Source organism: Tachyglossus aculeatus, chromosome 2, assembly GCF_015852505.1.
Source record: "Tachyglossus aculeatus isolate mTacAcu1 chromosome 2, mTacAcu1.pri, whole genome shotgun sequence".
NCBI classification, from domain to species: Eukaryota; Metazoa; Chordata; class Mammalia; order Monotremata; family Tachyglossidae; genus Tachyglossus; species Tachyglossus aculeatus.
Window position 1 is genome coordinate 102,687,111 of NC_052067.1, and position 144,179 is coordinate 102,831,289.

A 144,179-nucleotide genomic window follows, 5' to 3' on the forward strand; every position below is an offset into this window, starting at 1 on the left:
GCCCCCTCCCTCCTCATATCTGACAGACAATGACTCTCCCCCGCTTCAAAGCTTTATTGAAGGCTCATTTCCTCCAAGAGGCCTTCCCTGACTAAGCCTTTTTTTCCTTTTCTTCAGCTCCCTTCTGCTTCACCCTGACTTGCTCCCTTTATTCATCTCCCCCTCCCAGTCCCACGGCACTTAAGTCCATATCCGTTACTTATTTTAGAGAAGCAAAGTGGCTTAATGGATAGAGCTTGGGTCTGTGAGTCAGAAGGTCATAGATTCTAATCCTAGCTCCGCCACTTGTCTGTCTCCCTCTCTACACTGTGAGCTCGTTGTGGGCAGGGACGATGTCTGTTTATCCTTCTATTTTTATTATCCCAAGCGCTCAGTATAATGGTTTTCACCCAGCAAGTGCTCAGCAGCATAGTCTAGTGGATAGAGCATGGGCCTGGGGATCGGAAGATCATGGCCCTACTTCAAGGGCCCTACTGAGAGCTCACCTCCTCCAGGAGGCCTTCCCAGACTGAGCGCCTTCCTTCCTCTCCCCCTCGTCCCCCTCTCCATCCCCCGCATCTTACCTCCTTCCCTTCCCCACAGCACCTGTATATATGTATATATGTTTGTACATATTTATTACTCTATTTATTTATTTATTTATTTTACCTGTACATATCTATTCTATTTATTTTATTTTGTTAGTATGTTTGGTTTTGTCTCCCCCTTTTAGATTGTGAGCCCACTGTTGGGTAGGAACTGTCTCTATATGTTGCCAATTTGTACATCCCAAGCACTTAGTACAGTGCTCTGCACACAGTAAGCGCTCAATAAATACGATTGATGATGATGATGACCATGGGTTCTAATCTTGGCTCTGCCACTTGTCTGCTGTGTAACCTTGGACCAGTCACTTCACTTCTCTGTGCTTCGGTTCCCTCATGTAATAATGGGGATTAAGATCCAATGTAGGACAGGGACTGTGTCCAACTGTATCCACCCCCATGCTTAGAACAGTGCCTGGCATATAATAAGCCCTTAGCAAATATCATAATTACTATTATTCCTTTTATTATCTAAGGGATGAATGAATTCATTCATTCTATCGTATTTATTGAGCACTAACTGTGTGCAGAGCGCCGTACTAAGTGCTTGGAAAGTGCAATTCGGCGCAAAGGATAAGAAGCAGCATGGCTTAGTGGAAAGAGCACGGGCTCGGGAGTCAGAGGACGTGGGTTCTAATCCCGTCTCCGCCACCTGTCTGCTGTGTGACCTTGGGCAAGTCACTCACTTCTCTGTGCCTCAGTTACCTCATCTGTCAAATGGGGGTTAAAAGTGTGAGCCCCACGTGGGACAATCTGACTATCCTGTATCTACCTCAGCACTTAGAACAGTGCTTGGCACACAGTAAGTGCTTAACAAATACTATCATTATTATTATGTATTATATATAATATAATAATAGTAATAGTAATACTATTACTAAGTACTACCACAACTACAAGCATTATTATTACTCTTCCCCTCTTGAAAGCCTTACTGAGAGCTCACTTCCTCCAGGAGGCCTTTCCAGACTTAGCCCCCCTTTTCCTTTCCTCCTCCTCCCCTCCCCATCGTCCCTACTCCCTCCCTCTGCTCTACCCCCTGCCCGCCCCACAGCACTTGTGTATATTTGTATATATTTATTATTCTATTCATTTTATTAACGATGTACATATATAGATATATATATATAATTCTATTTATCTATTCTGATGGTATTAACACCTGTCTACTTATTTTGTTTTGTTGTCTGTCTCCCCCTTCTAGACTGTGAGCCCGTTGTTGGGTAGGGATTGTCTCTATATGCTGCCGAATTGTACTTCCCAAGTGCTTAATAATAATAATGATGGTATTTGTTATGTGCCAAGCGTTGTTCTAAGCGCTGGGGTGGATACAAGGTAATCAGGTTGCCCCTCGTGGGGCTCGCAGTCATAATCCCCATTTTACAGATTAGGTAATTGAGGCAAAGAGAAGTCAAGTGACTTGCCTAAAGTCACACAGCTAGTTAGTGGCAGAGGCGGGATTAGAACCCGTGACCTTTGACTTCCAAACCCGGGCTCTTTCAACTAAGCCAAGCTGCTTCTCTAAGTGCTGCTTAGTCCAGTGCCCTGCACACAGTAAGCGGTCAATAAATACGATTGAATGAATGAATGAATGGATTTATAGTAGCAGCGTGGCTTAGTGGAAAGAGCCCGGACTTGGGAGTTAGAGGTCGTGGGTTCTAATCCCGACTCCGCCACTTGTCAGCTGTGTGACCTTGGGCCAGTCACTTAATTTCTCTGGGCCTCACTTACATCATCTGTAAAATGGGGATGAAGCCTGTGAGCCCCACGTTGGAACCTCATGATTACCTCGTAACTCCCCCAGTGCTTAGAACAGTGCTAGGTGCATAGTAAGGGTTTACCAAATACCGTAATAATACGGTATTATTACGAGAGGCAGCGTGGCTCATTGGAAAGAGTCTGGGCTTGGGAGTCAGAGGTCGTGGGTTCTAATCCCGCCTCTGCCACTAACCTTGTGACCTTGGGCAAGTCACTTCACTTCTCTGAGCCTCAGTGACCTCATCTGTAAAATGGGGATGAAGACTGTGAAACCCACATGGGACAACCTGATCACCTTGCAACCTCCCCAGCGCTTAGAACAGTGCTCCACACCTAATAAGCGCTTACCAAATGCCATCATCATTATTATTATTATTAGGGCCCGCTGTTGGGTAGGGACCGTCTCTACATGTTGCCAACTTGTACTTCCCAAGCGCCTAGTACAGTGCGCTGCACACAGTAAGCACTCAATAAATACATGAAGTGACTTGCCCAAAGTTCTAGGCGCTGGGGGGGAATACAAGGTGATAAAGTTGTCCCATGGAGGGCTCACAGTCTTAATCCCCCATTTTACAGATGAGGTAACTGAGGCCCAGAGAAGTGAAGTGACTTGCCCAGGGTCACACAGCTGACAATTGGCGGAGCCGGGATTTGAACCCGTGACCTCTGACTCCAAAGCCTGTGCTGTTTTATATAGAGAGACTCTATATATACCTGTATATATGTATATATGTTCATACATATTTATTACTCTATTTATTTTACTTGTACATATTTAGCACAGTGCTCTGCACACAGTAAGAGCTCAATAAATACGATTGAATGAATGAATATTTATTCTATTTATTTTATTCTGTTAATATGTTTTGTTTTGTTGTCTGTCTCCCCCTTCTAGCCTGTGAGCCCGTTGTTGGGTAGGAAACCTCTCTATATGTTGCCAACTTGTACTTCCCAAGCACTTAGTACAGTGCTCTGCACACAGTAAGCGCTCAATAAATACGATTGAATGAATGAATGAATGAATGAACGATTGAATGGATGAATCCCCTCCCCATCCCCCCCGCCTTACCTCCTTCCCCTCCCCACAGCACCTGTATATATGTATATATGTGTGTACGTATTTATTACCCCATTTATTTATTTATTTTATTTGTAAATATTTATTCTATTTATTTTACTTTGTTAATATGCTTTGTTTTGTTTTCTGTCTCCCCCTTCTAGACCGTGAGCCCACTGTTGGGTAGGGACCATCTCTATATGTTGCCAACTTGTACTTCCCAAGTGCTTAGTACAGTGTTCTGCACACAGTAAGCGCTCAATAAATATGATTGAATGAATGAATGAATGAACGATTGAATGAATGAATCCCCTCCCCATCCCCACCGCCTTACCTCCTTCCCCTCCCCACAGCACCTGCATATATGTATATCTGTTTGTTCGTATTTATTACACCATTTATTTATTTTATTTGTATATATTTATTCTATTCATTTTATTCTGCTAATTCTGCTCACAGTATTCATTCATTTCGTTCATCCAATCGTATTTATTGAGCACTTATAAACAGTACGCACTCAATATTTATTTATTTTATTTGTACATATTTATTCTATTTATTTTATTCTGTTAATACGTTTTGTTTTGTTGTCTGCCTCCCCCTTCTAGACTGTGAGCCCGCTGTTGGGTAGGGACTGTCTCTATATGTTGCCAACTTGTACATCCCAAGCGCTTAGTACAGTGCTCTGCACACAGTAAGTGCTCAATAAATACGATTGAATGAATGAAATACTGAATGAATGAATGAAATACGATTGAATGAATGAAATAAATACGATTGAATGAATAAATGAATGAAATACGATCAATCAATCAATCGTATTTATTGAGCGCTTACTGTGTGCAGAGCACTGTACTAAGCGCTTGGGAAGTACAAGTTGGCAACATATAGAGACGGTCCCTACCCAACAGTGGGCTCACAGTCTAGAAGGGGGAGAGACAGATTGAATGAATGAATGAAATAAATACGATTGAATGACTGAATGAAATATGAATGAATGAATGAAACATGAATGAAATAAATACGATTGAATGAGTGAATGAATGAATGAATGAAAGAAATATGAATGAATGAAATACGATGGAATGAATGAATGAATGAAATATGAATGAATGACTGAAATACGATTGAATGAATGAATGAATGAAATACGATTGAATGACTGAATGAAATATGAATGAATGAATGAAACATGAATTAATGAAATAAATACGATTGAGTGAGTGAATGAATGAATGAAATATGAATGAATGAAATACGATTGAATGAATGAATGAATGAAGTATGAATGAATGAATGAAATACGCTTGATTGAATGAATGAATGAAATACGACTGAATGAATGAATGAATGAAATACGATTGAATGAATGAATGAATGGAATACGATTGAATGAATGAATGAAATATGTATGAATGAATGAAATACGATTGAATGACTGAATGAAATATGAATGAATGAATGGAATACGATAGAATGAATGAATGAAATATGAATGAATGAATGAAATACGATTGCATGAATGAATGAAATATGAATGAATGAATGAAATACGATTGAATGTATGAATGAATGAATGAAATACGATTGAATGAATGAATGAAATATGAATGAATGAATGAAATACGATTGCATGAATGAATGAAATATGAATGAATGAATGAATGAAATACGATTGATTGAATGAATGAATGAATGAATGAATGAATGGAATACGATTGAATGAATGAATGAAATATGTATGAATGAATGAAATACGCTTGAATGACTGAAGGGGGGGGGGTTATGAGTCCCGCGCATGCGCCTGCGCCACGGGTGGCGGGCGGGCTCGGCTCCTCCCCCCTCCCCCTCCCTTCCCCGCCTTCTCCGGCGCTCAGGCGCCTGCGCGCCGCGGCCGCCGGTGCGCCTGCGCAGGCCGGGCGGGAGGGGGGGCGGTGTCTCCTCCAGCGCGCGCCCGCCGCCGCCGCCGCGCGCCTCCCTCCTCCGCGGCGCGCCTGGTGCGGCGGGCGGGGCCGGGCGCGGGAGCGCGCGCTTAGAGAGGCTCGTTCCCCGCGGTCGGGGATGGTGATCCGGGCCCCGCTGCCGCGCCTGCTCACCGCCCTCAGCCGCCGGAGGATGAAGCTGCTGCTCGCCATCGCCCTGCTCGCCTACGTGGCTTGTGAGTCCGGGCGCCGGGCGCGCGCGCGCGGGGAGGGGGGGGCGCGCGTGCGCGCGCGCGCGCGGCCGCCGGGAGGGGGCGCCGTCCGCGCGTGTCGCCCCCTCGTGGCGGGCACCGGGCGGCCCTCGGCGCGCTTCCCCTCTACCCGCCCCCCCCCCCCCCCCCCCCCGGCGCTCAGTACAGCGCCCCGCACCCGGGAAGCGCTCAGTACGTTCGGTCGTATCGATTGGATAGCAATCAACCTCTAGATAGGTTTCTACATAGCATCATCATCATCGATCGTATTGATTGAGCGCTCGCTGGGGGCGGAGCGCTGTACTAAGCGCTTGGGAAGTACAAATTGGCAGCGTATAGAGACAGTCCCTACCCAACAGTGGGCTCCCAGTCTAGAAGGCTCACAGTATTTACTACTCTACTTATTTATTTATTTTACTAGTACGTATCCATTGATTTTATTTTGTTAATAGCATCATCATCAATCGTATTTATTGAGCGCTTACTGGGTGCAGAGCCCTGTACTAAGCGCTTGGGAAGTCCAAGTTGGCAACACATAGAGACGGTCCCTACCCAACAGTGGGCTTCCAGTCTAGAAGGCTCACAGTATTTACTACTCTATTTATTCATTTATTTATTTTACTAGTACCTATCTATTGATTTTATTTTGTTAATAGCATCATCATCAATCGTATTTATTGAGCGCTTACTGGGTGCAGAGCACTGTACTGAGCGCTTGGGAAGTCCAAGTTGGCGACATAGAGAGACGGTCCCTACCCAACAGCGGGCTCACGGTCTAGAAGGCTCACAGTATTTACTACTCTACTTATTTATTTATTTTACTAGTGCATATCTATTGATTTTATTTTGTTAATAGCATCATCATCATCATTAATCGTACTTATTGAGCGCTTACTGTGTGCAGAGCACTGTACTGAGCGCTTGGGAAGTCCAAGTTGGCGACATAGAGAGACGGTCCCTACCCAACAGTGGGCTCCCAGTCTAGAAGGCTCACAGTATTTACTACTCTATTTATTTATTTATTTTACTAGTACGTATCTATTGATTTTATTTTGTTAATAGCATCATCATCAATCGTATTTATTGAGCGCTTACTGGGTGCAGAGCACTGTACTAAGCGCTTGGGAAGTACAAGTTGGCAGCATATAGAGACAGTCCCTACCCAGCAGTGGGCTCACAGTCTAGAAGGCTCACAGTATTTACTGCTCTATTTATTTATTTATTTATTTTACTAGTACAGATCTGTTGATTTTATTTTGTTAATATCATCATCATCAATCGCATTTATTGAGCGCTTACTGTGTGCAGAGCACTGTACTAAGCGCTTGGGAAGTCCAAGTTGGCAACCTAGAGAGACGGTCCCTACCCAACAGTGGGCTCCCAGTCTAGAAGGCTCACAGTATTTACTACTCTACTTATTTATTTATTTTACTAGTGCATATCTATTGATTTTATTTTGTTAATAGCATCATCATCATCATTAATCGTATTTATTGAGCGCTTACTGTGTGCAGAGCACTGTACTGAGCGCTTGGGAAGTCCAAGTTGGCAACATAGAGAGACGGTCCCTACCCAACAGTGGGCTCACAGTCTAGAAGGTTCACAGTATTTACTACTCTACTTATTTATTTATTTTACTAGTGCATATCTATTGATTTTATTTTGTTAATAGCATCATCATCATCATTAATCGTATTTATTGAGCGCTTACTGTGTGCAGAGCACTGTACTAAGCGCTTGGGAAGTCCAAGTTGGCAGCATATAGAGACAGTCCCTACCCAACAGCGGGCTCACGGTCTAGAAGGCTCACAGTATTTACTACTCTATTTATTTATTTATTTTACTAGTACATATCTGTTGATTTTATTTTGTTAATATCATCATCATCAATCGCATTTATTGAGCGCTTACTGTGTGCAGAGCACTGTACTAAGCGCTTGGGAAGTCCAAGTTGGCAACATAGAGAGACGGTCCCTACCCAACAGTGGGCTCCCAGTCTAGAAGGCTCACAGTATTTACTACTCTACTTATTTATTTATTTTACTAGTGCATATCTATTGATTTTATTTTGTTAATAGCATCATCATCATCATTAATCGTATTTATTGAGCGCTTACTGTGTGCAGAGCACTGTACTAAGCGCTTGGGAAGTCCAAGTTGGCAACCTAGAGAGACGGTCCCTACCCAACAGTGGGCTCCCAGTCTAGAAGGCTCACAGTATTTACTACTCTATTTATTTATTTATTTTACTAGTACATATCCATTGATTTTATTTTGTTAATAGCATCATCATCAATCGTATTTATTGAGCGCTTACTGTGTGCAGAGCACTGTACTGAGCGCTTGGGAAGTCCAAGTTGGCAGCGTATAGAGACGGTCCCTACCCAACAGTGGGCTCACAGTCTAGACGGCTCACAGTATTTACTACTCTATTTATTTATTTATTTATTTTACTAGTACATATCTATTGATTTTATTTTGTTAATATCATCATCACCATCATCAATCGTATTTATTGAGCGCTTACTGTGTGCAGAGCACTGTACTAAGCGCTTGGGAAGTACAAATTGGCAACGTATAGAGACAGTCCCTACCCAACATTGGGCTCACAGTCTAAAAGGGGGAGATGGAGAACAAAACCAAACATACTAACAGAATAAAATAAATAGAATAGATATGTACAAGTAAATTAAATAAATAGAGTAAAAAATATGTACAAACAAATATACATATGTACAGGTGCTGTGGGGAAGGGAAGGAGGTAAGATGGGGGGATGGAGAGGGGGACGAGGGGGAGAGGAAGGAGGGGGCTCAGTCTGGGAAGGCCTCCTGGAGGAGGTGAGCTCTCAGTAGGGCCTTGAAGGGAGGAAGAGAGCTTAATATGTTTGGTTTTGTTGTCTGTCTCCCCCTTTTAGACTGTGAGCCCACTGTTGGGTAGGGACTGTCTCTATGTGTTGCCAATTTGTACTTCCCAAGCGCTTAGTACAGTGCTCTGCACATAGTAAGCGCTCAATAAATACGATTGATGGTGATAATGATGACTGTATATGTTGCCAACTTGGACTTGGCAGTGCTCTGCACACAGTAAGCGCTCAATAAATACGATTGATTGTTGGGTAGGGGCTGTATCTATATGTTGCCAACTTGGACTTCCCAAGCGCTTAGTCCAGTGCTCTGCACACAGTAAGCGCTCAATAAATACGATTGATTGATTGTTGGGTAGGGACCGTCTCTATATGTTGCCAACTTGGACTTCCCAAGTGCTTAGTCCAGTGCTCTGCACACAGTAAGCGCTCAATAAATACGATTGATGATGATGATGATGACTGTCTCTATATGTTGCCAACTTGGACTTCCCAAGTGCTTAGTCCAGTGCTCTGCACACAGTAAGCGCTCAATAAATACGATTGATGATGATGATGATGACTGTCTCTATATGTTGCCAACTTGGACTTCCCAAGCGCTTAGTACAGTGCTCTGCACACAGTAAGCGCTCAATAAATACGATTGATTGATTGTTGGGTAGGGGCTGTCTCTATATGTTGCCAACTTGGACTTCCCAAGCGCTTAGTTTGGACTTCCCAAGCGCTTAGTACAGTGCTCTGCACACAATAAGCGCTCAGTAAATACGATTGATTGATTGATTGAGCGCTTCCTGGGTGCGGAGCAATGGACTAAGCGCTGTCATTCATTCATTCAGTCGTATTTATTGAGCGCTTACTGTGTGCGGAGCACTGTACTGAGCACTGGTAGAAACACATAGAGACCTTACCCAACAACGGGCTCTCCCCGGCGCTTAGTTCAGCGCCCCACACCTGGGAAATGCTCAGTAAATGCCACTGGAATTCATTCGTTCGGTCGTATTGATTGTATAGCAATCAACCTGTATATATGTATATATGTTTGTACATATTTATTACTCTATTTTATTTGTACATATCTATTCTATTTATTTTATTTTGTTAGTATGTTTGGTTTTGTTCTCTGTCTCCCCCTTTTAGACTGTGAGCCCACTGATGGGTAGGGACTGTCTCTATGTGTTGCCAATTTGTACTTCCCAACCGCTTAGTACAGTGCTCTGCACACAGTAAGCGCTCAATAAATACGATTGATGATGATGATGATGATGACTGTCTCTATATGTTGCCAACTTGGACTTCCCAAGCGCTTAGTACAGTGCTCTGCACACTGTAAGCGCTCAATAAATACGATTGATTGATTGTTGGGTAGGGACTGGCTCTATATGTTGCCAACTTGGACTTCCCAAGCGCTTAGTACAGTGCTCTGCACATAGCACTCAATAAATACGATTGATGATGATGATGATGATGACTGTCTCTATATGTTGCCAACTGAGCCCACTGTTGGGTAGGGACCGTCTCTATATGTTGCCAATTTGTACTTCCCAAGCGCTCAGTACAGTGCTCTGCACATAGTAAGCGCTCAATAAGTACGATTGATGATGATGATGATGACTGTCTCTATATGTTGCCAGCTGAGCCCACTGTTGGGTCTCTAGATGTTGCCAACTTGGACTTCCCAAGCGCTTAGTACAGTGCTCTGCACACGGTAAGCGCTCAATAAATACGATTGATGATGATGATGATGATGATGATGACTGTCTCTATATGTTGCCAACTTGGACTTCCCAAGCGCTTAGTCCACAGTAAGCGCTCAATAAATACGATTGAGTGATTGATTGAGCACTTCCTGGGTGCGGAGCACTGGACTAAGCGCTGTCATTCATTCATTCAGTCGTATTTATTGAGCGCTTACTGTGTGCGGAGCGCTGTACTGAGTGCTCATAGAAACACATAGAGACCTTACCCAACAACGGGCTCTCCCCGGCGCTTAGTACAGCGCCCCGCACCCGGGAGACGCTCAGTAAATGCCGTTGGAATTCCCAAGCGCCTAGTACAGCACTCCGCACACAGTAAGCATTCATTCATTCAGTCGTATTTATTGAGCGCTTACTGTGTGCTGAGCGCTGTATTAAGCTCTTGGGAAACACATAGAGACCCTACCCAACAATGGGCTCACGTTCCTTCATTCATTCATTCAGTCGTATTTATTGAGCGCTTACTGTGTGCAGAGCGCTGTACTAAGCGCTCCTAGAAACACACAGAGACCTTACCCAATACCGGGCACACATTTACCTTCTACTCTCCCCGGCGCTTAGGACAGGGCTCCGCACCCGGGAACCGCTCAGTAAATGCCGTTGGAATTCCCAAGCGCCTAGTACAGCGCTCCGCACACAGTAAGCGCTCATTCATTCATTCATTCTCGTATTTATTGAGCGCTTACTGTGTGCGGAGCACTGTATTAAGCTCTTGGGAAACACATAGAGACCTTACCCAGCAATGGGCTCACGTCCATTCATTCATTCATTCAATCGTATTTATTGAGCGCTTACTGTGTGCAGAGCACTGTACTGAGCGCTTGGGAAGTACAAGTTGGCAACATCTAGAGACGGTCCCGACCCAACAGCGGGCTCACAGTCTCACAGGGGATTCATTCAGTCGTATTTATTGAGCGCTTACTGTGTGCAGAGCACTGTACTGAGCGCTTGGGAAGTACAAGTCGGCAACATATAGAGACGGTCCCGACCCAACAGCAGGCTCACAGCCTCACAGGGGATTCATTCAATCGTATTTACTGAGCGCCTACAGTGTGCAGAGCACTGTACTAAACGCTTGAGAAGTACAAGTCGGCAACATAGAGAGACGGTCCCTACCCAACGGCGGGCTCACAGTCTAGAAGGGGGAGACGGACAACAAAAGATATTAACAAAATAAAATAGAATAAATACGTACAAACAAAATAAATGCCGTTGGAATTCATTCATTCAGCCGTATTGATTGAGCGCCTATCGGGTGCGGAGCGCTGTACTAGGCGCTTGGGAAGTACAAGTCGGCAACGTATAGGGACGGTCCCGACCCAACAACGGGCTCGCATTTGCATTCTGCTCTCCCCAGCGCTTAGGACAGGGCTCCGCACCCGGTGACCGCTCAATAAATGCCATTGGAATCCATTCAATCGTATTTATTGAGCGCTTACTGTGTGCGGAGCACTGTACTAAGCGCTGGGGAAGTACAAGTCGGCAACACATAGAGCCCAACAACGGGCTCGCCTTTGCATTCTGCTCTCCCCAGCGCTTAGGACAGGGCTCCGCACCCGGTGACCGCTCAATAAATCATCATCAATCGAATTTATTGAGCGCTTACTGTGTGCGGAGCACTGTACTGAGCGCTTGGGAAGTCCAAGTTGGCAACATATAGAGACGGTCCCTACCCAACGGTGGGCTCACAGTCTAAAATAAATGCCATTACAATTCATTCAGTTGTATTGATTGACTGCTTAGTGTGTGCGGAGCACTGTACTAAGCGCTGGGGAAGTACAAGTCGGCAACACATAGAGACATAGAGCCCAACAACTCTCCCCAGCGCCTAGGACAGTGCTCCGTACCTGGTAACTGCTCAGTACATGCCATTGTATTTATTTTATTTTGTTAGTACGTTTGGTTTTGTTCTCCGTCTCCCCCTTTTAGACTGTGAGCCCGCTGTTGGGTAGGGACCGTCTCTATATGTTGCCAAATTGGACTTCCCAAGCGCTTAGTACAGTGCTCTGCACCCAGTAAGCGCTCAATCAATACGACTGATTGATTGATTGTACTTCCCAAGCGCTTAGTACGGTGCTCTGCACCCAGTAAGCGCTCAATCAATACGACTGATTGATTGATTGTCCTTCCCAAGCGCTTAGTACGGTGCTCTGCACCCAGTAAGCGCTCAATCAATACGACTGATTGATTGATTGTACTTCCCAAGCGCTTAGTACGGTGCTCTGCACCCAGTAAGCGCCCAATAAATGCCACTGGAATTCATTCAATTAATCGTATTGATTGAGCGCTTACTGGGTATTCAGTTAATCGTACGGATTGAGCGCTTACTGGGTGCGGAGCGCTGGACTAAGCGCTGGGGAAGTATAATAAAAGCGCTTAGTACAGTGCTCTGCACATAGTAAGCGCTCAATAAATACGATTGATGAATAATAATAATAATAATAATAATAATGTTGGTATTTGTTAAGCACTTACTACGCCAAGCACTGTTCTAAGCACTGGGGGAGATACGGGGTGATCAGGTTGTCCCACGGGGGGCTCAGTCTTCATCCCCATTTTACAGAGGAGGGAATAATAATAATATTGGCATTTGTTAAGCGCTTACTATGTGCAAAGCACCGTTCTAAGCGCTGAACTGAGAGAAGCGAAGTGGCTTGCCCAAAGTCACCCAGCTGACAGTTGGCGGAGTTGAGATTTGAACCCGTGACCTCGGACTCGCGAGCCCTTGCCCTTTCCATTGAGCCACACTGCTTCTCTACAAGTGGGCAACACATAGAGACCTTAACCCAACAATGGGCTCACATTTGCATTCTGTTCATTCATTGTCGTATTTATTGAGCGCTTACTGTGTGCAGGGCACTGTACTAAGCACTTGGGAAGTACAATGATGATGATGATGATGATGATGGCATCTGTTAAGCGCTTACTATGTGCAAAGCGCTGTTCTAAGCGCCGGGAGGATGCAAGGTGATCGGGTTGTCCCACGCGGGGGGCTCACAGTCTTAATCCCCATTTTACAGATGAGTGAACTGAGGCTCAGAGAAGTGAAGTGACTTGCCCAAGGTCACACAGCAGACACGTGGCGGAGCCGGGATTCGAACTCCTGACCTCTGGCTCCAAAGCCCGGGCTACAAGTTGGCAACGTATAGAGACGGTCCCTACCCAACAGCGGGCTAACGCTCCCCATCATCATCATCAACCGTATTTATTGAGCGCTTACTGCGTGCAGAGCACTGTACTAAGTGCTTGGGAAGTCCAAGTTGGCAACATATAGAGACGGTCCCTACCCAACAACGGGCTAACGCTCCCCATCATCATCACCAACCGTATTTATTGAGCGCTTACTGCGTGCAGAGCACTGTACTAAGCACTTGGGAAGTCCAAGTTGGCAACGTATAGAGACGGTCCCTACCCAACAGTGCTTAGGACAGTGCTCCGCACCCAACAAGCGCTCAATAAGTGCCATTGGAATTCATTCATTCATTCAGTTGTATTTATTGAGCGCTTATTGGGCGCGGAGCACTGGACTAAGCGCTTGGAAAGTACAAATCGATGACAGAAAGAGACAGTCCCTGCCCAACAACGGATGCAACCAATGCTATCGAGTGGACGAATGAATCAACTCTGGTGGAGGGCGCTCGCCCAAGCGCTTAGTTCAGTCCCCTGCGCACAGTAAGCGCTCAATAAATTGATTGAATGCAGTCAGTATGATCGAGTGGATGAATGAATCGACTCTGGTGGAGGGCGTTCGCCCAAGCGTTTAGGACAGTGCCCTGCGCACAGTAAACGCTCAATAAATAGATTGAATGCCGTCAATATGATCGAGTGGATGAATGAATCGACTCTGGTGGAGGGTGCTCGCCCAAGCGCTTAGTTCAGTCCCCTGCACACAGTAAACGCTCAATAAATCGATTGAATGCAGTCAGTGTGATCGAGTGGATGAATGAATCGACTCGGGTGGAGGGCGCTCGCCCAAGCGCTTAGTTCAGTCCCCTGCGCACAGTAAACGCTCAATAAATCAACTGAATGCAGTCAATATGATCGAGTGGATGAATGAACCGACTCTGGTGGAGGGCGTTCGCCCAAGCGCTTAGTTCAATACCCTGCGCCCAGTAAGCTCTCAATAAATCGATTGAATGCAAATCAATACGATCGAGTGGATGAATGAATCGACTCTGGTGGAGGGCGCTCGCCCAAGCGTTTAGGACAGTGCCCTGCGCACAGTAAACGCTCAATAAATCGATTGAATGCAGTCAATGTGATCGAGTGGATGAATGAATCGACTCTGGTGGAGGGCGCTCGTCCAAGCGCTTAGGACAGCGCCTTGCACACAGTAAGCTCTCAATAAATCGATTGAATGCAAATCATTACGATTGAGTAGACGAATGAATCAACTCTGGTGGAGGGCGCTCGCCCAAGTGTTTAGGACAGTGCCCTGCACACAGTAAACGCTCAATAAATCGATTGAATGCAGTCAATGTGATCGAGTGGATGAATGAATCGACTCTGGTGGAGGGCGTTCGCCCAAGCTCTTAGTTAAGTCCCCTGTGCACAGTAAACGCTCAATAAATCGATTGAATGCGGTCAATATGATCGAGTGGATGAATGAATCGACTCGGGTGGAGGGCGCTCGCCCAAGCGCTTAGTTCAGTCCCCTGCGCACAGTAAACGCTCAATAAATCGATTGAATGCAGTCAGTATGATCGAGTGGATGAATGAATCGACTCGGGTGGAGGGCGCTCGCCCAAGCGCTTAGTTCAGTCCCCTGCGCACAGTAAACGCTCAATAAATCGATTGAATGCAGGCAGTATGATCGAGTGGATGAATGAATCGACTCTGGTGGAGGGCGCTCGCCCAAGCGCTTAGTTCAGTCCCCTGCGCACAGTAAACGCTCAATAAATCGATTGAATGCAGTCAATATGATCGAGTGGATGAATGAATCGACTCTGGTGGAGGGCGCTCGCCCAAGCGCTTAGTTCAGTCCCCTGCGCACAGTAAACGCTCAATAAATCGATTGAATGCAGTCAGTATGATCGAGTGGATGAATGAATCGACTCGGGTGGAGGGCGCTCGCCCAAGCGCTTAGTTCAGTCCCCTGCGCACAGTAAACGCTCAATAAATCGATTGAATGCAGTCAGTATGATCGAGTGGATGAATGAATCGACTCGGGTGGAGGGCGCTCGCCCAAGCGCTTAGTTCAGTCCCCTGCGCACAGTAAGCACTCAATAAATTGATTGAATGCAAATCAATACGATTGAGTAGATGAATGAATCAACTTTGGTGGAGGGCGTTCGCCCAAGAGTTTAGTTCAGTCCCCTGCGCACAGTAAGCGCTCAATAAATCGATTGAATGCAGTCAATATGATCGAGTGGATGAATGAATTGACTCTGGTGGAGGGCGCTCGCCCAAGCGCTTAGTTCAATACCCTGCGCACAGTAAACGCTCAATAAATCGATTGAATGCAATCAGTGTGATCGAGTGGATGAATGAACCAACTCTGGTGGAGGGTGCTCGCCCAAGCGCTTAGTTCAGTCCCCTGCGCACAGTAAGCTCTCAATAAATCGATTGAATGCAAATCAATACGATTGAGTAGATGAATGAATCAACTTTGGTGGAGGGCGTTCGCCCAACCGTTTAGTTCAGTCCCCTGCGCACAGTAAGCGCTCAATAAATCGATTGAATGCAGTCAATATGATCGAGTGGATGAATGAATCAACTCTGGTGGAGGGCGTTTGCCCAAGCGCTTAGTTAAGTCCCCTGCGCACAGTAAGCTCTCAATAAATCGATTGAATGCAAATCAATACGATTGAGTAGATGAATGAATCAACTTTGGTGGAGGGCGTTCGCCCAAGCGCTTAGTTAAGTCCCCTGCGCACAGTAAACGCTCAATAAATCGATTGAATGCAGTCAATATGATCGAGTGGATGAATGAACCAACTCTGGTGGAGGGCGTTTGCCCAAGCGCTTAGGACAGCGCCTTGCACACGGTAAGCTCTCAATAAATCGATTGAATGCAAATCAGTACGATTGAGTGGATGAATGTATCAACTCTGGTGGAGGGTGCTCGCCCAAGCGTTTAGGACAGTGCCCTGCACGCCGTACGTTTTCAGTAAACTGAATTGAATGCGGTCAGTACGATCGAGTGGATGAATGAATCAACGGTGGTGGAGGGCGCTCGCCCAGTAATAATAATAATGATGGTATTTGTTAAGCGCTTACTATGTGCCAAGCGCTGGGGGAATACAATAATAATAATAATAATAATAATAATGATGATTATTAAAGCGCTTACCATGTGCAAAGCACTGTTCTAAGCGCTGGGGGGATACAAGGTGATCAGGTTGTCCCACGTGGGGCTCACAGTCCTAATCCCCATTTTACAGATGAGGTAACTGAGGCACAGAGAAGTTATGTAGCTTGCCCAAAGTCACACAGCTAACAAGTGGCGGAGCAGGGATTAGAACCCGTGATCTCTTACGCCCAAGCCCGGGCTCGCCCAAGCGCTTAGGACAGTGCCCTGCGCACAGTAAGCGCTCAATAAATCATTTGAATTCAATCAATATGATCCTGGCTCCCGCAACTGTCAGCCGTGTGGCTTTGGGCAAGTCACTTCACTTCTCTGTGCCTCAGTGACCTCATCTGTAAAATGGGGATTAAAACTGTGAGCCCCCCCCGTGGGACAACCTGATCACCTCGTAACCTCCCCAGCGCTTAGAACAGTGCTTTGCACATAGTAAGCGCTTAATAAATGCCATCATTATTATTATTATCAAGTAGATGAATGAATCAACTCTGGTAGAGGGTGTTCGCCCAAGGGCTTAGGACAGTGCCCGGCGCGCAGTAAGCGCTCAGTAAATACGATTGAATGGAATCAGTATGATTGAGTGGGTGAATGAGTTAACTCTGGTGGAGGGCTATTGCCTAAGCGCTTAGGACAGGGCCTTGCGCACAGTAAGCGCTCAATAAATCGATTGAATGCAATCAATCCGATTGAGTGGTTGAATAGTAATAATAATAATAATGGCATTTATTAAGCGCTTACTATGTGCAAAGCCGAGAAGCAGCGTGGCTCAGTGGAAAGAGCCCCGGCTTTGGAGTCAGAGGTCATGAGTTCAAATCCCGGCTCCACCAACTGTCATCATCATCATCAATCGTATTTATTGAGCGCTTACTATGTGCAGAGCACTGTACTAAGCGCTTGGGAAGTACAAATTGGCAACATACAGAGACAGTCCCTACCCAACAGTGGGCTCGCAGTCTGTCAGCTGTGTGACTTTGGGCAGGTCCCTTCACTTCTCTGTGCCTCAGTTACCTCATCTGTAAAATGGGGATGAAGACTGTGAGCCCCACGTGGGACAGCTCGATCACCTTGTATCCTCCCCAGCGCTTAGAACAGTGCTTTGCGCATAGTAAGCGCTTAATAAATGCCATTAAAAAAAAAAAGCACTACTGTTCTAGGCGCTGGGGAGGTTACAAGGTGATCAGGTTGTCCCCCCGGGGGGCTCACAGTCTTAATCCCCATTTCGCAGATGAGGTAACTGAGGCCCAGAGAAGTGAAGTCACTTGCCCAAAGTTACCCAGCTGACAAGGGGCGGAGCCGGGATTGGAACCCATGACCTCTGACTCCAAAGCCCGGGCTCTTTCCACTGAGCCACAATGAAATATATGTTTGTACAGATTTATCACTCTATTTATTTTACTTGCACATATTTACTATTCTATTTATTTTGTTAACGATGGGCATCTGGCTTTATTTCTATTTATTCCGACGACTTGACACCCGTCCACGTGTTTTGTTCTGTTGTCTGTCTCCCCCTTCTAGACTGTGAGCCCGTTGTTGGGTAGGGACTGTCTCTGTATGTCGCCAACTTGGACCTCCCAGGCGCTTAGTACGGTGCTCTGCATACAGTAAGCGCTCAATAAATACAATTGAATGAATGAATGAATGAATGAATGAATGAATACATAGCATGGTTTGATTAGTCCCAGCCCCGTTCCCGAGGGGCTCAGGGGGACCGATTGCAGCCGGCCCTCACCCTCCACCAATCCCAATTTCGATCAGTTGGCATTTACTGAGCGCTTACTACGTGCAGAGCACTGTACTAAGCCCTTGGGAAGGTACAGTTCAGTAGGATTAGCAGACACGTTCCCTGCCCACAGCGAGTTTGCAGTCTAATTCTGTGGTAGTGTCCTCTCCCAAGCACTTAGTACAGTGTTCTGCCCACAGTAAGCGCTCAGTAACTACGGTTGAAAGCGATGACTGAATGAACTCTGATGGAGGACGCTCTCCCAAGCACTTAGTACAGTGCCCTGTGAGCAGTAAGCACTCAGTACATAGCACAGGTTGAATGACTCCAGCCCGACGTTCCCGAGAGACTCAGGGCCCCAGGAGGGCCGATTGCAACCCTTCCTCTGCCCTCAAAGAAGACAGGGAGGCCGGTCTCAATAAATGCTACTGATTGAGCGCTTACTACATGCCAGGTACTGTACGAAGTGCTTGAGGCGGGGCAGTGCAACAGAATTAGCACCACGTTCCCTGCCTACAGTGAGCTTACAGTCTAATTCTGTTGCACGGAGAAGCAGCGTGGCTCGGTGGAAGGAGCCCGGTCTTTGGAGTCAGAGGTCATGGGTTCAAATCCCGGCCCCGCCACTTGTCAGCTGGGTGACTTTGGGCCAGTCACTTCTCTCTGCCTCAGTTCCCTCATCTGGAAAAGAGGGATTAAGATTGTGGGACAACCTGGTCACCTTGTGTCCCTCCAGCGCTTAGAACAGTGCTTGGCACATAGTAAGTGCTTAATAAATGCTAGTATTATTATTATTATTATTATTTATTGTACTGCCCTCCCAGTCCTACATTCAATCGTATTGAGCGCTTACTGTGTGCAGAGAACTGTACTAAGCGCTTGGGAAGTACAGGTCGGCAACATATAGAGACGGTCCCTACCCAACAGAGGGCTCACAGTCTACCATTGATTGATCGGTTGATTGATTGACAAGCCGATTGATTGTTTCGGGAGCTGGGGGAAGGCGCGGACTGTTGGGGTTGGTTTGTTCGTATTTGAGTGAGCGCTTACTGTGTGCAGAGCACTGTACTAAGCGCTTGGGAAGCACAAGTTGGCAACATATAGAGATGGTCCCTACCCAACAACGGGCTCACAGTCTAGAAGAGGGAGACAGAGAACAAATCAAAACATATTTGAATGTTTAGTTGTCAGGAAAATTACTCAGCATCTAACTATTTATTGGGGAGGAAGAGCTTGGGAGTTGCCTGCACCTCAAGAAATCGATTTATATTCATTCATTCATTCATTCAATCGTATTTATTGAGCGCTTACTGTGTGCAGAGCACTGTACTAAGCGCTTGGGAAGTATACGGCAGCGTGGCTCAGTGGAAAGAGCACAGGCTTTGGAGTCAGAGATCAGGGGTTCAAATCCCAGCTCCGCCAGTTGTCAGCTGTGTGACTTTGGGCAGGTCTCTTAACTTCTCTGGGCCTCAGTTACCTCATCTAGAAAATAGGGATTAAGACTATGAGCCCCCTGTGGGACAACCTGATCACCTTGTAACCTTCCCAGCGCTTAGAACAGTGCTTTGCACAAAGTAAGCACTTAATACTTAGTAAGCATAGTACATAGTAATACATAGTAAGCACTTAATACTTAGCACGCTGGAAGCAGCGTGGCTCAGTGGAAAGAGAACGGGCTTTGGAGTCAGAGGTCATGGGCTCAAATCCCGGCTCCGCCACTTGTCAGCTGTGTGACTTTGGGCAAGTCGCTTCACTTCTCTGGGCCTCAGTTACCTCATCTGTAAAATGGGGATGAAGACTGTGAGCCCCGTGTGGGACAACCTGATCACCTTGTAACCTCCCCAGTGCTTAGAACAGTGCTTTGCATGTAGTAAGTGCTTAATAAATGCCATTATTATTATTATAAATTATTATGGAACAAGCCGAATCAGAGGCTGTCAGAGGTGCAGTCGAACCTGAGGCTGAGGGGCCACCCCACAAAAACGGCCAATAAAGTCCCCAGCACGTTTTATCCTCTTAAGTAGATTTCCTTCTTAAGAGGGAAATTTCAGGGGAGCCTGGACCGGAGAGGGGAGTGAGCAGGAAAAAGGGAGAGAGTTCTGGCTGTTGGTCCAGAGAGATGGGGGAAGGGGAGAGAGGGTCATTCTCCCCCTCTAGACTGGAATCCCGAATTTTTTTAATGGTATTTAAGTGTTTATTATGTGGCAGGCACTGTGTTAAGCGCTGGGGTAGATAGAAAATAAGCAGGTTGTACAAAGCAGTGTGGCTCAGTGGAAAGAGCCCGGGCTTGGGAGTCAGAAGACGTGGTTCTAATACCAGCTCCACCACTTCTATGCTGTGTGACTTTGGGCAAGTTACCTGACTTCTCTGTGCCTCAGTTAATGGAAAATGGAGATTAAGACTCTGAGCCCCACTTGGGACAACCTGATTGCCATGTATCTATCTCAGTGCTCAGAACAGTGCTCGGCACATAATAAGCGCTTAACAAGTACCATAATAATAATTATTATCATTATTATCACACAGTCCCCATCCCGCATGGGGCTCACAGTCTTAATCCCCATTTTACAGTTGAGGGAACAGAGGCACAGAGAAGTGAAGTGACTTGCTCAAGATCATGCAGCAAAGTGGCTGATGGGGATTAGAACTCAGATCCTTCTGATTTCCAGGCCCGCACTCTGTCCACAAAGTCGTGCTGCTTCAGGGAATGTGTCTACCAACTCTGTTACCTTGTACTCTCCCAAGGACTTAGTACAGTGCTCTGCAAACAGTAAGCGCTCAGTAAATACAATTGACTGATCGGAGGGTCCGGGGTGAAAATCCCGAACCCTGGGCCGGCTTTGTTCCGTGAGGTTGCCACTCATTCAGCACATCCAGGTAGGAAGCAGCACGGCCTCGTGGCTACAGCACAGACCTGGGAATCAGAAGGTCATGGGTTCTAATCCTGCCTCCGCCGCTTGTCTGCTGTGTGACCTCGGGCAAGTCACTTCACATCTCTGTGCCTCAGTTATCTTTAAAACGGGGATTGAGACTGTGGGCCCCACGTGGGACAGGGACTGTGTCCAACTCGATTTGCTTGTATCCCCCCCAGCGCTTAGTACAGTGCCTGGCACATAATAGGCGCAAAACAAATACCGTCATTATTAGTAAAATCTGAGCTCTTTGAGCGGAGACAGTCTCGGAAGGAAGTAAAGGCCGGGAGCAACCACTGAGTTTCGAGTGCAGCGGTGAGGTCCGTGTCTGCCCCTCGTCTAAGAGCGGGGGAAAAGGGGAGCAATAGGAGACAATAAGCTGCCTGTCACAGCGATCTTGGCTTTAAAGACCCTTTTTTTTTTTTTTGCGAGCCAGAGAGATCACTTCTTTGCTGTCACTAGCAGAAATGGGATGTGAGTGAAATAATTACCAATGCCAAGCAGATGCACACACATACACAGAACAGGAGTTAAATCATTTGATGAGCATATCCAATTTGAATGCATCCCTTTCCAGAAAAAATAAATCTCCAGTGACTTCCAGCACGTCTCATCCAGAGCATTAGCTTCAGAGCTCTCCACAAGCCATCTCCCCTTTACTTATCCACTCTCTTCTCCCGCAACACCTCAGCTTACTGTTCTTCACTCACCCAAGTCAATCCCCTTACTATCTCGCCTGGAATTCTTCTGTTCCCAACCTCCGCTTCCCACCAACCTCCACCTCAGCTTTTAAAAAGCCCCCCCGACCAAGAGATAGTCCCCGATTAATCCCCTTCTATCTTTTTAGGCCTGCCACCTCTCAGCATTCTTATATATGTACTGATTTATTCCCCTGTCTTTGTCATTTCTATCTATTACGTTTTAATCAGTTGTATATTACATTGGCTTATTTTCCTCCCTCTAGGCTGTATGGTACTTTTGGGCAGGGAATGTGTTTGCCAACTCTTCTGTACTCTCCCAAGTGTGTAATAAGTGCTCAATACATACCATTGATTGATTCCTTATGGGGAGCTACCATGGCTTAGTGGAAAGCTTGGGGCTGGGAGTCAGAGGACCTGAGTTCTAATCACAGCTCCTCGTGTGTGACCTTGGGCAAGGCACTTAAGTTCTCTTAGGTACCTTATCTGTCAAATGGAGATTAAAACTGTGAACCCCATGTGGGACTTGGACTGTGCCCCACCTGAAGATCTTGTATCTACCCCAGCGCTTTAAAATAAAGTGCCTGACATGTCATAAAGCTCAGTGGAAAGAGCCCGGGCTTTGGAGTCAGAGGTCATGGGTTCAAATCCTGCCTCCGCCAATGGTCAGCCGTGTGACTTTGGGCAAGTCGCTTAACTTCTCTGGGCCTCAGTTCCCTCATCTGTAAAATGAGGATTAAGACAGTGAGCCCTCCGTGGGACAACCTGATCACCTTGTAACTTCCCCAGAGCTTAGAACAATGTTTTGCACATAGTAAGAGCTTAATAAATGCTATTATTATTATTATTATTAGAGCACTGCACAAGTACCATAATAAAAGGGGAGGCACTAATTTAGATTTGATTGGAGGAAGAAATAGAGTATATATGCACATAAGTGCTACAGGGGTGTGAGTTCTTAAGTGCTTAGATGGCAAGGAAGTGCCCAAGTGCTCGGAGCTAAAGGGAGTATTAGTAATTGATTTGGGAAGGTTTTCTGGGGGAGGTGTGATTTGAAAAGGGCTCTGAGGGTGCTAGAGCTGTCAGAAATGAAGAAAAGGAAGTTTAGGGCAAGGTGGAGTAAGTCGATGGGTGAGTTCTGCTTGATGCTTAGAGGACTGAGCTACCATTGCCAATTTTTGAGGAATGGGGAAGCATGTATAGTAAGCGCTCAATAAATATGATTGATTGATGTGCAGAATGACATTTTAGAAAAGTGATCCAGGCAGCCAGGGGAGGGAAGAAGCTGGAGGGAGGAAGGTCAACAAGGAGGCTGATGGCAGTAGTCAAGCCAGATTGTGACATGTGCTTGGAAAGGCGTGGTGGCCACTTGGATGGAGAGGAAGAGAGAATCTCTACTAGTGAGTCATCCTCATCAATGGTATTTATCGATGGCTTACTTTCTGCAGAGTTCTGTACAAAGTAAGAGCTTGGGAAAGTCCTATGCAACAGAAATGGCAGAAACTTTTCCTGCCCACGAGGAGCTTAAAGTTGGTCTAGAGTCCACAGTTAGTCACACTCAATCTTTGCTTGCCAGGAGTTGATAATTATAAATCCATCTGATTGCAGAGGGAAGCAGTGGGCTTACCTGGGTTCTTTTCTGTTCTCTATCTGTTCTTATTCCCAGGAATAAGACTGATAGAGGGCAGCCCCCTTTCCTTTGAGTACATTGCTTTGGAATTGATTTTTGCCCAGTTTCTGGATCCTGGAGGAGTTAGAACCACTTCTTGAAACAATTGCTAAGTCTCATGGTTTTGCTAGTTTGGGGAGTGGGGCTGTTCTTCTGAGTTAGTAGCTGAAGACATCAAACTCGGGTGTACTTGTTCTCCCTCCCGAAGGAGCTCCTCTCACCTCCCTCTATCTAGAAGGAGGGCTCTCTGATAGTCCACACTGTGGCGGCAGCTGAGAACAATCAAATAGCCTCTGTAAGGCTCCTGCCAGACAGTGAATGCTTTTATTAAGAATTTTTGAACCCACTGAAAGAGAGGAACTGACCAGTGGCCCACACAAGCCGAAAGCCCAGAGTGTATTTTGAGCTGAAGCAGAACCCATTATATGTGGGCTGTGAACCCAGAAGGACCTGGGTTCTAATGACGGCTCTGTCCCCTGTCTGCTGTGTGATCTTGGGCAAGACATTTCTCTTGTCTGAGCCTCAGATATCTGTAAAATGGGGATTAGGACTGTGAGCCCCACGTGGGACATGGACTTTGTTCAACCTGATTACCTTGTGTCTACCCCAGCGTCAAATTGGTTGCCTAGTTTGTAGGGATTTTTTTTTAATCACCTTTTCTTTTCCCTCCCTAATGCAATCGTGTAAATATTTCACTAATCATTATTACTTTTTTTTACCAGAAAATGGCAAAAACAGGGAAGAAGAGAGTGAGGCCGGTTTACCCTGGTGGGTGGAGGGGAGAAAAATGGTCATTTTCAAAATCAGTGCACTTTACAATCTGTCTACAAACTTAGAGAAAGTTGGTAGGTGGAAGGCATGGAAACTACAGTCTTGAGATTTGGGAATGACTTGTGAATCTATTAGCTCTTCTGTCTCTTGATCCTGTGGATTGTCTAGAGCTGACTATTGTTTTTTTGGTAGATCTGGTGGAAATGCATGTTCCCCCGTCAAATCTGTTACACGTAAGAGCCCTTAATAGTACGTGATTTGGGGAAGCATCAAAATCGGAGACTTGGCTAGTTTTTGTTGTCTGTCTCCCCCTTCTAGACCGTGAGCCCGTTGTTGTGTAGGAGCCATCTCTATATGTTGCCGATTTGTATTTCCCAAGCGCTTAGTACAGTGCTCTGCACACAGTAAGCGCTCAATAAATACGATTGAATGAATGAATGAAAAGGCACCTAATGGAAGCTTGTATCCACCTCTGTACAATTTCATATTTTACTATGGAGCCTTCCTGCAGAAGTCTTTTGAGTGCTTAGTACATTGTGCTCTACACAGTACAGGGAAGCATTCAAATACTACTGATTGATTGATTGAGCGTTTTGCTTACTTGATTTTCAATTTGGTATCTTACATCTATTTTGAAGCCTTCTTTGGGTATCATTGTTTGCCTTTGCCTGAAATGTCCTGCTGATGCACCCAAAGGTTTTTGGTCTGTTTTCAACCATGGCAATCAGAGTGCCTTAACCTATTAGAATCTAATATTTTAAAGCACCCCAGAGGTGCCATGGGTTAGGGGTACTCAGTGGGTCGCAGGAGTTTCAAGATCTTAGTACAGTGCTCTGTATATCCTAGGTGCTCAACAAATACCGCTGATTGATTGATTTAGGAGTCATCCTAAACTTCAGGATGGGCATGGAGGAAAGGAATTGATGGATTTTGTGTCCAAGCCCCATGAGAAACAGTGTGGCCTAATGGATAGAGCACAGGCCTTAGAATCAGAAGGACCTGGGTTCTAATTCCGGCTGTACCAACTGTCTGCTGTGTGACCTTGGGCAAGTCACTTCACTTCTCTGGGCCTCAGTTCCCTCATCCGTGAAATGGGGATTAAGACTGTTAGCCCTATGTGGGACAGGGATTGTGCCCAACCTGATTATCTTGTTTCTACCCCAGCATTTAGGACAGTGCCTGGCACATAGAAAGCACTTAATAAATACCGCAATTATTATTATTATTATATGGTCACACTATTTTCCACTTCTGGTCTTGCCTCCACTTCATTTTCTGCCTCAATTTTCATTTCCAAATTGGAAAGAATAATATCAAAATAGTAAGCCGCCCGGGGCCTCCCAGGGTCTGAATAAGGATTAGTGAAAGAGGAGATGAGACTATAGACCCGTCTAGACTGTAAGCTCCTTGTGGGCAGGGATCATGGGAAGCAGTATGGCTCAGTGGAAAGAGCATGGGCTTTGGAGTCAGAGGACATGGGTTCAAATCCCGGCTCCACCAATTGTCAGCTGTGTGACTTTGGGCAAGTCACTTAACTTCTCTGGGTATCTCATCTGTAAAATAGGGATTAAGACTGTGAGCCCCCCAAGGGACGACCTGATCACCTTGTAACCTCCCCAGCGCTTAGAACAGTGCTTTGCACATAGTAAGCGCTTAATAAATGCCATCATTATTATTATTATTATTACTAGCTCCAGTGTATTGTACTTTCTCAAGCGCTTAGTACAGTGTTCTGCACCCGGTAAATACAGTTGATTGACAGACTCAGTGCAGGCCCCAATGCATCTAGAATACTGGAGGGGGCATGGTGGGGTCAGCCATAGGATGGGGGTCTATTTACCCACATATGTTCTCATCCCCCAAAGCCGGACCACGGGGCTCTTGGACCTGCCCATTTATAGTGAGATCTCTCCTCCAGCAGATGCCAAGCAGCAATGACCAGGAAAGTCCGGTTATTTGGCAAGGTACCTCTGTTTCCCCCTTTCCCACAGTTTTTGGGAATGTGCTAGTCTGAAGATGAAAGTTCCTCCTTTCTTACCCCCCTGAGAAACCCTCATTGCTTCCAAGCTTTAAAGCATTCTATCCGGACTGCACTTCACTGTTTTCAGACCCTTCACGTTTTTTTTTTTCTCCCAGAGCCCTTGGCTCCAGCATCATCATCATCATCATCATCATCATCATCATCAATTGTATTTATTGAGCGCTTACTGTGTGCAGAGCACTGTACTAAGCGCTTGGGAAATACAAATTGGCAACATATAGAGGCAGTCCCTACCCAACAGTGGGCTCACAGTCTAAAAGGGGGAGACAGAGAACAAAACCAAACATACTAACAAAATAAAATAAATAGAATAGATACGTACAAGTCAAATAAATAAATAGAGTAATAAATATGTATAAAACATGTATACATATATACAGGTGCTGTGGGGAAGGGAAGGAGATAAGATGGGGGGGATGGAGAGCATCTGTCCGCTTTACTGCTGCCCTGCTATCATTTTTCTAGCATCCTCCACTTCAGTCGAGTTTCAAATCGTCGGCAGCAGAGCGCTTCATTTTTTAAAACATTTACATTTTAAGTTTGGGCAGTTGCATTTAAAACAAGCATTTTGAACCCTAGCCTGCCACATTTCATGCAGACTCAAAGGGATTGGGGAGTTTTTGCATCTCCCTCTGTTTCCCCCCAAAGTGGAAGGTCTCAGGGGAGAGGAATGTACCCACTCAGCAAACTGTGAGCAATTACATTTTGGAAAGGGAAGGAAAAATGAAGTCTGGGTTTGGTAGGCTATGAGCCCTGTGTGGGACAAGAATCAATCAATTGTGTGTATTGAGTGCTTATTATGTGCAGAACACTCTACTAAGCGCTTGGGAGAGTATAATGCAACAGAATTAGGAGCTTCCTGATCAGTTTCTTAATTTTTTTAAAAATGGTATTTGTTTACTATGTGCCAGGCACTGTACTAAGCACTGGGAGAGATCATCATCAATCGTATTTATTGAGGGCTTACTGTGTGCAGAGCACTGTACTAAGCGCTTGATGTGAGATGTGATGTGATGTGAGCTAATTGGGTGGAACGCAATCTGTGTCCCACGTGGGATTCACACAGTCCCCATTTTAAAGATGAGGAAACTGAGGCAACAGAGAAGTTAAGTGACTTGCCCAAGATTATACAACAGACATGAGACAGAGCCAGGTAAGAACCTCAGGTACATGCTCTATCCATTAGGATATGCTGCTTCTCTTCTGTTTATGCCAGGGCTTAGTACAGTGCTTAGAACTTAGTAGGAACTTAACAAATACCTCAGTTATTATTATTAGTGCCCTGAATTCCTGAGCTCTATAGCAGTCCATGCCTGAATCAATAAAGTAGGTTGCAAAGATTACACAATGTAATGTAATAATAATTACACTGTAATTACACTGATTACGCCCCTTATTGCTGAATAAATGAAAGAAAAAAACCCTCCCAAATATGTTAGTTTTAGGGGAAGTATTGTTTTGGGTACCCTACAATAGAAAATGTTTCTGCATGTAAAATTATTTTCTGCTACGTTAAACCTGAGATGCTTCGTATCTGAGAATCTCCTTGCCTCTCCGCTTCTTGCTACTTGTCTTCTATTTTGGTTGGCTTTGTATTCAGGAGAGAATATTTTTGGGAAATTAGTACTGGCAAAAATAAAATGCCAGAATGCATTTTTTAAAATTTATTTTTAGCCACTCTTCTTTTTTCTTCCCCCTCCTTGGGGTAAATTTTATCCTGTGAGATTTTGTGTTTCAGCTGAGGTTTTTTTTATAGGTTTTTTTTTTCCACGGTTGGTAATGAATGCTGTTGACTCCTTGGAGTGATAGATATGAAACTGGAATGTGTTGACCAAATGTTTTTGTCATGCTGTGATTGCATAAACTGTGTGGTGTTCCTGTGTGGCTTGCACTCACAAGCAATTCTGTGAAGGCTTTGTGTGGATCTAGAGCAGTGCTTTGCACATAGTAAGCGCTTAACAAATGCCATTATTATTATTATTATTATTATCTAGACATAGCAGTGGTATTCATGAAGCACTTACTGTTTGCAGAGCACTGTACTAAGTGCAGTGGAAGACTGTCTGGAGGAGAAATTAGGCCAGGCTCTTGGCCCTCAGGGTGGCTTACGATCTAAAAATTAGGGAGTGGAGGGGTTGAGTGGCAGACACATGAGGAAGAGGGAATTACAAAAACAACTTGAAAGACAAAGAGAGTGATCTATAGAAGGAGGACAAGGCGTCGTGGCTGGAAGGGCAGGGTTTCGGGCTCCTCACGGCTTAGAGTCAAATGGGCACACTTGCCACTTCCCCCCATGCTCTCAGAGTGGAGGAGAAAAAGATGATGAGGGTCCCAGGAGAGTGAGGAAGGACGCTCTCTCTGATACAGCAGGCCCCTGGGGACTAGGGTCAGAGGACTGCTGAGTTCCCCAGGATCCCGGCAGGAGGAGGAGGAAGAAGAGGAGGATAGGACTATGGGAATCTCAATCAATCCATCAATCAATTGTATTTATTGAGCACTTACTGTGTGCAGAGCACTGGACTGAGCACTTGGGAAGTACAAGTGGACAACATATAGAGACGGTTCCTACCCAACAGTGGGCTCACCGTCTAGAAGGGGGAGACAGAGAACAAAACATATTAACAAAATAAAATAAATAGGACAAATATGTACGAATAAAATAGAGTAATAAATACGTACAATCATATATACAGGTGCTGTGGGGAGGGGAAGGAGGTAAGGTTGGGGGGTGGGGAGGAGGGAGAATTGTTGTCTGTCAGTCAATCAATCATCAGTTGTATTTATTGAACGTACTAAGCGCTTGGGAAGTACAAGGTGTCACTTCTCTGGGCCTCTGTTACCTCATCCGGAAAATGGGGGTTAAGACTGTGAGCCCCCCGTGGGTCAACCTGATCACCTTGTAACCTCCCCAGCGCTTAGAACAGTGCTTGGCACATAGTAAGTACTTAATAAATGCCATTATTATTATTATTATTCTTAAGAGGGGGAGGAGGGAGGAGGTGAGGAAACCCTTTGGCCCTGCGACCGACTCAGTGTTGCAGCAGTTTAGGGAGCCCTCTCCTCCACAGCCTACTGAAAGAACACTGGCTGAGGGTTAGGAATAGTCCCAGCTGGGTTTTGGTTTTTTTTTAGATTTTATTTGTTTCCATAAAGTACCCTGATGAAGAGAAACAAAGGTTAGACAGGGGCTCCAGAACTTATACCTACTTAGTGGGCCTTCATCATCTTTTTTTTTTCTTCCTTTTTTTAATATAGTGTTTAAGCCCTTACTCTATTCCAGGCATTGTACCAAGTGCTGAAGTAGATACAAAATCATCAGGTTGGACACCATCCATGTCCCACATGGGGCTCCCGGTCTTAATCTCTATTTTACAGACGAGGTAACTGAGACACAAAGAAGATAAATGACTTGCCCAAAGTCAGTAGATAGCAAATGAATAGGAAGCAGGTCGGTTGGGTAGGACAGCTTATTTATGCTCGGTCTGGCAGTTATAAATTATTTTTGTTAATGTGCATCTCCCCCTCTAGACTGTAAGCTCATAAGCAAAGAAAGTGTCCACTAATCCTGTTGTATTTACTCCCCAAGTGCTTAGTACAGTGCTGTACACATAATAAGCATGCAATAAATACCATTGAATCATTGATTGATTAGTTGCATGGGCCCTACTGTGATTGCTTTTGGGGGCAGGAAATATTGTCCTTTAGTTGCACCCCCCGCCCCCCATTCAGTTGCATTGCTTGGTGATTGGAGGGGAGTATTTTAAGGCTACATAAATCTCCATTTGATATGGTGTGAGAAGCAGTGTGGCCTAATGGATAGAACACAGGTCTGGGAGCCACAAGGACCTGGGTTCTAATCCCGGCTCCACCATTTGTCTCCTGTGCGACCTTGGGCAAGTAACTTCACTGGGCCTCAGTTCTCTCATCTGTAAAATGGGGATTAAGACTGTGAGCCCCATGTGGGACAGGGACTGCATCCAACCTGATTACCTTGTACCTATACTAGCACTTAGAACAGTATTTGGCACGTAATAAGCGCTTAACAAATACCCTCATCCTATACATCCCATTAAAGCCCTTTATAACAAAAACTTTTTATTGATTTCAGCATCCCACTGCATAATGTATCACTACACTCTATAATCAATCAATCAATCAATTGTATTTATTGAGCACTTACTGTGTGCAGAGCACTGTACTAAGTGCTTGGGAAGTATAAGGCCTCCAGTCAAAGAACTTCCAGAGAATGCAGTTCCCTCTCCCCAGTTGTTTTCTTCAGTTTCTTTCCAAAGAGTTTTAGCATGTGACTAAAACACCGCTGCAGTTGATCCATGTAGAACAATCTCCGTTGGCTTCTGAGCCTTCGCTGGGCATTTAGAAAATATTCCAAAAAATTTCCAAATATTTAAAGCAACATCAGGCCGGGTGCCAGGCTTGGGTCAGATCAGTGATCCAAGTGGTCCAACCAGGGGCTGTCCCTGTAGACTTTACGCTCATTGCAAGCAGGGTACATGTCTACAAACTCTGTTGTAGTGCACTCTCCCAAGCGTTTAGTACAGCGCACTTGCACACAGTAAATGCTCAAATACCACTGAAGGATTGATTGGTCCAGCCCTGAATTCTGCCTCACAGGGACACTGTATGAATGTTTTCCTCTTGGGCAGCAATCCCAAAGGTATAGCAGCATGGTGTAGTGGATAGAGAATGGGGCTGGGAGTCAGAAGGTCATGGGTTCAAATCGTGGCCCCACCACTTGTCTGCTGTGTGATCTTGGGCAAGTCACTTCCCTGTGCCTCAGTTCCCTCATCTGTAAAATGGGGATTGAGATTGTGAGCCCCATGTGGGACAGGGACTGTATCCAACCCGATTTGCTTGTATGCACCCCAGCACTTAGTACCGTGCCTGGCACATAGTAAAAGCTTAACAAATACCATTATGATTATTATAAGGGGTCTTCTGACATCCTCCCACTGCTAACTCTCCCTTCCTAATAACGTACTGTGGATCGCGCGCCCATGCGCTTAGCCAGAATTTACTGATGTTTTCTGCCTGTATAACTTCCTAGAAAAGTGATTTCCGTAGACTTACCACCTGTTGGGTGAAGTGTTTTGTTTTTGTGGTTTTCAGCTTGCCACCCTCACGCCTCAACAAGTGCCACTCTGTCTCAGTAGTGGAGGATTTGGAAAACAGCAGTTGAGGTTTACCCCGTCTGCACTTTTTATGATTTTATGAGATGGTTCACAACATGATAATTAATAACTTTATAATAGTAATTGTGGTACTTTTTAAGCACTTAATAATAATGATGGTATTTGTTAAGCGCTTACTATGTGCAAAGCACTGTTCTAAGCCAAGAACAGTACTAAATCCATTATATGTAGCTAGGACACAGTCTGTTCTTAGGTGGAACTCATAGCAAAGCACTGTTCTAAACCAAGAACGGTACTAAATCCATTATATTTAGTTAGCTAGGACACAGTCCATTCTTATGTGGAACTCATAGGCTAAGCTGGAGGGGAACAGGTATTAAATCCCCACTTTACAGATGAAACAAAGATTAAGTGACTTGTCCAAGGTCACACAGGTGGTGGAGCTGGGATTAGAACCCAGATCCTCCGACTCTCAGGCCTTTGCTCTTTCCCCTAGGCCAAGCTGCTCCCCTATTCTTGGTTCATTAAATCTCATTGCGTAACATACTAGTATATTGGGCCAGTGTGAACTAGCCTCAGTGGCAGGATCATCTAAAGAGAGGGGTATGAGGCAGTAGAATGGGCGGGTGTGAAACTGGTTAGCAGGCAAGGAAGGAGTCTAATAAATCTTTAAAGTGCAACTCATCGTAATTGAATACAGGTCACAGTTCTCCAGACTGTCGGAGTTCACGGCCAACAGGGGCATTACCGTATTGCCGATAAAGGAAAGCCGGGGCGGCATTTTGCCCGCCAGTGTGTGATTCGACAGGCTCTGTCTTATTCTTCTACTCCATAAATACCAAGTGTCTATAAACATTTCTCCTGAATAACAAGAAAGGTGACGCACTTACAACCTTCTGTTCTTCCCGAACATTCCGGTAGAGAGGGTATGGGCAGCCCTTCAAAGAGCCACATCCTCATAAACTCTGCCCTGAGTTTAGATGGTTTAGATTAGGTTGGTTAAGAGGCCGTGCCATCTCTCCGCTCTGGGTTATCTCTCTTCACCCAAGGGTTTCAGAATCCCAGAAGCAGGTTAATAATGCGAGTGGGTGGGGACTGAGCAGTGTTTATAAAGCACCTCTGTAAGCAAGCGAAACACGTTAAACCAGAGTTATGTGATCATATCAGAACTTTGGGCATGGGCAAATTGGTGGTGCTCTTTTTAAGATAATGGGATCAAATAGAAGATTTGATAACTGCGGACAAGTACTGGCATATTTTCACTGGTTTATTTACAGTATTTGCGAAGTGCTTACTATGTGCCAGGCACTGTACTAAGCACTAGGGTAATTACAAGCTAATCAGGTTGGAAAGAGTCCATGTCCACCCAGTCTTTTAGACTGTGAGCCCACTGTTGGGTAGGGACTGTCTCTATATGTTGCCAATTTGTACTTCCCAAGCGCTTAGTACAGTGCTCTGCACATAGTAAGCGCTCAGTAAATACGATTGATGATGATGATGATGTCGGGCTCATAGTGTTCATCCCCATTTTACAGATGAGGTAACAGGCACAGTGAAGTTAAGTGACCTGTTCAAGGTCACACAGCAGGCAAGTGGATTCCAATCCAGGTCCTTCTGACTCTCAGGCCCACACTCTATCCCCTAGACCATGCCGCTTCTCTGACTATTTCAATCAGAGGAGTTGAGAACCATGGTTTGGCTTGTTGAATCATGAATTCTGGGATAGAAAGTCAATCTGGCATGTTCTGTTCCAGGGCAATTAATGAGATTGTGATCCGGGACACCTGAGTGTGCCAAGTGGGGAAAAAAACAAAAGTGAAAAAACTAAGCTCGTACTGTATTGGAAGAAGTCCTGTCTAACAGATGGTACTCTTCAATCAGTCAGTCATCATTACGGTTGAGTGCTTGCTGTGTGCAGAGCACTCTACTATGCATTTAGTACCCTTCTTGGCAGTGCTCAGTTCGTTGGAGGGGTGAGGGGTTGTGTGAAATCTATGCCAAAGGTGGTGATTTATTCATTCATTCAATCAATCATATTTATTGTGCACTTGCTATGTGCAAAGAACTGTATTGAGTGCTTGGGAAGTACAACCCTAAAGTGGTTTAGACCAACGCCTGAGGTTATAAATTCTTTGAGAAGCAAATTACCCTTTGAAGTGGTGGAAGCAAGTGTCATGTGCATGTTTCTCTCTCCCCTGAAAATTGTAGTTCAGGCCTGGGCCCTCCTGTCTCTCTTCTCTCCCAAACTCCCCGCCTGCTGTGAAGGAGACTCCCCTCTCTTGGTCCTCCACACTTTTGGGCCCTTTCTGCTGTTGAAAAGAGTCGGCTTCTTTGTTTGGGGGCAGTCTTAGGGAGAGTTTTGTCTTCCATACTCAGTTTGTCTTAATCCAGGAGCGACTCCTTCCTCAGCCTCATTGGGTACCAGGATCAGTTCCTCATGGGGCGTATTTTAGTTTCGTTAAGGTAGGATGATTGATAATTACTGAGGAACCACAGTTTGGTCTCAGATCAGTGTGAGCAATTATTTTGTCTCTGAGTGTGAGAAAGTTCCTCTGTTTTGGCAGTCAAGGTAAGCACTCTGGGGTGGCAGGCAAAGGAGAGGGAGAGAGAGAGAAAAGCAGAGGTTGGGGTGTTTGTGTATGTATGCATGCACATGTATGTGAAAAGGCAGAGGTTTAGTCTCCTACCTCTAGACTGTAAGTTTGTTATGGGCAGGGAATGTATCTGTTAACTCTGTTGTACTCTCCCAAGTGCTTTGTACAATACTTAGCATATGGTGAGTGCTCAGTAACTACCATTGATTGATACATGACTCCAAACCTGCTGCAGGGCAAAAAGAACCAACTGTCTGACAGGTTCAGAGTCATTACATATTACCTGTATATATGTATATATGTTTGTACACATTTACTACTCTATTTTACTTGTACATATTTATTCTATTTATTTTATTTTGTTAATATGTTTTGTTGTCTGTCTCCCCGTTCTAGACTGTGAGCCTGCTGTTGGGTAGGGGCCATCTCTATATGTTGCCAACTTGTATTTCCCAAGCGCTTAGTGCAGTACTCTGCACACAGTAAGCGCTTAATACATATGGTTGAATTACCAGAAGAAGAGCAGTCATTTTCACCTATCAGCGATTGCCCATACCTGCCCTGGCACCCCTATTTTTCGTTCTTTCATCAATCTTCCTGCTTAGGCATCACGGTGAAATAGAAAACTGATTTAGGAGAGACGGAAGAAGCAGGAGAGGCCGTGAATAGAAGACAGTCGGCACAGGGTTGAGCAGTCTTGGTTTTATCGTGCCCTCCCTGCCCCCGGCAGACCTGAGGATAACATGGGTTGGGAGTTGGGGAGAGAGAAGCAAGAAAGGGAGAGGACGAAGAGGAGCAGGAAGGAGCGAGAAAGCATTTTTTTTCCCTTTACAAAATAGTATTATGGCCTATACATCTCTTACCAAGTGACTCTGCCAGGAGTAAAAGGGTCAGTCAGTCCCCTTAGCTCCTCCATTAGGCTCAAGTTCCTCAAGTAAAACAAGGATTGTGCATTTTACTTCTGGGTTCTTTCCAAATCCCCAGCACTGTGCCCGGGCTCCATTCAGGAGGGTCTGTTGGTGGCCTCAGGGCATAGGTTCATTCCTGGAAAGGAGAATGTTCAAAAAGTAGCTAAAGGAGAGCCAAACAGGCGACTGGACAGTTTTAAAATTGGATCCAGGGAAAAAAATTGAGAAGGAAATGGCAATTTTATTATTATTATTAATGATAATAGTGGTATTAAGCGCTTACTACATGCCAGGCACTGTACTAAGTGCTGGTTGACTGCAAGCAAATTTCATTCCTTCATATTTATTGAGCGCTTACTGTGTGCAGAGCACTGTACTAAGCGCTTGGGTTGGGCACAGTCCCTGTCCCACGTGGGGCTCACAGTCTCGATCTCCATTTTACAGATGAGGTAACTGAGGCCCAGAGAATTGAAGTGACTCGCCCAGGGTCACACAGCAGACAAGTGGTGGAGTCAGGATTAGAACCCGTGACCTTCTGAGTCACAGCCTGTGCTCTACCCTCCACGCCATGCTGCTACATGAGCAAAGGCTGCTGGGTGGTGTGAGGAACTAGATCTGAATGCTGAGATGGCTCACCGAGTCTGGGCCTAGGAGAGTGGATTTGAACAATTAAGTTTGAAACACGTAGGGCATTAAGCATCAAAATGGGTTGCCAAATGGTAGTGTGGATTCCTTTTCTTGGCAAAGTATTTGGAATGCCGGAAGAAACCCATCCTGCTTAGATAATAATAACAATGATGATGGTATTTGTTAAGTGCTTACTATGTGCAAAGCACTGTTCCAAGCACTGGGGAGGTTACAAGGTGATCAGGTTGTCCCCGGGGGCTCGTGGTTTTAATCCCTATTTTACAGATGAGGTTACTGAGGCCCAGAGAAGTTAAGTGACTTGCCCAAAGTCACCCAGCTGACAGTTGGCGGAGCCGGGATTTGAGCCCGTGACCTCTGACTCCAAAGCCCGGGCTCTTTCCACTGAGCCACGCTGCTTCTCTACATGTGGTCCGGGGACAACAGCATGGCTCAGTGGAAAGAGCCCGGGCTTTGGAGTCAGAGGTCGTGGGTTCAAATCCCAGCTCCACCACTTGTCAGCTGTGTGCCGTTGGGCAAGTCACTTCACTTCTCTGGGCCTCAGTTCCCTCATCTGTGAAATGGGGATGAAGACTGTGAGCCCCTCGTGGGACAACCTGATTACCTTGTATCTACCCCAGCGCTTAGAGCAGTGCTTTGCACATAGTAAGCGCTTAACCAATACCAACATTATTATTATTCAGAAATCCTTTTCCAACACTACTTTTGGCGTTTCTGCGCACTGCACTCCATAGTAGCTTATGAAATTGTCTTGGACACGGTGGGTCCGCTGCTGTTGAAGGCTCAGAAGTTATGTACCAGGACTGGAGGCTGCACCTGTTCTTTCTCACTGTGAGAACACACATGGTTCTCACAGTCCATGCCACTGAACCCAAGGGGCACCGGCTGGCAGGACAGATGGATCAGCAGAAACCAAATGCCAACGCATGACCCCCCCGGTGGGAAGGAAAACCTTTCCCCCATAGCCATTGGTGTCTGAGCAGTGCTCACCTGAATGGCCAGGGGGCAATTGAGAAGCAGTGTGGCTCAGTGGAAAGAGCGCGGGCTTTGGAGGCAGAGGTCATGGGTTCAAATCCCAGCTCTGCCAAATGTCCGCTGTGTGACTTTGGGCAAGTCACTTAACTTCTCTGTGCCTCAGTTACCTCATCTGTAAAATGGGGATTAAGACTGTGAGCCCCACGTGGGACAACCTGATCACCTTGTAACCTCCCCAGCGCTTAGAACAGTGCTTTGCATATAGTAAGCGCTTAATAAATGCCATTATTATTATTATTGTTAATAAAAGAGGGGGCTCTGCTGTGTTTTTGCTGGACAAAGCGTGCCAGACATTGCCTCTCAAATGACCCTATCTCACCTTTGTTGTCATCACTGAAGTGAAGGACAGATAGCTGCTGGGAAGCAGTGTGGCCTAGTGGGAAGAGCAGAGGCTTAGGAGTCAGATGCACCTGGGTTCTGATCCTGGCTTCGCCACTTGTCTGCTGCTGTGTGACCTTGGGCAAGTCACTTCACTTCTCTGTGCCTCAGTTACCTCATCTGTAAAACAGGGATTAAGATTGTGAGCCCCATGTGGGACGGGGACTGTGTCCAACCCAATTTGCTTGTATCCACCCCAGCACTTAGTACAGTGCTGTGCACATAGTAAGCACGTAACAAATACCATAATTATTATTATGAATTACTACCAAGTCTGTTATACTGCAGTCTCCCAAGTGCTTAGTACAGTGCTCTGCATACAGTAACTGTTCAAATGCAGGACTGTGAGCCTATTGTTGGTGATTTGTACTTCCCAAGCGCATAGTACAGTGCTCTGCACACAGTAAGCGCTCAATAAATATGATTGAATGAATGAATTAATGAATTCAATCATTTATTGAGCGCTTACTGTGTGCAGAGCACTGGAGTAAGTGCTTGGGAAGTACAAGTTGGCAACATAAATTGAATTAGCTTGTATCTACTTCAATGTTTAATACAGTGCCTGGTACATAATAAGCACTTAACAAATGCCATTAAAAAATAAGAAAAATAGTAGTAGCAGTAATATGGCATTTACTGAGTATGCTAAGCACAAATGCTGACATGGTTGAAAAGAGATTTTGAATGGTCATTAATTTGTTGTCTTCTGGCCAGACACACAAAACTCCTAGGAGGACTGGTTTCTTCCAACTCCTGGATAACGAAGAATTTGCTGAAGAATTACGTACTTATTGTATCTCAGAGCAGTATGTCAAGTGCTGGAAATGGATAGACAGGTTTGAATGAGACGTGGTACCTGCCAATCAATGGTTTTGGGTACCTACTGTGTGCAAAGCAAAGCACTGTACTAAGCACTTGGGAGACTACAGCAGAGTTGGTAGATATGTTCCCTGCCCATAAGGACCTTACAGTCTAGAGAAGGAGACAGACATTAATATAAATGTTATGTCCGTATCTCATGTGGGAGTGGAGGTGGGGGACGATAAAGTCAACTCTAGCTCCTTATCTTCCCTCAGAGGAAAGAGCACGGGCTTGGGAGTCAGAGGTCATGGGTTCTAATCCTGGCTCCACCACATGTCTGCTTTGTGACCTTGGGCAAGTCACTTAACTTCTCTGAGCCTGAGTTACCTCATCTGTAAAATGGGGATAAGACTGTGAGCCCCAAGTGGGACAACCTGATCACCTTGTATCCCCCCCGGTGCTTAGAACAGTGCTTCACACATAGTAAGTGCTTAACAAATGCCATTATTATTATTATTATTATTATTATTATGTGCTTTTATTTCTCAGAGCTTAATAAAATGCTTGGCACACAATACGCCCTGAATAAATACTGTTATTGCTCACCTCTTTTCTTCCTTCCCTTCCTCTTTTCTCTGATCTCCTTCCCTCTGCCCTCAGTTTGCAAGAGGGAAAGGGATAAGGGGACAAACTTGACAAAGTATTTTGATGTTTTGTTTTTCAATCAAAATACTTTGGTCATTCAGTTGAAAGGAGCTGTGGCTTCTGAGATGCATATGGCATATACAAATCTGTCCTCTGTGTACAGTAGTAATATGCAGACAGTACAGTGGGATGTGCTCTAATCGCATTTAGGGAGGAAGAGACCTGTTCAGACAGGATGGCCTCATTTGAGGAGAATCTCGTAGATTCAGGAGGGACCTGAGTCATGCAATATCCTCTGTTAGAATACCATTTGTTAAATGTTTTCTCAAGAGGAGCATGTAATTTCAGGAAGTGGTCAGTACAGGACATTTTTAGCAGAAGAATGGAAGACACTTCCATGTAATACAACCGTGGCTTCCTCTCCCAAGCCTCTTGTTTAAAAACTGGTTTTTGGATGAGTAAATGTTGATAATCCGTATTATCAACATGGATAATATGTTATCCATATTAACATATGGATTAACATATTCTTAGGTCCTAAAAATTGACGAAATCTGACTGCAAATAATATATACCAAATTCCCATTTCAGATTCATTCATTTATTCAATTATTGTCTTCTTGTGTGCAGAGCACAGTACTAAGCACTTGGAAAGTACAAGATTCTAGACTCCAATCAATGGTATTTATGGAGCGCTTTCTGTGTGCAGAGCATTGTACTAAGCGCTTGAGAGAATACAATACAACAGAGTTGGTAGATATGTTCCCTGCCCACAAGGAGCTTACAGTCTAGAGTGGGAGGCAGGCATTAATATAACTAATCATGCAACAGAGACAAAACATGTCATGAAGACTTGCCAGTTGAATTTCAGGACGTCTTGCCTGAGAGAATGTTGATTTAAGTTGATTTAAGCCCTGCCAATCCCAAGACCTCACAGAGTGTAAGCTCCTTATGGGCGAGGAATGTATTTGTTGCTGGTATAGTACCTGGAGCCAAGTGGACGTTCAGTAAATATTACCACCCACTCCCCAGAAGTCGGATCAGAGCCAAGCCTGCCAGTTCTCCCAAAGTAACAACTCCCAGGTCTACCCAGCCCTCCCCATTTCCCCACCCGCACCTCCCCGTGTCTGGATTTTGACAACAGCATCCTTGCTGCCTTCTCCAGACCAGCCTCCTTCTGCAGGATGTGTAGTCTCCTACAAGACTTGACCTAATCGATCAGTCCATTACTGGTATTTATTGAGGGCCGACTATTTGCGGAGCACCGTCCTGAGCGCTTGGGAGAGTACAATGCGAGAGAGATTAGCAGACACGTTCCCTGCCCACGTGGAGCTTACAGTCTAGAGGGACTTAATGGTGCTGGAGGGGCTCCCGTAGGCCTCTTGAATCAGACATCAGGCTGGTTTTCTCAGGGCCTCATGGCTCTAGCAGTTCTCATCCATCCTCTGCACCTGTCTGTGCTCATTTCCCCCTGCACACCCGTTCACTGGCTCTCGCTCTCTCTGGGCCATCCGGCTCACCACCCACGCTCCAGCCTCGTGCTGGAGGCGTTCCCCATTCCCCATCCTGGCTGTGGAATGCTCTCACCCCCGACCTGCATCAGTCAGATTGACCCTCCCCTCCTTCAGCCCTCTGTTTAAGGCCCTTGTCCTCCAAGACCTGCCCAGACTCCCTCCCTCGGATGGAGCATTCCAGTCATTCTGGCTGCCGCCCAGCTCGTGTCTGCTCCTGTGAACGAGAAATGCGGGCTCCTGGCCACAGGCTCCGTGTGTCTTTTATGTTCTGGGCCACTGTTTTACCATCAGCCTACCGCACATTCCAGATCTGTGCTGATCCCATCCTCTGTTGGATTGTAAACACCTGGAGAACCGGCGCTATTTTTGTGCGTTTCAGTCCGGTAGTTTTAAATCAAGGCTTTGTTTGATGCTGAGAATTGGAGAGGGGAAAAAAATGACTTAGGAACAATCCACAACTGTGCACGTAGTCTGTTTTAGTTTGTGAGGACAATCTGTTCTTATGGCCATGGTTGTTCATTTCACTTAGGCTTATTAACTGAGGCTTTTCAAAACCCTCCTCCTAGTTCTCCTTTCCAGCATTGGGCCCTTATGGTGGGTAGGCACTTGTAGTAAGGCATTTCTGGCAGCTCGGGAAGGGGGGCAGGGAATGCGTCTGCTTATTGTTCTATCGTCCTCTCCCAAGCGCTTAGTACAGAACAGTGCTTGGCACATAATGAGCGCTTAACAAATGCCATCATTATTTCTATTAAACACGTACTGTATGCAGAGCACGTAGCAAGGCTAGGAGAACTTACACAGTGGGAAAACATCGTCCCTCACGGGGCTCACAATCTGATAGAGGAGTTTACAGTTCTCCTAGTCAGTCATTTCAATTTTCACCTTCACCATCATCTGCTAAGGTACTTAGCTACACTCATCCACGAGTGGAAAGAGCATAGGCTTGGGAGTTAGAGGACGTGGCTTCTAATCCCGACCTGTGTGACCTTGAGCAAACCGCTAAACTTCTCTGTGCCTCAGTTACCTCATCTGTAAATAGGGATTAAGACTCTGAGCCCCACATTGGACAGCCTGATTAACTTGTAATTACCCCAGTGATTAGAACAGTGCTTGGCACATAGTGAACGCTTAACAAATACCATTGTTATTATTATTAGGATCTCATTGTCAGTTGTGTCAGTTGTATATGTGCACATAGCCAATGGCTACTTCCTTCTGGCTGCACATTTTTGTTTGGTTTTATAGAGGGGAAAAAAGGAGTGGGATTTGGGGCAGCACATTCCAGGTTTCTTGCCACATGCCAGAGTCAGTATTTCGCACCCTGGTGGGGTTCGGAAAATACTCTCGATCGACGGTATTTTGTTTCCTTAGCACTTAATATAGTGTTCAGCACAAAGTAGGCATTCACTACTGTTGAATGAATGAATAAATGAATGAATGTCAGCCAGCCAGCCAGCCGAATGGGAGAGGCTTGGCCTTGAAAGGATCACAATAACCGGGGCTGAAGTGGGGAAAAATGATTCTGCCATTTGGCCCACATGCTACACTGGTGGAGATGAACTGACTCCAACTTAATCTTAAACACTTCCTTTTTTTAACATCCTTTAACACCTCCTAGTAAGGAACCAGCTTGGTGGGAGGCAGAGCAGGAAGAGGATACTTGGATTATTTATTTTTTTAATTACTTTCCCTGCCCCTTTCCTTTGGCTTTTATGCTGCTGCTCTCATTTTCATTATTGTTGTATCTTTGAATTTGTATTCATTTTATTTTCCCAAAGCACTTTTACATCAATTCCCTCATTTTACCCTTGCCAGAGTCCTTGAGATAGGGGAGGGCAGGTGGTATTCTTCCCATTTTATAGAGGAGGAAACTGAGGGCTGCAGGGGTTAGTAATCGAGCTGAGATTGAGCAAAGAGGTCGGTGGCCAAACTGGGACCAGAATGATGGTCTCCTGACCCCCCAGGTCCAAGTTCTTTCACTGAGGCTTCATGTTCCCTCCCCACTGGATGCATTCTGTGGTTGTTTCCCTTTTAACAAACTCTGAGTTTTTCTTCCTCCCCTTCATTATGCCTTGGCAAAGATTTCCATTCCTTCCTGGGAGGAAATGTCGTTAAGGTAACAACTGAAATTTCTCCACACACCTTCATTTAGCAATAGAAAAGCCATATTCATGTTTAAGACAAGGGGAGGAAGGTGATTATTAGTTTGGGGTGGGAGAAGAGAAGGCGACCATGCTGGAGGAAATAGTCCTTAAACCTCTCCCAAGTGCTTAGTACAATGTTCACCGTAAGTGCTCAATAAATACCACTGATGAATTAAACCTCACTTCTCTCTCTTGTTGAAAGGTTGGGTACTTTACTGTCAATCCAATATCTAAGTTGAGGAGGCTGTTAAAAAAAAGGATAGTTTATTCTCTTTCTGTTTTTAAAAGACATTTAAATCAATGAGAATTGCAGTTGCTCTGGAGAGATAATTATGGTCTAAGATGGCTAATCAATAAATACTTGCTAGATGAAGCTTTTCTACAGTTTCCCATAAGCAGTTAGCATTTCTATCACATTTTAGGAAACAGTAATCTTTTTAATTAGCCAAAGGGGACTCTATTGTATTTGTTAATCTGAAAATTTGTTTTGCAGTAACTAGTTTTTTGGGGTTTTGGAGGTTTGTTTTAATACTTGTTAAGCATTTACTATGTGCCAAGCACTGTTCTAAGCTCTGGGGAAGATACAAGTTAATGAGGTTGGACACAGTCCCTGTTCCACGTAGGGCTCACAGACTAAAGTGGAGGGAGGATTTAATCCTCATTTTACAGGAGGATTTAATCCCCATTTTACAGATGAGGTAACTGAAGCACAAAGTTAAGTGACTTGCTCAAGGTCACACACAGCTGGCAAATGGTGGTGCCGGGATAAGAAACCAGGTCTTCCGACTCTGTGTTTGATCCACTAACCCACACTTCTCTTGGGTAACTTTGGACAAATCTTTCAGCACCCCTGAGCGTCAGTTTCCTTACCTGTTAAATGGGGATAGTATCTGTCTCTTACCTTTCAGGGATGTTGTGATGCTCAGTTGAGATTTTTGGATGTGAAAATGCATTGAAAACATGAAAGCCCTGGGCAATTTCCAGGCCCACCTAGTTCTCCTAAAATCCGGGGCTATGTTCTTACAGAACTCTACCTGAGGGAAAACTCATATTCTGTTGCTCACCATCTCCCCGCTATACTCACGGACACACGTGCACAGATGCTCCTTCAGGATACCACGTTGCACTATGCATCCAAGGAGCATTTTCTCATCTTGCCATTGCATTCCAGCCAAAACGTGCAGTGAAAACATCCATTCTAGCAGAACCAAATGGGGTGTTGTTATTGTCTGCCCTCCCACCCAAGCCACTTTGTTTCCCTGGGATACCGATTTTTCCATCAACTTCCAGGAAATCCCCAAGCATCTCCCTGCCACCCCCAAGAGGCCCATGGAGGTGGTTGTGACATTAGGAAAGTAGGAGTGAGCTTTCGAGCGCATGGTGTGGGGAGTTATAGTGAGATTATTATCATTATTATTATTATTATTGTACTTGTTAAAGCTCTTAAATGTGTCAAGCATTGTTCTAAGCACTGGGGTAGATACAAATTAATCAGGTTGGACACAGTCTATGTCCTTCCTAGGGTGTGCACAGTCTTAATCCCCGTTTTGCAGATGAGGTAACCGAGGCACAGAGAAGTGAAATGACTGAGTGGCAAAGCCCGGATTAGATCACAGGTCCTTTTAACTCCCAGGCCCGTGCTTTGTCCATTAGGCCACACTGCTTTTCATGGGAAATGGAAGGAAAAGGCGGGTAGGAAAGAAGACTTGTACTGGAGCTGCGTGGCTCAGTGGAAAGAGCCTGGGCTTTGGAGTCAGAGGTCATGGGCTTGAATCCCGGCTCTGCCACATGTCTGCTGTGTGACCTTGGGCAAGTCACATAACTTCTCTAAGCCTCAGTTACCTCATCTGTAAAATGGGGATTGACTGTGAGCCCCGCGTGGGACAACCTGATCACATTGTATCCCCCCCCAGCGCTTAGAACCGTGCTTGGCACATAGTATGCGCATAACAAATGCCATTATTATTATTACTGGCTTTTCGGTCAGTCAGTCAATTATATTTATTGAGCGCTTTTTGTGTGCAGAGAACTTTGCTAAATGCTTGGGAGAGTGCAATATAATAGACTTTTTCCCTGCCCCCAACAAGCTTACAATCTGGAGGTGTATTTCAGTTAATTTAGGTGCCAGGGCTGCTGGCTTCCATCATTCACGTTTATACTGGGTGAACTTGCTGTGTGCATACTTGCTATTGAGGCTGAGTGTTCAGACTGGGAAAATATTGGTGGACTCTTGATTTCTTAATGAATTAGTAAATTACACTTAAAATGATAGAATGTACAAGTTGCCAGTTCATTTTTGCAAGCTCAAATTACGCTACTTGTGACTATGCAACCATTAAACCAGGTTTTATACTACTAATATGTTTCTCTGCTCTTTTCTTTCCCCCTTTCAGCTGTCTGGGGCAATTTCGTGAACATGAGGTGAGTCATTCCCTTTTAAAGTTCCCCTTATCTGGAAGGTTTTATTTCTGTCACCTACGTAGAGTCAAAACACAGCAATGGGTTAAGATTCTGTCCGGGAAGAAAGCTCAGAAGACTGTTGGCTGTTGAAGCCAACTCATAAATTAAAAAGCCTTTCCTTAGCAGGAGTTTGGAGCGGGCGGAGAGTTAATCCCCAAATCCATTTAAACAAACTTTTAGATGCAGTATAGAGACACTGTTTATAGCCCAGAGCAGAGGATGATTCCTGGTGAATATGTTGGAAGGCAGCGGAGATTTCTTCTCTAATAATAATAATTATAATAATTATGGTATTTGTTAAGAACTTACTATGTGCCAGGCACTGTGTTAAGTCCTGGGGTGGATACAGGCAAATAGGGTTAAACACAGTCCCTGTCCCACATGGGGCTCACAGTCTCATTCCCCATTTAACAGATGTGATAACTGAGGCACATAGAAGTGAAGTGACTTGCCCAAGGTGACTCAGCAGACAAGTGGTGGAGCCAGGATTAGAACCCATGACCTTCTGATGCCCAGGCCTGTTCTCTATCCACTACACCATGCTGCCTTAATACCCCTCTCCCTTCAAGAACAGAGACAGTGGTTGCATTTCTGTATTTTTATTCATTCATTCAATCATATTTATTGAGCGCTGACTGTGTGCAGAGCACTGTACTAAGTGCTTGGGAAGTACAAATCAGCAACATATAGAGACGGTCCCTACCCAACAATGGGCTCACAGTCTACAAGGGAGAGACAGACAACAAAACAAAACATGTAGACAGGTGTCCAAATCATCAGAACAAGTAGAATTATAGCTATATGCACATCATTAACAAAATAAATAGAATAGTAAATATGTACAAGTAAAATAAATAGAGTAATAAATCTGTACAAATATGTACAAGTGCTGTGGGGAGGGGAGGGAGGTTGGGGAGGACAGATGTTGAAGAGCATTCATTTGATAAAAGTTTTGCACTAAGCAAGAGTTTTTTCTGTCAGCCCAGTGACCTCGTGGTGGCAGGGAGCATGTCTACTGACTCTGTTATATTTTATTTTCCCAAGGGCTTAGTACAGTGCTCTGCACACATTAAGCGTTTTATAAATACCATCGATTGACCAGTCCGGGGATGGTTAGCACAGGGTTAGTATTGTGGAAATATCTTTCACAGTCACTGCTGGAAACCCAGAGACAGAATTCCTCCAGACTCAGTGCCCCCTTCACCACACCTTTCTGCTAATAGAATTCGAGGACTTTGCTGGTTGAGTGGGGGAAGTGTTGATCTGATTGCTACCACTGTGGCATAGGTATACGGCTCATCAACAAAGAACCTTCTGTGTCACTCGGTGTGGTGTGTACAGAGGCCGTGTAACAGGAGCCTTTTTAGCAATTTTCATTGGAAAGAGCTCCATGTGCATAGGTGGCCAAGAAACCCTAAAAGGCAAGATTTTGCTTCTGGAAAATTCAATGACGGGCTTCCACAACAGACCTTCTTTGCCAAGATTAACTATCCCCGGGTACCTTGATCTCGCCCATCTTGCCTCTGCCCACGTCCTACCTCTGGCCTGGGACTCCCTCCCACATCGTATCCAACAGACCTTCTCTCTCCCTACCTTCAAAGCTTTACTAAAATCACATCTCCTCCAAGAGGCTTTCCCTGACTAAACCCTCATTTCCCCTACTCCCTCTCCCTTCTGTGTCACCTTTGCACTTGATTTGTACCCTTTATTCACCCCACACTCATTCCCACAGCACATACCTCTGGCCTGGAATGCCCTCCCTCCACACATCCGCCAAGCTAGCTCTCTTCCTCCCTTTAAAGCCCTACTGAGAGCTCACCTCCTCCAGGAGGCCTCCCCAGACTGAGTCCCCACTTTTTCTCTCCTCCACCTCCCTGCCCATCGCCCCCCCCACCCTCCCTCTGCACTTCCCCTTTCCCCTCCCCACAGTACTTGTATATATTTGTACGTATTTATTACTCTATTTTATTAATGATGTATATAGCTATAATTCTATTTATCCTATTGGTATTGACACCTGTCTACTTGGTTTTTTGGGTTTCTTGTTTTTTGTCAGTCTCCCCCTTCTAGGCTGTGAGCCCGTTGTTGGGTAGGGACCGTCTCTATATGTTGCCCATTTGGACTTCCCAAGCGCTTAGTACAGTGATCAGCACACAGTAAGCGCTCAATAAATACGATTGAATGAATGAATGAACCTACGTAAATATAATTGATTTTAATGTTTGTCTCCCCTTCTAGACTCCATCAATCAATCATTCATATGTATTAAACACTTACCGTGTGTGGAGCACTGTACTAAGTGCTTGGAAGAGTGCAACGTAACAGAGTTGGTAGGCGCCTTCCCTGCCCACAACAAGCTCATAATTTAGAGGGAGAGACAGACATTAATATAAATAAATAAATTACAGACCTCTACGTAAGTACTGTGGGGCTGAGGGAGGGGTGAAGAAAGAGGGCAAATCCAAGTACAAGGGTGATGCAGAAGGGAGTGGGAGAGGAGGAAATGGGGGCTTAGGGAAGGCTCCTTGGTGGAGATGTGCCTCCAAAAAGGATTTGAAGGTAGGGAGAGTAATTGTCTGCTAGATATAAAGGAGACGAGCATTTCAGGACAGTGGCAGGACATGGGTGAGAGGTGGCAAGATAGATGTGATGGAGGTACAGAGAGTAAGGTGGTATTAGAGGAATGAAATGTTCAGGTTGGATTGTAGTGGGAAAGTAGCGAGGTGAGGTAGGAGGGGGCAAGATGAACGACTCGTTATGGGCAGGGTACGTGCCTACCAACTCTGTTGTGTTGTACTTTCGTGAGTGCTTAGTACAGTGTGCTGCACAAGGTAAGCACTCGGTAAATAGGATTGATCCCAAAGGATTTCTGTGGCTGGGGAGAGAGTGGAGGGTGAATTGAGTCAGGCAGAAGGCAGCGCTGTACATGAGCAGCCAGCTTATGGACAAATGGGTCTAACTACATTTTTCTCAGATAGGGTATTCTTCTCCCTTTGTGTATGCTACTACTCCCTTTACATGCTCTGCACACAGTATGTGCTCAATAAATGTGATTGAATGGCTAGTTTATATTTTTGAGGCACATGGGGGTATTGAATATGATTTATTTTGAGATTATCCTGAAGTCTTTTCATGAGCTTTATGTCCAGTGTTATTTAATAACAATAATAATAGTATTTGTTAAGCGCTTACTATGTGCAAAGCACTGTTCTAAACGCTGGAGGGGGATACAAGGTGATCAGGTTGTCCCACGTGGGGCTCACAGTCTTAGTCCCCACTTTACAAATGAGGTAACTGAGGCACAATTTAATTATGGAATGTAAGTTGTGAAGCCATTTAGCTGATCTCAAATTTTGTTGTTTTCTACTCAACAGGTCTATCCAGGAAAATGGAGAGCAGAAAATGGAAAATAAGATTGAAGAGGTTGGTTCAGTTTTCCCATTTTCTCCTGTTGTTTTGATTTTGCAACTCCTGGAATAGTCTTTATGGGTTTGAATGTCTGTGTGTGCTGGCAGTACAGTTTTCACTGTGGTGGAGGCTGGAGGCTCATGCTGGCCAGGACTCATTTTCTGAGTCGTGTGTGCATCGCGTGCCATTAATACTGCCCTCTCCTCCTTCCGGGTCAGTGATCTCTGATGGTCCAGCAGAAGACCAGCCTTGCAGGTCATCCAACAGTGATCTGATGACTTTTTCCCCCTTCCCCATTCATCCATACGTGTTTCAGAAGGTTAAATTGTCACAGATCTCTTCCTTTTCACCAGAGTAGGCTTTCTGGTTATACAAGTTATTCCGGGAATGAAGTCTTTCCGCCGATTTTTTTTTTTGTGTGTGTGTGTGTGTATGTGGGTTCTGAGAAGGCATTTTGATCTTCATCTCAAAATAGGGTCATCAGTTGCTGACTGGTTTTAACTCATCCTCCCTTGCCATTGAGTTGAATATTTTGCCGTTGGTTGGTAATGGGAGACCGGGGTAGAATGGATAAAGGCCTTCCACAGATAATCCCCAACTCCCATTTTTCTCTGATCATTTTGAATTTCCTCTCCTGCCAAGACATTTTACCAGAGCAAAAATGAACCCCTTCCTTTCTTGGCTCACCGTATAGAAGAGATGTGGAGCAGGGAAGAAGCCTAAAGGGAGAGAGGGTGGGAGAAGGGGGATGGAGTGATGGAGTGGAGAGAAAAGCCTAGACACTGGATAATCCCCAGATTTGTCATTAGCCACCAAAGTTAGGGGGTTGATTGTATCAGCCGTTTACTCATTTCCAATCTGTATTTTCTATTACCCTTTGGCTTAAAGTGTCAGATATGTTTTTTTCCCTGACCAGACTGAATTAAAGTCCTCTGCCTGAGGTATTGAGAGATGAGCATAGGTTGGGTTTTTTTTTGCTTTCACCACCCCAGTAGGGCGCTCCAAAGGCAATGCTGGGTTTTTCTCTGGGTACCATCTCTCGGGCCTCTGCTGACTGGGGCCAAGTCCTGGGGCCACATGTCTTTGGGCAAGTCACTTTCCTTGTTTGAACCTTCATTTCCTCATCTGTAAAGTGGGGGTTAAGTCCGTGAGTTCCACGTGGGTCCTGGAGTGCATCCAACCTGATTATCTTGAATCTCTACCCCAGAGCTTAGTTAAATGCTTAACAGATTCCATTTAAAAGGGAAAAAAAATTAGATGGGATTTTTTTCCTTGTTCCCGGAAGGTTCTTCCTCACCCGTGACTGGAGGTTCTCCCTCCAGCCAACCCCCCTTCTCTTTAACCACTGTTGAAGACCTGACTCCAACTCTCTGCTTTTACCTTGTTTCTAAACCCCTCTGGTGCCTGCTGCCTGGGAGAGAAAGGGAAGCCTGTTTGATCTTCCCCATATCTCTCCTTCCTGGCACAGAGCTGAAAGAGGGAAGGAAGCTGGTAGGAGAGAGGAGAGAAATTATCCTCTGGGCAAGAACTCTCTTTTCCTACCCATCCCCACCCTTTTCCTCACTCTCAGGACCCTCAGGCAATATAGAGCTAGAGTTGTCTTTGATCCCTTATTCTATGGCTCATGGTAATGGTGAGTCAATCAGTTGAACTTATTGGGCACTTACTGTGTGCAGAGCACTGTACTAAGCACTGCTTTATAGTAAACTTAAGTTCCCAAGCTCAGTCTCCTCACTGTTACTGGGAATCCATCAGTGGTATTTTATGAGCATTTATTATATGCAGAGCACTGTACTAACCAGGGGAGAGAGTACAATACAGAGAAGCAGCATGCCCTAGTGGGTAGAGCACAGGCCTGGGACTCAGAAGGACCTGGATTCTAATCCCGGTGCCACTATTTGTCCGCTTCTTGACCTTCGGCGAGTCACTTCACTTCTCTGTTCCTCAGTTCCCTCATCTGTAAAATAGGGATTAAGACTGCAAGCCTCATGTGGGACAGGGATCGTGTCCACCCTGATTTCCTTTTATCTACCCCAGTGCTTAATACAGTGCCTGCCATGAAGAAAGCGCTTAACAAATGCCACAATTGTTAATAGAGCAGAGATGTCCCCTGCCCATAACAAGCTTATAGTCTAGAGGGAACAGCGTCTTGTAGCCATTGCTGGGGTTTTTATCTCACCCCAGCCCCCTCCCTAGGGCAGGAAGATAGTTCCCAGCATCCACTGCTTACAAGACCCCAGTCAGCAAACGTGAGGAACTCACCCGTGTTAAAATAGGGTCAGGTGACTTGTTATTCACGTTTTGTGAAAGCAAGCATTATCCCACCAAAGTCAAGAGTGTGCCTGTGTGGAACTCACAGGGGCCCGGGGCAGGGAGGTGTTTAAGGATTTGTTGGGAATTGTGAGGATTCACTGTAGCATCCAAGAACAAAGATGCATTGCTTCTGTTCAAATGCCTTGTCGGTACCCTTCGGTGAAGATGTTGAGGTATTCTGGCCTCCTCAGTCTGTACGCTCAGAACTTTCCTGGAGGAGGCAGATGTGCACATAATAATGATAATTCCTTGTATTTGTTGGAACGCTTTTGTTTTTTGCCAAAGCGCCTTCCCACTGATGATATCGTTTTATCCTCACAACATCCTTGGAAAGTAGGGGAAGGCAGGATGATTCCCCCTGTTTTTCAAATGAGAAAACAGAGGTCTGGAGAGGTTAAATGACTTGCCCACCATCACATAGGCCGGTGGCAGAGCTGGGATTAGAACCCAGATCTCTTGGCTCCCAGACCCTTGCCATTTCCTCTACAACTCGCTGTGAGCGATGTGCAGTCCTAAACAGTTAAAGTTAAGGAGAATGTAACGACTGATTCCTATTTGCATTCCCTTGCCCCTGTCCCAAACTCTATAACGGTGAGTGAGGAGAAACGTGCCATATCCTGGAAAACCAGCACGGGCAACCCATCTTCCCCCATCATCTCTAAAATGCGGGCCTGGCTTATTTGAATTTCAAAATGTCAATACGCAGTCAGTGGAATGTGTATTCCCGGTACTACAAAACCCTTTCTGTCATTCCCGTTGTAGGTTATTGCACCACTAAGAGAGAAAATCAGAGACTTGGAAAAAAGGTAGGTCTGCTTTTCCGGTGGTTTGGGTGGAGGAGGAGGGAGTTGGTTCTGCCCCCACCCTCGGGTGCGTGGCGGGCCTCCAGAGTTAGCTCGTGGATTCGGCCGCTTTCTGGGGCTGAGAAACGCCGAGCAGACACGGAAAGCCTTTCACCGCACTTTGTTTATTTAACCGCTGCAGAGCTCAGGAGCGAATCCCCGCCTTGCTGGCAACCAACTAATAAGAAGAGCCCTTTCACGAAGAGGTGGAAAGGATTATTTTATAGTGGATGCTGTCGAACTGTGTGGAGATTTATTTCCCTCTATAGAGTTAGCGTAGCATCGGGAGGAGTTAGGATTGCCCAAATTCCAGGGCCCGTGTTTCCATTCTGTGTTTGGGACGGGAACCGGAGCCCAGGGCTCCACCTGGTGAGGCCCTGGCGACTGGCTGGGCTGAGCCGGTGTCAAGCCAGCAGTTTTCCCCCTTTCCTACATCCCCCCGCCAGTTCTCTGAAAGGCGGCTGGTACCAGGACGACCTTGTGGTTGTGGACTTGGCCTAGGGCAGCTGTGGATCACCCCTTCAGGTACAAGTGTCCCCCGGTTTGGGTCTAGGCTGTCGTGCGGGGATGGACCTGCTGAGCCCTGTATGTCCGGAGCCGCTTGGGGGTGGGTAGACCCATATACTAACAGCGGCTTCAGATCACCGTCCTGCCCGCCCTCCGTCTCCCCGACCTGCTTGGGTACAGCCCAGGGACCTGCCAGGTTGAGAATCTCACTTCCAAAAGCAAACTGGTGAAGGGGGATGGGGTGGGGCGCTTCCTCAGAGGTAGAAGCACTTGGGTGCTTCCCAGTGATGATGATGATGGTATTTGTTAAGTGCTTACTATGTGCCAAGCACTGTTCTAAGCACTGGAGGCATACAGGGTGATCAGGTTGTCCCACATGGGGCTCACAGTCTCAATCCCCATTTTCCAGATGAGGTAACTGAGGCACAGAGAAGTGACATGCCCAAAATCACACAGCTGACAAGCGGCGGAGCTGGGATTAGAACCCGTAACCTCTGATTCCCAAGCCCGTGCTCTTTCCACTGAGCCATGCTGCTTCTCAGTGATAATTTACGGTTGCCCCTGACTTTAAAATGGGGTAGTCAAAAAAAAAAATAGATGACACCCCTTTCACCAACTCAACCTTCCAACCCCCCCACCCCTCAGCCCCCAACCCCTTTAGAAGGGGATGGGGAGGTCCGAATGGAAGGGAAGCAGCAGATCACCATCAATAAAACTTCCCGTGGAGACATGACCCAAAGACCTGCCGATGTGGAAGAAATGAGTTCGGTCCATCTCCCCTTCTAGACTATAAACTTGCCGTGAGAAAGGACCGTATCTACCAACTCTCTTGTATTGTACTCTCTCAAGCGCTTATTACAAGTGCTCTGCACAGAGAAAGTGCTCAAGAAGAACCATTGATGATGGTGATTTACCTGTTTGATTTTGTGGTGGTTTAGCAAGCTTTCTAATTGTGAAACACTCTGCTGTCAGATCCTGGGATAGAAGTGGCCAAACGGCCACAACTCTGCAGCTTGTGACCAAAAGCTACATATTGTATGCATTCTTGTTTCACCACTGCAACCCCCAGTAATTATGTCTAGTATTGTGTCCACCCCAGCAATTAGTTCCATGCTTTGACACATAGTAAAGGCTTAACCTATGCTATTATGATTATTATTCTTATTATCTAAAGCCCGTTTCCTCTTGTCATCAATTAAGTATGTCTAACCTTTAGCCAAAGCCAAACATTCTCCCTGGAACTCATCTGATGGGGCCTATTTTTGAGTTCAAGGGCCTGACCATAACAGCGTGTCACCCACTTGGTGGGATTCAACATGCTTTGCACATAGTAAGCGCTTAATAAATGCCATTATTATTATTATTATTATACAACAGGGAAGAATGATTGACCCAGCACTAATTTAGTCTGCCAAAGATCGTAGCCCAAAATTGGACTTGGCAGATTGCGACTTGCTGTTGAGGGATTTACAGTGTGACTGTATGTTGTTCCCTTGCTGCTAGCAAGAAACCAGACTAGCAAACATTTCTACCCAGCAGGTGAGTGCCTAGCCTTAAAAAGTAAATATTTAGCTAGGGAAAATAAGCAAAAATTCAGTTGAATGGATAATAATAATGATTATGGTGTTTGTTAAACTCTTACTGCGTGCCAAGCACTGTTCTAAGCAGTGGAGTAGATAGAAGGTAATCAGGTTGGACACAGTCCCTGTCCCACATGGGGCTCACGGTCTTAATCCCCATTTTACAGATGAGATAACTGAGGCACAGAGAAGCTAAGTGACATACCCTAGCTCACACACAGCAGGTAAGTGGTGGAGCCGGGATTAGAACCCACATTCTCTTGCCGTGCTCTTGCCACTAGGCCATCATCATCATCATCAATCGTATTTATTGAGCGCTTACTGTGTGCAGAGCACTGTACTAAGCGCTTGGGAAGTACAAGTTGGTAACATATAGAGACAGTCCCTACCCAGCAGTGGGCTCACAGTCTAAAAAGGTGGAGACAGAGAACAAAACCAAACATACTAACAAAATAAAATAAATAGAATAGATATGTACAAGTAAAATAAATAAATAAATAAATAGAGTAATAAATATGTACAAATATGTATACATATATACAGGTGCTGTGGGGAAGGGAAGGAGGTAAGATGGGGGGGATGGAGATGCTGCTTCATCGTTTGGAAGGCAGTCCCTTTAACTGGAGAGAGAAATACCAAGTGCTCCCAAATATTAGTCAGAGGAATCTGCTTTGGCTGTGGCAACGTGTCCGCTAATTCTAATATATTGTACTCTCCAGCATGCAATAAATACCATTGATTGATTGATAACCATGCTGTGAAATCTGGGGGATTTAAAGTTTATCAGGTAGTCAGTCCCGTTTAGAATTGAAAGTTCAATCAATTCTAGAACCACGGAGCCAGTTGAATCGGTGGCATGCTGTGTGGAGCTACTATGGCCATCAAAAGACAAAAATAAACCGTGACTTCTGGAAGCAACTGTGACCTGTTCCATTTTTATTGCCTCTGCCTGTGGCATTTCTTCAGTGAGCTGAGAACACTCACCATTGTTGTGTTGACTCTTAGAGGGACGCGGTCTGCCCTCGGAAAGTCCTTACAAATGAAGAGCCACGTTTATCTGGAAAGGATCAACCAGAAACTGCTTATCTACCTCTCTGCCCTCTCCCTTTATGCTCTCCCTTGGCCCCCACCTTCTCTCCCCAGGCCCACCATGCTTTCTGAAGGACATTATTTGTTTCATCTCTTAATCTCTGGAAAGATGGCAGATAGGAATAAGTGAAAAAAAAGAATCAATTACATTAATCATGAAATTGCTCTCCTTACTAGTTCTGCCAACCTATGGTTTAGGAGACAGCTCACTGTTGGGTAGGGACTGTGTCTATATGTTGCCAACCTGTACTTCCCAAGCGCTTAGTACAGTGCTCTGCACACAGTAAGCGCTAAATAAATACGATTGATTGATTGATTGAGACAGGCAGGAAAACGTGAGGAGGAAAGAAGGATTTTGGCAGGTGGGAGAGAACAGGGGAAATTGCGGAATGAGAAAATGTGTCCAGTTGCCAGGCCTCCTCTGGGGATGGGAGGGAGGGAGGGCAAAGAGGTGATAATGCAGATGAGGGAAATTATAGGGCTTTACCCTACTCGACCTGATTTCTACTGCCTGAATGTTTTCACGGTAGCAGTCCCCACCCCCCTACCGAAATTGAATTTTTAAACATTTGGTCGGGTTTTTCATAACATTTTCACTGCCAGTGTGAACATACTGATTCTAGGAATCCATCGTATTTCATAGCTGACAAGTCACTTTAAAGTGTTATGTGGTGAATTCTTCAAAGGTGAGAAGCTTGGTCATGTTGAAATGGCATTTTTTTTTCCCACCCCAGTGATTTCCCTTCTCTCCTCTCTGTACAAGAGTCTGGAATTTCCTTGGGTTAAATGACACCTGGCCAGATATTGCTTATCTCTTGTATTGTTGAAGTTTGTCCATATCCTGGAGTCTTTATTTCCTGGCCACATTGTTACCAGGCTCAGCACTAAGATCCAGATGGGAAACAGCATGGTGTAGCGAATAGAGCATGGGCCTTTGAGTCAGAAGGTCAGGGGTTCTAATTCCAGCCCTGCCACTTGTCTGCTGTGTGACCTTGGGCAAGTCACTTCACTTCTCTGGGCCTCAGTGACCTCATCTGTAAAGTGGGAATTAAGACTGTGAGCCCTATGTGGGACAGGAACTGCATTCAACCTCATTAGTTTGTATTTGCCCCAGTGCTTTAGTAGAGTGTCTGGCACCTAGTAAGCACTTAAAAATACTATAAAAAAAATGCCGCAATGGGTTTTGCACAGAGGAAGCCACTGTGCATTCCCTTGGTCTGTAACCCATACTGGCCATTCATTCATTCAATTGTAGTTACTGAGTGCAACACACTGTAGTAAGCGCTTGTGAGAGTACAATATAACAGTAACCCATGCAGGATTTGATAGAGACAGGAGGAAGAAATTACTGGTTGGGCTTTTTGGGTGGACCAGCTTTGGCTGTCTCATTATCTAGTAACCAAACCGTCAAAGGGCCGTGGCTGCATTTCGGGTTTGATTTTTAAAAATATTATTATCATTATTATTATCCGAAGCAGACTACATTTAATTATGTAGCAGCTAAGAATTTTGTTTGGTTTAGAGGATAGAGCCTGGGAGGCAAAAGGACCTGGGTTCTAATCCCAGCTCTGCCACATGTCTGCTGTGTGACCTTGGGCAAGGCACTTGACATCTCTGGGCCTCAGTTACCTCATGTGTAAAATGGAGATTAAGAGTGTGAGCCCCATGTGGGACAGGGATTGTGTCCAACCTGATTACCTTGTATCTACTCTAGTGCTTAGGACAGTGCTTGGCACATAGTAAGCACTTAGCAAGTACCATTGCTAAGATTTGGGGAATTGGGGGAAGGGCAGCATCTGGTGGGGAGGGGGGGAGTTGTGTTTGTGTGTGTTTGTGTGTCTCAGTACCCCAGATTTTTGATGTGAGTCCAGGCCCTTCTTTTGCCCAGTGATTGGAGTAATTGTAGATGTGTGCAGAAGACAGTCCTGTTTTGCAGTTAATTCTAACTATGGTTGAACAGGACAATATTCTGATTTTTCTAATTATACCCCTTGTCATAAAAGTTTTAAGTCGAGGTGATTGAGGAGCATAAGTTTTTGGTGGTTGATTTCTTTACAGAATGCATTCCCAAAGTCCTCATTAAGCTTAAAAGCAGGTAATAATAATAATAATAATGGAATTTATTAAGTGCTTACTATGTGCAAAGCACCGTTCTAAGTGCTGGAGAGGTTACAAGGTGATCAAGTTGTCGCACGGTGGGGGGGGGGTCTCACAGTCTTAATCCCCATTTTACAGATGAGGTGACTGAGGCCCAGAGAAGTGAAGTGACTTGCCCAAAGTCACACAGCTGACAAGTGGCGGGGCCAGGATTTGAACCCATGACCTCTGTCTCCAAAGCCCGTGCTCTTTCCACTGAGCCACTCTGCTTCTCTGCAAGTTAGATGTTTGTGTTTGAATTATAAGAGCTTTTTAAAATATCAGCTCTTTCCAAAAATAAGTACTGTGTAGGGCGGAATCAGCTAGAGTCAGATGTGAGGCCAGGAACACACTGATGGTCATATTACTAGAATACCTCAAATTTGTGTGGCATTTTGAAGTTTTTCCACAGAGCCTTTGCATCAGTTACACAGCAAGAGAGTGAAGGTTAGATCTAGGAATGCTAATAATAATAATATTAGTAGTATTTGTTAACCAGTTTGTGCCAAGCACCATTTCCCGTGCACTAGGGTAGAGACAAGATAATCAGTTCAGACACAATCCCTGTCTCATGTGGAGCTCACAGTCTAGGAGGGGAAAAACAGGTATTGAATTCCCCATATTACAGATGAGAAAACCAAGGTATGGAGAAGTGAAGTGACTTGCCTTAGGTTGCACAGCAGGCAAGTGGCAGGGCCTGGATTAGAGCCCTGGTTCTCTGACTCTGAGACCTGTTTTCTTTCTACTAGTCCACACCACTTATTGTAGGTTCTGGGAGAATTGGGCTCATCGGCCGTTCATTCTCAGTCTCTTTTGCGGGCTCCTCCTCCCCCTCCCATCCCCTTACTGTGGAGGTTCCTTAAGGGTCAGTTCTTGGTCCCCTTCTGTTCTCTATCTACACTCCCTCCCTTGGTGAACTCATTCACTCCCAAGGCTTCAACTATCATCTCTACGCTGATGACACCCAAATCTACATCTCTGTCCCTGCTCTCTCTCCCTCCCTCCAGGCTCTTATCTCCTCCTGCCTTCAGGACATCTCCATCTGGATGTCTGCCCACCATCTAAAACTGTCAAAGACTGGACTCCTTATCTTCCCTCCCAAACCCTGCCCTCTCCCTGACTTTCCCATCACTGTTGACGGTACTACCATCCTTCCCATCTCACAAGCCCGCAACCTTGGTGTCGTCCTCAACTCCGCTCTCTCGTTCGCCCCTCACATCCAATCCGTCACCAAAAACTGCCACTCTCACCCCTGCAACATCGCCAAGATCTGCCCTTTCCTCTCCATCCAAACCGCTATCCTGCTGGTTCAATCTCTCATCCTATCCTGACTGGATTACTACATCAGCCTCCTCTCTGATCTCCCATCCTCCTGTCTCTCCCCACTTCAGTCTATACTTCACACCGCTGCCCGGATTGTCTTTGTCCAGAAACGCTCTGGGCATGTTACACCCCTCCTAAAAAATCTCCAGTGGCTACCAGTCAACCTGCGCATCAGGCAGAAACTCCTCACTCTGGGCTTCAAGGCTGTCCATCACCTCACCCCTTCCTACCTCACCTCCCTTCTCTCCTTCTACAGCCCAGCCCACACCCTCCACTCCTCTGCCGGTAACCTCCTCACTGTTCCTCGTTCTCACCTGTCCCACCATCGACCCCCGGCCCACGTCATCCCCTTGGCCTGGAATGCCCTCCCTCCGCACATCCGCCAAGCTAGCTCTCTTCCTCCCTTCAAAGCCCTACTGAGAGCTCACCTCCTCCAGGAGGCCTTCCCAGACTGAGCCCCCTCCTTCCTCTCCCCCTGCTTCCTCTCCCCCTCCTTCCTCTCCCCCTGCTTCCTCTCCCCCTCCTTCCTCTCCCCATCCCCCCTGCCCTACCTCCTTCCCCTCCCCACAGCACCTGTATATATGTTTGTACGTATTTACTACTCTAATTATTTATTTTACTTGTACATATTCTATTTATTTTATTTTGTTAATATGTTTTGTTTTGTTGTCTGTCTCCCCCTTCTAGACTGTGAGCCCGCTGTTGGGTAGGGACCATCTCTATATGTTGCCAACTTGTACTTCCCAAGCGCTTAATACAGCGCTCTGCACACAGTAAGCACTCACTAACTACAATTGAATGAATGAATGAGTAATTTGGTCTGGACACATCTGAGTGCATGGAGCTAAAAAAGAAGGCGAATTACTATTTTGATATGGCTTTGAGGAAGGAATAATATAATGAGGCTTCTAATTCTGTTTTCCACTCTGAATATATATTCTTTAGTTTCACTCAGAAGTATCCACCTGTGAAATTTTTATCAGAGAAGGACCGTAAAAGAATTTTGGTAAGTTGTGACTGATGATGCTTTTACTTTAAAAAAAAGAAAACATTTTTGTCTGAACTTCATTGTCTTCTGAATGCAAACATTTCCCTCAAACAATCCCCGGGGTTGATGTTCAGCTCAAAGTGGTTTCTTCTTTTTGGATGTCTCAAGAAGCAGCCAGTGTCAAAAATCAAAACCCTTCCTTTTGCGTCAGCTTAGATTAGCTGGCTAACCAGTTTATGGGAACCACTAAAGGAAAAGCATTTTTTTCCAAGAGTTATAATCCTTCAAACCATAATAATCAGTAACCATACCAGAGCCAAAATAAATCTTTTGCCTTTTCAGCTAGAGCTTTACCGTCCTCTGTAAAGTCTCAATTCAACTTCCTTGGCTCAGACTTCTGTCCAGTAATGTCCTTAGAGGGCCAGTGAAGGGGCAGAGTGCACAGAAGATTTTATGCAACATTTTCCACTACTGAGACAAATTGCCTGATTCTCTGAACATCATTAAAGGATTCCACGTAAGGGACTAATCATTAGCATCAAGATGCAGTGGAGCAAGCAATCGTGAGTGATAAGGACAATAGGCAGCCTTTCATTTTTACTAATAACAGTGAAAGTAGATTTATTGCATCTGGCTCCACTATCTTATTGGAGGATAATCTTCCCCAAAGATCGATAGGTTGTGTGATTTTTGTGTGTTTGGTGAGTAGCTGTTGGCTTTCGGAGACAAAGTGCTAGGTTGGAAGGTCCATTGATATGAATCTGTAATGGGGTTGCTTGTGTTCAAGATCCATTAACATTAGATCTTGAGGCCTTTGCAGTAATTAACTAAGGTACTAATGCAAATGAAAGCTCTGCTAACCTAAAAAAATCTAAGTGATTTTGGCCAAACGGGTAAACAGGAACAAATCAAGCATTGAAGGGTAAATTTTGCAAATTAAGACGTACGTATCACCAGTGAGAACGTAGAAACCAGAGCTCATTACTCTGCAAAACCCTGTCCACATCCCTCATGGAACTTCTTGTAATCAAATTTTCAGGGTTCAGGGTAGCATCTGTTTTCTCCTACCACCTTTGTGGTAAATTTACCAAGGAAATCAGCACCCAAGCACTCAAAGTAGATTGTATTGGGGGTGTGGGGGTGGGGGGTGGGTGTGGGTATTTTTGCAGAAGCCTGAGTGATTAGCCTCAGTTGGTAGTACTTCTTCTAGGAATGTTTGTTTAATGAGCCAAATCTGAAAAGGGGGTGGGGGGGGGGAATCAACATAATTGCCTGGATAAGCCCCATAAAGCTCTGACTATTACAGAGACAGGGGAATTTTACAAAAACAACTTGTGTGTCAGAAAAGACTTAGGCAGCCCTAATCAGTTTAATGCCACTGCTTAAATGGAATGAAATGCAGAAAGTGGTTATGGGTACTTTTACATCTGTTTGGTTTCTTCAAGTTCTAGCTTGTCAATTATGGGCGGTTGGATGAAGATGAATTTCTAGTGCTAGCAGATTAGTGATGAGCCAGTTTGCCTTTTTGAACTAATCGCATATAATGGAACATAAGCATCGCTATTTGTGGGTCAGGCCAGTGATCCATCTTGCCCAGAATTCTGTCTCCACAGTGCCAAGAGATCTTTGGAGGTGTGTATTGGCTCTCGGTTTTTGACATCCAACCTCATAGATGGCCCTTCCTCCACCAACACCCGTAACTTTTCCCGTCCAATAACTTCTTGGAGTTCTGTCACCCATGAGGTTATCCAGAGTGTCTGTGCATGCTGTGATCGAACTGTTCTTTCTTCCTAATGAGTGTGAAGAATAAAAGTGACAGTTCAGAAATTTTTTACTTCTATTTTTTTCCAGTGGTATTTAAGTGCTTCCGATGTGCCAGGCACTGTACTAAATGCTGGAGTAGATACAAGATAATTGGGTTGGACACAGTCCCTGCCCCACATGGGGCTCATAGTTGAAGGTGGAGGGAAGATTGAATCTCCATTTCACCCATGAAGGAATTAAGGCACAAGAAGTTAACAGATTTGCCCAAAGTCACACTGCAGACAAGTGACAGAGCCGGGATTTGAAACACAGGTCCTCTCATTCCCAGTTCCGCACTCTTTCCACCAGGCCATGCTGCTTCTATGAGACTATTTTGCCCAAATGCATTTTTCTAGTGTTGACAGAAGCCAAAGGATGTTATCATGCTTGTTTAGAAATAAAAAATAAATCCAGCAGGCCATATATACATTGTGGTCAGGGAATGTCACCGTTTATTATTGTATTGTACTTTCCCAAGCTCTTATTACAGTGCTTTACACACAGTAAGCACCAAATAAATATGATTGAATGAATGAATATGTTGTTCCCATGGACTTTGGACGTTTATTATGAGTACTAGCTTCCAAAACTTGAGTAAACTATAGAAAATGAATAAATTAGGGAATTAAGCCCTTTCCCCATTCAGGAGACAATGGAAGTACTTCTGATGTCTTGTTCTTTTGTTTTTAGAAAGGAGAGGTCTGTAAGCTCCACATGAGCAGGGACCGGACCGTGCCTATCTATTGTATTGTGCTCTCTCAAGTGCCTAGTACAGTGTCTGCCTACAGTAAGCGCTCAATAAATGCCATTGATTTGATTGCTGGGGCCAGGAAAGAAGCAGCTTGACTGGGGAAAGGGTGTCTTAAAAGAACACTTTTGTCTCAGTAAATTGGAAAATTAACTTTTATATGGTGAAACTGCTTTTTCTTATGTTCCCACCAACTGGTTTTTAGATACTGGAATACATTTTGGGTCCTCAGATTATGATTTTAATAATACCTTTTAAAGAGGGCATTTAGAAGAGAATCTATGTTTCCCTTAATATTTGTGGCAACTTTAAATTTTATAGAAGACCAGTTAGCTCAGAAGTAATGTCATAGCAGAATAACTACATAATTGTATCACTTGGTTAACAGCGTATTGTAGCTAACAGTCTGCATAAGGTTTACCTTACTGCTAATCAGGCAGTTGGCTTTAATTCTGTAGAGCTTCAGTCAGCAAATAAACGATACTTCTTGCTTCATAACTTGTTCTTAAAAATGACTTCCTTTTGAAGCCTGGAGAACGAAGCTCAGAATCACCAACGTAAACACCAAACATCTACCTGCCAACTTGCAGTTTTCGATGCCTTTTGAAAAACTTTATTTCGTAATTAGTATCATCAGAGTCTTTCCCGATCCCAGATGAGCACCCTATGAGCAGTATTCGATGTGGAGCCTATAAATGATGAGTGATGTTAGAGAAGACAATTTTAAATCTTCGGCCAACGTTCTCCTAAGTTGTGCTCTAATCAATATTGTAATGTGCCTTTAGCTTGAAAATGTTTGTGCTTTGTTTATGCTTGTAAGATCCTACTTCAGATAGCCCTTCTTTTTCCCTTCTTCCCCGATCCCTTACCCTCTCACCCTCCCCCCGACCCCAGCAGTAGGCTCATTTGTGAACGCTATTGTCATCTTGTTTCTTTGGTGTTTTCTGTAAATATTTCATACACACTGTCCTAATGCAGATAACTGGAGGAGCAGGGTTTGTGGGTTCTCATCTTACTGACAAACTAATGATGGATGGCCATGAGGTTACAGTTGTGGACAACTTCTTTACGGGCAGGAAACGAAACGTGGAGCACTGGATTGGCCACGAGAACTTTGAGCTGATCAATCACGATGTTGTAGAACCCCTGTATATTGAAGGTGAGTGCGGCGGCAACGCAGCCGGGCATCTGGTTGGTTGCGTCTTGTAGCCGTCGGTATGGGCATCGATGGGGTTGACCCCCTGCCTCCTTAGGCTGGGAAGAGCACTGTACTAGCCACTTGGCTGGCAGAACGGCCTAGAGGAGAGCATGGGTCTAGGCGTCAGTAGACCTGAAGTCTAGTCCTGGCTCGGGCACTGGTCATGGGTCAAAGACCACGTGATTTCTAGGTGCCATCGATCAATCAATCATTATACTAAGCACTTGGGAAAATTCAATAAAAGGCAATCACTAAATCACTCTGTGAAAAGTGGGGAGATTATGATCTTCTTCAATCACTTAACAGAGAAACTCGGGGGTGAAAATGAAATAATTGACTTGGAAGCCCTGCGGAATAATAAAAATGCTGTAGAAATTCAAGATATCATTATTGTTATCATCATTATTATTATTGTATTCCTTTGGGGAGCCTAGCAATCAGGTTAAACAGGATGGCCGATTTCATAGCAACAGATATGCCAAAACATGACTAACATGCCTGTTACAGGAACATTTTTCACTTTGGAAACAATCCAGGATTATTTTTGTTGTTCATCAATTGATAGGGTTAGTAAGGCAACTCAGTGGGGTAATTTTGTCAATTCTGGGCAGAACTCATCTAACTTATTTTCCACCGACCTCCCACAGCTCAGCACTGGTTCAAGGCTATCCTACAGAAACAAAGATTCCTCCTAGACCGATTCTTCTTCCCTTTGAGTTTTCCCATCTAGAACTGGAGCTTATGTTTTCATTTTTCTTTGGACTGTGAGCCCCATGTGGGACATGGACTGTGTCCAACCTGATTAGCTTGTATCTGCCCCAGTGCTTAGAGTAGTGCCTGGCACATAGTAAGCACTTGACAAGTACCATAGTAAAAAAAAAAACCTAGGCCATGCTGCTTCTCTAATCATTTTAATCATCCCTCTCCTGTTTCTCTCCATCCCTTTTACAGTGCAGAAATGAAAACTGACCTTGGCCCTCTCATCAAGTGTTTACATTGAGCAAATAGATTGTTCTAACAAATCCCATTTCCTGGTTAACCCTTAGAATACAGCACCTCCTAGCTGACTCCTAATTACTTCTTAGATTGTGATCCCTCCAAGGGACAGGAACCATTTCTAGTTCCCATCTGTCGTTTCTTTCCAAGTATAGTGCTTTGTGCACACAGTAAACTCGTAATAAATCCTATTACTACTACTACTTTGAGGTCAGCGATAGTGTACTATTCTTTCTGCTTAGCTGTATCATGTCCGAGGACGTTGTCATTTCCGTTTAACTTGTTAGGTTGGAGTTGGATGAAATGCCGGAGTCATCCGTAGATTGGGGAAAATTGGGAAGGGATTGCAGTGTGGCAGGGAAGATCCATCTGCTCTGTCTTTGCTGTGTTGAATCTGGGAAAGTGATAGGTTAAAATGCAAAGTGGAAAGTGTGATTAGAGCAAAGGCAGCAGAGAGGCCAAGGAAGATAAGAATGAGAAACACTTCCACTCTTCTCATCCTGCCCCTGTGCTTCTGAAAAAACTTTGGCAGAGGTGTTTGGGAAGAAGAGGTAGACAAGGAGCTGAAGAAGCTTAACATATGAAGGTGAAGGAGAACTTGAAAGGTGGACTAGAGAGAGAAGGAGACCCCAAGCTGGAGTGGCAATTCTTGGCATTAAGTACTTGACACCTCCAGAAGGCTTCCCTGTCACCAGAGGCATGTCAATCTATCAACAATATTGATTGTGAGCCTTCTGAGAGCAAATCACTGTATTACGTAATTGAGAGAGGGTGGCAGAAGGGAGACTTAGTTCCCTCCTCTTAAAGAGCTTGCAATCTAATGGGGATCGGCAGATAAAACATTTTTACAACATTTCAGACATTGCCCTGAGAGTAAAAATGGGTGATTTGCAATCTGGGAGTCAGTCACAACAACTTGAAGTGCTTCTGTTTCAACTTGGGAAGCTTAGGAAAAGCAGAGATGTTATCAGCTCTCTACAAACTCTGAGGAAGGACCATGGTCTCATGGAAATAGCTCGGGCCGGGAATCAGAGGACCTGGGTTCTAATTCCGGCTCCACCGGGTACCTGCTGGTGTGAAGGTGGGGCAAGTCATTTAACTTCTCTGTGCTTCAGTTTCCTCATCTTACCTGTTCTCCCTCCTACTTAGTCTGTGAGCCCAATGAGGGATGGGGACTGTATCCTGTCTGATTAGCACAGGGCTTAGCATAGTGCTTGACACATTACAAATGCCATTATCATTATCGTCATCATCATTATTGTAATTATTATCCAGAAGTTTAAGCATTTGTCCCCGATTACTCCTATACAGATCCGGGAAGCAGAGCTCACACAAAGGGAAATCTTCTCCACTGGATAGGTCACGTTACTCTCAGGAATTAATTCCAGTGGCCAGCCCTGGGGAAGTGACTTTATCCACTCTCGTGGCATTCAGGAACATGGCTGCAGGGGAGGAATTTTGCTAGAGGCCTCGAGCACTTGGCTGGGGCTGGCAAGTTCCCCTAAAAAAATCAGAGCCAGGGGTGTTGAGACGTGGGAGTCCATTTTGAGGCATCTTCTCTTTAGATGAAGCAGCATTTGCATTCCCTGCTGGGTGTTCCAGATGATGGTTCCATTGGAATGCCCAGGGAACTTCCTTATTTGTATAGTTTTCCTTCTGGACCCTTCATACGAGTGTGTTCATATTGGCGGAGCTGCAGGCAAGGTTGAGGGCACCCTTGAAGAAACAGCACATAAACATCAGCCCATACAAGGTTAGGTGTTCTTCTCTTTGGGTTCATCTGTAGCGATGCCGAGGGGCTAGCCTCCCCGTGACTGTGGAAAACCAGAACAGCCTCAAATAATAATAATAATTATGATACTTTTTAGGTGCTTACTCTATGCCAAGCAGTGTTCTAAGTGCTGGGGTGGATACAAGTTAGGTCAGACACAGTCCCTGTCCCACACAGGGCTCACACGCTGACTCCCCATTTTACAGATGAGGTCGCTGAGGCCTGGAGAAGTGAAGTGACTTGCCCAAGGTCACACAGCAGACTTGTGGCGGAGCCGGGATTAGGACCCATGACCTCCTGACTCTCAGGCCCATGCTCTATCCACTAAGCCACGCTCCTTCTCCGTAAAAAGATGCTTCCCTGACCAGGAATGAAACCTAGGCCGCGGCGGTGAAAGCGCCAAATCCTAACCACTAGACCACCAGGAAACCTGGACTCTAGACTGTAAGCTCTTTGTGAGCAGGGAATATGTTTGTTATTATACTCTCCCCAGCTCTTAGTACAGTGTTCTGCATGTAGTAAACTCTCAAAACAATACTCGCCCCCCTTGCCTGTCTAAAAATATCCGCTTATATGAGCATGTTCTTGTAGACATCCTGGGGTTTTCTGAGCTATTTTTTGGTAGATGTATGGTGGTGAAAGGTAGTGTGGATTAAATGTGTTCTCCCTATTGGAAAGCTCATTTAAAGTCCTTGAGGCTCATTTCTTCCAGATTGCTTTTAATTTTTATTTATTTATTTATTTATTTTGTCGGTGAAGCAGGATGATGGTTGGCTAGTGGAAAGTTCATGGGATAGTCAGGTAAATGCTGGGGTATATACAAGAGAATCAGGTGGGACACAGTCCATGTCTCATATGGGGCTCAATCAATCAATCAATCGTATTTATTGAGCGCTTACTATGTGCAGAGCACTGTACTAAGCGCTTGGGAAGTACAAATTGGCAACACATAGAGACAGTCCCTACCCAACAGTGGGCTCACAGTCTAAAAGGGGGAGACAGAGAACAGAACCAAACATACCAACAAAATAAAATAAATAGGATAGAAATGTACAAGTAAGATAAATAAATAAATAAATAGAGTAATAAATATGTACAACCATATATACATATATACAGGTGCTGTGGGGAAGGGAAGGAGGTAAGATGGGGGGATGGAGAGGGGGATGAGGGGGAGAGGAAGGAAGGGGCTCAGTCTGGGAAGGCCTCCTGGAGGAGGTGAGCTCTCAGCAGGGCCTTGAAGGGAGGAAGAGAGCTAGCTTGGCGGAGGGGCAGAGGGAGGGCATTCCAGGCCCGGGGGATGACGTGGGCCGGGGGTCGACGGCGGGAGAGGCGAGAATGAGGTACAGTGAGGAGATTAGCGGTGGAGGAGCGGAGGTTGCGGGCTGGGCAGTAGAAGGAGAGAAGGGAGGTGAGGTAGGAGGGGGCGAGGTGATGGACAGCCTTGAAGCCCAGGGTGAGGAGTTTCTGCCTGATGCACAGATTGATTGGTAGCCACTGGAGATTTTTGAGGAGGGGAGTGATATGCCCAGAGCGTTTCTGGACAAAGATAATCCGGGCAGCAGCATGAAGTATGGATTGAAGTGGAGAGAGACATGAGGATGGGAGATCAGAGAGAAGGCTGGTGCAGTAGTCCAGACGGGATAGGATGAGAGCTTGAATGAGCAGGGTAGCAGTTTGGATGGAGAGGAAAGGGCGGATCTTGGCAATGTTGCGGAGCTGAGACCGGCAGGTTTTGGTGACGGCTTGGATGTGAGGGGTGAATGAGAGAGCGGAGTCGAGGAGGACACCAAGGTTGCGGGCTTGTGAGACAGGAAGGATGGTAGTGCCGTCAGCAGAGATGGGAAAGTCAGAGAGAGGACAAGGTTTGGGAGGGAAGACAAGGAGCTCAGTCTTCGACATGTTGAGCTTTAGGTGGCGGACGGACATCCAGATGGAGATGTCCTGAAGGCAGGAGGAGATGCGAGCCTGGAGGGAGGGGGAGAGAGCAGGGGCAGAGATGTAGATCTGGGTGTCATCAGCGTAGAGATGATAGTTGAAGCCGTGGGAGCGAATGAGGTCACCAAGGGAGTGAGTGTAGATTGAGAACAGAAGGGGACCAAGCACTGAACCTTGGGGAACCCCCACAGTAAGAGGATGGGAGGGGGAGGAGGAGCCTGCAAAAGAGACTGAGAAAGAACGACTGGAGAGATAAGAGGAGAACCAGGAGAGGACGGAGTCTGTGAAGCCAAGGTCATATAGCGTGTTGAGGAGAAGGGGTTGGTCCACAGTGTCAAAGGCAGCTGAGAGGTCGAGGAGGATTAGGACAGAATATGAGCCGTTGGATTTGGCAAGCAGGAGGTCATTGGTGACCTTTGAGAGGGCAGTTTCCGTGGAATGAAGGGGACGGAAGCCAGACTGGAGGGGGTCGAGGAGAGAGTTGGTGTTGAGGAATTCTAGGCAGCGCGTGTAGACAACTCGTTCAAGGAGTTTGGAAAGGAATGGTAGGAGGGATATGGGACGATAACTAGAAGGTGAGGTGGGGTCCCAGTTTAGACTCTAGGAACACCGTAGGAAAGTGTTGAATCGAACCCCCATTTTACAGGTGAGGAAAGGGCGGCACAGAGAAGTTAAACGACTTGCCCAAGGTCACACAAATGGGGAGGTGGAACTGGGATAAAAACCCAGGTCCTCTGAGTCCCAGTCCCGAGCCCCTTCCACTAGGTCACCCTACTTCCCTAAGGTTAAGGGGAGGCATCCTGCAAGTGAATGGTGCGTGACTTGTCTTTTCTCCCCTCAGCCATCTTTTCTCCCCTCAGCCACTTAATACATTCTGAAGCATAAACACTCGCCATTCTATTGAACTACTTCTGATTCCACCAATCAATCAATCATATTTATTGAGCACTTACTGTGTGCAGAGCACTGTACTAAGCGCTTGGGAAGTACAAGTTGGCAACATATCGAGACGGTCCCTACCCAACAGTGGGCTCACAGTCTAGAAGGGGGAGACAGAGAACAAAACCAAACATATTAACAAAATAAAATAAATAGAATAGATATGTACAAGTAAAATAAATAGAGTAATAAATATGTACAAACTTATATACATATATACAGGTGCTGTGGGGAAGGGAAGAAGGTAAGGCGGGGGGATGGAGAGGGGGAGGAGGGGGAGAGGAAGGAGGGGGCTTAGTCTGGGAAGGCCTCCTGGAGGAGGTGAGCTCTCAGTAAGGCCTTGAAGGGAGGAAGAGAGCTAGCTTGGCGGATTTGGGTATTATGTTCTCTCAATGCAGCCCTGTATCCATTCCATTGTTTGTGGCTGTTGAGAACACTCTGCATTTCCATAGCACCCCCCCTCCTGACTTCCTGGAGCCTGTCACTGTGTTCCCTGCTCTGGGGAACATCATCCATTTGAACAGTTTTGATCCTCTCTGTTGACACCCCACTCGATCTCTCCCACTTGATCTCCAACCACGGCTTCTGCTCTCCAGTTGTGGACAAGAAGCAGCGTGGCCTAGTGGCTACAGCACGGCCTAAATGTCAGAAGGACTTGGGGGTCTAATCCCAGCTCCACCACTCGTTTGCTGTGTGATCCTGGGCAAGTCACTTCACATCTCTGTGCCTCAGTGCCCTCATCTGTAAAATGGGGTTTAAGATGGTGAGCCCTCTGTGGGACAGAGACTGTGTGCAACCTGATTGTCTTGTATCTACCACAGCGTTTAGAACAGTCCATGGCACATAGTAAGCACTCAACAAATACCACAATTATTATCATTATTATTATTACTGTTATTATTATTATAATCATTCCTTCCTCCCTTCAGAACATCTCCACAACCTCAGACTTCAAATTTAAAAGATTATTCATCCTCCTTATATCCTCTTCCTCTCTTTCCCTCCAATTTACCCATTGCTCTCCCCACCTGCTAATCCATCTGGCCCCTCATGCAGTGATTGTCATCTCCTCAACCCAATTTGGCACCAAGTCCAGTTCATTCTTCTGCTGCATGGTTTCAGATTTCGGGAGGATCATTTCTTCTCCCCTCCCTCCTCTGACCCGCCCCCCCAACACCCACAGCCCACTGTTTTCATTCTAAATTTAGGAAACTCGTCATTGTTCTCCATATAATTCTTGTGGGCCTCTCCATCTATTCCTTGGCATTTAGCCATAGTTTATTAGCATGCCATTAAGAGATAATGGTCCCATTATTGTAGTGAGCTTTTCCTCTAGTGATATTGACTTCCATCTGCCTGTGAGATTTTGTATATCCCACAAGAGTGCTCCTAGCAGGCACCTTAGACTTTATGGATATTAGAAATAGAGGGAACAGAACATGAAAGTGTCCTTCATCTCCCACCTTGATGGTCTCCCTGTCATATCTCCCTCTCTCTCCCTCCCTCTCTCCTTCTCCCTTTCTCTTTCACAAAGGGAAGAAATCATGTTGGAATCTCATCCCAAAAGGGACGTGCAGTACCGAAGGTGCCTTTTAGAATGTTTTTGGCCCACATTCCTTTTTTTAGACTGAGCTTCCGGCTTAAGAAACTCTGGGCACTGAAACCCCCTTTAAATATTGCAATCAATAAAGTAAATTGAGAAGAAGCCCCGGAATCATGGACAGCAATTATTGGGCCATTGCATCTGTCCAGTTCTTGTATTTTAACTTAAGCAGATGGTGTTTGATTAGCAGAGCTGTCCGGGTAGCTTGTTGGAGATAAATGTCACAAGGAACAATGGGATAGGAAATTGATTTCAGACGGGGAAACCTTTTTCTGGGCAATAACTCAGCAGCACTATTAGTATTGTCAGGTGTTTATCACTGCCGCCATATCAATCCATCACTTTATTGAGCACTGACTGTGTGCAGAGCACTGTACTTAGCACTTGGAAAGTACAGTTCGGCAACAGAGAGACAATCCCTACCCAACGAACAGGCTCACAGTCTAGAAGTCGGGAGGCAGACAGCGAAACAAAACAAAACAAGTAGGCAGGCATCAGTAGCATTAAACCCACCCCACGAGACTACAAGCTATAAGGAGAAAAATCAACTGCTCAAAAATGGTCAGAGCCATAAGAGCAGGAAATATAGCAGCCTGAAAAAGCACCTTTCCCACCCTTTTCCAAACCTTCTGTTCCCTGTCCAAAGAGGGAAAAGCATAATCCCCACCCAGGGAATTCCCAATCCTGATTTCTTACCTGTTTCATTGAAGCATAACACCTCGTCTCTGCCACTCACTTGCCTTCATCATTACAGGCCCTGGACCCTATGGGGTTCACCTGGCCCCAGTAATCTTCTTTTTGAGGATGGACTTCAGGGTCTCCATACTACGTGCCAAGCACTGGTCTAAGCACCGGGGTGCGTATAAGATAATCAGGTTGTCCCACGTGGGTCTCGCAGTCTTAACGCCCATTTTACAAATGAGATAACTGAGGCACAGAAAAGTTAAATGGCTTGCCCAAGGTCACACAGCAGACAAGTGACGGAGCTGGTATTAGCACCCTAGTCCTCTGACTTCCACTAAGCCACGCTAGTCCAAGAGGGAGTATGAAAGGTATTTTCCGTGTTCTACAGATAAGGTACTGAAACAAAGAGAAGTTACATTATTGATTGATTATATTCCTTTTCCAAAATCCCACAGCAGGGAAATAGAGGAGCTGATGTAAGAACTTGTGTTCTGGGCACTACTAAGCACTTGGAAAAATACAGTTGGAGTAGAGAGTTTTCTCCAGAAAGATGTGTTTCTTGCTCCTGGAGGGTAGGTATTTGTGCGGTGAGTGAGGTGATTAGACATAGAGCATGTGCAAAGGCAAAATAGATCAGGTGAAGAGTGGTTTAGGCCTCCATGGCTTCCATCACCCTTTGTGGTTTATCCCCACCATTTGAATGGTTGCTCCCTGTGAGCAGAGGATGAGTCGCTTTGTTATCCTGTCAAGGAAGAAACACTAAAGGAGTAAAGTCCTGGAAAATATAGGCAACAGGACACGACCTGTAAGAGGAGTGGAGACTGTAAGCTCGTTGTGGGCAGGGCATATCTGTTAAATTGAACTCTTCCAAGTGCTTAGTACAGTGCTCTGCACACAGCACCCAATAAATACCATTGACTGACTGATTGTAGACTATAAGCTGCTTGTGTGCAGGAATTATGTCTACCTTATTCTTTCCCATATTCTTAGTACAGTGTTCTGCCCACAGCACCCAATAAATGCCATTGACTGACTGTAGACTGTAAGCTGCTTGTGTGCAGGAATTGTGTCTACCAACTCTATTGTCCTTAGAAAGTGCTTAGTAAATGCTTTTCACACAGTAAGCACTCAATAAATGTTGATTGATTGACTCTGGGCTTCCCAAGTGTCTAGTATAATGCCTAATTCTTTGGCTCCCCCTCTAGACTGTAAGCTCATTATGGGCAGGGAAAATTTCTGCTAATTCTGTTGAATTGTACTTTCCCAAATGCTTAGAACAGTGTTGTGCACATATTAATCGCTTAATAAATACCATTGATTGATTACAGTGCACTGCACCAACTCAGCACGTCGATAAATCCTGCTACTACTACCTCCCCTAATTGTGGGGTTGGGGGAAGAGGGTGGGTTTTTTTTTATGGTATTGTTAAGTGTTTATTATGTGCCAGGCACCATTCCAGGCATTGGGGTAGGTACAGGTTAATCAATTTGGGCACAGTCCATGTCCCACGTGGGGCTCACACTCCTAATCCCCATTTTATAGATGAGGTAACTGAGATCTAGTGAAGTTACTTGCCCAGGGTCACACAGCGGACAAGTGGTGGAGCCAACATTAGAACCCAGGTCCCTCTAGAATCCCAGGCCTGTGCTCTCTATCCACTAGGCCACACTACTTCCCCATAGAGTCTTCCCTGATGGGTGCAGAAGGCAAACTGCCAACCTTTCCGTCCCTGCCTGCATGTCAGATTCCTATCACATCCGAAAACATGTTATCTGGAACTCCACGATCATCTTACTCTCAGTCCCCTCCATAACTAAATGTCCAATTTTAAAAGAAAAAAGATCGAGTTCTTTGGTTCAGTGAATGTCTTCTTTTGTTCTAAGTAGTCAGTGCTTTTAATTTAAAATGTCTCATTGTATACAGAGTTACTTCTGCAGGAAAAGATCGGTGCCGTGTTTGCAAAATCGGATACTCCTTGTCGAGGATTTTAAAATTCCACCTAAGTGATTTTCTTGTTTTGCTCTCTCTTAGTGGACCAGATATACCATCTAGCATCTCCAGCTTCTCCTCCAAACTACATGTATAATCCTATCAAGACATTAAAGACCAACACGATAGGAACATTAAATATGCTGGGTAAGTTGAAATTTCAGATTTTATTTTTGAATTCTCTTTACAGTTCTTCTGACCGTTAAAGTGAGAAGTGGCATAGCCCAGTGGATAGAGCACGGTCCTGGTAGTCACAGGACCTGGATTCTAATACTGGCTCTTCCACTTATCTGCTCTGTGACCTTGGGCAAGTCACTTTAACTTCTCTGGGCCTCATTTCCCCCCCTCTGTAAAATGGGGATTAAATATCCGTTTTCGCTTCTATTTAGACTGAGCCCCATGTGGGACCTGATTAACTTGCAGCTATAATGCTTAGCACATATTAAGCTCTTAACAGACACCACTATTATCGTTATTATTATTATTAAATTGAAGGATATTTTTCCTATCACAGAGTATGACAGGAGGGAAGGGTTCTGTAGAGCAAAATGCACATCTAATATATGGTGCCCTGGCATAATTAAGTGGCTTGTAATGTTTGGAATCACATTATTTAGAACGAGAGTTAACCAATAAGTTGTACATATGTTCCATGTGAATGTTTAAGGATAATTCAGCATGAGGTTCTTACCCAGTAGCAAGCTTTAAAAACAAAGATTTCCCAATGAAATAGCTTTGAAGAGGGCGAGTCGAACCACACCCCTGTTTTTCTCCTAAGGGTAAGAAGTTATGAGTCTATTGAAAGCAAAAATGCAAATTAAGTTCAGAAGGCACTAAAATTAGATTTAAGGGAAGGCGGGAGGGGTGGGAGGAAAAGTAACCGGGAGTATTGGTTTGCAGGGGGCTTAGTTGAAATTCAGGGGTGTGTTTCCCACATAACTTTCTGGTAACTAATCAGAGCTGTCTGTAGTCAGCACTGATTGCATCTGACAAGCTGTACAGGGGAAAAAAATCTCTATGCCCTAGTTATCTTGCAAATTTTATTTGCTAGAATGTGGTCTTGAAAGTTCTCTCTTTTCAACCCCATCTTTACTCTTAAATAGGGAAACCAGGGTTTGCAAAGAAAGACTGTAAAGGATTTAAATCAGGTTACAATTAGCCAACTCTCCGACCTGAAGTAGAAAGGAAGCAGAACAGCACATTGAGCACTTAATTGATGGATAAGTGGTATTATTGAGTGCTTACTGTGCTAAGTGCTTGGGAGAGTACATTGCAACATAGTCGATGGACACGTTCCCTGCCCATAAGGGGGTTCTAATCCCAGCTCTGCCACTTGTCTGCTGTGTGGCCATGGGCAAGACACTTCACTTATCTGTGCCTCCGTTACTGCATCTGAAAAATGGAGATTAGGACTGAGTCCTGTGTGGGAGAGGAACCGTGTCCAGCTCGATTATCTTGTATCTACCCCTGTGCTTAGTGCAGCACCTGAAACACTAAACAAAATGCTTAACAAATACCAACTTTTTAAAAAAAGGGCAACTGGCATATGATCAGCCTATCTTATTGGTGGTTAAGGAATTTGAATGTGTATTGATCTTTCAAATCCCAAATGTGATATGCAGAAGGTAGTGGCATCTGATGGGGAAGTCTGGGCCCCTGTTCCACCTCTGCCTGTGGCCCATGTGACCCCGAAACAAGTCACTTAACCTTCTCCGCCTCAGTCTACTCAGCTGTAATATGAGAGGTGATAACACCAGCCACTAAGTCGCAGAGCTCTTGTGTGGATAAAAACGAGATAACTGATATGAAAACCATTGGGAAAAGTCAAAGTGGCATTCAAATTCAAGATAGTGTTATTTTTCAAGGTTTGCATGTGAGCCAAAATCTGCAGAAAAGACCATTTCTTTCATTTGCACTCGTGGGATAAGATAGACAACTGGGATACCAGGAAGAAAGTTGTTTCCATTGTAATGCTAATGGATGGCAACCTGGGTGACATTTTTCTGTGATTATTGCATGATGAAATTTTAAGCTCAGAAGGGAGATAACCCTATCATCTTGGCTGTAGTGGCATTCACTTTGCGCTACCCTGACAAATAGAAACCTCAAACGGAATGTCAGCTTTGAAGGTTCAGCCCTGCATTTTCCTTTCTGGGAGAAAAAGCATTTGTAAGGAAGGAGCAGCAGTGAACCATCCAGAGTCTGTTAGCTGAGAAGCAGCATGGCCAAGTGGGAAGAGCTTGGGCCTGGGAAGCAGAGGGCCTGGGTTCTTATCCTGGCTCCTCCAGTTGTATGCTGTATGACCTTGGGCAAGTCATTTCATATCTATGTGCCTCAGTTACCTCATCTGTAAAGTGGGGGTTAAAACTCAGGACAGGGACTGTGTCCAATCCTGTTATCTACCCCAGCCCTTAGAGTGCCTAACACCTAGTAAATATTTAACAAATGCCACAATTATTATTATTATTATTATTATTTTATGGTTGTTGTTGTTGCTGTTGTTGTTAGCCTGAAGAGTGGACAGGAAATCCAGCCTAACGTGTACCTTCCCCAGCACTTTAGAACAGTGCTTATAGAACAATGCTTGACGCAGAGTAAGTGCTTAAGAACCATTAAAAGCAAAATCCTGTCTCACATTTTTGGGGTCAGTGCTTCCATGTTGAAACCCACCCTGTTCTTTTTTGTGTTTACCCTTTCAGGGTTGGCAAAACGGGTCGGAGCACGCCTTCTGCTGGCTTCCACCTCCGAGGTGTATGGAGGTAAGCGATAAACCGCATGTGGAAATGGGAAGACAGAGGCGAGAATCAAGGACCTGCTAGCTAGTGGAGCCTGGACTTGCAGCTCAAAAAATGGGGACCAGAGCCCCAGCCACTCGCACGTTGTCATGTGGGTGCTGTTGTGTTGGCTGTTGGCAAGGTCTGGCCGGGTTTCTGCTATGGTCTCCCCGTCACCCCATCTTCCTGACGCTTCGGCTCAAGAAGAGCGGCTCTGTTCCAGACTGCAGCACAACAGGCTGGCCTGCCTGCCTCAGGGGCTTCGTTTTGGGCCGAGGGGCAATTTTGCTGGAGACTTTGGCTTTGCTGTGTCCATAATAAGTTGTGTCCATTACCCTTCCATGCTCTTTCTCTCTCTCTCTCTCTCTCTCTCTCTCTCTCTCTCTCTCTCTCTCTCTCTCTCTCTCTCTCACACACACACACACACACACTGACACACACACACACACACACACACACACACACACACACACACACACACACACACACACACACACACACACACACACACACACACACACACCCCACCTGACTTGCCCAGTACAAATTCCTGAAGCCACAGTGCTCACCCCTCCCCCTCATCTTTGCCCAAGCAACGCATGTGTCACTTGGGAGATGGGGGAAAAGTTCACTTGACCACCCTTTAAACCCCAGGAAGCAGTCAGTCCATTAATAGTATTTATTGAGCGCTTACTGTATGCAGAGCACCGTATTAAGTGCTTGGGAGAACACAGTATTACAATAACAGACAATTCCCTGCTGACAGTGAGCAGTTTCAACTCTAAAGCCAATTTGGCTGATTGTTTTACAGCATTTCCCCAGCTGCTAAGCAGTTGTCTCCAAGATATCTCAACTATAAAGGCACCTGAACCTGTAGAACAGTGACAAAGATATTCCCTGTCTACCCTGTCTCTGCCATCAGCTCCATAATCAGAAATGCATTCGCCAGTCTGGGTATCAGTTTTGCTGTTGAAGAAATCAGAAACTAACTATATGATACAAGTCTTGGGATTCGACACCCATGAGAAGCAATGTGACCTAGTGGAAAGAGCATGAGAGTCAGAGGACCTGGGTTCTAATCCTGATTCTGCTACTTGTCTGCTGTGTGACCTTGGGCAAGTCACTTTCCTTCTCTTTGCCTCGGTTACCTCATCTGTAAAACAGGAATTAGGACGGTGAACCCCATATGGGACAGAGACTGTGTCCAACATGATTAGCTTGTGTCTACTCCAGTGCTTAGTATAGTGCCTGGCACATAGTAAGCGCGTAAATGCCATTTTAAAAAAATCAATCATATTTGTTGAGAACTTACTGTGCAGAGCACTGTACTAAGCACTTGGGAGAGTACAATATAACAATATGAGACACATTTCCTGCCCACAGTGAACTTACAGTGTAGAGGAAGGTGGAGGGGGGTGGTTCAATTGTGGGCCCTTAACAGAAATATCTTGATGTCTGGGCATATTTTATGGTGTACTTTTTCTGCTGCAGGACAGAGCAAACATCCTGAGTGATTTAGTGCTTAGGGAAGAACTGTAGGATGTCATCCATCAGCCTCTAGATTCTGCCTTACATGGGACCAGTGGAAGTAATAACTCATCCAGTCCAAAGAGAGAGTTCAGCCCTGGTTTCTCCGTTCAATCCAATCCCTTCATCTCTGCAGATCCTAAATTAACCTGTAGGACCGGGAGCTAGGAATCATGCGAATCCGGGTGACTTTCTTCTGAACGGTTCCATTTCCCGACGCATCTGAGATCGGATTAGTTAGCTTCTCTAGCTCCATCTAGCTAGGTGTCCACTGGAAGGGATGAGTTCCTGAATCACCACTTGGCTTTTCCTCCTTTGGTCTAGAGGAAAGAGCACGGGTTTGGGAGTCAGGAAACCCGGGTTCAAGTCCCGGCTCTGCCACTCACACTACTGTGTGACCTTGGCAAGACACTTACCTTCTTCCTCCCTCAGTTCCCACACCTATAAAGTGGAGGTTCGAGACCCATTCTCTTTCCTCACTTAGATTGCGAGTTTTATAGGGAAGGGGAACTTTATCTGATTGTATGTACTCCAGGACTTAATACAGTGCTTGGCACATACTAAGCACTGATCAGATCTTTGAGTCCCGTATGGGACAGAGACTGTGCCTGATCTGATTGTCTTATATCTACCCCAGAGCCTCATACTGTGTTTGGCACGTAGTAAGTGCTTAAAAAATGCCACATTTATCATTATTAGCCCTTGATTCTGTGGGTTCCATGAGAAGTCTCCGTCCCTCTGTTTGTCACCCGAGGTGATTTTTATTAGCTGGGGCCAGGAGCTCATCGGTAACCAAAGTTGGAAAAATTTCCATCTGCAGTCACAAGTCTGGGAAGAAAAGATAAAAACCCACCCCGCTCTTTCTTTTTTTTCCTCCCAGACCCTGAAGTCCATCCTCAAAATGAAGATTACTGGGGCCACGTGAACCCCATAGGGCCCAGGGCCTGTTATGATGAAGGCAAGCGAGTGGCAGAGACGATGTGTTATGCCTACATGAAACAGGTAAGAAATCAGGATTGGAAATTCCCTGGGTGGGGATTATGCTTTTCCCTCTTTGGACAGAGAACAGGAGGTTTGGGAAGGGGCAGGAAAGGTGCTTTCTCAGGCTGCTATATTTCCTGCTCTTATGGCTCTGACCATTTTTGAGCAGTTGATTTTTCTCCTTAAAGCTTGTAGTCTGGTGGGGTGGGTTTAATGCTACTGATGCCTGTTTGCTTGTTTTGTTTCGTTGTCTGCCTCCCCCCTCTAGACTGTGAGCCTGTTTATTAGTAGGGCTTGTCTCTATCTGTTGCCAAATTGTACTCTCCAAGCACTTAGTACAGTGCTCTACACACAGTAAGCGCTCAATAAATATGATTGAATGAATGAATTTAATGTCCTGACTTGCAAAAAGTCGAAGAAAGTGAGTTGTAAATCTGTTCTGGATCATGGGATCATCTTAGTGAATGCGAACAACATTGAGGTGAATAAAGGGCAGGGAATATGTCTGTTTAGTGTTGTATTTTACTGTCCCAAGAGTTTAGCGCAGTGCTCTGCACACAGTAAGCGCTCAATAAATACGATTGAATGAATTTAATGTCCTAACTTTGCAAAAAGTCGAAGAAAGTGAGTTGTAAATCTGTTCTGGGTCATGGGATCATCTTAAGGAATGCGAACAACATTAAGAGGTGAATAAAGGGCAGGGAATATGTCTGTTTATTGTTGTATTTTACTCTCCCAAGAGTTTAGCGCAGTGCTCTGCACACAGTAAGCGCTCAATAAATACGATTGAGTGAAATCGGTCTAGTCATGGAGTTCCAAAATGAGAGCCAGGTTTGGAAAGAAAACGTTGTTTTTTCTCTGCTTTTCCACACCAAAGGATGATCGGTACCACTGGCACAGTCAGCAAAGGACTATCACAATGCCAAGCTAATGCTCTGTTGTGTCTAACAATATTGTTAATGTAAAATTGTTTGAATTCCGCTGTACTGATTCTGTAAACAAAAACTTGAATTGGCATGCAAAGGTCAGTAGTTACCATGGGAGTCACCTATAACATCAAGGATGGGCACATGGTAGGCATACGGAAGAAAATCCATTCAGCCCAGCTTTGACAAACTGATAATCTGAAAGAGATATTTATTAGCGATGCAGGAGAAGTAAAAAGGAAAAAAACGTAGATTGACGTATCACCCATAAGTGGAGAGCAGGAAAGTGAAAAGAACTGGTAGATTTGGTATTGTATTTTCATCATTTCATGGAAAACAGCATGCCCTAGTGACTAGAGCATGGGCCCGGGAGAAGAACCTGGGTTCTAGTCTCAGCTCTGCCACTTGTCTGCTGTGTGACCTTAGACAAGGCACTTGACTTCTGTGCCTCAGTTCCCTCATCTGTAAAATGAGGGTTAAGGCTGTGAGCCCCATGTGGGACAGGGACTACATTAACTTGTTTCTACCCCAGCGCTTAGAACAGTGCTTGACACATAGTAAGCACTTATTATCATTCTTATCTGCGAGGCTAGCCCAGATGGATGGAGCCCAGCCTCACATCCATCACATAGTCATAATGATGGCTCATTGTTATCTCAGACATAATCGTGGCATCTCACCAGCCCTGTTAGGGCTGCCCTGCCTTTCTTTCTCCTGTTGTTGTTGGGCTAGCAGTGTTGTTCCCCCAGTTTCCCTTCCCTGCAGCGTCTGTTTGTGGCTGTTTGGCAGGGTCACTGCATGTCAAGCAAATGGCAGGTGAGAACCCAGCATTTGTTTCCCCAAGGGGAAGCGTGCCAGGCCTCGATCCGGGCGGCCCGGGCAGGTTCAGGGAAGGAAGGGCCAGTGTAGCGGGGTGCTCCAAAGAAAACCTGTCGGAAAGAATTAGGGTGATCATAGTTGAGCGTGGCAGAAAGCATAATTTTCATGCCGGTCCTCGGAAAGTGCCGATTATATTTCTCGAAGCTGGCTGCCTCTCAAGGTGTTTTTTTTTTTTTTCCCAAAACATTTCCCTCACAATCTCAGCATCACCAGGGTTGGAGAGATCGATTAGCAGTGACTCCAGAGGGCACTCAGGCAGGGCGAAGTCAGGTGCTGTAGCTGTTTCCCCGGATGGTACGTCGGCACCCTCGATTCCCTCGATTTATTAAGCACTTAATAAATGCCATTATTATTCCCTGCTTGACCTGGTGGCGCCGTTGAAAGTGGGCGAGCCCTGCCCAGGAGACTATCCTCCCAACTTTGAAAACATTTCCAGAGTTTATGGGCGAGCCGACACTCCTCAGACTTCTTTCAAGCGCCCTCCTAGTCCCCTGTAAAAGCTTCTCGGGGCAAGTGACTCATCCCCAACACCGTGTGGGATGAAACCGCGGGACACAAAAGTAAAAGCCGATCGTTTAATATTAGAGAATGACTCAGCTGTTCACTTAGTTGGCCGAATTGCCGCCTTGTATTTCAAGGCCCAGCGTTTTCAATTTAAGTCCATGAGGGGGACTTGAATTACCCAGCCTTGTCTTCTTCTGTGTCTTCTTTTCTCCAAGACAGCGCCAGGTCATGGGATTGAAACTTTTACTGGAAATGTTTAAAATGTACACCTCGGTTTGCCATCTCTTGAGAGGTACACTGGTTTCATCATTAGATGTGTACTGAGATACATTTGCTGCTTGAGCGTAAAATAGGCATGGGTCCATTTCTAGGCCCTTCCCCATTAATAAAATCAGCACATTTATGGGTGCAGCTGAGAGAGAAAAATCCATAAATAAAATTGGAGTGTTCTAAGCCCAGAGTAAAGCTGTATCTGGTCCAGGATTTTGTCTCTGACAGAGGTAACAAAGGATGCTTGACTTCACAGTGTGATGGTGGATGTATCCTGGATATCTCTGAGTTCTCTGCTGGGAAAAAATTAGTTGTATCAATCATTGGTGTTATTTATTGGGTGCTTACTGTGCAGAGCACTGTAAAAGCACTTGGAAGAGTACAATAAGCAGGCACATTCCCCTCCCAGTGGGTCACAGTAAATATCAGTCGATCAGATGGCAGTGTTTGCTCTGGGCAGAGCAATGAATTGGGTCCTCTACTGTAAGCTCATTGTGGACAGGAAATGTGTCTATCATACTCTATTTTGCTCTCCAAAGCTCTTAGTATAGTGCTCTGCACTCTAAATGTGATTGATTTCCCCAGGGACCGTCACAGGAGGCAGCAGCCAAGTCCTGCTCTCGAGGGGTTTATAATATTGTGTAGGAAATGATATGAGCGCAAACACACGTAAACCCAGGTGGGTGTATGAGCCAAAAGACAACTGGTGTATTTCCGTGCAGGTCCATTAAATAATAAATGCCACGGTTGCAGTAAGTCATTTTTATTCTTTGGAAACTTGGACAAATACTAGAAATATGCTCTACTCCACTGGACACTTTTCATGTTCTCTCCTTGGTATGGAACTGTTGTTTAGTGTTACTACTCTCCTACTCCTACACTTTTCCCCTTTGCCACTGTTTAGGTATAAAAGTCCTCATTTGATTTGACCCATTTTTCCAGGTCAGTAAAGGGGGGTTTTGTACACCCACCTGCCTTTTTAAATCTGAGGGTTACTGGAGTGACTACGGCACCTGATATGATCTCTCGACTTGGGCACTCAGAGGTTTGAAAGGAACGTGTCAGTTCCACTCAACAAACTTCTTTCCATGAAATTAGACCAGGCCCCCATGAGTAGGCTCTCTCCTTGTCAAGGTAAAATAAGCATTTTCCACAAGACACTGCGGAGAGCTAAATATAGACGTCTGCTAGGTCAGATGCTGAAATTGAAGATCAGAATTTTGGATAGGCAGGGAATGTTGCTTAAATTTGGTGTGAATTCAAATGCTCCATCTATAATAATAATGATGGCATTTGTTAAGTGCTTACTATGTGCAAAGCACTGTTTTAAGCACTGGGGAGGATACAAGGTTATCAGGTTGTCCCATGTGGGGCTTGCAGTCTTAATCTCCATTTTACAGATGAGGTAACTGAGGCACAAAGAAATTAAGTGACCTGCCCAAAGTCACACAGCTGACAATTGGCTGAGCTGGAATCTGCGTGGCTCAGTGGAAAGAGCGCGGGCTTGGGAGTCAGAGGTCATGGGTTCGAATCCCGCCTCCCCCACATGTCTGCTGTGTGACCTTGGGCAAGTCACTTAACTTCTCTGGGCCTCCGTTCCCTCATCTGTAAAATGGGGATTACGACTGTGAGCCCCACGTGGGACAACCTCATCTCCTTGTATTCCCCCTAGCGCTTAGAACAGTGCTTTGCACATAGTAAGCGCTTAACAAATGCCAACATTATTATTATTATTAAGATATGAGGTGGCTAAGCAGATAATTATAGTAGTTTCTCAAATAAAGCAATGCAGCAGTTTGATTTTTCCCCACATTTGATTAATAATAGTAATTATGGTACTTGTTAAGTGCTTACTATGTGCCAAGCACTGTTCTAAGCACTGGAGTAAATAGTCCAGTATCTACTTAGGAAGCAGCATGGCCTAGTGGCAAGAGCATGGGCTTGGGAGCCATAGGTTGTGGGTTCTAATCCCACATCTGCTACTTGTCTGCTGGGTGACCTTGGGCAAGTCACTTAACTTCTGTGTGCTTCAGTTACCGAATTGAGACATTTACCCCAACGTGGGACAACCTGATTACCTTGTATCTATCTCAGCACTTAGAACAGTGCTTGGCACATAGTAAGCGCTTAACAAATACCGTAATTATTATTATTACAAGTTAATCAAGTTGGACACAGTCCCTCTCCCACATTGGGCTCACAATCTCAATCCCCATTTTTTACAGATGAGGTGACTGAGGCCCAGAGACGGTAAGTGGCTTGCCCAAGGTCACACAGCAGACAGTGGTGGAGCCGGGATTAGAACCCATGACTTTCTGATTCCCAGGCCCGTGCTCTCTCTACTATAATGTGCTGCGTCTCCCTAATGGCTTGAACTTCAAACCACTTATGGGCATTATGTTCACTGTTAAAATGTATTGTTGCCCCACAATCCCGACCTAAATTTTGAAGTGACAGGCTACCCAAGAATCAGCTGTCAATGAATCAGTGGTATTTATTGAGCACTTACTTTGGGCAGAGCTCTGTAGGAAGCGCTTGAGAGAGTGCAGTACAGTAGAGAGACATGATCCCTGCCCTCAAAGAGTTTGCAATCTAGAAGGGGAGACAGACATTCAACAGATTATAGATAGGGAAAATGGCAGAGTCTCAGGAGACGTACATAAGTACTATGAGACTATGGTGTGGCTGTGAGTGCAAATTACTAGAAAGGTAGTCCTGTTTCTGGCCCAGAAGCTCACAAGCACAGAAGGCACTGTTCATGCCATAACACGTCAGCCCCGTGGACCGTCGAGAACTTGAGTCCTTTGGCGACCATGTGATAGTTGTCCTCCTGAATGTACCACCATCCCCGTGGGCCAAAAGTCATTCAATTTACCAAGTGTTTCTCTAGTCATCCCTTAGCAGGGCTTAGCAGGAACCACTCATCCATGTATCTTTCCGAACTCTTCTTTAGCCTGCTGATTCATTCGTTCACTCAATCGTATTTGAGTATATTTGAAGCAGCGTGGCTCCATGGAAAGAGCGCGGGCTTTGGAGTCAGAGGTCATGGGTTCAAATCCCGGCTCCGCCAATTGTCAGCTGTGTGACTTTGGGCAAGTCACTTAACTTCTCTGTGCCTCAGTTACCTCATCTTTAAAATGGGGATTAAGACTGTGAACCCCCTGTGGGACAACCTGATCACCTTGTAACCTCCCCAGCGCTTAGAACAGTGCTTTGCACGTAGTAAGCACTTAGTAAATGCCATCATCATTATTATTATTGTTATTACTTATTGAGCACTTACTGTGTGCAGAGCACTATACTAGGCTCTTGGGAAAGTGCAGTATAACAATGAACGGACCCATTCCCTGCCCACAGTGAGCTTGCAGTCTAGAGGGGGAGACAGACATTAATATAAATAATTACAGAAATGTATGTAAGTGCTGGGGACTGGGAGGGGGGAGGATAAAGGGAGCAAGTCAGGGTGATGTACAGGGGAGTGGGAGAAGAGGAAAGGAGGGCTTAGTCTGGGAAGGCCTCTTGGAGGAGATGTGCCTTCAGTAAGCCTTCGAAGGGAAGGAGAATAATTGTTGGATTTGAGAAGGGAGGGCCTTCCAGGCCAGAGACAGGACAAAGTTGAGGAGTCAGTGGCAAGATAGGTGAGATTGAGGTAAGATAGATGAGAGCGAGGTACAGTAGATGAGATAGATGCTGTCAGCCATTAGTTAATCAGTGGTATTTGTTGAGCACTTTCTGTGCACAGAACACTTTATTAAGCACTTGGGAGAGCATAATATAATAGAGTTGGTGGATACGTTCCCTCCCCGCAAGGAGCTTAGTACAATGAAACTTGAGCGAGGCGAGAGATGTGTGATTCTGGATATAAGGTGCTAAGTCATCCAGGTTTTTAAACAACCCAGGCACTCAGCTCTTCCACAGCCTGTGTTTTCACTACCCACCTTGGGTAAGACACCGTTAGGGACTTAGAGAGTGCTCCTCCCCTGACACACACATCTCTGTATACAATGCGAGTGCAATATTGGGGAGAATGTCTGTGCACGCATGTGGTGGCCCACACATTATAGCAACAAGTTTTCCTTAACAGGGTTGTGTCAGGGACGTAGCCCACGCATCCTAGGAGAACTGATTCTAATAATAATAATAATGACGGCGTTTGTTAAGCGCTTACTATGTGCAAAGCACTGTTCTAAGCGCTGGGGGGATACAATGTGATCAAGTTGTCCCACGTGGGGCTCACAGTCTTAATCCCCATTTTTACAGATGAGGTAACTGAGGCACAGAGAAGTTAAGTGACTTGCCCAAGGTCACACAGCAGACGTGGTGGATCCAGGATTCAAACCCATGACCTCTGACTCCAAAGCCTGTGCTCTTTCCACTGAACCACGCTGCTTACATAGCCTTGGATTGTGTAACTTTTGGATTGCATTCTTCAGGGAGAAAATAATTCTCTAATCCCAACAAGCGCCAAAGTGAATCTGTCCTAAAAGCTGTGCTTGTCCCCCCCACTGTGTATTTCAGGAAGGGGTTGAAGTCCGTGTCGCTAGAATCTTTAATACTTTTGGACCTCGGATGCACATGAATGATGGCAGAGTTGTCAGCAACTTCATTCTGCAGGCCCTCCAGGGCGAACCTCTAACAGTAAGTATCTGCCGCGGAATTTTTGACTTTGCCTGGGATTTGGGATGGAATATCAGCAAGACCTATGCATGACTTTTGACTTCCCCCAACAGAGTTTATAATTTATGAGGTTCACATGCTTAAAGAATAAAGGATGTATACGTATGTACGTTGATAGGTACCCATTTTTGGCGTGGGCCCCAGAGGGCATCACTTTCTGAGAGCCCCTCCGGTTGATTCTTCTGCCTGGCTTCCCAGTCCTCTCTAGGGCAGTTCTCGGAGATTGAAATAAAGCATTCGCTAACTAAAAAGTATATATAGTGTGTGTGGGGGTGTTTATATATTTTTACACTTTCAACCAATCATTCATTCATTCATTCAATCGTATTTATTGAGCGCTTACTGTGTGCAGAGCACTGTACTACGCACTTGGGAAGTACAAGTTGGCAACATATAGAGACAGTCCCTACCCAACAGTGGGCTCACAGTCTAGAAGGGGGAGACAGAGAACAAAACAAAACATATTAACAAAATAAAATAAATAGAATATGTACAAGTAAAATAAATAGAGTAATAAATACATACAAACATATATACATATATACAATCGTATCTGAGTACTTATTGTGTGCAGAACACCATTCTGAGCATGTGGAATCAATCAATCAACAGTATCTGTTGAGTGCTGACTATGTGCAGAGCACTGTACTAAGCGCTTGGGAGACTACATTATAACAGATATGATAGGCATGTCCCCTGGCCGGTAGACTGAAAGCTCACTGTGGGCAGGGAATGTGTCTGTTTTTATATCATACTCTCCCAAGCACTTAGTACAGTGCTCTGCGCACAACATGCTCTCAATAAATATGATTGGCTGTCAGACTGTCCACAAGAAGCTTACAGTCTAACGGTATTACTTATTTCCCTTGAATGCTTTTATTTTCTCCAGAGCACTTTTACAGCAGGTATCGCTTTATAGCCTCTCAGCATTAATATAAGGAAAAGAGAGGCCGGGACAGGTATTAATCTCCTCAGTTTCCAGTGAACAAACTGGAGCCTATAAAAGATACTCACCTTACTGAAGAGCCAAGAGAAGGCCAGTGACTGACTCACAAAGACCAGTTCTTTCCCCAGTGGCACCACCCGACTCAATTCTTGTCTCTGGGGTAAAGGTGGGGAGGGGGAATGGCTGAAGTGTTTCAGCATTGATAGACATGTTTCCTGCCCATAAGGAGATTACAGTCTAGAGGGGGAGGCAGAAATGAACATAAATAAGCAAACGCTGGAGAGAGCAAATTGGTTTTAAAGATGCCTTCGATTGGAAACATACTATCTCCACATTGAAGGTTTTTCGACACATAGAGTTTTTCAGTGTTATTAATGATGGTATTTGCTAAGCACTTACAGTGTGCCAGGCACTATATTAAGACCTGGAGTGGATACAGGCAAATTGAGTTGGACAAAAGTCCCTGTCCCACGTGGGGCTCACGGTCTCAATCCCCATTTTACAGGTGAGGTAACTGAGAAGGATTACCAGGCATCAAGAAGGGTTTACTGTAAACTCCCTGACATTGGTCTGAACCCATACTATTTCTCACCTCGTTGGTTTTGTCAAGCAGCAGGCCACTCCGGGCAGTTGGTTTTCTCCGAGCTCAGGACAGCTCCATGGTTTTTTATCCTAAGAAACTCAGTTCTACATCTCGACGTCTTGCCCTTCCCTCAACCCCTTTGAACCTGCACAATAGGGTTTCCGGCATTTCAGGAACTAGGGTCCTGTGAAGGAAATCCCAGGAAAGGAGCAGTCATAATACCTGGGGGATCAAACCTAAATTCCCCACCCTTTTCTTCCCCAATTTGGCTGCCGCCCTACGGCTGTTCAGTGCTGTTTTGCCCTTTCAGGCATTGGCTCTTCTGTTTAGGCTGTGAGATCAGAGCCATTCTTCACCCTTGGCACAAATTTGAGAAATCTCTCCACAGGCTTGTCCTTGGCTGCCAGCAGTGAGTGCAGTAAATCCGTAAGCCCTGGGGGGAGGTTGGGGGAAGGGGGTGGAGGTTGGCAAGATGGTCTCCGTGTGGGGCCCCTGAGGACAGACGTCTTGTGTTCTGGTGGTAATAACTCAAGTGGTGCCTCTGTGCCGGCAGCTTCCACAGCCGGTGTGGGAGGAAGTGGCAGTAAGTGCTTTCGCTCAATAATTTAGTCCGGGAGCGCAAAAGGAAGTCTTAAGTGTGAAGTTAGTCAGGCAGCCCCCACTAGAGAACGGCCTTGGGGTGATTTGGTTTTTGTCTTTTGGGGTGTTTTGGTTTTTTTCAACATCCTTATCCACATTTTTTTCAGGGGCCGGTGCACTAGATTGTTTTTCCCCCTAACCTCCCCCCACCCCACCTTGTTTCGTTTTTTTGTTGTTGTTTTTTCAAATGTGTGAAGCTGACTGGCATAGTGGATAGAGCTCAGTCCTGGGAGTCAAGGTCATGGGTCCTAATCCCAGCTCTGCCACTTATCTGCTGTGTGACTTCGGGCACATCACTTCACTTCTCTGTGCTTCAGTTGCCTCATCTGTAAAATGGGGATTGAGACTGTGAGCCCCACGTGGGACAAGGACTGTGTCCATCCCAATTTGCTTGTATCCACCCCAGCACTTACTACAGTGCCTGGCACCTAGTAAGCATTTAACAAATTCCAAAAATTAATAATATGATTATTATCGGTTGATTCTGAGGATTTTTCCTTTTTTATGGGTCAGAGGTGTACTCCCTCTTCCCTTCCCCTCCCAGCCAGTTAAAATGAAAGCACAAAAACCCACAGTGTTCAGTCAGTTTCAGGTTTGGCAGTCTGACCCTGGAGCCCACATCCCCTGCACTGGGGGGACTGGTTCCTAGAGAAGAAACAGGGGCCCTTAACATCAAGCCCCTCTCTGAATCCCTAAGTGTGAGGGATACAAAGTCATTGTCAAATCCGGGGAATGCTGGAGGGAGATTTCTTTGCCTAATTTGGAATGGGATCTGGAAAGAGAGCCCATTTACTAAAGAAAAAAAAAATTGTTTCCCATATTAGGCCATCCTCTTCTCCCACACATTCTAGCATGCGAAACCCGCAGCTATGAAAACTTCACTTTATCATTCGGGCCTCCCAAGCCTGCCTTTCAGGTTTTCTGAAACTGGACGTAGTGCATTGCATGGGGGATGTCCCCTTTTTTTTTTTAATCTCACTGAGCAGGTGTGAGCGTGCTTTCCAGTTTATAGGCTTGCAGGATTCTGATTCTTTACCGAGACCCCGTAAAAACATTAATGCTATCTGGTCGGCGTCTAAGCAAGCAGCCGCACGTTCTGATCTAAATGCATTTACCACCCTTTACAACTCCACTCGGGAGGCTGAACTGTCCCTCGAGAAGGCTAAGCCTTTTGAGCCGTCAACATAAAAATGGGTCTGTTTGCTACCATGCCCTGCCTCTGCTTCTCCTCCCGCCAAGATGCCCAGCCCGAGGTGACAACAGCAAGCTCTGTGGGAGGCTGCACCCCTGCGACCCCACAGCTCTTGCCCAGGTACCCACATGGGATCTTTGACCCCCTTCGCCACTCATAGTATGCTCATCTTCATCGGCAGCTGCATCGATAGGGGACCTCCTGGGTGAAGAGTGTTGGGTGCAGAGCCCTGCATACCGGGCACCTGCCGTGGACAGTCCTGTGAACTGAATACTTAGTGTCTGAAGAGCAGAGTGTGTCTGCAGAACAGTCTATTGGTGCAGAAGCACAGAGCTAGGCATTTGGGAATGCCCCTTGCTTACACTCCAGACGGGGAGCGAGGGAGATATAAATTGCCAAACACACCAGGTTAAAAAATAAAGATCCAAACAAAAGTAGACCATTAAATAGGTGAATATGCAGGCATACCCACAGACTTCTTCTAATCCACCAAGGGCTGCCATGGGGTTGCAATGGTGCTACCATCCCCTAGACTGTAAGGTCATTATGAGCAGGAAATGTGCCTGCTAGCGGTTGTATTGCATTCTCCCAAGCATTTAGTGCAGTGCTCTGCACACAGTGCTCAATAATTGCCATCAATGGATTGCTCTGCCTATAGTAAGCACTCAATAAATGCCACTGATTGATTGAGCCTTAACTTCAGAGAGAAACGTGGCAAAGTTGTGTAATGGAAATATCCCAATTCATTTTATCGTTCTTATTGCTAGTAAGACCCCTAGCAGAGTCTCTCTGGATTTTAAGAACGGGGATTAAGACCATGAGCCCCATGTGGGACATGGGCAGAGTCCAACCTCGTTACCTTGTTTCTGCCCCAGAGCTTAGAATAGCGCCTGGTGCATAGTAAGCGCTTAGCAGATACCGTTAAAAAAACCAAACCTCCTTGTATCACAATGTAGTACCAGGAGCCTAATCTTTACTGAGTATCGCATACAGAAAGCATGCCTGAAATGATATATGTTCTCTCCAGTAGTTAGAACACTCATAAAAGCATTTGACACCATTCTTATTCTTGATTCTGGCTGCTTCTAAACGATATTGGCAGCCCTCATAAATTGATCAAGACTACTAGGCGATTCCATGATAATATTACCTGGCACGTCACTTGCCTTATCACCAATGGAGTGGAGCAAGGTTGGGAGCAGGGCATGTCTTGTTAAGCTTTTTCTGCACTGCCGTGCTTTGAATTCACAATATGGGATCTGGGAGATGGGAGGTATCTTCTAACTTGACATGGCTATAAGCATAATTGAAAGTCTGGGTATCAGTCAGAGGAGTTGCTTTATACTGTGACTAAGCTCTGGAGCCTCTTCAGTAGTAGTAGTTGTTGTTGAGGTAACAACATTCATTGTCTACCTCCTCAGTAAAGAGCACTCTACTCAGTGCTCGCGAAGTGCAAACCATCCCCTGACACATTCCCGGCCTGCCCACGGAGAGCTTATACTTTATGTGACACTAAGCCCTTGAAGAAACAGCATATGTTAAGCACTGTGGAGGGATGTCCACTTGGGAAGAAGATCATCTTTGGACTGCTCTGGGAGAGCGGCCCTTCTGAAACCATATCTCCTCCAGGAGGTCTTCCCTGATTAATCTCGCATTTCTCCAGCATATATTCCCCAATTGGTGCTTTTGTACTTCTGCCTTACCTAAGTACTTAGTCATGCGCAAACACATACAAACATACATCATTTACATACATAACTATATATTCTGTTGATTCTGCTTGCATATGTTTATTTTAGTATCTGTCTCCCCCATTAAATTGTAAGCTCCTTGAGTTCTCTACTGAGTACTCTCCCAAGCACTTGGTTGGTTGGAGTGCTTTGCATAGAGTAAGTGCTCAATATATCCTATTGATGGAAAAGTGAAAACCCTGCCCTGTTTTTCTAAGTGAACAGACTTATCCTTTAGCCCATTTCTTGGCTCACATTATTTTCCTCTGACCCTTATTATACAGGGTCTCCACAACTCTTTTCTGTAGAGATCCCCTCCTCCACCACCACCACCAAGCAGAACACTCCTAAAGAGAGGAAATCAGCTTGACTAGTGGAAAGAGCACAGGCCCGGGAGTCAGAAGGACCTGGGTTCTAATCCTGGCTCTGCCACATGTCTGCTGTGCGACCTTGGGCCAGTCACTTAACTTCTCTGGACTTCAATTACTTTATCTGTAAAATGGGGAATAAGAGTGTGAGCCCCATGGGGGACAGGGACTGTGTCCAACCTGATTAACCCATATCTACCCCAGCACTTTGAACAGTGCTTGACACCTACTAAGTGTGTAACAAATCCCATAAAAAAGCAGATGGGGTCCAGGTTTGTTTTCTTCTAATGGTATTTAAATGCTTGCTATGTGCCAGGAGCTGTGCTGGAGTACATGCAAGGTTATCCGGTTGGACACAGTCTCTGACCCACACGGGGCTCACAATTTAGAATGAGGATTGCTCATGTTTCTCTTCGCATGTCCTATGCTGTCGAGTCATCTACGACCCATAGTGACCCCATGGATACATCTCTCCCAGAACGCCCTACCTCTGTCTGAAATCCTTCTGGTAGTGTATCCATAGAGTTTTCTTGGTAAAAACAGGGAAGGGGTTTACCATTGCCTCCTTCCGCACAGTAAACTTGAGTCCCATCCTCGACTCTCTCCCATGCCGCTGCTGCCCAGCACAGGAGTGTTTTGACTTGTAGCAAATTGCCTTTCACGCGCTAGCCACTGCTCAAGGGAGGAATGGGATGGATTGGCCTCTGCTCGACTCTCCCACCCATAGATGAGACTGGAAGCATACTGGAAACTCTCCAGGTGGGATCCTGAGAGGGGTGCTCATGTGTCCTAGGTGCTTTTCTCCCAGAACCACACTTGCATTATTGGCTGCAACACTATATTAATGATTCATATTTAACCTAAGCCACAGTCACATGAGAGACCAGAGCCCAGAAATTGGAAATAGGATATCTTGTCTCCACTCTAGGTTTATGGGTTTAAGCTATAAGCTTAAGTCTGCATCTCCTCCCCTGTTCTCTTTCCTTCCCTCCAGGCTCGTATCTCCTCTTGCCTTCAGGACATCTCCACCTGGATGTCCGTCTGACACCTAAAACTCAGTGTGTCTAAGACTGAGCTCCTTATCTTCCCTCCCAAACCCTGCCCTCTCCCTGACTTTCCCATCACCGTGGATGGCACTACCATCCTTCCCGTCTCACAAGCCCGCAACCTTGGTGTCATCCTTGACTCCACTCTCTCATTCACCCGACACATCCAATCCATCACGAAAACCTGCTGGTCTCACCTTCACAACCTCGCTAAGATCCACCCTTTCCTCTTCATCCAAACTGCCACCTTGTTGGTACAATCTGCCTTCATATCCCAACTGGATTACTGCATCAGCCTCTTTTCTGTTCTCCCATCCTCCTGTCTCTCCCCACTTCGGTGTATACCTATCAACCTTTGTATCAAGCAAAAAACTCCTCACTATTGGCTTCAAAGCTCTCCATCACCTTGCCCCTTCCTACCTCACCTCCCTTCTCTCCTTCTCCAGCCCAGCCCGCACCCTCTGCTCCTCTGCCGCTAACCTCCTCACTGAGCCTCATTCTCGCCTGTCCTGCCGTCGACCCCTGGCCCACATCCTACCGCTTGGAATGCCCTGTCTTCTCACATCTGCCAAACTAGTTGTCTTCCCCCCTTCAAAGCCCTACTGAGAGCTCGCCTCCTCCAGGAGGCCTTCACAGACTGAGCCCCCCTTTTCCTCTGCTCCTCCTCCCCTACCCATTGCCCCTAGTCCCTCCCTCTTCCCCGCCCCACAGCGCTTCTGTATATTTGTATATATTCATTATTCTATTTATTTTATTAATAACCTGTATATATCTATAATTCTATTTATTTTGATGGTATTGATGCCTGTCTACTTGTTTATTTTTGTTGTCTGTCTCCCCCTTCTAGACTGTGAGCCTGTTGTTGGGTAGGGATTGTCTCTATCTGTTACCAAACTGTACTTTCCAAGCTCTTAGTACAGTGCTCTGTACACATTAAGCGCTCAATAAATATGATTGAATGAATGAAAAGCTCTTAAAAATAAAATGCTAAGTGCCACTGCTAGGTTAGGACATTAAAATAAGAAACCTGGTGAGCCCAAGGTGCTAAGTGTGAAAGCTGAAAATTGGGCGGGAGGGTTATTGAGGGTTCAGCGTCTGGTGGATGGCCCAGAGTAGCTCCTTAGCGCGGACTTTGGGGTCAAAGGCTTAGTACAGTGCTTTGCACACAGTAAGCGCTCAATAAATGTGATTGAGTGAATGAAGCAGAGAATTATCCACTGTGGAAATCTACCGTAAATCAGAAAGAGCATGCTATAAATTTATCATCCAGGCCCATGGGAGCCAAGCGTACTGAAGACCTTCATCAGCCATGTCACTCATACAGTAACTTGGAGCGACTGTGGCCTAGTGGAAAGAGCACAGGCCTAGGAGTCAGAGGGTGTGGGTTGTAATCCTGGCTCTATCACGTGTCTGCTGTGTGACCTTGGGCAACTCACTTCACTTATCTGGGTCTAAATTACTTCATCTGTAAAATAGGGATTAAAACTGTGATCCCCATGTGGGACAGGAATTGTGTCCAACCTGATTAGCTTGGATCGTCCTGAGCTGTCAGAACAGTGACACATGGCATTTAACAAATACCACAGTTATCATTATCAGAGGAATTTGGATTATTTTAAATAGCCCGGTAAGATTTTTAGGGTGCCTTTTGGTTTAAAGACCAGCCGAGTTTATCTGAGAAGACAGGAATCTCTGATCCAGGCAAAAGATTGAGCACTGGGGACTGCAGGCCTTTGCACTATCTTTTCCCCTGTCTGTAATTTTTTTTTTTAATGTCTGTCTCCTAGACTACCAGCTCCTTGTGCCTACTAATTGGATTGCATTCTCCCAGGCGCTTAGTACAGTGCTCTCCACTCAATAAATACCATACAGCTATGGATACACCCCTTCACACTTGGAGATATTCTGCAGAGCACATGACTGACAGGAATTGTGGGGTGTCACACTTTTGGGGTTGAGCCATTTGGAGCTAGCCCAGGGCACCATCAGAACCGGACAGCACACCAGATGGAGTTCCCCGGGCCACAAAGGGGCTGTGGTCCATCCCATCCCGGTGCCACCTCTTTCTCCCAAATGTTTGGTTATGGAAATAAGTGGCTTAAGCAATTCCGTGTCCCGTGGGCTATCTCGATTGCAAAGGAAGAGGAAGAATCAAACATTTACCCCTTCTTTGGGGCATTTTCGCTTAACTTCTCTGTGCCTCAGTTACCTCATCTGTAAAGTGGGGATTAAAACTGTGAGCATCCCCGTGGGACAACCTGATCACCTTGTATCTACCCCAGCGCTTAGAACAGTGCTTTGCACATAGTAAGCACTTAACAAATACCATTATTATTATTGTTATTATTTTCCTTAATGTGCACCATTGAGTTAGAACTATATGTTGGTCGCCCTCCTCATGGTTGTCTGTCCTCATGGTTACGTAGATCCAAACTATAATAATAATAAAAATTGTGGTACTTATTAAGCACTTACTTTGTGCCAGGCACCGTACTACGCTCTGGGGTAGATACAAATTAATCAGATTGGACACAGTCCCTGTCCCACATAGGGATCAGGTTATCCCACATGGTGCTTACAGTCTTAATCCCCATTTTACAGATGAGGGAACTGAGGCACAGAGAAGTGAAGTGATTTAATAGTAATGATGGCATTTATTAAGCGCTTACTATGTGCAAAGCACTGTTCTAAGCGCTGGGGAGGTTACAAGATGATCAGGTTGTCCCACGGGGGGCTCACAGTCTTATTCCCCATTTTGCAGATGAGGGAACTGAGGCACAGAGAAGTGAAGTGACTTGCCCAAAGTCACACAGCTGACAATTGGTGGAGCTGGGGTTTGAACCCATGACCTTCTGACTCCAAAGCCCGTGCTCTTTCCACTGCCCAAGGTCACACAGCAGACAAGTGCCACAGGCAGGATTAGAACCCATGTCCTTCTGACTCTCAAGCCCATGCTCTATCCACTATACCATGCTCCTTCCCTGTGTCCTCCTTCCCTTCCCTTCCCTTTCAGACAGCCCTCTCTCTCCTGCCTTACCTTGCTGATTTCCTGCCACAACCCAGTCAGCACAACAACTTACCCTCTAAACCTCAAGATCCTCTGTCTTGCTGCTGACCCCTTATCCATGTCCTCCCCCTGGCCTGGAACTCTCTCCCCCTTCATATTCAGCAGACCACTGCACTCTCCTCCTAAAATCACATCCCTCTAAACTGTGAGATCATTGTGGGCAGGGATTGTCTCTCTTAATTGCTGCATTTTACTTTCCCAAGTACAGAAACTCCTCACCCTGGGCTTCAAGGCTGTCCATCCCCTCGCCCCCTCCTACCTCACCTCCCTTCTCTCCTTCTCCAGCCCAGCCCGCACCCTCCACTCCTCCGCCGCTAATCTCCTCACCGTACCTCGTTCTCGCCTGTCCCGCCTTCGGCCCCCGGCCCACGTCATCCCCCGGGCCTGGAATGCCCTCCCTCTGCCCATCCGCCAAGCTAGCTCTCTTCCGCCCTTCAAGGCCCTGCTGAGAGCTCACCTCCTCCAGGAGGCCTTCCCAGACTGAGCCCCTTCCTTCCTCTCCGCCTCGTCCCTCTCTCCATCCCCCCCATCTTACCTCATTCCCTTCCCCACAGCACCTGTATATATGTATATATGTTTGTACATATTTATTACTCTATGTATTTATTTTATTTGTACATATCTATTCTATTTATTTTATTGTGTTAGTATGTTTGGTTTTGTTCTCTGTCTCCCCCTTTTAGACTGTGAGCCCACTGTTGGGTAGGGACTGTCTCTATATGTTGCCAATTTGTACTTCCCAAGCGCTTAGTACAGTGCTGTGCACATAGTAAGCGCTCAATAAATATGATTGATGATGATGATGATGCTCTGCACACAGTAACTGCTCAGTAAATACAATTGAATGAATTAATCTCCTCCAAGAGGCCTTCTCCGACGAAGTCCTCATTTCCCTTACCTACCACTCACTCTGTATCACCATGTGTTTGGTTTTATAGTCCTTGAGTCCTTTGCTCTTCACCCCAGCCCCACAGCACTTATATACGTGTCCTTATACTCTACCCTATCTGTAATTCATTTTAATGCCCGTCTCCCCACATAGGCTGTAAGTGCCTTATGGGCAAGAATCTTGTTTGCTAATTTATTGTATTATATATTCCCAGACACTTAGCACAGTGTTTTGCATACAGTAAGTACTGGATTAAAAACCACTGATTGGTTCATTCATTCATTCATTCATTCAGTCGTATTTATTGAGCACTTACTGTGTGCAGAGCACTGTACTAAGCGCTTGGGAAGTACAAGTTGGCAACATATAGAGACGGTCCCTACCCAACACGGGCTCACAGTCTAAAAGAATAGTAAATATGTAAATAGTAAATAGAATAGTAAATATGTACAAGTAAAATAAATAGCATAATAAATCTGTACAAACGTATATACAGGTGCTGTGGGGAGGGGAAGGAGGTAGGGCTGGGGGGATGGGGAGGGGGAGAGGAAGGATGGGGCTCAGTCTGGGAAGGCCTCCTGGGGAGGTGAGCTCTCAGTAGGGCTTTGAAGGGAGGAAGAGAGCTAGCTTGGCGGATGTGCGGAAGGACGGCATTCCAGGCCAAGGGGAGGATGTGGGCTGGGAGTCGACGGCGGGATGGGTGAGAACAAGGCACAGTGAGGAGGTTAGCAGCAGAGGAGCAGAGGGTGCGGGCTGGGCTGTAGAAGGAAAGAAGGGAGGTGAGGTAGGAGGGGGCGAGGTGATGGAGAGCCTTGAAGCCGAGAGTGAGGAGTTTTTGCCTGATACTAGGTTGACTAGTAGCCACTGGAGATTTTTGAGGAGGGGAGTAACATGCCCAGAGCGTTTCTGCACAGAGATGATCTGGGCAGCAGCGTGAAGTATAGACTGAAGTGGGGAGAGATAGGAGGATGGGAGATCAGAGAGGAGGCTGATGCAGTAATCCAATCGGGATAGATGAGAGATTGAATCAGCAGGGTAACGGTTTGGATAGAGAGGAAAGGGCAGATCTTGGTGATTTTGAGGAGGTGAGACCAGCAGTTTTTGGTGACGGATTGGATGTGAGGGGTGAATGAGAGAGCAGAGTCGAGGATGACACCAAGGTTGCGGGCTTGTGAGATGGGAAGGGTGGTAGTGCCATCTACAGTGATGGGAAAGTCAGGGAGTGGGCAGGGTTGGGAGGAAAGATGAGGAGTTCAGTCTTGGACATACTGAGTTTTAGATGGCGGGCAGACATCCAGATGGAGATGTCTTGAAGGCAGGTTGTGTGGTTGTGTGGCAGGCAGCTATATGGTTGATAGACCATACAGCTCTTCCCATCTTCAAAGCTCTTCTGAGAGCACATCTCCTCCAGGCTGCCTTCCCTGAGAAAATATCTAATATTCTCACTTTGTAGCTTCCAGGTGTCGCTTCAACCTTTCCCTTCCTTCAAAGCACTTTTTTTTTATGGTATTTGATATGTGCAGGCACCATTCTAAGCACTGTGGTAGATACAAAGTAATCAGGTTGGACTCAGTTCATGTCCCATAAGGGGCTCAAAATCTTAATCCACATTTTACAGATGAGGTAACTGAGACCCAGAGAAGTGAAGCGACCTGCCCAAGGTCACACAACAGACAAGTGGCTTTGCAGTGCTTTGACAGTGCTTTGACAGACAGTGCTTTGCACATAGTAAGCGCTTAAAAAATGCCATTATAAAGTGGCAGAGCCGAGATCCTTCTGATTCCCAGGACCGTGCTCTAACCATTAGACCACATTGCTTCTTCACTTGTTACCACAACCCCTGTAGCTCATCTGTGATTTAGGGTCTGTCTTCCCTGCTAGAAGGTAAACTTGAAGGCAGGAATCGTGTATTCTAACTCTTTTGCACTCTATTAATGGCCTTTGATTTTAAGGCATTTGTTAAGTGCCTACTATGTGCCAGACACTGTACTGAGTTGTGGGGTAGAATCAAGCTAATCAGGTTGGGCACAGTCCATGTCCCACGTGGGGTTCACAGTCCTAATCCCCATAGAAGTTAAGTGATTTAGCCAAGATCACACAGCATTCAAGTGGCAAAACGCATTTAAAACGCAGGTCTGTCTGAGTCCAAGGCCCTTGCTCTCTCCATTAGGGGATGTTGAATCTCATCACTGTTCTTGCTTAGTACAGTGCTTTGCATCGAGGCCTTCAATCTCTGCTATTGCTCATTATGGACTCTATGAATTTGTCCAAATTTTCTTTAACATACTGATATTTTTAGCCAAACGGCTCCCTGTGAGAATGAGTTCCAATTTCTGAAAGTTTTGGTTCGTCTGTGGCAACGTGGGCAGAGAGGCAAAGCAGCTGTACCTGGTCCCCTCTACATTAACTTCTTTATTTGGGGGTTGACATTTTATTAGGTCCCTAGTACTCTTGATTTACCCAACTTTTTCTTGCTTTTTGTTCCTAGGTATATGGTTCGGGGTCCCAGACCAGGGCATTCCAGTATGTCAGGTAAGCACCCCCCTTTCGACGCACAAACTCTGGTTATCGACATGTGGCTGGGCCTCAGCGCTGGGTCTGGTTGCCGTTGTTGTGGACTGGGATCTCCCGCCCCAATAAGTCAGCTTATCCACAGGATAAGACGAGCCAGGGTAAAATAGGATGTTCACGGAGCTCTCTTTTTAGCTGGAAAATCAGTTGGTTTCGTTACGTTTCGGATCCCTGCCATTCACTCTGTCTCATTCTCAGCTGAAACAAACCAAACCTGAAAATCTTTCGGGCAAGTTTGCTCCGGATAAGTGGCTTCCGAAGACGGTAGTTTTATCCATTGCTGCCACCTACTGCTTTGTAGCTATGATGGTAAAGCTCTGGCAGGGTTCCCTCGCCAAAACGGGGCTCCCAATTCCAATAATCAATCAGTGGTATTTATTGAGTGCCGCCTGTGGTGCAGAGCCATTGATTGATTGGCGGCTTGGGATGTCCAAAATTGGATCCTCTTTCCCTGAGAATATGCATCCATAGCCAGCTGGACGTACGAAGGGGTCGGTGGGGACACGCCTAATAAATCTCCTCCTAGGGAATCCCAACTCCAGCCCCCCTCCCCGGGGCTGGGCAACCCTGGCATTCCCCCTGGCATCAACCACGGGAGGGATGGAGGGGGAGCGGTGGTTCTGTTGGCTGCCTCCCCCCTTCTAGACTGCGAGCCCGTTGTTGGGTAGGGACCGTCTCTATCTGTTGCCGATTTGTAATAATGCTGATAATGACGGCATTTGCTAAGTGCTTACTATGTGCCAAGCACTGGGGTAGATACAGGGTAATCAGGTTGTCCCACGTGGGGCTCACCGTCTTCATCCACGTTTTACAGATGGGGGAACTGAGGCACAGAGAAGTGAAGTGACTTGCCCAAAATCACCCAGCTGACAAGCGGCAGAGTCGGGATTTGAACCCATGGCCAAGCGCTTTATACTTCCCAGCCACTTAGTACAGTGCTCTGCGCACAGTAAGCACTCCGTAAATACGATGTTGCCGACATGTGCTTCTCAAGCGCTTAGTACAGTGCTCTGCACACAGTAAGCACTCAATAAATACGATTGAATGAATAAGAATAATTGTGGTATTTGTTAAGAGTTTACTCTGTGCCGGGCACTGTACTAAACGCTGGGGTAGATACGAGGTGAATAGCGTGGCTTAGTGGAAAGAGCATGGGCTTGGGAGTCCGAGGATGTGAGCAGAGAATGTGGGTTCTAATCCCAGCTCTGCCATTTGTCTGCTGTGTGGCCTTGGGTAAGCCGCTTAACTTCTCTGTGACCTTATGTGTAAAATGGGTATTAAGATTGTGAACCCCACGTGGGACAACCTGATTACCTTGTATCTATCCCAGCGCTTAGTAACAGCTTAACAAATACCATAAAAATAATAATAATAAGGTAATCAGGCAGAATATAGTCCCTGTCATTTATTCATTCATTCAATCGTATTTATTGAGCGCTTAGTGTGTGCAGCGCACTGTGCTGAGCGCTGTCCCACGTAGGGCTCAAGGTCTTAATCCCCATTTTACAGATGAGGTAGCTGAGGCCCAGAGAAGTCAAGTGACTTACCCAAGGTCACGCAGCAGACAAGTGGCAGAGGCAGGATTAGAACCCAGGTCCTGATTCGCAGGCATGAGCTCTATTCCCTAAGCCATGCTGCTGAGATGCCACTCTTGCTGCCCTAGGAACGAGTAAGCTTTTCTCCTCCAGGATGGAGAGAGCAGCCAGGGCCAGTAGTTGTCTGTTTTGAAGAGAAGCTTCCTGATTTTAAATGAGAATGAAAGCACATTAATGCAAAAACACCTATTGCTCGAAGAAGCGAGTTTCAGAGAAGCCAGCTTGCTTGCTATCTGAAGAAAGGTTCTTTTTCTGTAAAAGAAAATCAAAATTGTCACTAAGTAACTGCTCCTACTTTATGTGTAAGCCCCAGCAGTAAACACCACGGAAATTTTAATGTGACTTTTTAATAGCTTCCTTCTTAGTGGAAGTGATCTATGAAGCCGGAGGGAAACACTTTTAATCTATGAATCAGCAGGCTAGGGAGTGCAGAAAGCAGAAAAGAAAAACCCTCTTGCCTCATTCCCTAAGTCTAGGCCCTGGGAAAATGCCACGGTGTCATTTTCCCAAGGCTTTGGAAAAATGACCACCTAAATGTTTGAGAAGAGGCATCCAAATATTAGAGAAGCAGCCATGGCCCAGTAGATAGAGCACAGGCCTGGGAATCAGAAGAACCTGAGTTTGAATCCCAGCTCCACCACTTGTCTGCTGTGTGTCCTCGGGCAAGTCACTTCACTTCTCTGTGCCTCAGTTATCTGTAAAATGGGGATCAAGACCGGTAGCCCCATGTGGGGCAGGAAACTGTGTCCAACCTGACTAGAAGCAGCGTGGCTCGGTGGAAAGAGCCCGGGCTTTGGAGTCAGAGGTCATGGGTTCAAATCCCGGCTCCGCCACTTGTCAGCTGTGTGACCTTGGGCAAGTCACTTCACTTCTCCGGGCCTCGGTTCCCTCATCTGTAATATGGGGATTAAGACTGTGAGCCCCGCGTGGGACAACCTGATCACCTTGTAAACTCCCCAGCGCTTAGAACAGTGCTTTGCACATAGTAAGCGCTTAATAAATGTCATTATTATTATTATTATTATTATTATTATTATTATTATTATCTACCTCAGCACTTAGAACGGTGCTTGACACTCAGCAAGCGCTTAACAAATACCGTCACATAAAAATTTGCTTTCTCATGGTCAACTTCCTAGCCCAGCCAGACAGCATTCATCCTTGGGACCCCAGTAGGGTGTGGGGTTCAGGGCCGCCCCAAACTAGGGGTGCGTTGGAGGCAATAACAGGGTCTGAGTCCAGCTTTTCCCGTGTTTCCAGTTTGGCCCATCCCCTTGTTGAGGGGGTGCAGGAGTTGCCCTCGGGCTTGGAGGCACGAGAGTCCCCAAGTGACCTGGCCTCAAGGTGGGCCACTCTCAAACCGGTCTTTCCCTTTTCGGCAGCGACCTGGTGAATGGACTGGTGTCCTTGATGAACAGCAACGTCAGCAGCCCCGTCAACCTGGTGAGTCTGTTGTCATCCTCCCCTTCCTTTCCCCCCAACACACACACAAATCCCTGAGGGACGGGGATCATGTCTGCTTCCCAACTGGCTATTCCCTCACAACACTTGACGCAGCGCTCGGCTCACAGCAAGCGCTCAATAAATACCACTACTGCTACAGCTCTGTCCTATGCCAGGGCCTCCACTGACATGAGTATAATTGGCTGAGGGCGGAACAAGCCAGAAGTAGTTTAGCGAAGAGATTCGTACTGACTTCGGAGTCTAAACTACTGTAACCTCTCTCTGCCTTGCCCATGTCCTGTTGGCCTCCCCGCCTTTATGAGGACCTGTCTGTGCCGAGATGGCTGAGGTTTGGTGTTAGTTTTCAACTCTGGCCTCGAGAAACAACGCGGCTGAATATGGGTGCACAACAAATGTGGAATCAGTAACGGAGAAGAAATAATAATAATTATGATATCTGTTAAGCGCTTACTAGGTTTCAGGCACTCTACTAAGCACTGGGGTGTTTACAAGTAAATTGGGTTAGACACAGACCCTGTCCCCTGTGGGGCTCACAGTCTCAATCCCCATTTTAAAGATGAGGTACCTGAGGCACAGAGAATAATAATAGTAATAATGTTGGTATTTGTTACACGCTTACTATCAATATCAATCGTATTTATTGAGCGCTTACTGTGTGCAGAGCACTGTACTAAGTGCTTGGGAAGTACAAGTTGGCAACGTATAGAGACAGTCCCTACCCAACAGTGGGCTCACAGTCTAAAAGGGGGAGACAGAGAATAAAACCAAACATACTGACAAAATAAAATAAATAGAATAGATATGTGCAAGTAAAATAAATAGAGTAATAAATATGTACAAACATATATACATATATACAGGTGCTGTGGGGAAGGGAAGGAGGTAAGATGGGGGAAAGGAGAGGGGGACGAGGGGGAGAGGAAGGAAGGGGCTCAGTCTGGGAAGGCCTCCTGGAGGAGGTGAGCTCTCAGCAGGGCCTTGAAGGGAGGAAGAGAGCTAGCTTGGCGGATGGGCAGAGGGAGGGCATTCCAGGCCCGGGGGATGACGTGGGCCGGGGGTCGATGGCGGGACAGGCGAGAGCGAGGTACGGTGAGGAGATCAGCAGTGGAGGAGCGGAGGGTGCGGACTGGGCTGTAGAAGGAGAGAAGGGAGGTGAGGTAGAAGGGGGCGAGGTGATGGACAGCCTTGAAGCCCAGGGTGAGGAGTTTCTGCCTGATGTGCAGATTGATTGGTAGCCACTGGAGATTTTTGAGGAGGGGAGTAACATGCCCAGGGCGTTTCTGGACAAAGACAATCCGGGCAGCAGCATGAAGTATGGTTTGAAGTTGGGAGAGACACGAGATACTATGTGCAAAGCACTGTTCTAAGCGCTGGGGGGGATACAAGGTGTCCCACGTGGGGCTCACAGTCTTAATCCCCATTTTACAAATGAGGTAACGGAGCCACAGAGAAGTGAAGTGATTTCTCCAAGGTCACACAGCAGACAAATGGCAGAGCCGGGATTAGAACTCATGACCTCTGACTTCCAAGCCCGGGCTCTTTCCATTGAGCCACACTAAGTGACTTGCCCAAGGTCACACAGCAGACAATTGATGGAGCCAGGATTAGAACCCATGACATTCGTACTCCCAAGTCCATGCTCTATCCATTTGACTATGCTGCTTCTCTACAGGGTATGTCCCTGAGGGGATGAGAAGTTAGGAGGGCCAAAAGGAAGTCATGGGACCCATTTGTTTAGTCAGGAGAGCATGGAATCGGTCAATCAGTGGTATTTATTGAGCACTGACTGTGTGCCGAGCACTGTACTAAGCACTGGGGAGAGATGGTAGACACACTGCCTGCCCACAACGAGCTTACAGTGTAGAGGAAACCACCCCACCCTACTCCCAGAAGCCAGGCGTTTGGGGAATGGCAGCCACAAACCTCAGGAATACGAGGTTTTAGACTGTAAGCCCACTATTGGGTAGGGACTGTCTCTACATGTTGCCAACTTGTACTTCCCAAGCGCTTAGTACAGTGCTCTGCACACAGTAAGCGCTCAATAAATACGATTGATGATGACGGCATGTATGGCCAGGGCAGGTTGACCAGCCACCCACCCCTGCCATCCATCGTTTGAGGAGCAGACGTGGCCAGGGAGCTAGGGAAGCATCAGGAAAAAACGCCCCAGACCAAGGCAGCCATCATTGAAACCGATGGTGAAATAAAGTGACATTGGTAATAATAATAATTATGGTATTTCTGAAGTGCTTACTATGTGCCAAGCACTGTTCTAAGCACTGGGGTAGTTACAAGGTAATCAGGTTGTCCCATGAGGGGCTCACAGTCCTAATCCCCATTTTACAGATGAGGTAACTGAGGCACAGAGAAGTTAAGTGGCTTGCCCAAAGTCACACAGCTGACAAGTGGCGGAGCCGGGATTAGAACCTCTGACTCCCAAGCCTGAGCTGTTTCCACTAAACCACGCTGCCTGCATGATGGACGTTTCCGCAGCCTAACGAGGGCACAGAGTGCTGTCGACCCCATCATGTAGCTCAGAGGCATCCTGATGTCAGCACTCTAGCAACTGCTCCACCACTTCCCTGCTGTGTCACCTCAGGCAAATCATTTCACTTCTGGGCCTCAGTTCCCTCATCTGTAAAATGGGGATTGAGACTGTGTGACAGGGACCGGGACTGAGTCCAACCCAGCTATCCTGTATCTGCCTCAAAGCTTAGTACAGTGCCTGGCACATAGTGCTAACAAATACCATTAAAAAACCACTGCTATTCTTATTCAGTTTATGAGAGATGGGGTGATGTGGGGAGTGAAGTGAGATTCTATTCATTTATTTATTTTACTATTTATTTTATATCTATATTTAAAAATAGATATTTAAATATCTATTCTATTTATTTTATTTTGTTAATATGTTTGGTTTTGTGCTCTGTCTCCCCCTTCTAGACTGTGAGCCCACTGTTGGGTAGGGACTGTCTCTATATGTTGCCAACTTGTACTTCCCAAGCGCTTAGTACAGTGCTCTGCACACAGTAAGTGCTCAATAAATACAATTGATTGATTGATTGATTATTACCCAGTTCCTAATAGAAGCACTAATAACAATAGCTTGGATTTCTAGTGCTTGTGTCTTTTTCCCAAGCCTTTTTGCCTGCGGGAATAATCTCATTTCAGCCTCATGACTTCCCAGTGAGACAGGGACAGGCAGATATAATGATAATTATGGTACTTGCTAAGTGCTTACTTTGTGCAAAGCACTGTCCTAAGCACTGAGCAGGTTGGACACAGTCCCTGTCCCAGATTGGGCGCACATTCTTCATCCCCATTTTTTACAGATGAAATAACTGAGGCACAGAGAAGTAAAGTGACTTGCCCAAGGTCGCACAGCAGGCAAGTGGTGGAGCCGGGATTAGAACCCATGACAGGCTCCCAAGCCTGTGCTTCATCCACTACACCATGCGGTTTCTCTAATCAAGCCCATTTTACAGCTGTGGAGACTGAGGTCCCATGACAATCCGAGACAGAGCCGGGTCTCAAGAGCGGTCCGCCAGGTCAGACTGCCTCTACCAAGGGAGCTAAATTGCATTTGAGCGTCTTTAAAGTGTCAGGTCTTTCCACAGAGGAAGGAATCCGGGAGATTCTGTGGCTCTGCCACAGACCCGGTTGTCCAATAGAGAGTGGCAGTTCTTCCTCAGCCTATTTGCTTAGCGCCGATCCCCCAGAGATAGCCTGGAGGAACGATCAATACGATTGATGATGATCAGAAAGGAGCACACATCCCCGGATTCTTGCGCAGCTGAAAGTCTCCCCGTACTTTTAGCCCCATGTCCCATCTTACCTCCTTCCCTTCCCCACAGCACCTGTATATATGTATATATGTTTGTACATATTTATTACTCTATTTATTTTACTTGTACCTATCTATTCTATTCATTTTATTTTGTTAGTATGTTTGGTTTTGTTCTCTGTCTCCCCCTTTTAGACTGTGAGCCCACTGTTGGGTAGGGACTGTCTCTATGTGTTGCCAATTTGTACTTCCCAAGCGCTTAGTACAGTGCTCTGCACATAGTAAGCGCTCAATAAATACGATTGATGATGATGATGTCCACTCACAGACAATTGTCAAGCGAGCATATTTTGTTGGGATCAGCAAAGGGGCGAGGTGGATGGGCTGCCACCCTAGCTGCCATTGATGAAAAGGAGACATTCAGTGACTTGCCCAAGCACACCTCGGTGCCTGGGACTCTGTCCATGCTAATCATTAGCTTATTCTGAAGAGTTTACCCTCTCATTTCCCTAAGGGAACTGGCGTGGTTTAGTGGATAGAACACGGGCCTACGAGTCAGAAGGACCTACGTTTAAATCTCCACTGTGTGACCTTGGGCAAGTCGCTTTACTTCTTTCTGCCTTAGTTACCTCATCTGTAAAATAATGATGGTATGACTGTTACCCCTGTGTGGGACATGGACTGTGTCCAACCTGATTAGCTTGGTACCTTCCTTCCTCCGCGCTTGGTACAGTGCCTGACACACAGGGTACGCTTAAATACCATTAAAAAAAAATTGAAGCCACACATGCAGGGCTTCCGAAGAGATCTTTCGATGGGTTATCATCATCATTGGCCCTGCTGAGAGCTCACCTCCTCCAGGAGGCCTTCCCAGACTGAGCCCCTTCCCTCCTCTCCCCCTCGTCCCCCTCTCCATCCCCCCATCTTACCTCCTTCCCTTCCCCACAGCACCTGTATATATGTATATATGGTTGTACATATTTATTACTCTATTTATTTATTTATTATTATTTATTTTACTTGTACATTTCTATCCTATTTATTTTATTTTGTTGGTATGTTTGGTTCTGTTCTCTGTCTCCCCCTTTTAGACTGTGAGCCCACTGTTGGGTAGGGACTGTCTCTATGTGTTGCCAATTTGTACTTCCCAAGCGCTTAGTACAGTGCTCTGCACATAGTAAGAGCTCAATAAATACGATTGATTGATTGATTGATTGATCATCAATCGTATTTATTGAGCGCTTACTGTGTGCAGAGCACTGTACTAAGCGCTTGGGAAGTACAAGTTGGCAACATATAGAGACAGATGGGTTATGAAGAAACAGTAGTTCAGTCGATAAGGAGAATTAGAAATTCATTTTGGGGGGTAATGGGTACATATGCCCAGAGTGCCCTGAGCTGTGGGGCTAGTATATTTTAAGATTCAGGGTTTAGCTGCCAGTGATGAGGAGCTCTTTCCAACCCCCACTAAAGAGCTACAAACCAATTTTGTTGGACTACGGCTCTCCTTCTGGGCTTGCAGTGTGTAGTGCCTCTTGCAAGTGGCTTTCTCACATCAGGGTTTATCTCGACATTCCACATGAGAAAAGACCCACCGATGAATCAATCGATCATATTTATTGAGCGCTTACTGTGTGGAGAGCACCGTACTAAACGCTTGGGAGAGTACAGCATGAAAGAATTGGTAGACGTGTTCCCTGCCCACATTGAGAAGCAGCGTGGCTCAGTGGAAAGAGCCCGGGCTTGGGAGTCAGAGGTCATGGGTTCTAATCCCAGCTCCGCCACTTTCATTCATTCATTCAATCAATCGTATTTATTGAGTGCTTACTGTGTTCAGCGCACTGTACTAAGCGCTTGGGAGGTACAAGTTGGCAACATATAGAGACGGTCCCTACCCAACAGCGGGCTCACGGTCTAGACAACGGGTTCACAGTTGTCAACTGTGTGACTTTGGGCAAGTCACTTCACCTCTCTCTGCCTCAGTTACCTCATCTGGAAAATGGGGGTTAAGAATGTGTGCCCCATGTGGGACAACCTGATTACCCTGTATCTCCCCCCAGTACTTAGAACAGTGCTTGGCACATAATAAGCGTTTAACAAATGCCATCATCATTATTATTATAGAGCTTACATTAATGTAAATGAATAAATTGTGATATGTCAGTTCTGTGGGGCTGAGGGAAGGGTGAATTTAGGATGCAAATCCAAGTGCAGGGGATGACATAGAAAGGAGTGGGAGAAGAGGGAATGAGGGCTTAGTCAGGGAAGGCCTCTTGAAGGAGATGGAAGGCTTTAAAGCAGCGTGGCTCAGTGGAAAGAGCACAGGCTTTGGAGTCAGAGGTCAGGGGTTCAAATCCCAGCTCTGCCAATTGTCAGCTGTGTGACTTTGGGCAAGTCACTTAACTTCTCTGTGCCTCAGTTCCCTCATCTGTAAAATGGGCATTAAAACTGAGCCCCCCATGGGACAACCTGATCACCTTGTAACCTCCCCAGCGCTTAGAACAGTGTTTTGCACATAGTGAGCACTTAATAAATGCCATCATTATTATTATTATATTATTATTAAAGGTGGGGAGAGTAATTGTCTCTTCTGCAGTCCCACCTGCCCTTCACCCCTTCTCCTCCCTCCCTTGTAACTTCTCCTCTTCCTCCTCAACTCCAAATCTAGACTGAAATTTCCCTGTCACCTGTGTTTATTGGAAATAGGGCAGGAGAGTGAGAGTGTGTGTGTTTGTGTGTGTGACACAGACAGAGAGACAGAGAGAATGAACTGAAGATTATAGATGTCTACTCACACACAGTCACCTGAAACCTTTTCTACTATTACTTTCTGAATGTTACAAAATGAGCCTGAAAATATTTTTGAAACAGTGAGCATGCTTTCTTAAAAATTGGGATGCCACCCCCTTTCCTTTCCCTAACCAGAATCCTTTTTCTGCCCTAGGGAAACCCAGAAGAACATACCATTCTCGAATTTGCTCAAATGATTAAAAATCTGGTTGGTAAGTAGGATAAATCGTCTCCCTGGTGAAATTGATGGTGCTCATGCACTAACAGCTGATGGTTCCTTGATTAGAAAGTGCCATTAACAGGCTAATTGAGTTGGATTTTTCGTGTTCCTCAACAGATGCTTTTGTGAGGAACATTTACTTGTCCTCTGATTAACTGCTGCCAGGATAAAACACTTGTTTGTTTGTTTGGAGTCATAACTGGGAGGCTCATAGAGAATATATAGATTATTTGGTTTGAGATTAAACCTTTTGTGTGTTACCAAGCATCTGGGAAGCAGTGAGGCCTAGTGGAAAGAACATGGGTTCTGGGGATCAGAGGTTCTAATCTAAGATCTGCCACTTGCCTGTTGTGTGATGTTGGGCAAGTTACTTCACTTTGCCGGCCCTCACTTTCCTCATCTGTAAAATGGGGATTTAACACCTGTTCTCCCTCCTTACACTGTGAGCCAACTAAGGGGCAGGGTCTGGCTGACCTGATTATCTTGTATCTACCCCAGTGCTCAGTTAATTATAATATAATAATAATTGTCCTATTTGTTAAGTGCTTACTGTTTGCCAAACAATGTTATACGGGCTGAGGTAGAAACAAGTTAATCAGGTTGGATACAGTCCCCCTCCCAAATAGGGCTTACAGCCTCAATCTGCATTTTACAGATGAGGGAACTGAGGCACAGAGAAGTTCAGTGACTTGCCCAAGGTCACACAGCAGACACGTGGCAGAGCCGGGATTGATTCATTCATTCAGTCGTATTTATGGAGCGCTTACTGTGTGCAAAGCAGTGTACTAAGCACTTGGGAGAGTACAGTATAGCAACTAACAGAGCCATTCCTGCCTACAACAAGCTCACAGTCTAGAGGATTAGAACCCACATAATAATAATGCTAATGGCATTTATTAAGTGCTTACTATGTGCAAAGCACTGTTCTATCCCAGACCCGTGCTCTTTCCATGCTACTTCCCATGACCTTGACCCATAGTAAGTGCTTAACAAATATCATCTACTACTATGCTCTCTCACAGAAGTCCAGTACAGTGCTCTGCATTTAACAGGGTCTCAGTATAGAACTCTGCACCCAGTAGGCCCCTAGAGGAGTGCTCTGCACACAGGAAATTCTCAATTACTGCTGCTGCTGCTGATGGTGATTTTGCTGGAAGTCATTGTCCTGTGTCATTCTTGACGGGCAGAGGATTAATCTGAGTCCCTTTGTATTTTTTCCCACACTGTGTCACAGTTGCAACCCTTAGTCTTCAAAGGATGTAGGGAGGGGATGAAAGACAGGGCCTGGCTTGCAGCATGTCAACAGTCCATTCTGAGTGCATTGCCCGGTTCTCGTCACCGTTGCTGTACAATGCCGGGGGCCTGCAGAAATCAGGGATTTGTGTGTCAGTGGTACAGCGGTCGTGGGGAGGAGGAGGGAGTTAGCCGGGGAAATGAAATATACACATGAAATAAACAGTGACTCATTTCATTTGTGAATTATGTGCGCTGTACTGAGTCAGCGGAGGTTCAGGCCCCCTGCCCGGGCTAGCCAGCCCAGTAATTGTTAGGCCTCAGAGCAGCCTTGTGGGGTCACACATCAGATGCCGTGGCCCCACTGTTCTGCCCCCGTCTGCCACTGGGTCTTCTTCAGGGGAAGGGTCGATGGGCCCGCTGGAGGGGAAAAATAGGAGAGTGTGCTTATTTATGTGACGCAAGAGGCTGAGTGGCATCTAGCTTATTGCTGTGGGACTTGTTTGTTGCGGGCACAGGTAGCGGAAGCGAAATCCAGTTTCTCTCAGAGGCCCAAGATGACCCGCAGAAAAGGAAACCGGACATCCAGAAAGCCAAGCTGCTCTTGGGCTGGGAGCCTGTGGTAAGTGCAGTGGAAGGGAGGTCCGGGGGTCCAGAGAGTGGGCAGTCGTCACCGAGGAGAGTTGCTCTTTGAGGAGCTGGGGTGGAGGGAGTTAGGGAGAGGCCCAGAAGCACCAAGCCCCGACCCCCGGGTTGGCTCGCAACAGAAAGGATGTTGGTGGGATTCTGAGCTGTAGCTGTCTCTTGCCCCAGCCCCAGTAGGCGGTAGACACATTCCCATTTATTCACGTAGCATTTTCTGACAGAATTTCTCCCTCTCTGGGTGGAGTGGGGAGGGAGGGGGTGCGCGTGCACCACCCCACGTTTGCACCCTACCAGATGCAGAGGGAAAATATGAATTTCCTTTCCCCCATTACTGCTCTTCCTAGGCATCATTTGAGTCCCCTTCTGTTACCATGGCCATGACCTCAGGGCTCTGGGCTCTCATTGCAATGACATGCCGTACCCCAAATTTCCCCTTTCACTTACCCTTGTAGGATTGGGAGCTGGGACCCTTAGATGGGGAGAATTACTGATTTGGAAACTAGAAACCAGATCCTCCACAGCCCAAGTTCAGCTCTTGGCTATAAATCACAAAGCCCGCAAAAAACAGCACTAAAATCTCAGAAGAACACCACACCTTTGAAGGTTAAAGTTGGGTTAAGTGTGAGCCAGCCGTGATAGGGGAGAGCACGGAATAAAAGAAAATGAGCTTGCCCGGCCTGCTGGGAACCACTCTTTACATAGAAAATGCAGGCCTCAGCTCCAGATTCATTCATCCGTTCACATCCTCACATGCTGAGACATTACCTAGTTACTAGGGAGAAAAATTTCCTGCCACAACAGCCTGTTAGGGAAGTTATTTGGTGGGGTAAGTTTCTTTGGGAAGAAGCTGTCAAATAAGAATAATCAATCAATCATATTGATGGAGCACTTACTGTGTGCAGAGCACTGTACTAAGCGCTTGGGAGAATACATTATAACAATATAACAGACCCATTCCATGCCCAAAGCGAGCTTAAAGTCTAGAGATGGAGACAGACATTGATGTAAATAAATTACGGATTTGTACATAAGTGCTGTGGAGCTGGGGGGGAGGATGAATAAAGGGAGCAAGTCAGGGTGATGCAGAAGGGAGTGGAAAAAAAGGAAAAGAGGGTTTAGTTAGGCCTTTCCCTAGACCAAAAACATTAGGGAGCTCTTCAGTCTGGAACGGTGAGAACTGATGGGGACAGTATTATTGAATAATAATAATAATGGTGGTATTTAAGTGTTTGCTATGTGCCAAGCACTGTACTGAACCCTAGATGCAAGATAATCAGATCAGACACAGTCACGATCCCACACTGGGCTCATAATCTAAGTGGAAGAGAGAGTAGGTATTGAATCCCCATTTTATGGATCAGGAAAATGAAGCTGGGTGCTCAAGGTCACCCAGCAGATAAGCGGCAGAGCCGGGATTTGAACTCCGGTCGTCGGATTCCCAAGGCCGTACTCTTTCCACTGGCCTTCGCTGCTTCAGAACTATAAAGGGTAGGCAGGGAGAAAACCTGGTCAGCTTGTATCTACCCCGTACCGTGCCTGGCACATAGTAAGTGCTTAACAAATACCATTAAAAAAATAAACAGAATTGTCTTCCCCAAATCCCACAAAGACTAGGGCCGGGGCAGTTGTTCATTGGCATTTGAGGATAAGTGGTGGAAGGTAAACGAAAGGAAACGCTTCTTCCTTCAGCAGTTGGTCAGGCTGTAGAGTTCCTGAAGCAGGGCCACCTGAAGATGCCAGTAGGGTCAAGAAGGATTTGGGTAAATTTGTGGACAGATGATCCATTGTGGGATACCAGAGGGTAAAGGCAGGGAGGATAGTTTGGAATTTGGGATGGTCCAAGCCAAACTATGAGGATGGGCACCTCACAGTTCCTCCCAGCAGATAGGGGTCAGTCCTGGAATACCCTTGCTCGTGGGCTGCTGTTATTAAGTCCTGCAGTGGGGAATGTGTCTGTTTATTGTTGTGTTGTACTCTCCTGCCTTGCATGCAGTAAGCACTCAGTAAATACAGTCCCATTTAATTCATTCAATGGGAATACGGAGGCCGGACAACCTTCCTTATCCCTCTGAACCCTCTCAGGACTCTAAGGTCTTTGAGACTGTGAGCCCTTCTAGACTGTGAGCCCACTGTTGGGTAGGGACCGTCTCTATATGTTGCCAACTTTTACTTCCCAAGCGCTTAGTACAGTGCTCTGCACAAAGTAAGCGCTCAATAAATGCGATTGATTGATTGATTGATAAGGCCCACTGCCAGCGGGCCTCGTGACGGAAGAAGAGATTTGATCAGAAACAACGCTAGCTTCCTTTTCAATTGCCTGCCTTTGTCCTGCCCCTGCTAACTTCTTCCTCAGTCAAACAGTGGTATTCATTGAGCGCGTACTGTCTCCAGAGCACTGTACTGAGCTCTTGGGAGAATGCAGTATGACAGAGTTGGTGGACACATCCCTCACCCACGACGAGAAGACAATCTAGTCGGGGAGTCCGACGTTAAAATAAAATAAAAGTAGGGGAAGGGGCAGATTGTATACATTATCCTAAAGAGCCAAGAGATATTTGGGCATTTTTTCAAAAAGACAAAGGAGTATACAAGCAGGAGGGTTGATGAGACCGTTACTGGGATCAAAATTATAGGTCCCTGGTGCAAATCCCAGAAGGATTTTCAGAAGATCCACTTCTTTGACCGCAAATACCGGGGCCAACTGGAGAAAAGAGGTTGGAACCGCCCAGTACTTGGTGGTTTTTTGAGGGATATTTCACATTGTTGCAATCCAGTGACCAGTGTGTGGTGCTATGAGCCCTCCTGAGCAGGAGAGATGTCATTTAAAAGCAACACATTTGCCAAGCACCGGTGGTTAAGGCAGACTCCGAGACTACATTCAATTAAGAACTGGCATCATTGTGCCTTTCCTTCTCCCACACCATTTCTCTGTCTCTTGTTAACAGGTCCCTTTGGAAGAAGGCTTAAACAAAGCGATTCACTACTTCCGCAAAGAACTCGAATATCAAGCAAATAACCAATACATCCCCAAACCCAAACCCGCCAGAATAAAAAAAGGCAGATCAAGACACAACTGAAGACCCGTGCCTCCGCCCAGGAGGGCCCTTATTTTCCGTTTGACAGGATGTATTTTTTTTTTTCATTTTCTTCTTTTTTAAAAAAAGAAAGACTTTTAACAGGTGTCATGAAGAACAAACTGGAATTTCATTCTGAAGCTTGCTTTAAAGAAATGATGTGCCTATAAGATTCCCCCTTTCCCTCCCCCCTCAAAAAAACAACAAAAACTGCAATTCTTGCCTTGCACTTTTTAAATCTGTCTTTTTATGTAGAGTAGAAACATCTTCAGATATCTTCAAGGTTTTTTTTTTTTTATCTTGCTGTGAGATCATTTGTTGTGACTGTCTCTGACAGTTTTATTTACTGGTTTCTTTGTGAAGCTGAAGAGGAACATAAACGGGAGGGGAAATGCCAAGTTTATTTATGAAATATGGGTACTATAAATGAGACGTTATACTATGCATAAAGGAAAAAAAAGCTAGCCGGATTGTCAGGGAAGTGGAACACTGGCATTAAGTCAAAAAGAGTGAAATATAAAAGGATTCTGGTTGGGAGTTTATACCTTTCCTTCGATACAGAATTTTTCCAACGTTTAGATTTAGTTGCACACTTGAATTTGAAATATTTTCATTGATTATCATGGATAAGATTTTAAATCACTACTGTGTTGTGTTGCGTTCTCTGGGAAAAAAGTTAATGTATTATTGGTTAACAGTTGTTGAATATGCTATTTTAATAAAATATTGAAACTGGGCAGGGCTTCTTCCATTTCTAATGAATCATTTGGAATTTGGTCCTGCATCGAGAGCCAAAGAAATGGGAGAATCTCTAGGGTTTGCTGGTATTGTTTGGAGATGAGGCGGTCAGTCACGGCCTTGTGCCTTGTCCAGTTATACAAGTCCCATAGAAGAGAGAGAGCAATATTGGTTGTGAATTCCAATCTGATTTACAGGATTTTGTCCAAGGACATGGGACTGTCTCTATGTGTTGCCAATTTGTACTTCCCAAGCACTTAGTACAGTGCTCTGCACATAGTAAGTGCTCAATAAATACGATTGATGGTGATCTTGATCCACTGACCTTGGATAATAATAATAATGACATTTATTAAGCGCTTACTATGTGCAAAGCATTGTTTGAAGTGCGTGGCTCAGTGGAAAGAGCACGGGCTTTGGAGTCAGAGGTCAAGGGTTCAAATCCCAGCTCCACCAATTGTCAGCTGTGTGACTTTGGGACTTCTCTGTGCCTCAGTTACCTCATCTGTAAAATGGGGATTAAGACTGTGAGCCCCCTGTGGGACAACCTGATCACCCTGTAACCTCCATAGTGCTTAGAACAGTGCTTTGCACATAGTAAGCACTTAATAAATGCCACCATTATTACTATTATTATTATTATCATCTGTAAAAGTGGGGTTTTGCCTCACTAGGGGCCTGGGACAGTTGAAATCATCTGAAGTTTGGGGAACCGAACCCTATAGACAGGAGGGCCCCTGATCGTGTGAGAGGGAGGTTTGATCCTTTTAGTGGCTCACCTCATTTGATTATCTGAGGTTTGGATAATCTCTTTTCTGTGAGTTGCATAAGATTGGACTATTACCAACAGTTGAACAACATAAGAAGATAAGGAAAGTATCATTCAAGCAAGGAATCTATGGTATTTCATGCATTCTTTCATTCATTCAATCGTATTTATTGAGCGCTTACTGTGTGCAGAGCACTGTACTAAGCGCTTGGGAAGTACAAGTTGGGTATTTATTGGTACTTACTGCGTGCAGAGCATTGTACTAAGCACTTATCAGTGAGAGCTGAAGAACATTGCAAAGCAGCCTGGCCTAGTGGAAAGAGCACAGGACTGGGAGTCAAGTGACCTGGGTTGTCATCTTGGCTCCTTCACTTGCCTGCTGGGTGATCTTGGGTGAGACATTTCCCAGGGCCTCAGTTTCCTCCTCGGTAAAATATCTCTTCTCCCCCCTTTTGAGACTGGGAGTCCCATTTTGGGCAGGTACTGTGTCTTATCTGGCTGTATCGTAGCTACCCCAGTGCTTAGCACGTAAGTGCTTAAAACACTATTATCATTATTACTGTTGTTATTGCCAAAGGAAGAGCGTTTCAGGCTCTTCGTATTAATGTCTGTCTCCCTCTCTAGACCATAAGCAGCACGGCTTAGTGGATGGAACACGGGCGTAGGAGTCAGAAGGTCATGGGTTCTAATTCTGGCTCTGCCACTTGTCTGCTGTGTGACCTTGGGCAAGCCACTTCACTTTCCTGGGCCTCAGTTACCTCATCTGTAAATTGGAACTAAAGACTGTGGGCCCATGTGGGACAGGGAGTGTGTCCAACCCAATTTGCTGCATCCACCCCAATTATTATTATTATTATTAAGCTCATTATGGGCAGGGAACAGGGAATACTCTGTTGTACTCTCCCAAACACTTAGTACAGTGTTCTGCACATAGTAAGCGCTCAGCAGGTACAATTGATTGGTTCAGGCAGGGCTGCCAGAATCCAGCAGTCCCAACGTCCATAGACTCAGCCTTCCCAGTGATCTAAATGGTCGGGGCACACACTTATCAATGTTTCCATTTCTTCCTGCCCTGTGCTAATGAGGCAGGAAAAGAGCCCCAGAGAAGCAGCGTGGCTCAGTGGGAAAGAGCCCGGGCTTTGGAGTCAGAGGTCATGGGTTCAAATCCCGGCTCCACCACTTGTCAGCTGTGTGACTTTGGGCAAGTCACTTAACTTCTCTGGGTCTCAGTTCCCTCATCTGTAAAATGGGGATGAAGACTGTGAGCCCCACGTGGGACAACCTCATCACCTTGTATCCTCCCAGCACTTAGAACAGTGCTTTGCACATAGTAAGCACTTAATAAATGCCATTATTATTATTATTATTATTGTTATTATTATGACATGGGGCTCTCCCCTGGCCAATATACCCAACTCCGCAGCAATGAAGAAGCAGCTCAAACCATGCAGCTGGATGTCCCTGTGGGTTCTGTTTTCTTGGTGCATTTGTGGAATCAGAGCTTTTTACCCGGCTGGTGTTGGCAAGCTGTGAGGCCGTTCACTTTGCAAGCTAGAAAAAATCGATCAGCTTCCTCATTAGGAGCGTGTATTCCACTGTAAAAAATTCCTGAACAATTCCTGGTATGACTCCTGCCAGGAAAGTGGTTGGAAGGAAAGGCTTGCTTTCCTTACTGCCTCCGCCCTCTGGACTATCTACAAGTTGTAGGTTGGGCATTGTGGAAGACAACTCTACCTTTTTGGTGTAGTGGGCAGTTGAACATGTTCTTAAGGTCAAATGGTCAAATTTGAAAAGCTCACTAATTCCTGGACACTTAGTGACCTGTTCCATCTTTTCCCTCTCCCTATCCTTTACTCAGCCTGCGGGATGGAACTTTGTGCAGCTCCCTTTCCCCGCCATTGTATCTAAAGAGATAAACCTAGTTGCAGTCCATGGCCAGAAAGTTTCTCCTAAATAGCAGGTCTTCCTTTGGCCCATGGCCTTCAGAATTGTCAGCAGAATGTATCCGTTCAGCTAACGTTGTTTCCAGCAGGAAGAGGACACAGGCTAACGACAAGGAGAGAAGCAGGCTTCGCAAGACACCCTGACCTGTGAGCAGAACACTGTATTCGGCACCTGGGGAGCCAACAATTTCCAGCGGCATTAGGGACCCTCAGTAAGTTTCCCCTCGTGATAACAGCCTTGAGTCTTGGGCGTAGTAGTAGCTATTGGATCAAAGGAATTTATTAAATTCTTGAAAAGTACAAACATATTCTCAGCCTTCAAGGAGTTTGCAGTCTGAGGAGGAGATAGCTATAAAAGTATTGAATCGAATAGACATATATATCTCAGTGCTGAGGATGGATATAAGTACATGAGTTCAAGAGCTGGCTGATGGGTAATGATGACTTAAGTGACTGGGAATTAATGAGGGAAGACGTTGGAGGAAGCCCACTTCCAAGAGGACTATCGGATTTGGGAAGGGAGGGAGTTCCAAACTGGTGAGGCAGTATCGATCTAATTAGTGGTATCTATTGAAATCTGAATATGTGCCGATCACTGTACTAAGCATTTGGGGGAATACAGTACAACAGAGTAGATAGACATAAACCCTGCCCACAAGGAGTTTACAAACTAGAGGGGGAAATAGACATTAAAGATACAGTTGAATATGTATGTAACGTTGTGGGGGTAGGGTGAAAATCAAAGTGTTTAAGTGGCATAGGTGATGCAGAAAGGAAGGCAAATAGGGGAAATGAGGGCCTAGTCAGGGAAGGCCTCTTGGAGCAGATGTGATTTTAGTAGGGCTTTGAAAATGAGGTAAAAAGTGATCAGTCAGGTTTGACTGGGGAGGGCGTTCCAGGCCCAAGGGAGGATGTGGGCAAGGGATCGGCGGCAAGACATGAAATCAAGGGACAGTGAGTCATTTAGCATTAGAGGAGCAAAGTGTGCCATCTTCTACCAGAGCGGCAGCTGACTGGATAGAAAGGAAAGGTGGATCCTGGAGATGCACGGAAAGAATTGGCAGGTTTGGGCAGTAGATTGAATGGGAGAATTGGAAGAAAACAAGCAGTTGAGTTCAAACCAAGTTTGCAGGCTTCTGGGATGGAGAGGATAGTAGTGTTACTGAGGTAGGAATGTTAGGGGGAGGAGTAGATTTAGAAGGGAAGATGAGTACTTCCATTTTAGATGTTAAATTTGAGGTGCCAATGAGCCCTCGTAGTGGAGTTGTCCTGGAGGCAAGAGGAAATGTGTTATTCCAGGTTAGGTTAGAAGTCAATTCTAGAGGGAGATTTCAAAAGACTGTGGAGATGGTGGTTGAAGTATGTGAACAGGTGGGCAGAGTGAGAAGAGTGGGGTATCTGGCCAGGCACCCAGAGTTAAGGGGTGAGAGGCAGAAGAGGAGCCAGGGAATTAAACAGAGCAGTCAGAGAGATAGGAGAACCGGGTTATTATCGAGGCCTGAAAGTGTTTCGGAAAGGAGGGAAGGGTCCATGGTGGTCCATGGTCCTGCTCAAGAAACCACTCCCCATGGATCACTCTGGGGGCACAGCCTTCTGCCAGGGAAGGATCCCCACACATATCTTTGGGAAGCAGGGGAAGCAGCGTGGCTCAGTGGAAAGAGCCCGGGCTTGGGAGTCAGAGGTCATGGGTGCTAGTCCCGCCTCAGCCCCTTGTCAGCTGTGTGACTTGGGGCAAGTCACTTAACTTCTCTGTGCCTCAGTTACCTCATCTGTAAAATGGAGGTTAAGACTGTGAGCCCCACGTGGGACAACATGATCACCTTGTATCCTCCTCAGCACTTAGTGCGGTGCACATAGTAAGCGCTTAACAAATGCCATTATTATTATTATTATTATCTTTGGCCAGGACCCTCAGGGTGGCCCAGAGAGTGGTTGGGGTGGGGGTGGGGGGGTTGGTCCTTCCTCTGGGGCTGACCCCAGCAGAGAAGACCAGAGGCAGTGGTCACCTGGGGAACCCTCCCAAGCTGGCTTTATGTGGAAGCCCCTCCACCTCACCTCTCTAAGATCTGTTTCTAGGAGCAAGGGTATTCCTCTCTGAGTCAGGAGGGATGTGAATAGTGAATAGAAGCAGTGAATAGTGAATAGAAAGGAGAAAATTGCTTTATAAAATACCCACATCTCCCTGCAGGACCAGGAGAGAGAGCATGTGTGAGGGAGAGAGAGAAATTTGTCTTTGTTTGGGGGCTTTTGGGGCGGGGGGGGGGGGTGTTGGTTTTTTGTTTTGGTTTGTATTATCAGCATGATGGCGAAAGTGTAAGTACCGCTGGCTGATCTCAAGCTCATGTCCTGTTCCCTGTCCTCTCTGCTCAAATTTCCAAAAGCGTCAGGATGGTTTTTCAGTCTGATGGAAACAAAGGGGGAGGCTTCAGAGGAACAGAAAGGAGATTGAGGAGCTCATAACGCATCAGAGGAAGACCTCAGGATGGGCGAAGCTTATAACATGTCAAGGGAAGGCCGCAAGATGGGAGAGAGCATCAGGCACGGAATGCGTGAGTCAAAAGGGGGACGAGAAAATGGTCATAGACAGAAACCAAATTAATATGAAATTTAGATTTCCCACATACTTTTATCAAAATGTCTGTGTTTGATTTTGACTCAGGAAGTCCAGATTTGAGAGTGATGGTAGAGAAGAGCAGTGTGGCCTAATGGAAATAGCGTGGGCTTGGAGTCAGAGGGCCTGGATTCTAATCCCAGCTCAGCCACTTGTCTGCTCTGTGACCTTGGGCCAGTTACTTAACTTTTTTTGTGCATCAGTTACCTCATCTGTAAAATGAAGATTAAGAGAGTGAGCCCTGTGTGGGACAGAAACTGTATTCAACCAGATTATCTTGTAGGTACCCCAATGCTTAGTACAGTGCCTGGTGCATAGAAAGCACTTAACAAATGCCATTTTTTAAAAGAGGGTTGACACTGCTTTAAAAAGGTGGGTAGAGGGTCTCCTATATCGTGACGTGGATTGTTTAAATCCAGGAGACGTGGGCACCATTTCTTCTGGGCATTGGGCACATCCTAGGTAGAGCGCAGGAACTAAATGCATGGGTGTAGAATAAATCCAGCTTGCCATTTCATATGGGCATTTCTTCATCATCAATGGTATTTATTGAGTGCTGAGTACAAAGCATTGTACTGTTTGTATTGGCATTTCTTATCCTACTGTGAGCCTGTGAGCCCACTGTTGGGTAGGGACTGTCTCTATATGTTGCCAACTTGTACTTCTCAAGTGCTTAGTACAGTGCTCTGCACACAGTAAGCGCTTAATAAATACGATTGATTGATTGATTGATTACCCAGTCACGGTGATTTTAGGTATTCCCAGTGTAGTACACCAAGCCTTTATCTGGTTCCCAGGTGCCTCATTGGAACAAGGACTAGAAAACCTGTTCCTTCCTATGTTTCAGTCCTGATCTGAGGCAACCGAAGCTCCTTAAATAACTAACATTCTGCCATTGCTTCTGAAGTTAATGCTTTCTAACAATCAAATTAAACAATCTTAAATCAAAGACTTTATTTCTAATATAAAATGCATTATATTCAATGTGTACCTGTAATGGGACATACCCAAAGATATTGAGAATCCTCTGCCACTTATTTGTATAAAATTCATGGTTGCAAAAGAGAATAACACTTTATAAACGATTAAAAGGTCCTTCTTGGTTTAAGGCAGTACGGACCTGTGATTGCGCAAGGTATAAAACACATCAATCAAGGTATATGGTTGGCCTGCTTCCCCTGCTAATACAAACGAGGTTCAATAGTCGTCGTAGTTGACGCTCGCTCCGTGTCGGAAGGTGTGTGGATTCTGAGGGCCGATCGCCGCGTCTTCGTCGTAATGGCGTTGGTAGAAACCACCGTAGTAGTCATGGCTGTCTCTTCCACGATTTGTCCAGTAGGTGACATCATCTTCAAATTTCTAAGACAAAAAGAGATCATTTCTGGAAATGAAGCTGGTTTAATAGCTAAACCAACGGTGAATTGAAAGGATTCACCTTTTCAGCAATTCGATTTCTTCTTGGGGGTGTCGGTTTGTTGGTTTTTTTATTAGCCCTTAATGAGAGTACTTCAGTGAAAAGGATAGATGAAAATGCAGTGCGGGATTTGTGATGAACTCTCCAGCTGTAAACTCGGAGGAGTGAAATTCAGGGAGTTGAAATTAAGTCCCGAAATGTTAGAACATATTTTGGGGCTGCTGAAGTTGAAACTTGAACCGTTATTGCCCCTTCTTTTTCCCTTCCCTTCAGAGCTGTTCATTACTATTTCTCTTGCCCAAATGACTGTGCATCTGGAGCAGAGCTGGAGGTGGGGGCCCCAGGATCCCGGGGCTGAAGCTGGGGCCTGGATCCTCATCTGGTCTGGTCTGACCGCCCGTTCGTTAGTCTTGTTAGGAGGCTTTAAACCCTGGGTTGTGCCGCCTTCACAAATGTTGATGATGATTATGGCATTTGTTAAGCACTTACTAGGTGCCAAGCACTGTTCTAAGCGCTGGGGCAGGTAGAAGCAGCATGGCTTAGTGGAAAGAGCACGGGCTTTGGAGTCAGATGTCATGGATTCAAATCCCAGCTCCGCCAACTGTCAGCTGTGTGACTTTGAGCAAGTCACTTAACTTCTCTGTGCCTCACTTACCTCATCTGTAAAATGGGGGTTAAAGCTGTGAGCCCCCCATGGGACAACCTGATCATCTTGTAACCTCCCCAGCACTTAGGACGGTGCTTTGTACATAGTAAGTGCTTAACAAATACTATTATTATTATTACAAGGCTATCAGGTTGTCCCACATGGGGCTCACAGTCTTAACCCCCATTTTACAGATGAGGTAACTGAGGGCACAGAGAAGTGAAGTGACTTGCCCAAGGTCACACAGCTGACACGTGGAAGAGTTGGGATTAGAACCCATGACCTCTGACTCCCAAGCCTGTGCTCTCCCACTAAACCACGCTGCTTCTCATAATGGTATTTGTTAAGCGCTTACTGTGTGCCAAGCACTGTTCAAGAGCTGGGGAGGTTACAAGGTGATCAGGTTGTCCCACGTGGGGCTCACACACAGAGAAGTTAAGTGACCTGCCTAGGGTCGCACAGCAGACAAGTGGAGGAAGCGGGATTAGAATCCACATCCTCGGACTCTCAAGCCTGTGCTCTTTCCACTAAGCCACACTGCTTCTCAGCAGGGAGGGTTTCAAACATCTAATCAACTGCAAGGGGCTGTGGAGAAGGGCTGGCCCAGTTCTTCAGAGAAGTAGCCCGGTTTAGGGGGAAAAACCCTGGTATGGGAGCCAGGGGACCTGAGTTCTAATTCCCACTCTGATGATGATGGCATTTGTTAAGCGCTTACTGTGTGCAGAGCACTGCCTGCTGTCTGCTGTGTGACCTTGGGCAAATCACAACCTCTCTGCATGGCTCAGTGGAAAGAGCCCGGGCTTTGGAGTCAGAGGTCATGGGTTCAAATCCCGGCTCTGCCAATTGTCAGCTGTGTGACTTTGGGTAAGTCACTTAACTTCTCTGGGCCTCAGTTACCTCATCTGTAAAATGGGGATTAAGACTGTGAGCCCCCCAGGGGACAACCTAATCACCTGGTAACTTCCCCAGTGCTTAGAACAGTGCTTTGCACATAGTAAGCGCTTAATAAATGCCATTATTATTATTATTAGCTTTCTCACTGATAAAATCAGCCTTCCCCATCTTAGTGCTTAACCTGAGCGCCTCAACTCCGACACCCACCGCAGTCAGCACTCCTCCGCCAACCCCTTCTCTCACTCCCTGCTTCGCAGCTGATTGACTGACGGATGGATAGACAGAAATAGAGGACATACAGTCTCTTGCTTCCTTCCCTTGGCACTCTGCCCTTACCACCGGCCCCAGGAGTGAGACTCACCAAGTGCCAACCAAATGCCCTGCGTGGCTAAGCTCAAATTGGCAGAGATCCTGCCTTGGGCCCTCAGCTTGCTGGGGTTTTCTCTCTTGCAAGTGGCACACACAGCTCTGGAGTGGGGGTGGCGGGGTGTTTGGTTTTTTTTTTAATAGTATTTGTTAAATCCTTAGACTGTGAGCCCACTCTTTTAGACTGTGAGCCCTCTGTTGTGTAGGGACTGTCTCTATATGTTGCCAACCTGTACTTCCCAAGTGCTTAGTACAGTGCTCTGCAAACAGTAAGCACTCAATAAATACGATTGATTATATGCAGGGCACTGTTCCAAATGCTGGGGTAGATACAAGGTAATCAGGTTGGACACAGTCCAGGACACACCTGGGGCTCACAGTCTTAATCCCCATTTTGCAGGTGAGGGAACTGAGGCACAGAGAAGTGAATTAACTTGACAAGTGAAAGAGTGGGGATTAGAACCCAGATCCTTCTGACTTCGAGGCCTGTGCTCTATCCGCTAGGCAGCACTGCTTTTCTGGTACTGCGGGATTTATCTCCGCCAATTGGTTTTCCACCAAAATACTCCTGAAGAGAGCTGAAGCCAAGAGTTTTTCCTTGCCTGCCCATCTACCTTTCCCTTGAAGAAATAGGCCAGAGCCACAGAGATTTCAAACTTCAATTTTTTTTTTAACTGCAGGAAGCTTTTTTATGGCTCTTGGGAGGGTGCCTACCACTGAAACTCCTGCTTTTTCACTAGAGTTGCTGCTAAATGACTATTCATGCTGGAAACACTTATAAAGGGAGATCTGTCTTTTAAAAAAACACCTCTTCAGTGATTTCACCCACCCACCTCCACCCTCTCCCCCATCTCTCACTTTATTGTCTGTGAATATTCTTGGACTGAAGTGGGAACATTCTGTGCCCAAGAAATCCAAGAGTTCATGCAGACGGAGGCAGAATAGGGGCAGGGGAGTTGAAACCCTTCCCCAGTGAACCACACCATTCATGGGTCTCCCCTCTTTCTGCTTCCACCCCCAATTTGGGTGGCTTCTAGGCCTTCTCTTCCAAGCTGGCCAATCTGATGGAAGAAGATTAATCTCTAGGCTAAGCTTCGTTCCTGCGTGGCTCACACCCCCAGCTGATATTCCTATTAAAGGCAAGACCCGTAAACCAGTTTTGGGTGTCAGGTTCATTCATTCATTTATTCAATTGTTTTTATTGAGGACTTACTGTGTGTAGAGCACTGTACTAAGTGCTCGGGAGAGTACAATATAAAAAGAAATGGACATATTCCCTGCCCACAATGATCTTACAGTCCTTCAGGTCCTTCTGTCCCTTTCCCTTGGCCACCTGGTGTCCCAGTCTGGCTGGATAATACCCTGTTCCCAAGCGCTTAGTACAGTGCTCTGCACACAGTAAGCGCTCAATAAATACGATTGATGATGATGATGATGATGGTGCTTAATACAGGGCCTGGCACAGACTGTAATAATAATAATAATAATAATGGTATTTGTTAAGCATGTACTATGTGCAAAGCACTGTTCTAAGCACTGGGGAAGTTACATGGTGATCAGGTTGTCCCACGGGGGGCTCACAGGTTTAATCCCCATTTCACAGAGGAGGCAACTGAGGACCAGAGAAGTTAAGTGACTTGCCCAAAGTCACACAGCTGACAGTTGACAGAGCTGGGATTTGAACCCATGGCCTCTGACTCCAAAGCCCGTGCTCTTTCCACTGAGCCACTTTGCTTCTCTGTAAGCTTGTTGTGGGCAGGGACTGTCTCTATATGTTGCCAACTTGTACTTCCCAAGCACTTAGTACAGTGCTCTGCACACAGTAAGCACTCAATAAATACGATTGATTGATTGATTGATCCATTGTTATATTGTACTCTCCCAAGTGCTCAGTACAGTGCTTTGCACACAGTAAGCATTCAATAAATATGATCAAATGAATGAAAGGCACAGTGAGTAGGTTGGCTTGAGAGGAGGGAAGAGTCCAAGCTGGGGTTTAGTGGAAGAAGAGAGTGGATATGTAGGAGAAAGCCCTCCTGGTGCCCCTCAAGTCTGTGCCCTGTGCTTTCCTGCCCCACCAATCTACCAAGGCTGAGCATGGTCAAGGCAGTGGCCAGGGTTTGGGGAAGCTCTCCCGCCACCGACCCTGCCTAAAAACCTTCATTTTGTGGTGAGTCCCCATCTATAAAGGTGGAGAACCAGCATTCATTCATTCAATCGTATTTATTGAGCGCTTACTGCATGCAGAGCACTGTATTAAGTGCTTGGAAAATACAAGTCGGCAACATATAGAGACGGTCCCAACCCAACAACAGGCTCACAGTCTAGAAGGGGGAGACAGACAACAAAACAAATCAGCACCCACCGCCTCATCAAAGCCCAGGTAGAGGAATTGCTGGTACCACTGCTGCACATCTGGCTGAGTCCGGTCCCACAGTTGGCGTTTCTGGCGCTTCAGGCTGCTGAGGAATTCCTTCGCTTGGCTCTCTCCCACTGACACCTCCGTCTTTGCCGGAGCAGAAGCTGAAACGATCATGGCCCCCGGCCCTTAAAGTGCGAAGACTGCTTGATATCTTTTTTTCTGACTGGAAGGAATCAACCCCCACAAAAAAACGTCTTACCCTTCATTTATTTTTGGTTGATTTTTATGGTATTCGTTAAGCGCTTACTACGTGCCAGGCATTTGTACCAAGCTCTGGAGTAGACCCAATCTTACAGGTCAGACACAGCTCCTGCCTCACCTGGGGCTCACAGTCTTAATCCTCATTTTACAGATAACTGAGGCACAGAGAAGTTAGGTGACTTGCCCAAGGTCACACAGCAGATAAATGGCAGAGCTGGGGTTAGAACCAAGGTCCTTCTGACTCCCAGGATCGTCCTCTTAACACTAGGCCATGCTGCTTCTCCCAATGACTCAAGGATCAAGCAATCAATCATGGTATTTATTGAGCATTTAATGTGTGCTAAGCACTGTACTGAGGACTTGATATCAAACAATAGAGGTGGTAGACATGGCCTCTACCTGCAAGGAGCTTGCGGTCTGGTGACGGTTGGGGCGGGGGAGCCGCAAAATGCTTCAGGGCTACAGACCCAAGTGCGTAGGTGAAATGGAGGGCAAATATGGCAGGGAAATGGATTAGTCAAGGAAGGCCTCCTGGAGGAGATATCAAGCAAGCAAGCAAGGAATTGTACTTACTGAGCATTTAGTATCTGCAGCGCAGTATATCCAGTGCTTAGAACAGTGCTTTGCACATAGTAAGCGCTTAATAAATGCCATTATTATTATTATTATTAAGTGCTTGTACTAAGGATCTGGAGTTGGGGTGAAAGATCCCTGGAAAAGGGGATTTGAGGGGTATAGCAGCAGTTAAGCGACCCCCCGAGCTTCCAGCCCTACTTGAAAGCTCACCTCCTCCAAGAGGCCTTCCCAGACTGGGCCCCCTTTTTCCTCTCCTCCTCCCCATCCCCCCCTGCCCTACCTCCTTCCCCTCCCCACAGCACTTGTATATATATTTGTGCAGATTTATTATTCTATTTATTTTACTTGTACATATTTACTATTCTATTTTATTAATGATGTGCATATAGCTTTAATTCTATTTGTTCTGACGATTTTGACACCTGGCTACGTGTTTTGCTTTGTTGTCTGTCTCCCCCTTCTAGACTGTGAGCCCGTTGTTGGGTAGGGACCGTCTCTATATGTTGCCAACTTGTACTTCCCAAGCGCTTAGTACAGTGCTCTGCACACAGTAAGTGCTCAATAAATACGATTGAATGAATGAATGAATGAATGAATGAGTCTCCCTGGTTACTGGAGACCATTCCCAAGGACATTTGGGGATGAAGCCTCATGCCCTATAATCCGTCAGAGGCACTCCACCCGATCAGCTCTCTCCTTCCTACTTATCCACTCTCTTCTTCCACTACACCCCAGCTTGGACTCTTCCCTCCTCTCAAGCCAATCTACTCACTGTGCCTTTCATTCTTTTGACACCTGTCTGCATGTTTTATTATGTTGTCTGTCTCCCCCTTCTAGACTGTGAGCCCGTTGTTGGGTAGGGACCATCGCTATATGTTACCAACTTGTACTTCCCAAGAGCTTAGCACAGTGCTCTGCACACAGAAAGCGCTCAATGAATGAATGAATGAATTCAATCAGTCATATTTATTGAATGCTTATTGTATGCAAAGCACTGTACTAAGCATTTGGGAGAGGACAACAAGCTTACAGTCTGTGCCAGGCACTGTACTAAGTGCTAGGATAGATCTAAGCACCATGAGAAGCAGCGTGAGAAGCAGCGTGGCTCAGTGAAAAGAGCACAGGCTTTGGAGTCAGAGGTCATGGGTTCAAATCCCAGTTCCTCGATTGTCAGCTGTGTGACTTTAGGCAAGTCACTTAACTTCTCTGTGCCTCAGTTACCTCATCTGTAAAATGGGAATTAAGACTGGGAGCCCCCAGTGGGACAACCTGATCACTTTGTAACCTCCCAAGTGCTTAGAACAGTGCTTTGCACATAGTAAGTGCTTAATAAATGCCATTATTATTATTATTATTATCTAAGCTAATCAGGTTGAACACTGTCCATTTCACACATGGGGCTCACAGTATAAATCCCCACTTTACAGATGAGGTAACTGAGGTACAGAGAAGTTAGGAGACTTGCCCAAGGTCACACAACAGACAAGTGGTTGAGCTGGTGTTTGAACCATTAATAATAATAATAATAATAATAATGGCATTTGTTAAGCGCTTACTAGGTGCCAAGCACTGTTCTAAGCCCTGGGGAGATACAAGGTGATCAGATTGTCCCATGTGGGGCTCACAGTCTTAATCCCCATTTTACAGATGAGGTAATAGGCTCAGGGAAGTTAAGTGATTTGCCCAAACTCACACAGCTGACAAGTGGTGGAGTTGGGATTAGAACCCATGACCTCTGACTCTCAAGCCTGGGCTCTTTCCACTGAGCCAGTTCCTTCCGATTCCCAGGACGGGGTTCCATCCACTAGGTCATGCAGTGCTTACTGTGCGCAGAGCACTGTATTAAGCAGGTAGACATGTTCCCTGCCCACAGCGAGCATATAGTCCAGAGGGTGAGACAGACATTAATGTAATAAATGAATTACAGATCTGTACAAAAGTGCTCTGCACACAGTAGGTGTTTAATAAATACTATTCATTGATTAATTTAGAGAAATGTTCATCTCCCATTGAATTGTAAACTCACTGACCACTACGCACATCCCCAATCACTTCATTCAGCATTCAGTAAATACCATGAATTGGTCAACTGATTAACTGTTTATGGCAAGACTCCTAAATTAACATCCTCTCCAACTCTCTGAAAGGAAAGCTTTTTCGCAGACCGAACTTTCGAAGCAAAACACTTTGGATTTTCAAAAATTCCAGGGAAACCACTCCTGACCTGGCTTTGATCTCCTGCCCTTTCAGTTCCATCCAGCCAAGACCATAAATCCCACAGAGTTTCTTAGTTTACCTTCACGTTTTTGAAGCATCAGCTTGAGTGTATTTCCTTCTGAGCCACCTAAAGGCAGATGATACAAGATTAGTGTCGGTATTGAAGGTGACACTCGAAAGCATTCAACCATCAAATGATCAGAGTTTGCTGCAGGCGGGAGGTTGTGGGGGGAAGGGAAAGGGTCATTATGGTTTAGGCAAATTTCGATCCAGTTTGGTGGGCGACCAAGATTATGGTTTAGTAGAGGAAATGGGCTCGGGGGGCAAGGATGGGGATACCAACTATACGGCCATGGGGAAAAGGCACTGTTGCCACCCCAGCTGCCACCCCTGGACTCCAGCTGGACTCATCCCAGGTCTCCATCCCGAGCCTAGCGCTTTCCAGGAGGGATGTTCATTCATGCAATCGTATTTATTGGGCGCTTACTGTGTGTAGATCACTGTGCTAAGCTCTTGGCAGAGAACACTATAGTAAACAGCCGCTATGAAGAGTTGGCCTGAAAGGCCCCAGTCTTTAACTGGAAAGAACAAGGGCTTGGGAGTCAGAGGTCGTGGGTTCTAATCCCACTCCACCACTGATCAGCTGTGTGACTTTGGGCAAGTCACTTTCATTCATTCAATTGTATTTATTGAACACTTACTGTGTGCAGAGCACTGTACTAAGCACTTGGGAAGTACAAGTTGGCAACATATAGAGATGGTCCCTACACAACAATGGGCTCACTGTCTAGAAACTTCCAGAAACTTAACTTCTCTGTGCCTCAGTGACCTCTCCTGTAAAATAGGGGTGAAGACTGAAAGCCCCACGTGGGGCAAGCTGATGACCTTATATCTACCCCAGCGCTTAGAACAGGGCTTGGCACATAGTAAGCACTTAACAAATACCATTATTATTATTATTATTATTATTATTAACTCTTTCCAACCTGTTTACTCTTCCCATTTCTCCTATGAACTCCACCCCCACCCCTTTCGTCCTCCTCCTCCTAAGGGCAGGAGATGGTCCCTAGGCTAATACCCACTCTGTAGCATAGTGCTACCCACGCTAGTACCCACTCTGTAGCATTGTGCTCTCCCAAGCACTTAGCACAGGGCTCTGCACACGGTAAGTGTTCATTAACTACAATTGACTGAGTGGCTGACCGTTGCCGAGGCCCCCACCCAGCCTCCAGACCCCACCAGGACCATCCAGCGGGCTGTGATGCCCCCCATTGAGCCCCCGGACCCCGCCAGGACCATCCAGAGGGGTGTAGCGACCTCCTCCTAGCCCCCAGAGCCCACCCATCCCATCCTATCCAGCAGGGTCTAACGCCCCCCACCCAGGAGAAGCAGCGTGGCTCAGTGGAAAGGGCCCGGGCTTGGGAGTCAGAGGTCGTGGGTTCTAATTCTGACTCTGCTGCTTGCAGCTGCGTGACTTTGGGCAAGTCACTTCACTTCTCTGGGCCTCACTTCCCTCATCTGTAAAATGGGAACTAAAACTGTGAGCCCCATGTGGGACAACCTGATCACCTTGTATCCCCCCCAGCTCTTAGAACAGTGCTACACACATAGTAAGTGCTTAACAAATACCATCAACATCATCATCATCCTGTCCCATCCAACGGGACGGACCTCTCCCCACCCAGCCCCCAGACCCTGCCCATCCCGTCCTGTCCAGCAGGGTCTAACGCCCTCCACCCAGCCCCTAGAGCCCCCAGACCCTGCCCATCCCGTCCTGTCCAACAGGGTCTACCGCCCCCCCAATTCAGCCCCCAGACCCTGCCCATCCTGTCCAGCAGGTTCTAACGCCCCTCACCCAGCCCCTGGACCCATCCCATCCCATCCTGTCCAGAAGGGTGTACCTCCCCCCACCCAGCCCCCGGACCCCCCATCCCGTCCAGCAGGGTCTAATGCCACCCAGACCCATCCCCCTCCTTCCTCTCCCCCTCGCCCCCCTCTCCATCCCATCCCATCCCATCCAGTAGGGTGTACCGCCCCCCACCCAGCCCCCGGACCCTACCCATTCCATCCCATCCAGCAGGGTGTAGCACCCCTCCACCCTGACCCGGAGCCCCCGGGTCCCTCCCAGACCGTGGGGTCGGGTCGGGTCCAGCAGGGTGTTGGGCCCAGCTCGGTCCGGTCCCCTAGCCCATCTGGTCCCCGTCCCCGTCCTGTACTCACTGGGTCCCAGGCAGAGCAGCAGCAGCAGGACCAGCAGCAGTGGAGATGATGGAGATGATGATGGAGATGATGGAGTTGATGGAGATGGAGAAGGGGCCACCCGGGGGCCCGACACCAGAGGGACCATGGCTGGAGTGGGCCACCACTGGGCACACATACACACACACTCTGACACACAGTGCTCACACCCAGGCCGAGCCCAGGCCGGACCGTAGAGGTGGAGGAGGAGGAGAGAGGAGGAGATAGGGCTCAGCCTTTGGCTCCTCTCCCAGATGGCCCTGCCTCGTGGCCAGCCCCCCTTCCCTCTGCAGCCAGCGGAAACCAAAGTCAGGGCCAAAGGCACGCACCTCTGGTTTTCTCCAACTTCTCTTCTCCCCGCCTTTTCTCCTCTCTCCCTGCAGATCCCAGCCTTTCTTTCTCCTAATGATTCCCCCTTTCCATCCCTCCTTCTAAGGTTTCTCCACAGACTCTGCTTTGTTCCCTCCTTTTTCCAGTACCGTTGCCTTGGAATTTCCCCCTCTGCAGAGTCCTTTCAAATCTGGAGACTGTTCAGATATCTCTGGAACTCCTCAATCAATCGATCCATCAATGCACCTATTGTGTGCGGAGCACTGTACTAAGTGCTTGGGAGAATACAGAATAACAGAGTTGGTAGACACATTGCCTGCCAACAGTGATTTTACAATCTGGAGAGAGAACAGCCTCTTCCTTCAAAGTAACTTGTATCTACCTTAGTGCTTAGTACAGTGTCTGGCACATAGTAAGTTCTTAACAAATACCATTAAGTGGGCAAGTCACTTAACTTTTCTGTGCCTCAATTACCTCATCTGTAAAATAGAGATTAAGATTGTGAACCTCACGTGGGACAACCTGATCACCTTGTATCCTCCCCAGTGCTTAGAACAGTGCTTTGCACATAGTAAGCGCTTAATAAATGTCATCATTATTTATTATTATTACAAAAAAAAACCCTCTCAGCCACCTTCCCTTCTCTTGGAAGCACTATGTAACCTTGGTTTTTCTGACACAGTTTTCTCCTGGTTCTCTTACCACTTTCCAAACCTCCTCGGTGTCTTTCACCAACTCTCCATCTGCCTCCCACTCCCTAACTGTTGGTGAACATCAGGGCTCTGCTCTGGATCCCCTCCCTTCTCACAATTTACACTTAGGAGCCCATCCAATCCTTTCTCCATGTGAATGATCTGCAAATCTCTCAGTAGTCTTGATCTTTCCCATTTTCTGCAAGCTCATGTTTCCTCCTGCCTCCAGGATCTCTATATGGGTATCCCACCACCACATCAAGTTTCACGTATCCAAAGCAGAGCTCCTAAATCCTCTCCTCCAACTAACTCACCCATCACAGTTTTCAACACCAACGTCCTCCTGGTCTCTCAAATCCATATCCCTTTGCTTTCTCCTTCACTTTCTGTTGTCCAATCCTCATCCACAACATTTCCAGAATCCGTCCCTTTTTCCCTTTCCCAAAAGCCACCACATGGTTCACGTACTTGTCTTAATGGCATTTGTTGAGCAGTTACTATGTGTTAAGCACGTACCAAGTGCTAGGGCAGGTACAAGACAACACAGTTGGACACAGTTCAGCAAAGGCCCAGAATCTAAGTGGGAGGGAGAAGAGCTATGGAATCCCCATTTCACAGATGAAAAAACTGAGGCAAGGAGAAGTTGAGTTCATTCATTCATTCAATCATATTTACTGAGCACTATACTGTGTGCACAGCATTGTACTGAGTGCTTGGAAAGTACAATTCAGCAACAAACAGTGACAATCCTTACCCTGCCCAAGGTCATCCAACAGGCAACTTGCAGAGCCAGGATTAGAAGCCAGGTCCTGTGACTCCTAGCCCTGTGCTCTTTTCACTGGGCCTCCCTGCTTCTCATAACTCAGCTTGATTAGTATACTGGCCTCCTCACTGATCTAGCCCTGCAGTCTCTTCCGTCTCCCATCCTCAATTCACTCTGCTGCCTGAATCATTTTTCTAAAACATTCTCTACATATCTTGCCACTCCTCAGAGACCTCCAATCAATGTCCAATCCTCTCTGTGTCAAGAAGTACCTCCTGACCATTGACTTGAAAGCACTTGATTAGTTCTCTCCTTCCTACTTATCCATTTTCTTCTCCCCATTCTCATCTTCTCTGCTGCTGACCTCTTGTTCACACCCTCCCTCCAGCCTGGAATTCTCTCCTCCTTCACAATCTACAGACCACTGATCTCCCCAACTTCAGGAGCCATCAGTCAGTCGTATTTATTGAGCACTTACTATGCACAGGGCATTGTACTAAGCACTTGGGAGAGTACAGTGTAGCAATAAACAGACACATTCCCTGCCCAGAGCCCTTCTGATAGTACTCCAAGCAGCCTTCCCCAGTTGATTTGTAATATTCCCCCCTTATCTGTCAGCTGCCATTTTAGTACTTCTGTGCCACTTAAGCATGTACTTAAGTTTGTTATCTATTATTTAGCCTATCTTATTTCAGTGTCAATCTCCCCAACTAGATTGTATGCTCCTTAAGGGCAGGGACTGTGCCTGCTAATCCTGTTGTACTCTCTCAAGTGCTCTCTACAGTGCTTGGCACACAGTAGGCACTCAATACATAATAATATTTGTTAAGCCCTTACAATGGGCCAGGCACTGTTCTAATCCCTGGGGTGGATACAAGACTTTCAGGTTGGACACAGTTTCTGTCCCTCATGAGACTCACATGGGGAGGAGAATTGAATCCTCATTTTACGGATGAAGAAACTGAGGCATAGAGAAGTTAAGTCATTTGTCCAAGGTCATACAACAGACAAGTGGCAGAACCAGGATTAGAACCCATGTTCTCTGGACTCTCAGGCCTGTGCTCTTTCCACTAGGCTACACTTCTTCACTAAAATGGGAAATTACAAATAAACATTATCGATTGGTTGATAGCAGCTATACCTGTTCTTACTGTCCCACATCCCATCATCATCATCATCATCATCAATGGTACTTACTGAGCACTTACTATGAGCAGAGCACTTAACTAAGTGCTTGGGAGAGTACCATCCTGGTTTCCACAGTGGATTTGAAAGTTAACTCAGCCCCTCTAAAACTTTTCACTTCTTCTTAGCTTATTCTTTCTCTAGTTGCGTGAAATACTATCTGATGTTTAATTTGAAAGATAAGGAAGTGAAGGAAAAGGAAAAGAATGCATCTGCAAGCCCACTCACTACCCCCTTTCTAACTCCTCCTTCCATATTTTCCTAGTGTCTTACAGGAAGTATCTCCTGCTCTTTGTGCTTGTTTCTTCCTTATTTTGAAGGGAGAGTAATCTATCAATCAGTCGTATTTATAGAGTGCTTACTGTGTGCAGAGTACTGCACTAAATGCTGGCAAGTACAATAGAACAGAGTTGGTAGATGTGATCCCTGCCACAAGGGCTTACAACTTACCGGGGGAATAAACAAGAATACACTGAGGGACATGCGGCAAAACATTTATTACATCAGAAGTCAGCTGTGATGTATGCATATTTATATTTCTTTGCTTCATGAAACCCTAAAAATGGGAATTATGGTGCCTTTAAAAACAAAGGAGACTAAAGTAATTACCTAGGTAGCCAATCAAGCAATATTTGAGTGCCTACTTTGTGCTAAACCCTGAACCAAATGCCAGGGAGAGAACACCAGAGGAAAAAGTCATGGGCCCTTATATCAAGGGGCTTACACACTAATGATAATGTTAAGAGAAGCAGGTAGAAGCATCATCAAAACTATATTCAGGTGAAATCTCCTATTTCAGATTTGGCCTATAATGAGGGCAGAGAAAATACAACAGATGGGAACTGGTAAAAAGATCTGGAAGTACAGAATGAGGCAGAGGATTGGGTAATGAACTGCAAGACTGGAGTCTGGTATAGCTGAGCTCTGTAGCTGCGAAACTTGGGAATCCAAGTCTGGGTTCCATCAGTAAACTCAGAAATATTCTTTCCCCCAGATGTCTATAAAGTGCCTGGCTATCTCCGGAAATGACATCACTATTATTAAATAAAGTCACTGTGGTGTGTGTTTCTGTTTGTCCACCACATTCACTATTGGAAGTAAACAGGAAGCTTATGTGCTCTGTTTACCTAAGGTTTCATTTGGAAATAAACATCCCAGTTGCCATTTTCATTTCTCTCCCTGCACCCAGCCACAGCTGCCTTAAATTAAACAGCATTCCAGTGACACTTTCTCATGAAACTGGAGTTCAAGGTGCAGGTCTGATCTTACTTATTTTTTCCAATAAGGCCATGATAGGATTTGCTGGGCCATTTCCCCCTTCACGTATGCTTATTTTTGGTAGCCCCAGATGTAAAAATTCTCCCTCCCTTTGGACTCTAAACTTCTTTATTTTATAGCTTAAAACACATGGTAGCCCTTTTAAAAACATTTTCACATGTGGAAGAGGAAAAAAAAAAGCACACTATCGGCTTTCAACATTTCAGTAGGATTACAATTGAGTTATACTGGAGATAAAAAAAAAAAGAGTCTGGTTGGCAGGTGAGTTGCATTTTTCTATATTTAAAGAATTCCCAGGATTGGATGATACTGTTCAGTATTCTAGGCCAACCCAAATTTTATGTTGTGCACATTTGGTGGAGAGTCTCATCTGTGCCCTCAACCCTCAATTTTTAGATTTCTGAGGTTGGTCTGTTGGGTAGTTTGTGGTTTTTTTCAGTATCTCCTGAGCCAGGTGTTTTAGTCCTCAGGAGAGAGATGGTTAGCTCAGCCCACTGGAGTTTTATTTAAAATGCTGCACTCCAATGGAAACCAGATGGAATACTGTGGATTGGAGCATAGATGACAGTGGAAAATGACTTCATTCAATCATGTTTATTGAGTGCTTACTGTGTGCAGAGCACTGTACTAAGCGCTTTGTATTGAACACTGCTCTAGAGGCCTAGGGACAGTAGTCTACAAGCAGCATGGAAGCAGCATGGCCTAGTGGATAGAGCCAGCCTGGGAGTTAGAAGGATCCGCGTTCAAGTCCCAATTCTGCCCTTTGTCTGCTATGTGACCGTGGGCACGTCATTTCACTTCTCTATGCCTCAGTTCCCTCATCTGGAAAATGGAGGTTAAGACTGTGAGCCCCATGTGGGACAGACACTGAGTCCAACCTGATTAACTTGTATCTGGAACACTGCTTGACACATAGTAAGAGCTTAACAATTATTATTATTATTATTACAATTGACCATGAGAAAGGAGCCTGGGTGTTAGAAGAAGCTGATTCAACTTGTCAAGAAGCAACATGGCCTAGTGGAAAGAGCACAGACCTGGGACTCAGTGGACCTGGGTGCTAAGCCCACTCCTCCATTCGTCTGCTGTGTGATCTTGGGCAAATCACTTAACTTCTCTGTGCCTTGGTTTCCTTATCTGCAAAATGGAGATGCAATCCCTGTTCTCCCCCTACTTAGATTGTGAGCCCCATGTGTGGCCTGATTATCTTATACCTACTCCAGCTCTTAGTACAGTGCTTTGCATATAGTGCTTTGCACCTAGTAAGTGCTTAATGAATGCCATCATTATTATTATTATATAGTGAGTGCTTAACAAATATCAAAATTATTGTACATTTGGGCCAAGAGGTAGTAAGGAGGACAGAACTGAGAGAGCTAGAATAAATATGCATGAATAATAATAATAATGATTGTATTTGTTAAGCACTTACTATGTGCCAAGCACTGTTCTAAGCACAGGGATAGATACAAGGATATCAGGTTGTCCCACGTAGGGCTCACAGTCTTAATCCCCATTTCACAGATGAGATAACTGAGGCACAGAGAAGTTAAGTGACTTGCCCAAACTCACACAGCTGACAAGAGGCAGAGCTGGGATTAGAACCTATGACCTCTGACTTCCATGCCTGTGCTCTTTCCACTAAGCCATGCTGAGTTGGTGCTGGTTTATGACCCCACAGGAATGGAGAGTTGAGTTTTTATCTCCTAATCCATCTTTAGTTCACTTCTGGGTCAGAGTCAAATGACAACTTTTCTGGTCCTTATTTTACCTTCTTTCTACTATGTAAGAATCAGTGAGGGATTCTTCTTAGGAGTTTTCCTTTTTAGGAGAAAGCCAATGAATAAACATGTCACCAGTTTCAAGATGAAAACTTATAGCACACTTTGCTCCTCTAATGCTAATCACCTCACTGTCCCTCGATCTTGTCTATCTCACTGCTGACCCCTTGCTCACATCCTGCCTCTGGCCTTTAATGCCCTCCTTCCTCAAATCTGACAGACAATTATTCTCCCTCTCTTCAAAACCTGATTGAAAGCACATCTCCTCCAAGAGGCCTTCCCTGATTAAACCCCCCTTTCTCTTCTCCCACCCCCCATCTTGCCCCGACTTGCTCCCTTTGTTCATCCTCCCTCCCAGCCCCACAGCACTTATGTACATATCTGTGATTTATTTATTTATATTAATGTCTGTCTCACCCACATACTAGACTGTAAGCTCGCTGTGGGCAGGGAATGTGTATGTTCATTGTTGTATTGTACTCTCCCAAACTCTTAGTACAGTGCTTTGCCCACAGTAAGTGCTCAATAAACACGATTGAGTGAATATATATACATATGTATATACATACCTAAATATATATATATATATATATACATAAATATATATTTATGGATCTGTTAAGCACTTACTTTGTTCCAGGTACTGCACTGTCACAAAGTAATCCAGAACAGACTTTCCAGTTTGTAATGTATCCAGTCCACTTGCTTCTTTATCTTTTCTCCCCAGTGGGCTGTTTTTGGGCCAGTTCATTGCCCCTAAACATCCTTTCCCAAAAGCTGAGCTGGGAAAGAAGGGAGAGATGAGGCCACAATAGACACTGATTATACTGACCTGGAACTGACTAATGCCTTTGGGACATTTTAAGTAGATGCACTTTCTCCCTGGCTACACCCACTCACATGGCTTCAACTACTACCTCTGATCAATCGGATGATTCCCAAATCTACATCTCCAGCCCTGCTCTCTCTCTCTGGAACACCCTCCTTCCTCAAATCTGACAGACAATTACTCTCCCCCTCTTCAAAGCCTTATTGAAGGCATATCTCCTCCAAATGGTCTTCCCTGACTAAACTTTCCTTCCTCTTCTCTCACTTCCTTCTTCATCACCCTGACTTGTTCCCTTTGTTCTTCCTCCCTCCCAGCCCCACAGCCCTTATGTATTTTATCTGTGATTTATTTATTTATTTATATTAATGCCTGTCTCCCCCACACTGTGGGCAGGGAATATGTCTGTTCATTGTTGTATTGTACTCTTCCAAGCTCTTAGTACAGTGCTCTGCACACAGTATGAGCTCATCAAGACTGAATGAATATATATATGTATATACATATCTAAATATATATATACACATAAATATATACACATAAATGTCCCGCATTTCCTCCTGCCTTCAAACATCTCTACTTGGATATCCTTCCCTATACTTAAATTGTCTAAAACAGAATTTATCTTCCCACACAAACCCTGACCTCCCCTTGATATTCCCATCTCTGTAGATGGCACCACCATCCTTCTGGTCTCACAAGCCTGTAACCTTGATGTTACCCTTGATTCCTCTCTCTTATTCAACCCACATATTCAATCCATCACTTAATCCTGTTGGTTCGCCTTCACAGTTTCACTAAAATCCACCTTTTCCTCTCCACGTTAATAATAATAATGATGATATTTGTTAAGTGCTTACTATGTGCCATGCATAGTTCTAAGTGCTGGGGCAGATACAATTTAATCAAGTTGTCCCACGTGGGGCTCACAGTCTTAATCCCCATTTTACAGATGAAGTAACTGAGAAGTTGAGTGACTTGCCCAATGTCACACAGCTGACAAGTCGCAGAGCTGGGATTAGAAAACACGACCTCTGACTCCCCTATTCCTCCTTGATTATTGTATCAACTTCCTTGCTGACCTCTCTGCCTCTCTCCACTCCAGTCCATACTTCACTCTGCTTTCTGGATCATTTTTCTATAAGAACATTCAGGCCATGTTTCCCCACTTCTCAAGAAACTCCAGTGTTTGCACATCCACCTCTGTATCAAACAAAAACTCCTCACCTTTGGCTTTAAAGCACTCCACACCTTTGCCCCCTCCTACCTCACCACACTGCTCTCCTACTACATCCTAGCTCACATACCTCACTACTTTAATGCCAACCTTCTCACTGTACCTTAATCTCATCTATTTTGCCACCTCCTTGTCACCTAAATCCTGCCTCTGGCCTAGAAAGTCCTCCTTCCTCAGATCCAACAGACAATTACTCTCCCCTCCTTCAAATCATCACTAAAGGCATATCTCCTCCAGGCTTTGCTGGACTAAGTCCACTTTTCCATTTCTTCAGCTTCCTTCTGTGTCACCTAACTTGCTCCCTTTACTCATCCCCTTCCCCATCCGAGGCCCAGCTTCACAGCACTTCTGTACATATCTGTAATTCATTTATTTATATTAATGTCTGTCTTTCCCTCTAGACTGTAAGATCACTGTGGGCAGGGAATGTGTCTGTTATATTGTTATATTGTACTCTCCCAAACTCTTAATATAGTGCTCTGCACACAGTAAGTGCTCAATAAATGCAATTGATTAACTCTGTCTTTCTCTTTCTCTCTCTCTCTTTCTCTCCCCTCCACCACCCAGCTCTCCAATACACACTCTACCATTTCCTCAGCAACCAGTCATGAGCAGAGTCTCAAGGCTGGATGTGATTTCCAAATAACACGAAAGCCAGATCCAGCCTTCTCCCTGGCTGTAAGGGCATAGTCCTTTTGTAAAGGAGAATGGCACTGATCCAATAGACAAGGCTGCCACTTTAGAATCCCGCCTAATAAACATTCAGAAACTCTCCAGAATTAAGTCAGGAGGAATTGCTCTATTCAGCCACATTGAAGTCCTAATTGTGCTTATTAAAGCAAGAATCAGGGGTCAAATCCATCCGTTTAACTAGGTTACTGTACCTCTGGCAAACAGAGATGTGGTGAAGAAGTTTGAAGCGTTTGACTGGTGATGTTTTTGCATATTCTGTGAAATTCCAGCTAGGGCTAAATCTCGTGCACCATTCCTGTCTGTACCCTTTCATAATAATAATGGCACTTATTAAGCACTTACTATGTGCAAAGCACTGTTCTAAGTGCTGGGAAGTTTACAAGGTAATCAGGTTGTCCCACGTGGGGCTCACAGTCTTAATCTCCATTTTACAGATGAGGTAACTGAAGCCCAGAGAAGTTAAGTGGCTTGCCCAAGGTCACACAGCTGACAAGTGGCAGAGCCGGGATTTGAACTGATGACCTCTGATTCCAAAGCCCGTGCTCTTTCCACTGAGCCACGCTGCTTCCCATAATGGGCTTCATAGAACCGCTGCCTTCACTTTTTTTTCCACTAGACCTCTGATTTTCACCCCTTTCACTCTACAGAAATCTTCCTTACACAGGGCTCCTGTGACCTCCTCTTAGCCAACCACCCCACAGCCCTCTTGGCTCCCTTCGACATCTCTGGCTATTCTCTTCTTCTTGAACGGCTACCCAACCCAGTTCCCACTAAGATGAAATCCACGAGTTCCCTTACTTCTTTGGCTATTCCTTCCAAGTCTCCTTTGCTGGCTCTGCTCAGCCTCTCTTACTGTAGCTGTGGCCATCTTGCAGAGCTCCGTTGTTGGTCTCTTACTCAATCTACACTTTCTCTCATCTATTTTCATGGCTTCAGTTTTCATTCTCTGCACTGTCTCCAAATCTTCTTCACTAGCCCCAACTTCTTGCCTGCCTTGCAATCTCACATTTCCTCCTGCCTCCAGTCTTGTCTCCAAATAATAATAAAAATAATGGCATTTATTAAGCACTTACTATGTGCAAAGCACTGTTCTAAGTGCTGGGGAAGTTACAAAGTGATCAGGTTGTCCCATGGGGGTTCACAGTCTTAATCCCCATTTTACAGATTAGGCAACAAGCACAGAGAAGTTAAGTGACTTGCCCAAAGTCACACAGCTGACAATTGGCAGAGCTGGGATTTGAACCCATGACCTTTGACTCCAAAGCCCGTGCTCTTTCCACTGAGCCACGCTGCTTCTCCTAGCCACGCTGCTTCTCCTAATGGATAGTAATAATAATAGTACTTGTTAAGCACTTACCATTTACCAAGCACTGTTCTGAACACTGGGATACATACAAGTTAATCAGTTTGAACACAGTCCCGGTTCCACACGGGACTCGCAGTCTTAATCCCCATTTTACAGATGAGGGAACTGAGGCCCAGAGAAGTGAAGTGACTTGCTCAAGGTCACACAGCAGACAGGTGGCAGAGCTGGGATTATAACTAACCCAGGTCTTTCTGACTCCCAGACGTATGTTGTACCCAGCGGCATCTTAAACTCAAAATGGCAAACGCTGAACTTCTCATCTTGTCTCTCAAACCCATTTCTCCTAAGTTTCCTATGATGGTCAACAACATCACCATTCCCCCGTCCCGGAAGCTTGGCTCCATGATGTGATCTTTGAATCCCCTCTGTTGTTTAGCACCCACATTCAGTCCTCCTCTATGTCTGGCTGCGTTTTCCTCCACAATATTTTTCAGATCTGCTCCATCCTCTCCAACCCATTGGGTACCTCCTGGGCAAAGCTCTCATCCCCTAGACTAGACAACTGTATCAGCCTCCTCACTGGTCTCCCTGTCTCCAACCTTTTCATTCAATCGTGTTTAATCAACCTTTCCCCTCTTTAGACCTTACCCTCCGTTCTCCCAAAACAGTCAGTCAATCAGTGGTATTTTTTTAGCACTTATTCATTCATTCATTCATTCATTCAATTGTATTTATTGAGCACTTACTGTGTGCAGAGTACTGTACTAAGCACTTGGGAAATACAACTTGGCAACATATAGAGACGGTCCCTACCCAACAGCAGGCTCACAGTCTAGAAGGGGGAGACAGACAACAAAACGAAACATATTAACAAAATAAAATAAATAGAATAGTAAATATGTAGAAGTAAAACAGAGTAATAAATCTGTATAAACATATATACAGGTGCTGTGGGGAGGGGAAGGAGGTAGGGTGGGGGGATGGGGAGGGGGAGAGGAATGGGGGGTTCAGTCTGGGAAGGCCTCCTGGAGCAAGTGAGCTCTCAGTAGGGCTTTGAAGGGAGGAAGAGAACCAGCTTGGCGGATGTGTGGAGAGAGGGCATTCCGGGCCAGGGGGAGGACGTGGTCCGGGGGTTGACGGCAGGACAGGCAAGAATGAGGCACAGTGAGAAGGTTAGTGGCAGAGGAGCAGAGGGTGCGGGCTGGGCTGTAGAAGGAAGGAAGGGAGGAGAGGTAGGAGGGGACGAGGTGATGGGGTGCCTTGAAGCCGAGAGTGAGGCGTTTTTGCCTGATGTGTAGGTTGATTGGTAGCCACTGGAGAATTTTGAGGAGGGGAGTAACATGCCCAGAGCGTTTCTGCACAAAGATGATCAGGGCAGCAGCGTGAAGTATAGATTGAAGTGGGGAGAGACAGGAGGATGGGAGATCAGAGAGGAGGCTGAGGTAGTAATCCAGTCAGGATAGGATGAGAGATTGAACCAGTAGGGTAGCGGTTAGGATGGAGAGGAAAGGGCAGATCTTGGTGATGTTGTGGAGGTGAGAGCGGCTGTTTTTGGTGACGGATTGGATGTGAGGGGTGAATGAGAGAACGGAGTCAAGGATGACACCAAGGTTGCGGGCTTGTGAGACGGGAAGGATGGTAGTGCCGTCAACAGAGATGGGAAAGTCAGGGAGAGGACAAGGTTTGGGAGGGAAGACAAGGAGTTCAGTCTTGGACTTGCTGTGTTCAGAGCACTGAACTAAGTGCTGGGGGAGGGTACAATATGACAGAATTGGTAGACATATTCCCTGCCCACAGTGAGCTTACAGTCTAGAGGGTCTTACACTCTAGAGGGGCTACACAGGGTTTACATTCATGAAAATCCTCACTTTGAGGAACACTTGCACTGCAGGATTTATGGTGAATAGTGCTGTGCATATGTGCACAAGTTCGGAACCCACTGTGTCCTGTGTTTAAACTGGTTCACTTGGTTTAGTATGCCTGTGAATCACTGAAGCACCTGTGAGTCAGTGAAGCACTATGATACTCACCCTTGACCCACAGCACTTACGTCTGTATGCTTATACTCTACTATTTCCCCCTCCAGACTGTGAGCTCGTTGTGGGCAGGGAATGTGTCTGTTATACTGTTATATTGTACTCTCCCAAATGCTTAGAACAGTGCTCTGCACACAGTAAGCACTCAATAAATCCAATTGACTAAATGACTGACTATCAGTAATTAGTCTCAATGTCTGTCTCCCCCTGTAAACTAAGTTCCTTCTGGACAGGGATCGCACCTACCAATTCTATTATATTGTGCTGTTCCCAAGCACTTAATACAGTGCTCTACACACAGTCAGCTCCCAATAAATACCATTGATGGATTATGTTGCCGATTTGTACTTCCCAAGTGCTTAGCACAGTGCTCTGCGCAAAGTAAGCACTCAATAAATACGATTGAATGAATGAACAAATGAATTACACCCAGTTCTGGTCGAAATATGTAGTGAAAACTCACTTTCTAGAATAACTGGGTGTTCTACATTCTGCTGCCCAGATTATCTTTCCAACTCATCATTCAGAATACATTATTCAGCTCCAATAGTTCTCCATTTCTGTCTTCATCAAGTAGAAACTCCTGATTAATGCTCTCAAGGTTCTCCTCACACATCCGTCCAAATAAGCCCAGCGGCACCCTTCACTCCTCCCAACCTAATTACTGCACCTCAATCTCCTTTCAATTGTTTCTCGATCTCAACTTTACTCTCTCCAAACCAGTCTTTACATAATAATAATAATGATGGTATTTGTTAAGCACTTACTATATACGAAGCACTGTTCTAAGCGCTGGGGAGGTAACAAGGTGATCAGGTTGTCCCATGGGGGGAATCACAGTCTTAATCCCCATTTTACAGATGAGGGAACTGAGGCCCAGAGAAGTTAAGTGACTCGCCCAAAGTCACACAGCTGACAGTAGATGGAGCCGGAATTTGAACCCATGACCTCTGACTCCAAAGCCGGGGCTCTTTCCACTGAGCCATGCTGCTTCTCTCACATGCTTACGTGCTTATTTTACATGCTTCTCCCTGTCTGAAAAGTTTTCCCTGCTCAAATTCAAACACTCCTCTAGCCTGTCAGTTTGTTGTGAGTAGGGAACGTGTCCATATGTTATAGACATATACTGTTATAGACATCTGTTATACTGTGCTCTCCTGAGCATCGGCTCTGTACAAAGTAAGTGCTCAATAAATACAATCAATTGATCGATTGGTTGAAATATACCGTCACAGTCCCTCCTCATTTCCAATATCCTTCCTGAAACTTCACCTCCTCTAGAAGGCATTCTTTAACTAATTTCCACCACTCCTGATTGTGATCCAGTAGTCACCCTGAATACTTGGGCAAGTCTATGTATGCACTCCATTGTGTTATTCATTCAATTGGTCACATTCCTTCTGGCCTAAACCGTAAGGTTCTTTTTTTTTTATGGAACTTGTTAAGTGCTTACTACGTGTTAAACACTAACTGCTGGGGTAGATGCAAGGGAATTAGGTTGGACACAGTCCCTGTCCTGTATGGGGCTCACGGTCTAAGTAGAAGAAGCGCTTAGTACAGTGCTCTGCACATAGTAAGCGCTCAATAAATACGATTGATGAAGGGAGAACTGAGACACAGAGAAGTGAGATGTCTTGGCCAGGGTCACAGAGCAAACATTTGGCAGAGCCGGGATTAGAACCCAGGTCTTCAGACTCTCAGGCCCATGAGCTAGGCCTTGTGGACAAGGAACATATCTACCAACTCTTTTATATTGTACTCTCCCAAGTGCTTAGTACAGTGATCTGCACATAGTTAGTGCTCAATAAATACCATCGATTCATTCACTCATTTTCCATGCCACTGCTGCTACCAGTTGCGTCAGTGATCTAGGCCATGCTGCTTCTCCTTGTGGACAAGGAACATATCTACCAACTCGTTTATATTGTACTCTCCCAAGTGCTTAGTACAGTGATCTGCACACAGTAAGCGCTCAATAAATACCATCGATTCATTCATTCATTCATTTATTTTCCATGCCACTGCTGTTACCAGTTGCATCAGTGGTTTTCCTCCTGCTCCTGCTATTGGTATACTAGTTAGGTCTGCCTGTCTCTCCTATTAGATTGTAAGTGCCCCTGGGATAGGAACTGTTTTTGACTTTTATTGTACTCTCATAAGTGATGATGATGATGATAATTGTATTTGTTAAGCACTCACTCTGTGCCA

At 45.7% G+C, this 144,179-nt stretch overlaps 2 protein-coding genes across 2 annotated transcripts; one reads left to right on the top strand and one right to left on the bottom strand.

Annotated features, from left to right (window-relative positions):
- The first annotated feature begins 5,432 nt into the window (after positions 1-5,432).
- UXS1 (UDP-glucuronate decarboxylase 1) lies at positions 5,433-113,546 on the top strand. The gene is made up of 15 exons (XM_038770510.1): positions 5,433-5,557; positions 44,513-44,540; positions 47,954-48,002; positions 51,063-51,106; positions 58,723-58,783; positions 62,295-62,475; positions 72,478-72,582; positions 75,135-75,194; positions 77,617-77,738; positions 84,815-84,934; positions 97,922-97,965; positions 100,982-101,042; positions 107,792-107,849; positions 109,609-109,712; positions 112,681-113,546. Exons 1-15 carry the CDS (start codon positions 5,461-5,463, stop codon positions 112,810-112,812), a joined length of 1,266 nt encoding a protein of 421 aa, XP_038626438.1. The 5' UTR covers positions 5,433-5,460; the 3' UTR covers positions 112,813-113,546.
- A 6,303-nt stretch (positions 113,547-119,849) lies between these two features.
- On the bottom strand, positions 119,850-130,132 carry ECRG4 (ECRG4 augurin precursor). Its single transcript, XM_038740811.1, has 4 exons — positions 129,827-130,132; positions 127,686-127,733; positions 124,556-124,713; positions 119,850-120,229 (listed from the first exon to the last, which is right to left on the bottom strand). The coding sequence occupies exons 1-4, from the start codon at positions 129,981-129,983 to the stop codon at positions 120,068-120,070; spliced, it is 525 nt and encodes a 174-aa protein (XP_038596739.1). The 5' UTR covers positions 129,984-130,132; the 3' UTR covers positions 119,850-120,067.
- Positions 130,133-144,179: the final 14,047 nt, after the last annotated feature.

Coding starts and splice junctions, on each gene's coding strand:
- ECRG4 (XM_038740811.1), bottom strand. CDS start 129,983: ATGTGTGCCCAGTGGTGGCCCACTCCAGCCATGGTCCCTCTGGTGTCG. Junction 127,734..129,826: donor GCTGCTCTGCCTGGGACCCA/GTGAGTACAGGA, acceptor ATCTGCCTTTAG/GTGGCTCAGAAGGAAATACA. Junction 124,714..127,685: donor GATGCTTCAAAAACGTGAAG/GTAAACTAAGAA, acceptor TGATCGTTTCAG/CTTCTGCTCCGGCAAAGACG.
- UXS1 (XM_038770510.1), top strand. CDS start 5,461: ATGGTGATCCGGGCCCCGCTGCCGCGCCTGCTCACCGCCCTCAGCCGC. Junction 62,476..72,477: donor AGAACCCCTGTATATTGAAG/GTGAGTGCGGCG, acceptor GCTCTCTCTTAG/TGGACCAGATATACCATCTA. Junction 72,583..75,134: donor AGGAACATTAAATATGCTGG/GTAAGTTGAAAT, acceptor TTACCCTTTCAG/GGTTGGCAAAACGGGTCGGA.